Source organism: Acomys russatus, chromosome X (assembly GCF_903995435.1).
Source record: "Acomys russatus chromosome X, mAcoRus1.1, whole genome shotgun sequence".
NCBI lineage: Eukaryota > Metazoa > Chordata > Mammalia > Rodentia > Muridae > Acomys > Acomys russatus.
The window spans coordinates 7825695-7969873 of record NC_067169.1 but is presented as its reverse complement, the minus strand read 5'-3'; the positions used below and the strand labels follow the sequence as shown (position 1 = coordinate 7969873).

The window sequence follows — 144179 nt, the reverse complement described above, 5'->3', positions numbered from 1 at the left end:
CCTTCAGTTGGACAATGCCTTCTGATGCAAGCCCTGGGTCACTCTGCCCACTGGTAGAGTGCTTGTTTTGAGGTCCTTAACTCCTGGCTTAAAAGTCCAGTGCCTTGGACAGTGCTGCATATCACACTACTTCCTAATATTCAAAATCGGAGCACACAGATTTACCCCTCAGCTACTTAAGGAAATGGCTCTGACAATGTTTCTGATAATTTCTTGAAAGAGGAAACAGCATATTCTTAATCATCAGATTCATGATGCTGAAGAAGCGGCTGTTGTGCACAAGCATTCTAAACTCTGGGAGTGAGTGTCAGTTTCTCTGGATATGTCATCCCTAGCCCAAAGCACTGAAATGCTGTCATGTCTTAATTGGTATCTGAAGTTGCGGTAATGCCCCGCTCAGGTGTTTTCCCACACAGCCTGATGACTCTCCCAGCCTGACACCCACTCTCCAAGCAGGAAGCACTAGCTGACATCTGCACTGTGACTGGGCCACTGGAGCCCTCCCTCTGTGATCCCTTTCACAGATATTGTCTGCACCGGGAAACTGACTGATCCACACTCTTGACCCAGAGGAAGCTTTAGACTCACCAGATTTCGTAGGAAATGGGAGCTTCCACAGCTGCAGATTCCACTGTGGTGTGGAGAGCTAAGGGATTTGTGAGTCGGTGGTGAGGGAGGAGATAGTTGTGGTTCAAAGTGCAAAGAAGGGATCATTCACAGAAAGTGTTCAATTATTTTATTATCCCACTATTTACACAGTGCCACTGTCTGGGTATGTTGGGGCATGCCTATACACTTGGGTCTCTTGGAGTAGTGATGCTGAGACCTTTCTAAGGTACACGGGGATATGGAATCTCACGAGTAAAACACAGACGAGCAACAAAAGATGAAAAGAGAATTTAGGGGCTTAGAATCGGCTTTCTTCCAGCTAGTTGTACATGGATTCTCTATTCCATGAATGAGGAAGTTGGACGAAAGGTAGCTCAGGTTAGTGACCAGTAACACTCTATGATGAAAGCAGAGTTGATACATGTGCCACCTTGCCAACTTCCACATCTTCTTAACTGCCATTCTATTAGAGTTAAAAGTCACCATGACCATGTCAGCTCACAACAGAAAGCATTTAATTGGGGGCTTGTTTACCATGTCAGAAGATTACTGGATGATCATCATGGCAGGGACCATGTAGCTGAAAGCACACATCTCATAGCAGGGAGAGAGCGAGAGAGCGCGAAAGAGTGAGAGAGAGCAAGAGAGAGTGAGAGAGAGCGAGAGAGTGAGAGAGAGAGAGAGAGAGAGAGAGAGAGAGAGACAGACAGACAGACAGACAGACAGACAGACAGACAGACAGACAGACAGAGAGAGACAGAGGGGGAGAGAGAGAATGTCGGACTGGGCCTGGTATCCACTTTGATACCTCCAAGCCCACCCCTAGGGACACACCATGCCCAATGAGGCTACAGCTCCTACCTCTTCCTAAATGGTTCACAAAATGGGAGCCCACCATCTAGGAACCTCTGGACACCATCCCCATTCAAACCATCACACACACGCGGTGTGCTGGATAGAACAAGACCATCTGTCACCCCTTTCTTCTAGAAGCAGATCACCGTTGCTGGCTTACTCTTTCTTTTTTCCTTCCGTTTACTTCCTCACCACATCCTGGTGCAGCAGTCTTTCCTCCTCTCCATTCACTGTTACATTGGGTCTCCAATTAGCTTTCCAGGGCTATGAACTTATCTGCTAAGCTTGAGAGTCCACAGAATGTCTGTCTTTCACAGATCCCGTGGATCTCTCAACTGCTCTCTTTCTCCCATGTTCTCTATCCCGCACAGTCCCCCCACTTGCATGCATGTACATTTTCTGCTTACAGGAAGGTCATTCTGGCCAGAGGAGAAACACAAGCATCACAGTCTATAAACCTGATTCATTTAGGAGATTCCTTTTCCCTTTAAGCTTCTAGATTCCTCATGATTTAAGTAAGGATGGTGTAATGATGTCCTGCAGATACGGCGAGTGCGTGAACCTAATTCACTGCGTGGGGAAATAGTTTGTACCCACTAAAGCACTAGAGAACACCAATGCTGATCACATGCACTCTCCACAATTTAAAGGTACAGAAATGGCTGGCAGGGGACGATAAGCCCAAAGGACTGCCAGGTACAGCATGTGGCTCAGGCCAACCTTGGAAGAATCTGCTCCCCCTTGGCAAGCCATCCCACTGTGAGAAGCACAGCAAGAAGTCATCAGGTGAGAAGAAAGTATGAGGAAACAGCACAGCACTCATTTCTTGCTTCCCTGCCTCTGTTCTGTACTGTGTGTCATGGGGCCTGTACTAGCCCTGGGTGTGCTGAGTTGAACAGTTCACCTACCAATACCTGCTATGTTAGAACAGGAATTCACACTCTTCATAAGATTTGTCCTCTGTTTAAGACCGTGTGACATTGGGCAAGCCTTCCCAACAGTGAGCCCCAGACACTAAATCTATGCACTGGGGTTGGACAATTATGGTTCAAAAGTCCCTCTGTATTATGAAATAAGCCTCCCAGGCACCTGAAACTTGTTCAAGCTATTCCACCCCACCAGACAACCTAGAAACATTTCTTAATCTACTCAGGGCTGGTCGTGTATGCCTGCTGAACAGAGGAGGGCAGATGGGGAAATGTTCTAGTACAGGAAGAGGTGTGGGCTACATGGGGGAGTTGCAGAGGCCACAAGAAGAAACACAAACCGAGGCTTGTTCTCCTCCGGTGGGTGTCCAGTCTCTCAGTCTCTCTGAGGGAGAAGACGTGCAAACCAGAACAACATGCACAAGGCCCAAGGGCACATTGGAGGGACAAGCTCTCTCCTGTCCTGACCAAACATGGTGGGAATGTCCTCACCTGACCCAGTATTCATGGGACAAATCTTCTCCACATCAGGATCCAAGAAGAACTATGAGGGTATGAGGAGCCACGGGGTGCCAGAGAGTAAGCATCTCCTAACCCAGGAGGAGATCAGTGAACCCGAAGAAGATGATTGAACATGTAAGTCACCCATTGACATGCCCCCAAGCCCCTCAAAGTATGCCTTTCCCTTATGATGCTGGGACCTCATCTGGTCCTTTGTTGCCCCATGTCACTCACCTCTTCTGGTCCTCTGAGGTGTAACACTGAAGATGAGAGGAATCTCTCATGCATTCTCCACCCTATTCTGAGTATTGGGAACCAGCCATAGCCAAGGTGCTGTGGGTTCTCAAACCCTAGGTCAGCTCTCGGTGTGCAGGATGCACTTTCTCTCTTTATGTGCTATGAGCGGTAGTCACTGTGCTCTGAAACAGGATTCTCTTGTGGAAGGAGGGGCTTTGGATTAAGATTGAAGAGGAGTGTGCCAGTTTTGCCGGGAGGGAGGAAGATGTGATGGCAGAGTGAACAGCACTATGGGCTCAATGGCACTTCTCTTTCTTCTCTTGTTTTTTTTTTTTTTCCCTCAGCCTCGGAGAGGTGAATCGTTCCCATGATGAGGAGAACACGGTGGGCATTCAGCATCATGGGCACATCTCTGGAACCCTAAGCAACAAGTGTACCTCAAACAAAGAGACAACTTCCCGCAGTGAACTGTCCAGCATTAGTGGTCTTAATGTGCGCTTCTCGCATCATCAAATGCGGTCCTTACAGTGGGCAAAATGTGTCAGCACTGTTTTCACCCCATTGCAAACACTCTGGCAACATTTTCCCCATCCTGTACCCACTTGGAAGGTGTTCTCGCCATTTGTGAAACACTCCGCAAGCATTGCTCTCACTGAGTCACCACCATTCTGCTAGTGTTTTTCCATGCTCTCTGTCAAATTCTCTCTAGATGGGATAATATGTAGTTCATTGGCAGAGTTGTGGCATGTGCCTGACTCTCTGTGGGGATTATCCTTGCCCTTACTACAAATCTGTCAATAGTGCACTTAGCCTTTGCTAAGGACCCACACAGCACTTTACTCATTGTGTGAAAACTACCTTGGATATAAGTATTTCACTGAGCATCCATTCACCTAAAGCATGTTGCTCTAGTGCTCCCATATGTGTCGTAGGAATCATTCTCTGTCAGTCCTTCTCAGCACTGAACTGCACTGCCCTTATCTTTGAATTTTGAATGTTAAACCAGACAACCTCTGCACTTGCACATTCACAGACACACACAAATGTAGTCACTGTGTACAAATATTGTGAGAACAGAAGGGGAACAGTGTGCCTTGCAAGTTCATGGGAGACCAAAATGGGAAAATATAAGCCTTGTAGGTTTGTGGTTCTGTCTGTGGAGAAGACAGTTCAGAATAAGTTCCTGTTTGTCCTGTTTTAAGTTCTCACAGGTTTAAGCATTCTATTTATAACTAAGTATAACTTCATGTTCCTTAGATCTGATGTAAACTGCAAAACACGTTCTTTTCAACTTAGACTAAACGTATGACCTCATTCACATGATGTATAATCTTTACCCTGGTTCCTTCCCTGTCATTGTATCTAACAGTGGATAACAGCCAACTCTGTGGCTCCTGTAAATGGTTTATCTCTGCTATAAAAGGGACTTCGTGAGGCCAGCAGGCTGCAGGGGCTACTCTCTCAAATCCTAACTCAGGCTGCCCAGTCCCAGGTGCACCACAAAACACAGCATGCTTTAATTGGGCAATCATGGATTTAGTCTTTTCTCCTTGAAATGATGAGGTTTAACCCTATCACCTGTCCTTCTCTACAGGAAAGGTACCTAGGGGAATTGCTGGTAGAGATTATGCTGGGTTAATAAAGTGGTGTTTATAGGTACGCCGAAGCCTGTGCCTTCCCTTGTCGGGGTAGTTAGCCAGGTTGTCAGCACCAAGCATGTTTTCCCTTTAGGTTAGCATGTCTCAAGCCCAATTAGGGAACTGTGGGTTACCGCTAAGGCGTGCATGCCACTACTGCCCCCTTGTGGTTTCCATGCCGCCTTGCGGGTCTTTGTTGTGATTCATAGGCATCCTATCTGGGTAGAGTTGTAGGTTGCTTCCCTCCTTTGGGAGTTTGGGTGCCTTCTGATATCCTGAAGTGCAGTCCTCAGGGAGGAGGTTTTCATTAGATTTCTAGCTCAGGGACCTCCAGGCCCTCTGGTGTCTTCAGTAAAAGAGACTTACCTTCCACCTACAGAGGACAACCAAGGGCAATAGCAATAACTTGTATGTTTAGCATGTCTTTAGACAACCCTGATGGTTAACTCAAAAGAGGCTTTGTTGTGCCTCATGCTGGGATTTTCATTAGATGGCTTTTGGCTCTTGAAAGGAGTATTGCCAGGCCAGATGAGAAAATTTCATTTAATCTGTATATCTCTATTTATACCCAGACATGGCTGTGTATCTGTTATAGCTTTATTTTTCCAGTAAATAGTTAACTCTATGATTCCTTATGACTCCCCCCCGCCCCCAGAAATTCTCACTGTTATTTTGCCTCCTTTCTTTCTTCTGTGTTTTTCTCCCTCACTGTTGATAAGTATCGAGCTCCCCCTGTCCCATTCTCCTGTCAGGTTACTTGTTCTCTGGTATTTGCCTCTCTATTGCTTCTCCCAACCATCACAGCAATAGTCTGTTTACTTTAGTGGGTTTTTTGAAGTTACTCCAGGATATGTACTCATATCTGAAGAGTTTTAGTTAGGAGACACCTATGAGAGAGACCATGTGATGTTTGTCCTTACGTAACTGCACTACGTGATTTTATATGATCTTTCCTGGTTCCATCCATTTACCTGCCAAGTTTATGATCTCACTTCTCTTTGCTGCTGAACAGTGTTCCACAGTGTATATTTTCGATATTTTAGCACTTCTCTTTGTGCACAGTTCCTATTCACTTAATGTTCCTATCACAACTCCTTTGGTACAGCAACTTCGTTTCTAAGCATCAGTAATTAAAAAGAGATCCCTCACCTTTGAGAACAAAAAATATTTGTACTTGAATGACAGGAGGAAATAACTGGGAAACATCAACACTAATGCAGATATTTACTATGTGTAAGTGACTTGTGCAAGATAAATGTACGGTAGGAGATTCTCTTGTGTAGCCTGTGCTGACGAACAAACTAACCGAAAAGAACTAGCTCAGACACCTTTTATTATGTAGCAAGGCACGTGGCAGGTACTGATGGTGGTACCTTATTTGCGTGTGTGCCTGTGTGTGTGTGTGTGTGTGTGTGTGTGCACGCGCGCATGCATACATGCACAAACACATGGACAAGCCTTACAGCCTTAAATACTTATGACTGTTCTCAGTTCATTAGTCATCTGGGCAAGGGAAAGATGGGTGGTTCAATGCAGAGAATTATTCTTGATTCATAAGACAGGTGCAGGTGAGGCAAGAGAGTAAGGCATAGGAAGAAAACTATGGAAGAGGAAGGAGCCCCTCAATGAAGGAATCTGGTTTGCCTCTCCTGCTGACACAGTCACAGAGCTAGGACACTTCCTATGCCACTGATAAAGGAAAGTAGCCCACAGGGACAACATGGACACCCCTAAAGCTGCCTGTGCTTATTTATGGCCAGAATGGCATTGGCCTCGAGTTTTAACAGTTGCCTTGGATTCCAAAGGCCATCTGAGCCTTCTGAATCACAGGATCCTGGTAACTTGTGCCCTTGAGTTTTGACACTCCTCTCTCATCCACAGGCTTATCCAGCACTCTAAACTTTGTTTACAGGAGAGAGGTGAAATTGTAAATTATACCCTGTGGGCCTGTTCAAACTGAGAGATTGGAGGCACTCTAGAGATGGCTTACGAGTTGAGCATATTACTGGTTTTTCTTACAGATGACCCAGGGTTGATTTGCTGCACCCACACTGGCAAGTCACAACCATCTGCAATTCAGGTTCCTAGGGACACATTGCCCTCTTCTGGCCTCCTTGGGAACTGTATACATTTGATGCACAGCCATAACCGCAAGAGAAGCAGCCATGCAAAACAAGACCTGCACAGCTTGGTTCTGTTAGGATAGGGCAGGCCACTTGCTGGGGGGCCCAATTTCTGTCCCCCCCAGAGTTCTCAGCATCAGGTGTGGACGTGATGGAGCACAGTTAAATAACTCGCAAAATGGCCACTCCATTTTTAGGGAGAAGGTTTTTTTTTTTTTTAATCTACTTATATTTGTTATTTTTTTATTAATTTAATCATATTACATCTCGAGTGTTATCCCTTCCCTTGTTTCCTTCTATTCCTCCCTCCCTCCCACTTCCCCCCTTCTCCCCTCCTCTATGTCTGTGACTGAGGGAGACTTCCTCCCACTATATATGCTCTTAGAGTATCGAGTCTCTTCTTGGTAACTTGCTATTCTTCCTCTGAGTGCCGCCAGGCCTCCCCATCCACGGGACATGGTCAGAAAAGGGGCACCAGAGTTCCTGTGAGAGTCAGATCTCACTCTCCACTCACCGGTGGAGAATATCCTGTTCGTCAGCTAGGTCTTGGTAGGGGTTCGAAGTTTACTGCCTATATTCTCCGTGGCTGGTGCCTTAGTTTGAGGAGGACCCCAGGCCCCAGATCCGCCTGTCATAAAGTTCTTCTTGTAGGTTTCCAGGACCCTGTGGATCCTACTATTTCCCCATTCTTCCATGCTACTCTCACCTAGAGTCTCAATAGGATGCCCTCTCCTCTGACCCACTTTCCTGGTAAGTAAAGTTTTTCATGGGACGTATCCCTTGGACTAGTGTCTTGATATAAGTGAGTATATACTGTTTGTCTCTTTTTGCTTCTGGGTGAACTCACTCATTATGATAATTTCTAGATCACTCCATTTGTCCAAAAATTTCGGGAATTCCTTGTTTTTAATAGCTGAGTAGTATTCCATAGTGTAAATGTACCACAGTTTCTTAGTCCATTCTTCTACTGAGGGACACTTAGGCTGTTTCCATGTTCTGGCTATTATGTATAAAGCAGCTATAAACATGGTTGAGCATATGTCCCTGTTGTGTGGTAGGGCATTTTCTGGGTATATTCCAAGGAGTGGGAGAGCTGGGTCTTGAGGAAGCCCTGTTCCCATTTTTCTGAGAAAGCACCAGACAGCTTTCCAAAGTGGTTGTACTAGTTTGCATTCCCACCAGCAATGAAGGAGTGTTCCTCTCCCTCCACATCCTTGCCAGCATGTGGTGTCATTTGAGTTTTTGATCTTAGCCATTCTGATGGGTGTAAGGTGGAATCTCAGTGTCATTTTGATTTGCATGTCTCTGATGACTAACGAGGATTAGCATTTCTTTAAGTGTTTCTCAGCCATTTGATATTCCTCTGTTGAGAATTCTCTGTTTAGTTCCAAGCCCCATTTCGCAATTGGATTGTTTGGTTTTGTGGTGTTTAATTTCTTGAGTTCTTTATATATTTCTGGATATTAGACCTTTGTCAGATGAAGGGTTGGTGAAGATCTTTTCCCAGTCTGTAGGCTGTCGCTTTGTTCTCTTGACGGTGTCTCCTGCCTTGCAGAAGCTTCTCAACCTCATGAGGTCCCATTTATTAATTGTTGACCTTAAGGCCTGGGCTGTTGGTGTACTGTTCAGGAAGTTGTCTCCTATGCCCATGTGTCCGAGACTCCTCCCCACTTTTTCCTCGAACTGAATTAATGTCTCTGGATTTAAGTTGAGGTTTTTAATCCACTTGGACTTGAGTTTTGTGCATGGTGACAAATAGGGGTCTAATTGCATTTTTCTACATGTAGACATCCAGTTAGACCAGCACCATTTGTTGAAGATGCTATCATTTTTCGATTGAATAGATTTGGCTTCTTTGTCAAAACCCAAGTGAGCAGATGTGTGTGGATTCATCTCTGGGTCTTCAATTTGATTCCATTGATCCACCAGCCTATTGCTTTGCTAGTACCATGCTGTTTTATTTTTTTATTATTAATTTATTCTTGTTACATCTCAATGGTTATCCCATCCCTTGCATCCTCCCATTCTTCCCTCCCTCCCATTTTCCCCTTATTCCCCTCCCCTATGACTGTTCCTGAGGGGGATTACCTCCCCCTGTATATGCTCATAGGGTATCAAGTCTCTTCTTGGTAACCTGCTGTCCTTCCTCTGAGTGCCACCAGGTCTCCCCCTCCAGGGGACATGGTCAAATGTGAGGCACCAGAGTACGTGAGAAAGTCATATCCCACTCTCCACTCAACTGTGGAGAATGTTCTGACCATTGGCTAGATCTGGGTAGGGGTTTAAAGTTTACTCCATGTATTGTCCTTGGCTGGTGCCTTAGTTTGAGTGGGACCCCTGGGCCCAAATCTGCCTATCATAATGTTCTACTTGTAGGTTTCTAGGACCCTCTGGATCCTTCTATTTCCTCATTCTCTCATTCTTCTCTCACCTAACGTCCCAATAGGATGTCCTCCCCTCTGTCCCAGTTTCCTGGTAAGTGAAGGCTTTCGTGGGACATGCCCATTGGGCTAGTATGCAGATATTAGTGAGTATATACCATTTGAGTCTTTCTGCTTCTAGGTTAACTCACTCATTATGATCATTTCTAGCTCAATCCATTTATCCACAAATTTCGGGAATTCCTTGTTTTTAATAGCTGAGTAGTATTCCACAGTGTATATGTACCACAGTTTCTTTATCCATTCTTCTACTGAGGGACACTTAGGCTGTTTCCATGTTCTGGCTATTATGAATAAGGCTGCTATGAACATGGTTGAGCAAATTTTCTTGTTGTGTGCTGGAGCATCTTCTGGGTATATTCCAAGGAGTGGAATAGCTGGGTCTTGAGGAAGCCCTATTCCCATTTTTCTGAGATAGCACCAAATAGATTCCCAAAGTGGCTGTACTAGTTTGCATTCCCACCAGCAATGAAGGAGTGTTCCTCTCTCCCCACATCCTCGCCAGCATGTGGTGTCACTTGAATTTTTGATCTTAGCCATTCTGATGGGTGTAAGATGGAATCTCAGAGTTGTTTTGATTTGCATTTCCCTGATGACTAAGGAGGTTGAGCATTTCTTTAAGTGTTTCTCAGCCATTTGATATTCCTCTGTTGAGAATTCTCTGTTTAGTTCCAAGCTCCATTTCTCAATTGGGTTATTTGGTTTGGTGGTGTTTACTTTCTTGAGTTCTTTATATATTTTGGACATTAGACCTTTGTCAGATGTAGGGTTGGTGAAGATCTTTTCCCAGTCTGTAGGCTGTCGCTTTGTTCTCTTGACAGTGTCTCCTGCCTTACAGAAGCTTCTCAGCCTCATGAGGTCCCATTTATTAATGGTTGACATTAAGGCCTGGGCCGTTGGTGTTCTGTTCAGGAAGTTGTCTCCTGTGCCAATATGTTCCAGGCTCTTTCCCACTTTTTCTTCTAAGTAGCTTAGTGTCTCTGGTTTTATGTTGAGGTCTTTAATCCACTTGGATTTGAGTTTTGTGCATGGTGAAAAATATGGGTCCAGTTTCATTTTTTTACACATAGACCTCCAGTTAGACCAGCACCATTTGTTGAAGATGCTATCCTTTTTCCATTGAATGGATTTGGCTTCTTTGTCAAAAATCAAGTGACCATATGTGTGTGGATTCATATCTGGGTCTTCGATTCGATTCCACTGATCAACCAGCCTGTTGCTGTGCCAGTACCATGCTGTTTTAATTACTATTGCTTTATAGTACAGTTTGAGATCAGGTATGGAGATTCCTCCGGAGCACCTTTTATTGTACAAGATTGTTTTAGCTATTCTGGGTTTTTTGTTTTTCCATATGAAGTTCAGAATTGAACTTTCAATGTCTTTAAAAAATTGTGTAGGTATTTTGATAGGGATTGCATTGAATCTGTAGATTGCTTTTGGTAGGATGGCCATTTTTACTATGTTAATTCTCCCGTCCCATGAGCAAGGAAGATCATGCCATCTTCTCAGGTCATCTTCAATCTCTTTCTTCAGAGTTTTGAAATTTTTTTCATACAAGTCCTTCACTTGCTTAGTTAGGGTAACTCCTAGATATTTTATATTGCTTGTGGCTAATGTGAAGGGTGTGGTTTTCCTAATTTCTTCCTCTGCAAGCTTGTCATTTGTGTATAGGAAGGCTACAGACTTTTTTGAGTTAATTTTGTATCCAGCCAATTTGCTGAAGGTGTTTATCAGCTTTAGGAGTTCTCTGGTGGAGTTTTGAGGGTCACTTATGTACACTATCATATCATCTGCAAAGAGGGATAATTTGACTTCCTCCTTTCCCATTTGGATACCCTTGATCTCCCTTTGTTGTCTTATTGCTCTGGCTAGAACTTCGAGTACTATATTGAAGAGATATGGAGAGAGTGGGCAGCCTTGCCTTGTTCCCGATTTTAGCGGAATTTCCTTGAGTATCTCACCATTTACTTTGATTTTGGCTATTGGCTTGCTGTATATAGCCTTTATTATGTTGAGGAGAGTGCCTTGTATCCCCGATCTCTCTAAAACTTTAAATATGAATGGGTGTTGAATTTTATCAAATGCTTTCTCTGCATCCAAGGAGATGATCATGTGGTTTTTTATTTTCAGTTTGTTTATATGGTGGATTACATTGATGGATTTCCGTATATTAAACCATCCCTGCATGCCTGGAATGAAGCCTACTTGGTCATGATGAATGATATCTTTGATGTGCTCCTGTATTTGTTTTGCAATTATTTTATTTAGTATTTTTGCATCTATGTTCATAAGAGAAATTGGTCTGAAATTCTCTTTCTTTGTTGAGTCTTTGTGAGGTTTAGGTATCAATGAGACTATGGCCTCATAGAATGAATTTGGTAATTTTCCATCCATTTCTATCTTTTGGAGTAGCTTGAAGAGTATCGGTATTAGCTCGCCCTTAAAGGTCTGGTAGAATTCTGCACTGAAACCATCTGGCCCTGGGCTTTTTTTGGTTGGGAGACCATCGATGATTGCTTCTATTTCTGTAGGGGAAATGGGACTATTTAGCTTGTTTATCTGTTCTTCATTCAACTTTGGCAAGTGAAATTGTTCAAGAAAATCGTCCATTTCCCTTAGATTTTCAAATTTTGTGGCGTATATGCCTTCAAAGTAGGATCTTATGATTCTTTGAATTTCTTCAGTGTCTGTTGTTATGTCTCCCTTTTCATTTCTGATTTTGTTGATTTCAATACTGTCTCTCTGCCTTTTAGTTAGTTTGGCTAATGGTCTGTCTATCTTGTCGATTTTCTCAAAGAACCAGCTTTTGGTTTTGTTGATTCTTTGGACTGTTTTCTTAGTTTCTAATTTGTTAATTTCAGCCCTGAGTTTGATTATTTCCAGGCGTCTACTCCTCTTGGGTGTTTCTGCTTCTTTTTTTTTCTAGGGCTTCCAGTTGTGTTGTTAAGATGCTTATGTGCGATGTTTCCAATTTCTTTTTAAAGGCACTTAGTGCTATGAATTTTCCTCTTAGCACTGCTTTCAATGTATCCCACAAATTTGGGTATGTTGTTTCTTCATTTTCATTGAATTTCAGAAACTCCTTGATTTCTTTCTTTATTTCTTCCCTGACCCAGGTGTCATTTAGCAGAGAGTTGTTTAGTTTCCACGTACGTGTAGGCTTTTTGTTATTTCTGTTGTTGTTGAATTGCAGCCTAAGAGCATGGTGATCTGATAGGATACAAGGTATTATTTCAATGCTCTTGTATCTATTGAGGCTTGCTTTGTGACCTACGATGTGATCAATTTTGGAGAAGGTTCCATGGGGTGCAGAGAAGAAGGTGTATTCTTTCTTGTTTGGGTGAAAGGTTCTATAGATATCTGTTAGATCCATTTGACCCATGGCATTGGTTAATGATGTTATTTCCCGGCTTAGTCTCTGTTTCAATGACTTATCCTTCAGTGAGAGTGGGGTGTTGAAGTCTCCCACTATTATTGTGTGGGGATCGATGTGTGGTTTAAGCTTCTTTAGGAGATCTTTTACAAATGTGGGTGCCCTTGTATTGGGAGCATAGATATTCAGAATTGTGATGTCATCTTGGTTGACTTTACCTTTGATGAGTATGAAGTGTCCTTCCTCATCTCTTTTGATTAATTTTGGTTGAAAGTCTATTTTGTTCGATCCTAAAATGGCTACGCCTGCTTGCTTCTTGTGACCATTTGCTTGGAATATTTTTTTCCAACCTTTTACCCTGAGGTAATGCCTTTCATTATGGGTGAGATGTGTTTCTTGGATGCAGAAGAATGTTGGATCTTGTTTATGTACCCATTCATTTAGTCTGTGTCTTTTTATTGGAGAATTGAGGCCATTGATGTTGAGAGATATTAATGACCAGTGACTGTTAAGAGTCTTAATTTTGATGTTGTTTCCAGTCGAGCGTTTGTGTAGTTGTGTTTTTGCCATGGGATAGTTATCTATTTCCTGGGTAGTTTTGGTTGTAGCTTGACCCTTTGGGATGGAGTTTTCCTTCTAGTACCTTCTGTAAAGCTGGATTTGTGGATAGGTACTGTTTGAATTTGTTTTTGTCATGGAATATTTTGTTTTCTCCATCAATGGTTATTGATAATTTTGCTGGGTAAAGTAGTCTGGCCTGGCATCTGTGTTCTCTTAGGGTTTGCAGGATCTCTGTCCAGGCCCTTCTGGCTTTTATGGTCTCTGCTGAGCAGTCGGGTGTAATTCTGATATGTTTGCCATTAAATGTTATTTGGCCCTTTTCCCTTGCAGCTTTTAATATTTTTTTCTTTGTTCTGCATGTTTTGTGTCTTGATTATTATGTGGCGGACAGTTTTTCTTTTCTGGTCAATTCTATTTGGTGTTCTGTAGGCCTCTTGTATGTTTATAGGCATCTCTTTCTTTAGATTGGGGAAAGTTTCTTCTATGATTTTGTTGAGAATAGTTTCTGGGCCTTGGAGTCTGATATCTTCTCTTTCTTCAATGCCTATTATCCTCAAATTTCTTCTTTTCATGGTGTCCATAATCTCTTCGATGTTCTATGTCAGGAGTTTTCCAGATTTGGCATTCTTTTTAATGGTTGCTTCAAGATCTGTGATTGTATCTTCTAGACCTGAGATTCGTTCTTCCATCTCTTGGATTCTGTTAGAAAAGCTCACCTCTGTGTTGCTCGCCTTCTTCTCTGAGGTCTCACGGTCTCGTTTTTCTTCTGTCCGTGTGTTTGTCATTGAGTCCATTTTCATTTTCAGATCTTGAACTGATTTTTTTTATTTCTTTCATCTGATTGTTTGTATATTCCTGAGTTTCTTCCATCGCCTCTTTATAGGTCTTCAGAGCTTGAACCGTTTTATATATTTCTTTCATCTGGTTGTTTGCATTTTCCTGAAATTTTTCCAGTTCCACTCTATGTGCTTCTTTTATGTCTCTCACCTGTTTGTCTGCGTCTTCCTGCATTTGATTACGAATTTTATTTGTTTCCTCCATTATCATCCTCATTACTAAGGATTTGAGGTCATTTTCTTGTATTTCCATAGTGTTTGAATTCTCAGGGTCATTTTCTTTGGGATAGCTGGAAACTGGAGATGCCATGTTGTTTTGGAGTTTTATTGCGTATGCTTTTATGTTGTCCTTTAGACATCTTGCCGTCTCTGTTTTTGTTGGGTAGCTTCCAGAGTTGGGGGAGGGAGTCTGATGATAGATTCACTTGTTTTCTCACGATTTCCCTAGGCTGGAAGTTCTAATGCTTCACTGGTGTGGATGGTAGGGGGTTAGCCCTGTCGTTTTGGACTCTCACAGCCAGTGATCCTCAGCTCCCCTGTGCTGTGGGTCCTGCAATCGTTCTGGGTCTCTGAATGAGCGTTGGGTCAGGCCAAGGTATCCACAGCCTTCTGTGTCCCCTGCCAAGTCCAGCCAGGAACACTGGGCCCGAACCACGTGCCGAACTCAGCTAGATTCTCAGGGCCTGAACCGTCTGCCGAGCTCAGCTAGGGATTCTGGGCCCAAAATGCACACAGGGTCCAGCCAGAATTTTGGGGCTGGGACTCTGCACCAAGCTCAGCTAGGGGCATTTGGCCCAAAGTGCGTGCTGTGGTCAGTTATTGACTCAGGGCCTGAACTGTCCGCCAAGCTCAGCCCGGAATTCTGGATTCAAACTGCACACTGTGTCCAGCCAGAGTCTTAGAGCTGGGACTGTGCCTAAAGCTGAGCTAGAGTCACTGGGCCCAATCTGTCTGCCAAGCACAGTTAGGGACTCTGGCCCCAAACTGCATGCTGAGCTCCACCCGAGTCTCCGGGGCGGAATTGTGCTCCGAGCTCAGCCAGGGACTCTGGACTCACAATGCGCACTGAGTTCAGCCCGGGACTCCGGGCCTAAACTGCGTGGATAGTCCAGCCAGAGTCTTAGGGCCGCCGAGCCTGTGCGCACAGCTCAGCTAGAGTCTTTTGGCCCAATCTGCCCGGCAAGTCCAGCTAGGGCCTCTGGGCTGAATCTGCGTGCTGACCTCAGCCCGCGTCAGCGCCCCAGAACTGCCCGCTGAGCTGAGCTAGTGTCTTGGGCAGAACTGCTTGCTGAGCTGAGCCAGCGCCTCCGGTGGAACTGAGTGCTCCGCCCAGCCTGCATCACAGCAGGGGAGCTGTGGCTGTGCTGAGCTAGTGCCTCGGGCAGAATTGCTTGCTGAGCTGAGCCAGTGTCTCCAAGGCCCTGCGCAGTGAGCTGAACCCGGGACTCTGGGGCCCGAACTGTCCGCTGAGTCCAGTCTGGGTCCCAAGGCACCACGTGACCCAAATCCTGCCCAGAGTCCCCTCTCCTGCAGCAACTCCCACCGGCCACCACACCAATCGCCTCCACCGGAAGGTTCTGAGCTGTAAACCTCAGCCACCGCCGCTGGTGCCGCTGGTGCCGCTGGTGCCGCCACTGCTGCTGTTGCCTCTGCCACTGCTGCTCCGATTCGAGAAAATCTGCACTCCTCCCGTGTGCAGGGGCATGCAGGTCCTCCGCACCCTGGTCCCTCTGAACCGTGGAGCACTCCCGCTGCCGTGGTGTGGGGACCTCGGTGTTCCTGGCTCAGAAATCTGTGCAATTCCCTGAATTGTTCACTGGAGCCTCCAAACACGGTCCACATTGCTCGCCGCCATCTTGGATCTCCTCCATCTTCTGATGTCATCTTCAATCTCTTTCTTCAGAGGTTTAAAGTTTTTTTTTTTTTTTCTTCAAATAAGTCCTTCACTTGCTTGGCTAGAGTTACTCCTAGATATTTTATACTGTTTGTGGCTATCGTGAAGGGAGTAGTTTTCCTAATTTCTTCCTCTGCCTGTTTGTCATTTGTATATAAGAAAGCTACTGACTTTTTTGAGTTAATTTTGTATCCAGCCAATTTGCTGAAGGTGTTTATCAGCTGTAGGAGTTCTCTGGTGGAATTTTGGGGGTCACTTATATACACTATCATATCATCTGCAAATAGGGATAATTTGACTTCTTCCTTTCCCACTTGGATCCCCTTGATCTCCTTTTGATGTCTTATTGCTCTGGCTAGAACTTCAAGAACTATATTGAAGAGATATGGGGACAGAGGGCAGCCTTGTCTGGCCCCCGATTTTAGAGGGATTTCCTTGAGTATCTCTCCATTTAATTTAATGTTGGCTATTGGTTTGCTGTATATAGCCTTTATTGGGTTTAGATAAGTGCCTTGTATTCTTGATCTCAGGGAGAAGGTTTTTATTCTGGGTAAAAGAGAGAAAATATCCAGAGGTACCTGGAAGAGTCCAGAACAGAGAGAGAAAAAAAGAATAAAACTTGACATGGACAAGGGTACGGAATCAGGAGATTGGGAGAAAATAGGGGAGATAGAAGAGGCAGAGAATAGCAGGATTAGCCAGTGTGGGGAGGGGTATAAAGAGAGAAGGGTTCTGATGTGAGAAGGGCTAGGAGGCTATCATGGGAGCTTTGAAATGTACAACAGGTGCTTGTGAATAGGGACTGAGGGAGCCTGGAGGCTAACATGGACTTGGATATGAAGCAAGGATGCATGTCAATAGAGATAGCCATGTGTTTCTTCTGCCAGAGGCAAGGGAAATGACTCCTTTTGGAAGACAGGGAACACATTTCAAAAGTTTCTGGGTGTGATGCCTGTTCTAGGTTGTCCAGTTGGCTACATCTGGAATTAACTAAAAATGAAAACTGGAGGGCACATTTGTAAGGGATTTTTGTGTGAGTCAAAGTAGGAATATCTACTTCTAATCTGGATCATTGAGGCAGGAAGACACACACCTTTAATCCAGATCATTTGATCTGGAAAAACACATCTTCTGGAAGCCTATATAAGCCCATGAAGGAAGGAAGCTTTTGCTCTTTGCCGCTTGCTCTCAAGCAAGTCCATCCTTCATTTTCATTAGAGCCCACTTCTTTGGGATTTTAACATATACTGAAGACCATCTGAAACACTGAGCATTGTGGACTGATCAACTACAGGATTTTTAGACTTTCCATTCATAGCCTATAAGTCATAAGTCATGCTAACACACACACAGACACACACATACACACACACACATGCACTCACTCTTGGGCACATGCAGACACAGACACATGGACATGGACACCTAGAGACACATAAAGACACACATAGACACAGACACAGACACACAGACACACACATACACACTCACTTTTGGGTACATGCAGACACAGACACATGGACATGGATACCTAGAGACACACATAGACACAGACATACACAGATACACAGACACACACACACAAACACATACACATACACACACACACATACATACACACACACACACACACATGGAGGGCAGGGGGAAACATTTTATAAGTTATGCTACTCTAGAGAGCCCTGACTAATACACTAAGGAGTTCTGGCATTCCGTAGTCCAGGCTGGTCTTGAATTCACTGAGATCAACCTCCTTCTGCCTCCCAATTGCTGTGATTAAAGGCATGTGCCAGTACCACCTGGCCAGAATATTTTTATAGTGTAGCTTACCTAAGAGGTAAGTGTTAAACACCAGAGCTTCAGGGATCATTGCAGAAGAGGTAGTAGAAAGAGCCGAAAGCACTAGGAGTTAGTTTGCTGTAATGGTTGTGTCTTCCTGGTTGTGTGTCTGTCTGTGAAGGTGCCAGGTCCCCTAGAATTGAAGCTACAAGCAGTTGTGAGCTGCCATTTGGGTGCTGGGGATTGAAACCTGGTCCTTCAGAAGTGCAACTAGTCCTTTTAACACTGGCTGTATGGTTGTGTCTTCTCGGAATGTCAGAAGGTACAACCATAAATTTGCACCAATGTGACTGCCTAAACATGAATTGAACAACAACAACAACAACAATGGACATGTCAAAGCAGTTGGGGAAATGCCCATGAGGCTTCGACCCTATGCATAGAACTACAAGCAACTAAGGAATGTTGAGGTTATGAGTTCCCCAGTGTAGAGCACACCACTTGGTTTCCAAGTACCAAATGCTCATCCTTGGAAACATGGACACAGGCAACACTATTCAGATTGAGAAGGTTGTATTTATGTATTTAGGAATATAAATATGTGCATATAGCATATATAACCTCCTTGCCATACTTGTCCCACATACCTTGTGTTCTTGTATTAGTCTTCCTGGCCATAACTTGCATGCACCCTCCCCAGCCATTAGGACTAACCCTAGTCCCTCATCCTGTTCCCTAGCCATGTCTGGTGATCCCAGCCTGTGATATTTCAAAACTCTAGGTTTCACCCTCATCACACATCCCATGTGTCAGCCTCAACTGTTGATTCCATCCACCCAGCCCACCTGCCTATTCTTCACCCCAGTTTCCAGACTTCACCTGGCTTTCACATCCTATGTACTAGTCTACTTGATGGGTCCACATGTCCTGCTATGTCAACAACCCCAGGATTAGCTTGGGTCATACACCCTGTACTCTGGTCCTCTCCTGTCAGTCTTCATGACCCTAGCTCTGCTCCCTGAACCCCACTTTCTAAGCCAGTTAGTATATCTTTTGTACCTGCCCAGTGTAATGAGCCCTGTGGTCTTGCCCTACACAAAGTAGTGTCGAAGGGAACATATCTCAACACAATAAAGTTAATATGTGTCAAAGATGCCCAAAACATACACTGGTGATAATAAACTTTTAATCATATGTTTCTGGGGAAACTGGATATTCACATTAGAAGACTAAAATTTTAGTCATCTATATGTACATATGGAAAAACTATGAATGGACCAACGTCATAACCCTGAAACCATTTATATGGAAGGGCTACTGATTTTTTTTGTTAAATCCATATCCAGTTTATTTGGTGGATATTTTTAATCAATTGTAGTAGTTTCCTAAGGTTGCGCATGTATACTATTATGTCATTCACAAGTAATGATACTTTGACATTCCTTTCCAATATACTTTTCCTAGATCTCACTCAGTTGTCTTATAGCCCTAGGTAAGGCTTCAAGTAGTATATTGAATAAGTGTAACAAGATTGGACAACCTTGTCTTATTTCTGATTTTAGTGAAAATTCTTTAATTTTCTCTTCATGTAAAATGATATTGGCCATGGGCTTGCTGGAAATTGCCTTTATTATGTTTAGGTAAGTCCCTTTCATCCATAACTTTTCCGGTACTTTTTTTTAATAAAGGGGTGTTGGATTTTGTCAAAGGCCTTTTCTGTGCTAATGAAATGATCATGTTTTTATATTTCAACTTTTCCATATACTGGTTACATATATTGATATTTAGTATATTGAAATATCCCAGCATTTCTTGATGAAGTCTACTTGATCATGTGGATGATATTTTTATGTATTCTTGGATTTTGTTTGCAAGTATGTTATTTTTGCATCTGTATTCATATTGGAAGTTGATCTGAAATTCTTTGTTGTGTCTTTTTTTATTAAATATTTTTACATGTACATTTTTTTTTTTTACAGTGAGAATATTTATTGAGAATGGCTCATTTCAAACAAAATATATTTATGTATAAAATCCTCTGCTATGCAAAAGATCCCTTTCACCCTCCTGTGGCTGGTGACCGAGACCTGGAGTCCCCCACGTGGCCTTAGAGCCTACACTGGGCTGCACGAGAAGCTGAAACTTGTCGGTGTCACATGCTGTGGGCAAGTAAGATGATAAGGCTTTGTGTCGGCCATTTTCATGACAGCATGCCATGCGCCCTGCCCCTGTGACCCTCCTCAGGCAGGTGGATCTTGAAGACAGCAACTTTCTTGTTATTCTTAGACAAGTGAACTCGGTGACTTTTAGCTTGCCCTGAGAAGCCTTTATCTGGGTCCAGAGACTGAGTATTTTTTAAATGTCCTAGAGGGTAAAGATGACTTCCGCCTATGGAAGCCATCTCCCATGAGCACCCACTAGCATGTGTGCCATGCCACATCCATCTACGTGTGAAGGCTTGACCTCCTAGCAGTTAGTCTCCCCTGAAGCTCCTCTGAGGACATCCACACCCACAGCTTCTGTGTGGTACTCCTGAGCTTGGAGCCAGAGTTCCTTGGGGCCCTGGACCACCCAACATTAAGGCAATGGAGATGAGACCAGGCTGAGAACAGTACTAGTCTCTGAAACTCAGAGCGGCTGCCTAGCCGACAGCACCTCCCTTCAACTCAAGTCTTCATCTCCTATTGAAAAATATGGTGACTGCTCTGACTGCCCTTGTAAACACTGACCACCTCTGTCCCTCAAACTACCATGAGGAGGCAGCTAGTGGTAGGGGAAGCAGCTGCTGCCACGGCATGCCTTGAGTGCTGAAAGCCCAAGGCCCCTGCAGTACAGTGATGGTGAGAGGCTGTTGGGGTACCCTTTATTCTTCACCAGAGAGCGCCCAGGAGGAGTAGGTTCTCTAGTCTCTGTAAGAATGACCCATTTAAATTGTCTTTGGTGCAGCTTTACCATGCAGACTGCTGCCCAGGCCGGCCCAGCCCAGCCATCTTATTAAGAAAGGACTTGGACTGCCCTATCTAATGAAGGGTTAGTGGTTTCAAAGTACCTGTATCTATTATTTCTTACTCCCCACACAGTGGAAACTGGTCTCAATAAAACAATACCCTTGCTACCAAGAGCAAAATAAGACAAATTCACTAGCTGTAGCTGATGCCACCTGCTGTGCTGTGTGATGCGGACACTGCCTTTCTTCAAGACTAGAGAGACCCAGTACTTGGTGCAGATGCTGCTGGTGTGAGCATCAGGGTGGAAGGGAAGCTCCCTGCTGTTTTAGGAGCACAGGCCCTCTAGCACACATCCTCAAAAGGCTCCCAGATTTAGAGGGCAGTCCCAGCTGTGGGAAGTCAAGGTGGTGTCAGGAGACCTCATGGACGCAGGGGCTCTCTGAGAAGTCTCCTGTCAACTCCATCTTCCTAAAACATTTTCTTCTGCTGTCACCCACTTGGGCCTGCCCACTCCTAAAGGCTCTCCCATTCTACAGGAGAGTACCTAGAAGCTGAGAAGGCATCAGCATCCTAGGGTCAGAGGGCCTCAGAATGGCTGTGAGGTATGCTTATGCTGCGTGGTAACAAGGCCTTGTAACCAGACCGAGACCTGAGTCCATTGGAGGCAGGAGAAGCAGTGACGCTGTGCGCTATGGGGCTTGGAGTGGCCCAGAACCACAGGCCTGGATTGGGGCGTGCTCTTCCCAAATGTGCTTCTCTCCCAGGGTTCCTGCCTTTCCTCTTTCCTCTGGGCACAGCTGGAGTCAGACGTGAGGTCTTCCTCTGGGCACAGCTAGGGTCAGACTTAGGGTCTTGAGAGATGCTCCTCTTAGATGCTCTTGGGTTGTCTCTGGCAACCACAAGGTGTTTAGGGAAGTGGCATGATGACACTGGAGGACAAAGGAGTCAGAGTTCCCAAGGGCTTTGACAAATAGGCTGAGACCACAATTTGGAGCCCCAGTGCCAACAGCCCTGGGTGTGAGCATCCTGAGTGGGCCTGGCTGGGGTAGGACACAGGGTCTGAGGACCTGGCTTGTCAGGCTCCTGCTGTCAGCTGTCCAGGTAGACAAAGAGGATGTCTTCATCCGTGCCGTAGCTGGTTCTGGCCTCCTCGAAGTTACTGATGCTGGTGCTGCACATTCGGTCAGCATAGGCTGGGTTGTTGTAGAAGATGCAGCCGGTAGCCCTGTTGTAGCCACGCAGAACGATGAAGTGGCCCTGGTAGTCGGGGGTGCGGCAGAAGCAGCGGTGGCCGCTGGGAGTGAAACAGCAGTACTTGACAGGGCTGGAGCACAGGTCACAGTGCAGCACCCCCGAGTTCACCAACACGATGGCCACGTGGCCCTGCGCCAGGTGTGCTTGGATGTCCTGCACGCTCACTGTGCATTTCTCCACTCGCACCTTGCAGGCCTTGGCTTGTGCAAACAGCTTGTTCACCCGGGTCTCCTCTGTGTCGAAGTGCTTCCTGTAGAAGGACTGGTTCTTGTAACCCTTGTCAACACCCAGAGTCTGGGTACAGAAGCGGTGTCTCACACCAAAGTGGCGCATCAGGTAGGCCAGGTCGATGGTCCAGATGCTCCTGGTCAGTTGCAGCTCCTGGAGGGCATTTTCAAATTCCCCATCGTCTAGCTGGCCCAGGTACCGGAGCACCATCCTGGAGCAGACCAGGCCACAGTCCCAGTGGTAGAGCTGCTGGATGATGGGCACAGGCAGCTGCACAAAGTCCCCCGGCTCGAGCGGCTGCCCCGCTGCCTCTGCCTCCGTCCTCATGACCCGGGTGGCGCAGGGCGCCCATGGCCCCGGCCTGGAGCTGATAGCCGCTGTGACTTCTGCTGGGCAGCGAGCGCGGCCAGTGAGTGCCGAGCTCCTCCGCCTCCGCCGCCGCCTCCCTACATGTACATTTATATTCTTACACATATAAAAAAAAACTACCTATAGCAAGAAGAACCATGACACAATGGGGAATTATATGAACGTTACATTGTTAGTGTTTTGGCTATTTGTATTTGGCAGCCTTGAAAAAAACTTCTTTCTTATCTTGGTGTGTCTAAATTTCTGAATGTAAATCAATAGCTATCAACTTAAAATATCTATCTAGACCTAAAAACATCTTAACTCCTAAACAACTAAGCTTAATAGTAAAACTAAACTATCCAGTCTTTAATCCCATCAGACTTGAGAAGGGATAAAATTGATTACCTGAGTATACAGGGAGTGCAAGTTAGCAGCTTCCCAAATGAGAAAATGACAGAGACAGTTTGCTGCCTGATCAGTCACCCAAAACTCTCTATAACATTGGAGCATCAACTGGCCCGATAAATGTGACAGACATATTTGTGAGGCAGGAACTATTGAGGACTTGCTTACCCTGAGAGTTTGGTCATCGACTCTGCCTGCATCCAAGTTTACTCTTTTTTAGGCAGAATTCTTTTTTTGGTGAGGAAATTTTTTCCCATATCTTGTTCGCCATATTTGAAGCCATCTCCATGAGGAGGTTCTTTGATGCTCATCATCCTCTTTGAGGTAGGCTGGGTGTTGCCAGGAGTTAACCTGTCTCATTGTCAATGAATATTTAAAATAATAAAACATTTTTAAAATGTCATATTCTGTATGTCTCTGAGGTTTTTGAAGATCTTACCTATTTTACATTATCTTTCTGTAGAATCTATCTGTTATACCTCAGATGAATATTCTTGTGATAAAAATAGACAAGTAATTAATATGACAATGATTTGATCAACTAACAATTAACTTGTATAACTTACTTATCCTAAATAGCCTGCAATAGCACTTTCAAAGTATTAGAAGTAAACCTTGTATTATAATTGAGTTATATGGGTACAATACCTCATATTAGAGTAGAAATACATACAATGTCTGTAAAGAATAACCTTACATTCAAACTCAATTAAACTTATTTTGCATCTATGTACAAAATTCTATACCAGTGTAATAAAAATAACCCTGTGAGTAACAATTAAGGTGTTAAGTTGAGGAGTAGATTCACTAATCTACTTTTTTTTCTATCTTCCTTATATATTTCTATATTCCCCCTTCTTTCTTTTCAACCATTATCTCCAAACCTAAGAATGGAAGATAAAGGAAAAGAGAGACAACCCTGAATCCAACCTTGCTTTCTCTCTAAATAAGACCAACAATAACTTATAACTAACTCCCATTGAAAATAACCCTCTATAGCCCAAGAGAGCAACCAAAAACCTACTCGACCCCCTTTAAAGGAAATGGGGCATTGTTCTTGTAAGGTTTCTTCTGGATTATATGGGATTAATAATACCTTTCTAGGGGCCCAAAATGTTTAGTAAATGGTTAACAATCTAAGAATAACACTTGTGATCCAGTTTCTAAATGTTGAGAAATTCCAGGCTTAATTAGAGTCCTGTGTGGGACTGGACCCATGGGGATTGGAAGTTTTCTTTGAAGGTGTCCTGGGAGCTGTCTTGTTCTGAAGAGGGATAGCAACTGAAGCACTTGGTGCTGGAGCATGTCAGTGTCCAGCATGCTAAAAGGAATGAATCCTGTCAGGTCTGATCCAATGTCAGTATCTGATTCTTATGTTCTGAAAACATATAATTTCTCACAAGCATTATATAGTCCTAAAATTGTAAATGTATAAGGTTTGCATGATACATAGAACAATTAAGGCTGGTTTTCTGCTCTTTGTATGAGCAGAAAAAAAACATCTGTAAATCTTCATTCATGCCATAAGAAGAATGGCATCTAATAATAATTCACAGGTATTTTGTAGCTAACAAGAAACATTGCCTATGCCTAGACATTCGTGTCTCAGCTGGTCTCAGAGCTATCTGCATATAGTGGGATTAGCAATGTAAGTTACTTGCTTGTTCTACAGTTTAATTCTTCATATCCCAATTGTATCCCCCTCTTTCATCCCCTTCCAATCCCTCCTCTCTCATCCCCTCTCCTTTCCTCTCCTAGTCCTCAGAAAGGGGAGCGCTCCTTCCTTAATATCTGCCCTCAGCCTATCAAGTCTCATCTGAACTACCTGTAACCTCTTCCTCTGTAGCCTGGTAAGGCCATCCTGCCAGGTGGAAGTGATCTAAGTTTAGTGACCAGAGACCAAGTCCGAAGTAGTCCATACTCTCCATATTGTGGGACCCACAAGGAGATTGTACTACTACATCTAAGCAGAGAGTCTGGATCCACATCATACAAAGTCCTTGGTTGATGTAAGAGTCTGTGTATTATAGTGTAGCTATTCTGTATTATGCACTTATGAGTTAGTATATACCATGCATGAGTTTCTTGTATCTACTGAGGTTTGCTTTGTGACCAAGTATATGATCAATTTTGGAGAAAGTTCCGTGAAGTGCTGAGAAGGTTAATTCTTTCATGTTTGAGTAAAAACTTCCATATATATCAATTAGGTCATTTGATTCATGATGTCTATTAGTTTCATTGTTTTTCCATTATGCTTCTGTCTTGATGATCGGTCTATTGGAGAGAAAGGGCTGTTGGAGTCTCCCACTATTAATGTGTGGGGTTCAATGTGTGATTTAAGCATTAGCAACCTTTTGTGAATGTGGGTGAATCCTGCATTTAGGGCATAGATGTTCAGAATTGAGACATCATCTTGGTATATTGTTCCTTTGAAGAGGATAAAGTGACCTTCCCCATCTCTTTTGATTAGTTTTGGTTGAAAGTCTATTTCTTAGATCCTAGAATTGCTACTCCAGCTTGCTTCTCAGGTCCATTTGCTTGGGATACAGTTTTCCAACCCTTTACTCTGAGGTAATATCTATCTTTATTGCTGAAGTGTATTTCTTGTATGCAGCAAAATGACGGATCCTGTTTTCGTATCCATTCTGTCAGTCTGTGTCTTTTTACTGGGGAGTTGAAGCCATTGATGTTAAGAGATATTAATGACCAGTGGTTGTTAGTACCTTTCATTTTGATATTTGTTGTGGTAGAGTGTGTGTGTGCTTCCTTTCTTTTGGATTTGTGGATGTGGAGTTATTTATTTCCTGTGTTTTCCTGGGTGTAGTTAGCCTCCTTGAATTGGAGTTTTCCTTCTAGTACCTTCTGTAGGGCTGTATTTGTGGTCAGGTACTGATTAAACTTGCATTTGTCATGGAATATCTTGCTTTCTCCATCTATGGTGATTGAAAGTTTTGCTGGGTATAGCAGTCTTGGTTGGCATCTGTGGCCTCTTAATGTATGCATGACATCTGCCCAGGCCATTCTAGCTTTTGTAGTATCTGTTGAGAAGGCAGGTGTAATTCTGATGGGTTTGCTGTTATATGTGACTTGACCTTTTCCCCTTGCAGCTTTTAGTATGCTTTCTTTGTTCTGTACATTTAATGTTTTGATTATTATGTGGCTGGAGGATTTTCTTTTCTTGTCCAATATATTTGGGTTTCTGTAGGCTTCTTGTATGTTTATGGGCACTTCTTTCTTTAGGTGGGGGAAGTTTTCTTCTATGATATTGTTGAAATGTTTTTCTGGGCCTTGGAGCTTGGAGTCTTCTTCTATTCCTATTATTCTTAGATTTGGTCTTGTTATAGTGTCCCATATTTCTTGGGTGTTTTGTGTCGTGAACTTTTTAGTTTTAACATTTTCTTGATTGATGTATTGATAACTTCAATAGTATCTTCCACACTTGAGATTTTCTCTTCCATCTCTTGTATTCAGTTGGTGTTGCTTACGTCCGTGGCTCCTGTTTTGTTCCCTATATTTTCCAACCTTAAGATTGCCTCAGCTTGTGTTTTCTTTGTTGCTTCTAATTCCCTCTTTAGGTCTTGAATTGTCTTATTCATTTCTTTCTCCAGTAAGACTGAATTTTCCTGTAATTCCTTATAGGATTTCTTCAATTATTTTATCTCTTTGGATGTATTTTCTTGTAGTTCTTTGTAGGATTTATTCAATTTCTTCACCTGTTTAAATGTATATTTCTGTATTTCTTTGAGTTATTTATTTTCCTCTTTCAAGACATTTGTCATTTTCATCACCTCAGATTTAAAGTCTCTTCCTTGTGTTTTGTGGGTGTTCGTATCTCCAGGGCTTTCTGTCTTAGGATCACTGGTTTCCCCTGGTGTTATATTGCTCTGAATTTTGTTGCTAGTCTTCTTGTGTTGTCCTCTAGGCATCTGGTTGTCTCTGGTGTTATCAGGCCTAGAGGTTCCTCCAATGAGGTCACTTTCTGTGTCCCTCATGGGCCAGGCAGGTTGGGAGCATGTAAATGGAGCTCCAAGCCAAAGGTTGTTTCCTAGGGCTTCCCAGAGGCCTCCTCAGGATGCTGGACAGTGGGTGTTAGAGCCAGCTCAGTTCAGCTGGGTTCTGTCTGTATCCCAGTTGGGTCAGGCAGGAGAAAAGTAGGCTTATAGATTTCCAAGCCCAAAGTTGATCAAGTGCCTGACAGTCCTTTTCAAGATGTCAGGGCTCTGCCTATTTGCTCTGTGTTCCAGATGGGCTAGGCCAGTAAGCAGCTGGGAAGATGCAAGAGATTCAAGCTTGATGCTGCTCCAGTGCCCAACAGACATTTTTGAGATGGCAAAAATGTAATTCTTGGCCTGCACCAGACTAAGCTCTGTCTATCTCCTGTATCTCAAATGGGCCAGGCTGGTAAGCAGCTAGGAGGGGAGCTAAAGGGGACAAGAGCCCAAAGATGCTGGGGTGTTCTACAAGCCTTCTTGATATGACAGGGCTCTGTTTATCTGCTCTGTGCCCCAGCTCATCTATGTTGGTAATCCACTGGCCAGCAGAGAGAGATTAGAGCCCCAATCTGCTCGCAGAATGGCAGCTAATGTAGAGTGTGGCCCACACAGCTCTCTGTTCTGTTTCTCTGTTCTGTGACCTAGATGGGTCAGGCTAATAAGCTGCAAGTGGGCAGAGAGCGATCAGAGCCCAAAACTGCTCACAGGGTAGCAGCTAATGCAGATTGTGGCCCATGCCTGGATTTAGCTCTGCCAGCTTATAAGCAGCTGGAGGACTGAGAGAGATTGGAACCCAAAGCTACTTGCATGCTCCACAGTCCTTTTGAGATGGCAGGACTCTGCTTATCTGCTTTGTGACCCAGATGGGCTAGGCTAGTAAGCAGCTGGAGGGCTGAGAGAGCACAGAGCCCAAATCTGCTTGGGTGCCCCCCCCCATCTTTCTTGGGAGGCAGCTATTGTGGATTGTGTCTGGAGCTGGGACTCAGCTCTGCCTGTCTGCTCTTTGTCTCAGCTCCTGCAAGCATCCACCCAAAGCTGCACGAATGTCTCACAGTCATTCTTAAGATGGCGGCTAATGTGGGTTGTCCCCTGAACTTTTTCTGTGGGTTAGGTGGGTGTCCAGAGGTAAGACCCACCTGTGCTCTCCACAGTGTCAATCCCTCTCACCTGTGAATCAGCAGCACTGGTGTTTTGTAGTTCTCAATTGAGTCTTTAGGTTGCTGTGTGATCCTAGTTGTTCTGCTGATCCAAAGCAGTGTGTGATCAGCGCCGCAATCTTGGATCCACTTGTACTATTTATATTCTTACCGTACATTTTGTTTCAGTGAATAAAGGATCATTTCTTTTCTTCCTATAGTTTCTTTGCTATGCTTATCCCTCTCTTCAATCCAAAATATTGTTTCCAGTAATCTATGTAAGGCTGATTTTGCGGATATGTATTTTTGTAACTGTTTATATCATAGAACATTTTTCTTTCTCCTCCAACTATGGTGGGTATTTTTGTTAGGTACAGTAGTCTAAGTTGGCATGAAGAATCATTCAGAACATGGAGAACATTCTTATAGGCTTCTCTGGATTTTTAAGTCTCCACTGAGAAATGAGCTTTTATTCTAATGTGTTTTCCTTTGTGGGTGGATTGTATCTGTTCTCTTGGCTTTCAGTACTATGTTCTTTATGCTTAGTGTTTTAATTATGGTATGTGCCATGGAAAATTTCTTTTCTGGTCATGTCTGGTTGGTGTTCTGTGTGCTTCCTGTATCTATATGGGTTTTTTTTTTCTTTAGTTTGGGAAGTTGTCTATAGAAGACAACTTGTTAAATATGTTGTCTATGCTACTGACCTGGTATTCCTCTGAGTAATTTGAAATTTTGGTCTTTACATAGTGTCCTATATTTTATGCATGCTCCTTTCCTCTGTTTAAAAAAGGCCTTGCCATAAACTCACAGATAAGTGTTGTTTTTGTCTCTCAGTAAACAAACATCTGTTGCAAATGGCAGAGACCCCTACAGAAAGCAATTAGTGAAAAAATAAGCCATGAATTTGAAGTAGAGTAAGGAGGGATATATGGAGGAGTGGCTGACAGGAGGAAATAGAGGGGAGAGATGTTGTAATTCTAAATTCAAAGCATATTTATATTCTTTGTTGTGTGGTCTAATTCTTCCTCTTTATCCTCACTCATGATATCTTCTATTTGATCCTATATACTTATAATGATTTCCCTCAGTTTCACAAATGGTTTATTGAGTTTTTCAATTTCATCTTTCTTTCAGCTTGAATTCCCTTTGCTATTAATAACTCTTTTGGAAATTCAGTTTCCAAATGCTGGATTGTCTTAGTCACCTTTTCCAGTGTTCTGTTCATGTTCTCTTTGTATTATTAGTGTGTTTATTTCTATTGTTCAGGTACACAGGATATACTAACTAAGCTAGGCATGGGTATTGAAAATGGTGGGGAGAGTTAGGGTTAATGATTGATTTTATAGGTATCATGTTTTGGGCTTATTTATACACAATATTGGAGGGTATTTCTAAATGTCTGGTGAATTTAGGAGGAACTGTACTGTTCCTTTCTATGTACTGTTGGCCTTTCATTTGTTTGTTTTTGAGATGAGGCCTGAACATGTAAACTTCTTTTGTTGTGTGTCTCATACAAGATTTCAGGCTGTTTGTTGATTTGATGTTAGGTTTTACTTTTGCTGTTGCCCAAGCTTATTTGATTTCTGATCAGGTATGAGGAAAGTCGATCCTTCAGATGCTCACTGTTGATTTTGGATTGGAGAAAAGAGGTGATCCATTTTAGTGTTAAGCAGGAAAACATGTGAATGGGATGAATGTCTGGATGTTTGTAAGTGGTGTACAAGATGTGCTACCCCAGCTTGGGGAGTACGAGGAAGGATTGGGTGGCCATTCACCAGGATAGATGACATACAGGCTATGGGGAATAGGCTAGCCTTGATGTGTGGGGCCTTGTGTGCACTGATGAGGTTCCTGGGCCTTGATAAGCTAGTGCAGCACAAAAATGTGTTTACCAGATTTGTTACAGAGGTTGGATATGATATAGGTTTGCTAGGATTAGGGTTTCTCACCACACTGGACACAGGATTTATGACCTGAATAAACATATATATTGGCTATGACCTGGGTGGGCTGAGCTCTCAGTGCCTCACCATTTGGGCTTGGTGCTGAAGCTATATGACAAGGAGAGGCCTGAAACTGGTAAACTGTACAGATGGGGCTCACAAGACTGGGGAGGTATACAGGATACACTAACTGGTCTAGGGATGAGTATTAAAAATGGTGGTGGGGCAGAGCTACAGTCATGAAGACTGACAGGAGAGGACCAGAGTACAGGGTGTATGACCCAAGCTAATCCTGGGGTTGTTGACATAGCAGGACATGTGGACCCATCAAGTAGACTAGTACATAGGATGTGAAAGCCAGGTGAAGTCTGGAAACTGGGGTGAAGAATAGGCAGGTGGGCTGGGTGGATGGAATCAACAGTTGAGGCTGACACATGGGATGTGTGATGAGGGTGAAACCTAGAGTTTTGAAATATCACAGGCTGGGATCACCAGACATGGCTAGGGAACAGGATGAGGGACTAGGGTTAGTCCTAATGGCTGGGGAGGGTGCATGCAAGTTATGGCCAGGAAGACTAATACAAGAACACAAGGTATGTGGGACAAGTATGGCAAGGAGGTTATATATGCTATATGCACATATTTATATTCCTAAATACATAAATACAACCTTCTCAATCTGAATAGTGTTGCCTGTGTCCATGTTTCCAAGGATGAGCATTTGGTACTTGGAAACCAAGTGGTGTGCTCTACACTGGGGAACTCATAACCTCAACATTCCTTAGTTGCTTGTAGTTCTATGCATAGGGTCGAAGCCTCATGGGCATTTCCCCAACTGCTTTGACATGTCCATTGTTGTTGTTGTTGTTGTTCAATTCATGTTTAGGCAGTCACATTGGTGCAAATTTATGGTTGTACCTTCTGACATTCCGAGAAGACACAACCATACAGCCAGTGTTAAAAGGACTAGTTGCACTTCTGAAGGACCAGGTTTCAATCCCCAGCACCCAAATGGCAGCTCACAACTGCTTGTAGCTTCAATTCTAGGGGACCTGGCACCTTCACAGACAGACACACAACCAGGAAGACACAACCATTACAGCAAACTAACTCCTAGTGCTTTCGGCTCTTTCTACTACCTCTTCTGCAATGATCCCTGAAGCTCTGGTGTTTAACACTTACCTCTTAGGTAAGCTACACTATAAAAATATTCTGGCCAGGTGGTACTGGCACATGCCTTTAATCACAGCAATTGGGAGGCAGAAGGAGGTTGATCTCAGTGAATTCAAGACCAGCCTGGACTACGGAATGCCAGAACTCCTTAGTGTATTAGTCAGGGCTCTCTAGAGTAGCATAACTTATAAAATGTTTCCCCCTGCCCTCCATGTGTGTGTGTGTGTGTGTATGTGTGTGTGTGTGTGTGTGTATGTGTATGTGTTTGTGTGTGTGTGTCTGTGTATCTGTGTATGTCTGTGTCTATGTGTGTCTCTAGGTATCCATGTCCATGTGTCTGTGTCTGCATGTACCCAAAAGTGAGTGTGTATGTGTGTGTCTGTGTGTCTGTGTCTGTGTCTATGTGTGTCTTTATGTGTCTCTAGGTGTCCATGTCCATGTGTCTGTGTCTGCATGTGCCCAAGAGTGAGTGCATGTGTGTGTGTGTATGTGTGTGTCTGTGTGTGTGTTAGCATGACTTATGACTTATAGGCTATGAATGGAAAGTCTAAAAATCCTGTAGTTGATCAGTCCACAATGCTCAGTGTTTCAGATGGTCTTCAGTATATGTTAAAATCCCAAAGAAGTGGGCTCTAATGAAAATGAAGGATGGACTTGCTTGAGAGCAAGCGGCAAAGAGCAAAAGCTTCCTTCCTTCATGGGCTTATATAGGCTTCCAGAAGATGTGTTTTTCCAGATCAAATGATCTGGATTAAAGGTGTGTGTCTTCCTGCCTCAATGATCCAGATTAGAAGTAGATATTCCTACTTTGACTCACACAAAAATCCCTTACAAATGTGCCCTCCAGTTTTCATTTTTAGTTAATTCCAGATGTAGCCAACTGGACAACCTAGAACAGGCATCACACCCAGAAACTTTTGAAATGTGTTCCCTGTCTTCCAAAAGGAGTCATTTCCCTTGCCTCTGGCAGAAGAAACACATGGCTATCTCTATTGACATGCATCCTTGCTTCATATCCAAGTCCATGTTAGCCTCCAGGCTCCCTCAGTCCCTATTCACAAGCACCTGTTGTACATTTCAAAGCTCCCATGATAGCCTCCTAGCCCTTCTCACATCAGAACCCTTCTCTCTTTATACCCCTCCCCACACTGGCTAATCCTGCTATTCTCTGCCTCTTCTATCTCCCCTATTTTCTCCCAATCTCCTGATTCCGTACCCTTGTCCATGTCAAGTTTTATTCTTTTTTTCTCTCTCTGTTCTGGACTCTTCCAGGTACCTCTGGATATTTTCTCTCTTTTACCCAGAATAAAAACCTTCTCCCTGAGATCAGGAATACAAGGCACTTATCTAAACCCAATAAAGGCTATATACAGCAAACCAATAGCCAACATTAAATTAAATGGAGAGATACTCAAGGAAATCCCTCTAAAATCGGGGGCCAGACAAGGCTGCCCTCTGTCCCCATATCTCTTCAATATAGTTCTTGAAGTTCTAGCCAGAGCAATAAGACATCAAAAGGAGATCAAGGGGATCCAAGTGGGAAAGGAAGAAGTCAAATTATCCCTATTTGCAGATGATATGATAGTGTATATAAGTGACCCCCAAAATTCCACCAGAGAACTCCTACAGCTGATAAACACCTTCAGCAAATTGGCTGGATACAAAATTAACTCAAAAAAGTCAGTAGCTTTCTTATATACAAATGACAAACAGGCAGAGGAAGAAATTAGGAAAACTACTCCCTTCACGATAGCCACAAACAGTATAAAATATCTAGGAGTAACTCTAGCCAAGCAAGTGAAGGACTTATTTGAAGAAAAAAAAAAAAAACTTTAAACCTCTGAAGAAAGAGATTGAAGATGACATCAGAAGATGGAGGAGATCCAAGATGGCGGCGAGCAATGTGGACCGTGTTTGGAGGCTCCAGTGAACAATTCAGGGAATTGCACAGATTTCTGAGCCAGGAACACCGAGGTCCCCACACCACGGCAGCGGGAGTGCTCCACGGTTCAGAGGGACCAGGGTGCGGAGGACCTGCATGCCCCTGCACACGGGAGGAGTGCAGATTTTCTCGAATCGGAGCAGCAGTGGCAGAGGCAACAGCAGCAGTGGCGGCACCAGCGGCACCAGCGGCACCAGCGGCGGTGGCTGAGGTTTACAGCTCAGAACCTTCCGGTGGAGGCGATTGGTGTGGTGGCCGGTGGGAGTTGCTGCAGGAGAGGGGACTCTGGGCAGGATTTGGGTCACGTGGTGCCTTGGGACCCAGACTGGACTCAGCGGACAGTTCGGGCCCCAGAGTCCCGGGTTCAGCTCACTGCGCAGGGCCTTGGAGACACTGGCTCAGCTCAGCAAGCAATTCTGCCCGAGGCACTAGCTCAGCACAGCCACAGCTCCCCTGCTGTGATGCAGGCTGGGCAGAGCACTCAGTTCCACCGGAGGCGCTGGCTCAGCTCAGCAAGCAGTTCTGCCCAAGACACTAGCTCAGCTCAGCGGGCAGTTCTGGGGCGCTGACGCGGGCTGAGGTCAGCACGCAGATTCAGCCCAGAGGCCCTAGCTGGACTTGCCGGGCAGATTGGGCCAAAAGACTCTAGCTGAGCTGTGCGCACAGGCTCGGCGGCCCTAAGACTCTGGCTGGACTATCCACGCAGTTTAGGCCCGGAGTCCCGGGCTGAACTCAGTGCGCATTGTGAGTCCAGAGTCCCTGGCTGAGCTCGGAGCACAATTCCGCCCCGGAGACTCGGGTGGAGCTCAGCATGCAGTTTGGGGCCAGAGTCCCTAACTGTGCTTGGCAGACAGATTGGGCCCAGTGACTCTAGCTCAGCTTTAGGCACAGTCCCAGCTCTAAGACTCTGGCTGGACACAGTGTGCAGTTTGAATCCAGAATTCCGGGCTGAGCTTGGCGGACAGTTCAGGCCCTGAGTCAATAACTGACCACAGCACGCACTTTGGGCCAAATGCCCCTAGCTGAGCTTGGTGCAGAGTCCCAGCCCCAAAATTCTGGCTGGACCCTGTGTGCATTTTGGGCCCAGAATCCCTAGCTAAGCTCGGCAGACGGTTCAGGCCCTGAGAATCTAGCTGAGTTCGGCACGTGGTTCGGGCCCAGTGTTCCTGGCTGGACTTGGCAGGGGACACAGAAGGCTGTGGATACCTTGGCCTGACCCAACGCTCATTCAGAGACCCAGAACGATTGCAGGACCCACAGCACAGGGGAGCTGAGGATCACTGGCTGTGAGAGTCCAAAACGACAGGGCTAACCCCCTACCATCCACACCAGTGAAGCATTAGAACTTCCAGCCTAGGGAAATCGTGAGAAAACAAGTGAATCTATCATCAGACTCCCTCCCCCAACTCTGGAAGCTACCCAACAAAAACAGAGACGGCAAGATGTCTAAAGGACAACATAAAAGCATACGCAATAAAACTCCAAAACAACATGGCATCTCCAGTTTCCAGCTATCCCAAAGAAAATGACCCTGAGAATTCAAACACTATGGAAATACAAGAAAATGACCTCAAATCCTTAGTAATGAGGATGATAATGGAGGAAAAAAATAAAATTCGTAATCAAATGCAGGAAGACGCAGACAAACAGGTGAGAGACATAAAAGAAGCACATAGAGTGGAACTGGAAAAATTTCAGGAAAATGCAAACAACCAGATGAAAGAAATATATAAAACGGTTCAAGCTCTGAAGACCTATAAAGAGGCGATGGAAGAAACTCAGGAATATACAAACAATCAGATGAAAGAAATAAAAAAAATCAGTTCAAGATCTGAAAATGAAAATGGACTCAATGACAAACACACGGACAGAAGAAAAACGAGACCGTGAGACCTCAGAGAAGAAGGCGAGCAACACAGAGGTGAGCTTTTCTAACAGAATCCAAGAGATGGAAGAACGAATCTCAGGTCTAGAAGATACAATCACAGATCTTGAAGCAACCATTAAAAAGAATGCCAAATCTGGAAAACTCCTGACATAGAACATCGAAGAGATTATGGACACCATGAAAAGAAGAAATTTGAGGATAATAGGCATTGAAGAAAGAGAAGATATCAGACTCCAAGGCCCAGAAACTATTCTCAACAAAATCATAGAAGAAACTTTCCCCAATCTAAAGAAAGAGATGCCTATAAACATACAAGAGGCCTACAGAACACCAAATAGAATTGACCAGAAAAGAAAAACTGTCCGCCACATAATAATCAAGACACAAAACATACAGAACAAAGAAAAAAATATTAAAAGCTGCAAGGGAAAAGGGCCAAATAACATTTAATGGCAAACATATCAGAATTACACCCGACTGCTCAGCAGAGACCATAAAAGCCAGAAGGGCCTGGACAGAGATCCTGCAAACCCTAAGAGAACACAGATGCCAGGCCAGACTACTTTACCCAGCAAAATTATCAATAACCATTGATGGAGAAAACAAAATATTCCATGACAAAAACAAATTCAAACAGTACCTATCCACAAATCCAGCTTTACAGAAGGTACTAGAAGGAAAACTCCATCCCAAAGGGTCAAGCTACAACCAAAACTACCCAGGAAATAGATAACTATCCCATGGCAAAAACACAACTACACAAACGCTCGACTGGAAACAACATCAAAATTAAGACTCTTAACAGTCACTGGTCATTAATATCTCTCAACATCAATGGCCTCAATTCTCCAATAAAAAGACACAGACTAAATGAATGGGTACATAAACAAGATCCAACATTCTTCTGCATCCAAGAAACACATCTCACCCATAATGAAAGGCATTACCTCAGGGTAAAAGGTTGGAAAAAAATATTCCAAGCAAATGGTCACAAGAAGCAAGCAGGCGTAGCCATTTTAGGATCGAACAAAATAGACTTTCAACCAAAATTAATCAAAAGAGATGAGGAAGGACACTTCATACTCATCAAAGGTAAAGTCAACCAAGATGACATCACAATTCTGAATATCTATGCTCCCAATACAAGGGCACCCACATTTGTAAAAGATCTCCTAAAGAAGCTTAAACCACACATCGATCCCCACACAATAATAGTGGGAGACTTCAACACCCCACTCTCACTGAAGGATAAGTCATTGAAACAGAGACTAAGCCGGGAAATAACATCATTAACCAATGCCATGGGTCAAATGGATCTAACAGATATCTATAGAACCTTTCACCCAAACAAGAAAGAATACACCTTCTTCTCTGCACCCCATGGAACCTTCTCCAAAATTGATCACATCGTAGGTCACAAAGCAAGCCTCAATAGATACAAGAGCATTGAAATAATACCTTGTATCCTATCAGATCACCATGCTCTTAGGCTGCAATTCAACAACAACAGAAATAACAAAAAGCCTACACGTACGTGGAAACTAAACAACTCTCTGCTAAATGACACCTGGGTCAGGGAAGAAATAAAGAAAGAAATCAAGGAGTTTCTGAAATTCAATGAAAATGAAGAAACAACATACCCAAATTTGTGGGATACATTGAAAGCAGTGCTAAGAGGAAAATTCATAGCACTAAGTGCCTTTAAAAAAAAATTGGAAACATCGCACATAAGCATCTTAACAACACAACTGGAAGCCCTAGAAAAAAAAAGAAGCAGAAACACCCAAGAGGAGTAGACGCCTGGAAATAATCAAACTCAGGGCTGAAATTAACAAATTAGAAACTAAGAAAACAGTCCAAAGAATCAACAAAACCAAAAGCTGGTTCTTTGAGAAAATCGACAAGATAGACAGACCATTAGCCAAACTAACTAAAAGGCAGAGAGACAGTATTGAAATCAACAAAATCAGAAATGAAAAGGGAGACATAACAACAGACACTGAAGAAATTCAAAGAATCATAAGATCCTACTTTGAAGGCATATACGCCACAAAAATTGAAAATCTAAGGGAAATGGACGATTTTCTTGAACAATTTCACTTGCCAAAGTTGAATGAAGAACAGATAAACAAGCTAAATAGTCCCATTTCCCCTACAGAAATAGAAGCAATCATCGATGGTCTCCCAACCAAAAAAAGCCCAGGGCCAGATGGTTTCAGTGCAGAATTCTACCAGACCTTTAAGGGCGAGCTAATACCGATACTCTTCAAGCTACTCCAAAAGATAGAAATGGATGGAAAATTACCAAATTCATTCTATGAGGCCATAGTCTCATTGATACCTAAACCTCACAAAGACTCAACAAAGAAAGAGAATTTCAGACCAATTTCTCTTATGAACATAGATGCAAAAATACTAAATAAAATAATTGCAAAACAAATACAGGAGCACATCAAAGATATCATTCATCATGACCAAGTAGGCTTCATTCCAGGCATGCAGGGATGGTTTAATATACGGAAATCCATCAATGTAATCCACCATATAAACAAACTGAAAATAAAAAACCACATGATCATCTCCTTGGATGCAGAGAAAGCATTTGATAAAATTCAACACCCATTCATATTTAAAGTTTTAGAGAGATCGGGGATACAAGGCACTCTCCTCAACATAATAAAGGCTATATACAGCAAGCCAATAGCCAAAATCAAAGTAAATGGTGAGATACTCAAGGAAATTCCGCTAAAATCGGGAACAAGGCAAGGCTGCCCACTCTCTCCATATCTCTTCAATATAGTACTCGAAGTTCTAGCCAGAGCAATAAGACAACAAAGGGAGATCAAGGGTATCCAAATGGGAAAGGAGGAAGTCAAATTATCCCTCTTTGCAGATGATATGATAGTGTACATAAGTGACCCTCAAAACTCCACCAGAGAACTCCTAAAGCTGATAAACACCTTCAGCAAATTGGCTGGATACAAAATTAACTCAAAAAAGTCTGTAGCCTTCCTATACACAAATGACAAGCTTGCAGAGGAAGAAATTAGGAAAACCACACCCTTCACATTAGCCACAAGCAATATAAAATATCTAGGAGTTACCCTAACTAAGCAAGTGAAGGACTTGTATGAAAAAAATTTCAAAACTCTGAAGAAAGAGATTGAAGATGACCTGAGAAGATGGCATGATCTTCCTTGCTCATGGGACGGGAGAATTAACATAGTAAAAATGGCCATCCTACCAAAAGCAATCTACAGATTCAATGCAATCCCTATCAAAATACCTACACAATTTTTTAAAGACATTGAAAGTTCAATTCTGAACTTCATATGGAAAAACAAAAAACCCAGAATAGCTAAAACAATCTTGTACAATAAAAGGTGCTCCGGAGGAATCTCCATACCTGATCTCAAACTGTACTATAAAGCAATAGTAATTAAAACAGCATGGTACTGGCACAGCAACAGGCTGGTTGATCAGTGGAATCGAATCGAAGACCCAGATATGAATCCACACACATATGGTCACTTGATTTTTGACAAAGAAGCCAAATCCATTCAATGGAAAAAGGATAGCATCTTCAACAAATGGTGCTGGTCTAACTGGAGGTCTATGTGTAAAAAAATGAAACTGGACCCATATTTTTCACCATGCACAAAACTCAAATCCAAGTGGATTAAAGACCTCAACATAAAACCAGAGACACTAAGCTACTTAGAAGAAAAAGTGGGAAAGAGCCTGGAACATATTGGCACAGGAGACAACTTCCTGAACAGAACACCAACGGCCCAGGCCTTAATGTCAACCATTAATAAATGGGACCTCATGAGGCTGAGAAGCTTCTGTAAGGCAGGAGACACTGTCAAGAGAACAAAGCGACAGCCTACAGACTGGGAAAAGATCTTCACCAACCCTACATCTGACAAAGGTCTAATGTCCAAAATATATAAAGAACTCAAGAAAGTAAACACCACCAAACCAAATAACCCAATTGAGAAATGGAGCTTGGAACTAAACAGAGAATTCTCAACAGAGGAATATCAAATGGCTGAGAAACACTTAAAGAAATGCTCAACCTCCTTAGTCATCAGGGAAATGCAAATCAAAACAACTCTGAGATTCCATCTTACACCCATCAGAATGGCTAAGATCAAAAATTCAAGTGACACCACATGCTGGCGAGGATGTGGGGAGAGAGGAACACTCCTTCATTGCTGGTGGGAATGCAAACTAGTACAGCCACTTTGGGAATCTATTTGGTGCTATCTCAGAAAAATGGGAATAGGGCTTCCTCAAGACCCAGCTATTCCACTCCTTGGAATATACCCAGAAGATGCTCCAGCACACAACAAGAAAATTTGCTCAACCATGTTCATAGCAGCCTTATTCATAATAGCCAGAACATGGAAACAGCCTAAGTGTCCCTCAGTAGAAGAATGGATAAAGAAACTGTGGTACATATACACTGTGGAATACTACTCAGCTATTAAAAACAAGGAATTCCCGAAATTTGTGGATAAATGGATTGAGCTAGAAATGATCATAATGAGTGAGTTAACCTAGAAGCAGAAAGACTCAAATGGTATATACTCACTAATATCTGCATACTAGCCCAATGGGCATGTCCCACGAAAGCCTTCACTTACCAGGAAACTGGGACAGAGGGGAGGACATCCTATTGGGACGTTAGGTGAGAGAAGAATGAGAGAATGAGGAAATAGAAGGATCCAGAGGGTCCTAGAAACCTACAAGTAGAACATTATGATAGGCAGATTTGGGCCCAGGGGTCCCACTCAAACTAAGGCACCAGCCAAGGACAATACATGGAGTAAACTTTAAACCCCTACCCAGATCTAGCCAATGGTCAGAACATTCTCCACAGTTGAGTGGAGAGTGGGATATGACTTTCTCACGTACTCTGGTGCCTCACATTTGACCATGTCCCCTGGAGGGGGAGACCTGGTGGCACTCAGAGGAAGGACAGCAGGTTACCAAGAAGAGACTTGATACCCTATGAGCATATACAGGGGGAGGTAATCCCCCTCAGGAACAGTCATAGGGGAGGGGAATAAGGGGAAAATGGGAGGGAGGGAAGAATGGGAGGATGCAAGGGATGGGATAACCATTGAGATGTAACAAGAATAAATTAATAATAAAAAAATAAAACAGCATGGTACTAGCAAAGCAATAGGCTGGTGGATCAATGGAATCAAATTGAAGACCCAGAGATGAATCCACACACATCTGCTCACTTGGGTTTTGACAAAGAAGCCAAATCTATTCAATCGAAAAATGATAGCATCTTCAACAAATGGTGCTGGTCTAACTGGATGTCTACATGTAGAAAAATGCAATTAGACCCCTATTTGTCACCATGCACAAAACTCAAGTCCAAGTGGATTAAAAACCTCAACTTAAATCCAGAGACATTAATTCAGTTCGAGGAAAAAGTGGGGAGGAGTCTCGGACACATGGGCATAGGAGACAACTTCCTGAACAGTACACCAACAGCCCAGGCCTTAAGGTCAACAATTAATAAATGGGACCTCATGAGGTTGAGAAGCTTCTGCAAGGCAGGAGACACCGTCAAGAGAACAAAGCGACAGCCTACAGACTGGGAAAAGATCTTCACCAACCCTTCATCTGACAAAGGTCTAATATCCAGAAATATATAAAGAACTCAAGAAATTAAACACCACAAAACCAAACAATCCAATTGCGAAATGGGGCTTGGAACTAAACAGAGAATTCTCAACAGAGGAATATCAAATGGCTGAGAAACACTTAAAGAAATGCTAATCCTCGTTAGTCATCAGAGACATGCAAATCAAAATGACACTGAGATTCCACCTTACACCCATCAGAATGGCTAAGATCAAAAACTCAAATGACACCACATGCTGGCAAGGATGTGGAGGGAGAGGAACACTCCTTCATTGCTGGTGGGAATGCAAACTAGTACAACCACTTTGGAAAGCTGTCTGGTGCTTTCTCAGAAAAATGGGAACAGGGCTTCCTCAAGACCCAGCTCTCCCACTCCTTGGAATATACCCAGAAAATGCCCTACCACACAACAGGGACATATGCTCAACCATGTTTATAGCTGCTTTATACATAATAGCCAGAACATGGAAACAGCCTAAGTGTCCCTCAGTAGAAGAATGGACTAAGAAACTGTGGTACATTTACACTATGGAATACTACTCAGCTATTAAAAACAAGGAATTCCCGAAATTTTTGGACAAATGGAGTGATCTAGAAATTATCATAATGAGTGAGTTCACCCAGAAGCAAAAAGAGACAAACAGTATATACTCACTTATATCAAGACACTAGTCCAAGGGATACGTCCCATGAAAAACTTTACTTACCAGGAAAGTGGGTCAGAGGAGAGGGCATCCTATTGAGACTCTAGGTGAGAGTAGCATGGAAGAATGGGGAAATAGTAGGATCCACAGGGTCCTGGAAACCTACAAGAAGAACTTTATGACAGGCGGATCTGGGGCCTGGGGTCCTCCTCAAACTAAGGCACCAGCCACGGAGAATATAGGCAGTAAACTTCGAACCCCTACCAAGACCTAGCTGACGAACAGGATATTCTCCACCGGTGAGTGGAGAGTGAGATCTGACTCTCACAGGAACTCTGGTGCCCCTTTTCTGACCATGTCCCGTGGATGGGGAGGCCTGGCGGCACTCAGAGGAAGAATAGCAAGTTACCAAGAAGAGACTCGATACTCTAAGAGCATATATAGTGGGAGGAAGTCTCCCTCAGTCACAGACATAGAGGAGGGGAGAAGGGGGGAAGTGGGAGGGAGGGAGGAATAGAAGGAAACAAGGGAAGGGATAACACTCGAGATGTAATATGATTAAATTAATAAAAAAATAACAAATATAAGTAGATTAAAAAAAAAAAAAACCTTCTCCCTAAAAATGGAGTGGCCATTTTGCGAGTTATTTAACTGTGCTCCATCACGTCCACACCTGATGCTGAGAACTCTGGGGGGGACAGAAATTGGGCCCCCCAGCAAGTGGCCTGCCCTATCCTAACAGAACCAAGCTGTGCAGGTCTTGTTTTGCATGGCTGCTTCTCTTGCGGTTATGGCTGTGCATCAAATGTATACAGTTCCCAAGGAGGCCAGAAGAGGGCAATGTGTCCCTAGGAACCTGAATTGCAGATGGTTGTGACTTGCCAGTGTGGGTGCAGCAAATCAACCCTGGGTCATCTGTAAGAAAAACCAGTAATATGCTCAACTCGTAAGCCATCTCTAGAGTGCCTCCAATCTCTCAGTTTGAACAGGCCCACAGGGTATAATTTACAATTTCACCTCTCTCCTGTAAACAAAGTTTAGAGTGCTGGATAAGCCTGTGGATGAGAGAGGAGTGTCAAAACTCAAGGGCACAAGTTACCAGGATCCTGTGATTCAGAAGGCTCAGATGGCCTTTGGAATCCAAGGCAACTGTTAAAACTCGAGGCCAATGCCATTCTGGCCATAAATAAGCACAGGCAGCTTTAGGGGTGTCCATGTTGTCCCTGTGGGCTACTTTCCTTTATCAGTGGCATAGGAAGTGTCCTAGCTCTGTGACTGTGTCAGCAGGAGAGGCAAACCAGATTCCTTCATTGAGGGGCTCCTTCCTCTTCCATAGTTTTCTTCCTATGCCTTACTCTCTTGCCTCACCTGCACCTGTCTTATGAATCAAGAATAATTCTCTGCATTGAACCACCCATCTTTCCCTTGCCCAGATGACTAATGAACTGAGAACAGTCATAAGTATTTAAGGCTGTAAGGCTTGTCCATGTGTTTGTGCATGTATGCATGCGCGCGTGCACACACACACACACACACACACAGGCACACACGCAAATAAGGTACCACCATCAGTACCTGCCACGTGCCTTGCTACATAATAAAAGGTGTCTGAGCTAGTTCTTTTCGGTTAGTTTGTTCGTCAGCACAGGCTACACAAGAGAATCTCCTACCGTACATTTATCTTGCACAAGTCACTTACACATAGTAAATATCTGCATTAGTGTTGATGTTTCCCAGTTATTTCCTCCTGTCATTCAAGTACAAATATTTTTTGTTCTCAAAGGTGAGGGATCTCTTTTTAATTACTGATGCTTAGAAACGAAGTTGCTGTACCAAAGGAGTTGTGATAGGAACATTAAGTGAATAGGAACTGTGCACAAAGAGAAGTGCTAAAATATCGAAAATATACACTGTGGAACACTGTTCAGCAGCAAAGAGAAGTGAGATCATAAACTTGGCAGGTAAATGGATGGAACCAGGAAAGATCATATAAAATCACGTAGTGCAGTTACGTAAGGACAAACATCACATGGTCTCTCTCATAGGTGTCTCCTAACTAAAACTCTTCAGATATGAGTACATATCCTGGAGTAACTTCAAAAAACCCACTAAAGTAAACAGACTATTGCTGTGATGGTTGGGAGAAGCAATAGAGAGGCAAATACCAGAGAACAAGTAACCTGACAGGAGAATGGGACAGGGGGAGCTCGATACTTATCAACAGTGAGGGAGAAAAACACAGAAGAAAGAAAGGAGGCAAAATAACAGTGAGAATTTCTGGGGGCGGGGGGGAGTCATAAGGAATCATAGAGTTAACTATTTACTGGAAAAATAAAGCTATAACAGATACACAGCCATGTCTGGGTATAAATAGAGATATACAGATTAAATGAAATTTTCTCATCTGGCCTGGCAATACTCCTTTCAAGAGCCAAAAGCCATCTAATGAAAATCCCAGCATGAGGCACAACAAAGCCTCTTTTGAGTTAACCATCAGGGTTGTCTAAAGACATGCTAAACATACAAGTTATTGCTATTGCCCTTGGTTGTCCTCTGTAGGTGGAAGGTAAGTCTCTTTTACTGAAGACACCAGAGGGCCTGGAGGTCCCTGAGCTAGAAATCTAATGAAAACCTCCTCCCTGAGGACTGCACTTCAGGATATCAGAAGGCACCCAAACTCCCAAAGGAGGGAAGCAACCTACAACTCTACCCAGATAGGATGCCTATGAATCACAACAAAGACCCGCAAGGCGGCATGGAAACCACAAGGGGGCAGTAGTGGCATGCACGCCTTAGCGGTAACCCACAGTTCCCTAATTGGGCTTGAGACATGCTAACCTAAAGGGAAAACATGCTTGGTGCTGACAACCTGGCTAACTACCCCGACAAGGGAAGGCACAGGCTTCGGCGTACCTATAAACACCACTTTATTAACCCAGCATAATCTCTACCAGCAATTCCCCTAGGTACCTTTCCTGTAGAGAAGGACAGGTGATAGGGTTAAACCTCATCATTTCAAGGAGAAAAGACTAAATCCATGATTGCCCAATTAAAGCATGCTGTGTTTTGTGGTGCACCTGGGACTGGGCAGCCTGAGTTAGGATTTGAGAGAGTAGCCCCTGCAGCCTGCTGGCCTCACGAAGTCCCTTTTATAGCAGAGATAAACCATTTACAGGAGCCACAGAGTTGGCTGTTATCCACTGTTAGATACAATGACAGGGAAGGAACCAGGGTAAAGATTATACATCATGTGAATGAGGTCATACGTTTAGTCTAAGTTGAAAAGAACGTGTTTTGCAGTTTACATCAGATCTAAGGAACATGAAGTTATACTTAGTTACAAATAGAATGCTTAAACCTGTGAGAACTTAAAACAGGACAAACAGGAACTTATTCTGAACTGTCTTCTCCACAGACAGAACCACAAACCTACAAGGCTTATATTTTCCCGTTTTGGTCTCCCATGAACTTGCAAGGCACACTGTTCCCCTTCTGTTCTCACAATATTTGTACACAGTGACTACATTTGTGTGTGTCTGTGAATGTGCAAGTGCAGAGGTTGTCTGGTTTAACATTCAAAATTCAAAGATAAGGGCAGTGCAGTTCAGTGCTGAGAAGGACTGACAGAGAATGATTCCTACGACACATATGGGAGCACTAGAGCAACATGCTTTAGGTGAATGGATGCTCAGTGAAATACTTATATCCAAGGTAGTTTTCACACAATGAGTAAAGTGCTGTGTGGGTCCTTAGCAAAGGCTAAGTGCACTATTGACAGATTTGTAGTAAGGGCAAGGATAATCCCCACAGAGAGTCAGGCACATGCCACAACTCTGCCAATGAACTACATATTATCCCATCTAGAGAGAATTTGACAGAGAGCATGGAAAAACACTAGCAGAATGGTGGTGACTCAGTGAGAGCAATGCTTGCGGAGTGTTTCACAAATGGCGAGAACACCTTCCAAGTGGGTACAGGATGGGGAAAATGTTGCCAGAGTGTTTGCAATGGGGTGAAAACAGTGCTGACACATTTTGCCCACTGTAAGGACCGCATTTGATGATGCGAGAAGCGCACATTAAGACCACTAATGCTGGACAGTTCACTGCGGGAAGTTGTCTCTTTGTTTGAGGTACACTTGTTGCTTAGGGTTCCAGAGATGTGCCCATGATGCTGAATGCCCACCGTGTTCTCCTCATCATGGGAACGATTCACCTCTCCGAGGCTGAGGGAAAAAAAAAAAAAAAACAAGAGAAGAAAGAGAAGTGCCATTGAGCCCATAGTGCTGTTCACTCTGCCATCACATCTTCCTCCCTCCCGGCAAAACTGGCACACTCCTCTTCAATCTTAATCCAAAGCCCCTCCTTCCACAAGAGAATCCTGTTTCAGAGCACAGTGACTACCGCTCATAGCACATAAAGAGAGAAAGTGCATCCTGCACACCGAGAGCTGACCTAGGGTTTGAGAACCCACAGCACCTTGGCTATGGCTGGTTCCCAATACTCAGAATAGGGTGGAGAATGCATGAGAGATTCCTCTCATCTTCAGTGTTACACCTCAGAGGACCAGAAGAGGTGAGTGACATGGGGCAACAAAGGACCAGATGAGGTCCCAGCATCATAAGGGAAAGGCATACTTTGAGGGGCTTGGGGGCATGTCAATGGGTGACTTACATGTTCAATCATCTTCTTCGGGTTCACTGATCTCCTCCTGGGTTAGGAGATGCTTACTCTCTGGCACCCCGTGGCTCCTCATACCCTCATAGTTCTTCTTGGATCCTGATGTGGAGAAGATTTGTCCCATGAATACTGGGTCAGGTGAGGACATTCCCACCATGTTTGGTCAGGACAGGAGAGAGCTTGTCCCTCCAATGTGCCCTTGGGCCTTGTGCATGTTGTTCTGGTTTGCACGTCTTCTCCCTCAGAGAGACTGAGAGACTGGACACCCACCGGAGGAGAACAAGCCTCGGTTTGTGTTTCTTCTTGTGGCCTCTGCAACTCCCCCATGTAGCCCACACCTCTTCCTGTACTAGAACATTTCCCCATCTGCCCTCCTCTGTTCAGCAGGCATACACGACCAGCCCTGAGTAGATTAAGAAATGTTTCTAGGTTGTCTGGTGGGGTGGAATAGCTTGAACAAGTTTCAGGTGCCTGGGAGGCTTATTTCATAATACAGAGGGACTTTTGAACCATAATTGTCCAACCCCAGTGCATAGATTTAGTGTCTGGGGCTCACTGTTGGGAAGGCTTGCCCAATGTCACACGGTCTTAAACAGAGGACAAATCTTATGAAGAGTGTGAATTCCTGTTCTAACATAGCAGGTATTGGTAGGTGAACTGTTCAACTCAGCACACCCAGGGCTAGTACAGGCCCCATGACACACAGTACAGAACAGAGGCAGGGAAGCAAGAAATGAGTGCTGTGCTGTTTCCTCATACTTTCTTCTCACCTGATGACTTCTTGCTGTGCTTCTCACAGTGGGATGGCTTGCCAAGGGGGAGCAGATTCTTCCAAGGTTGGCCTGAGCCACATGCTGTACCTGGCAGTCCTTTGGGCTTATCGTCCCCTGCCAGCCATTTCTGTACCTTTAAATTGTGGAGAGTGCATGTGATCAGCATTGGTGTTCTCTAGTGCTTTAGTGGGTACAAACTATTTCCCCACGCAGTGAATTAGGTTCACGCACTCGCCGTATCTGCAGGACATCATTACACCATCCTTACTTAAATCATGAGGAACCTAGAAGCTTAAAGGGAAAAGGAATCTCCTAAATGAATCAGGTTTATAGACTGTGATGCTTGTGTTTCTCCTCTGGCCAGAATGACCTTCCTGTAAGCAGAAAATGTACATGCATGCAAGTGGGGGGACTGTGCAGGATAGAGAACATGGGAGAAAGAGAGCAGTTGAGAGATCCACGGGATCTGTGAAAGACAGACATTCTGTGGACTCTCAAGCTTAGCAGATAAGTTCATAGCCCTGGAAAGCTAATTGGAGACCCAATGTAACAGTGAATGGAGAGGAGGAAAGACTGCTGCACCAGGATGTGGTGAGGAAGTAAACGGAAGGAAAAAAGAAAGAGTAAGCCAGCAACGGTGATCTGCTTCTAGAAGAAAGGGGTGACAGATGGTCTTGTTCTATCCAGCACACCGCGTGTGTGTGATGGTTTGAATGGGGATGGTGTCCAGAGGTTCCTAGATGGTGGGCTCCCATTTTGTGAACCATTTAGGAAGAGGTAGGAGCTGTAGCCTCATTGGGCATGGTGTGTCCCTAGGGGTGGGCTTGGAGGTATCAAAGTGGATACCAGGCCCAGTCCGACATTCTCTCTCTCCCCCTCTGTCTCTCTCTGTCTGTCTGTCTGTCTGTCTGTCTGTCTGTCTGTCTGTCTGTCTGTCTGTCTCTCTCTCTCTCTCTCTCTCTCTCTCTCTCACTCACTCTCTCGCTCTCTCTCACTCTCTCTTGCTCTCTCTCACTCTTTCTCGCTCTCTCGCTCTCTCCCTGCTATGAGATGTGTGCTTTCAGCTACATGGTCCCTGCCATGATGATCATCCAGTAATCTTCTGACATGGTAAACAAGCCCCCAATTAAATGCTTTCTGTTGTGAGCTGACATGGTCATGGTGACTTTTAACTCTAATAGAATGGCAGTTAAGAAGATGTGGAAGTTGGCAAGGTGGCACATGTATCAACTCTGCTTTCATCATAGAGTGTTACTGGTCACTAACCTGAGCTACCTTTCATCCAACTTCCTCATTCATGGAATAGAGAATCCATGTACAACTAGCTGGAAGAAAGCCGATTCTAAGCCCCTAAATTCTCTTTTCATCTTTTGTTGCTCGTCTGTGTTTTACTCGTGAGATTCCATATCCCCGTGTACCTTAGAAAGGTCTCAGCATCACTACTCCAAGAGACCCAAGTGTATAGGCATGCCCCAACATACCCAGACAGTGGCACTGTGTAAATAGTGGGATAATAAAATAATTGAACACTTTCTGTGAATGATCCCTTCTTTGCACTTTGAACCACAACTATCTCCTCCCTCACCACCGACTCACAAATCCCTTAGCTCTCCACACCACAGTGGAATCTGCAGCTGTGGAAGCTCCCATTTCCTACGAAATCCGGTGAGTCTAAAGCTTCCTCTGGGTCAAGAGTGTGGATCAGTCAGTTTCCCGGTGCAGACAATATCTGTGAAAGGGATCACAGAGGGAGGGCTCCAGTGGCCCAGTCACAGTGCAGATGTCAGCTAGTGCTTCCTGCTTGGAGAGTGGGTGTCAGGCTGGGAGAGTCATCAGGCTGTGTGGGAAAACACCTGAGCGGGGCATTACCGCAACTTCAGATACCAATTAAGACATGACAGCATTTCAGTGCTTTGGGCTAGGGATGACATATCCAGAGAAACTGACACTCACTCCCAGAGTTTAGAATGCTTGTGCACAACAGCCGCTTCTTCAGCATCATGAATCTGATGATTAAGAATATGCTGTTTCCTCTTTCAAGAAATTATCAGAAACATTGTCAGAGCCATTTCCTTAAGTAGCTGAGGGGTAAATCTGTGTGCTCCGATTTTGAATATTAGGAAGTAGTGTGATATGCAGCACTGTCCAAGGCACTGGACTTTTAAGCCAGGAGTTAAGGACCTCAAAACAAGCACTCTACCAGTGGGCAGAGTGACCCAGGGCTTGCATCAGAAGGCATTGTCCAACTGAAGGCATATTAGCTATCAGATCATGGATAGATGCTATTGTGCAGTAGATGGTAGGCCAGACATCTTATAGAAGAGAGCAGGATGGTAAAAGAAATCGCCTCAATGATAGAACACTGCACTACCCAAGAGTGAGGCCCTTTGTTCCATTCTCTGTACTGTATAAAGGGAATTAAAGGAAGAAAGAAGGAAGTGATAAGGGTAGAGACTAGAGAATGAGGACTAACAGAGAAAGGGGAGGAATTCAAAGCTACACAGAGAGCTAGGGGACAGGGACTAGGGCATTTGAGTTCTTCCATCCTCACCACCATGGCCTGAACAGAAGGGAACATTAGATGCTGTCCTGTAGAAGTGGGGGTTACTCACCTTCAGGCATTTTCCTTCTGCCTTGCCTTCAGAACGGTCATCTACAGAAGGGTGACAAGTTAGAAGGGTTTACTTGTTAGTCTGTATCCCCAAATTCCAGCTCCTGCAGCTTTAGTGAATGCGGCAGTGGAAGGTTCCAGTCTACTCATGGAGGAGAAGCGAGTGGAGCACGGCCTTCTCCTTTCTTTCTTTACTGATAACTTAGACACTATGTGCAGTGTCAATTCAGAAGTCTCCTTCTGAATTGTGTATAAGATATTGGCTAAGCCTCCTCACTGACAGATCCCATCTCAGTACATTTATTTTTATTTTCCCCATAGCCTTAAATAGATTTCATGGAAATGTAAAACATCTTCACTTACAGATATAGGGTGATGAAAACCTCAGTTGCACACATGGACCTGTGTTCCATGTGTGACGAAAGGTAGTGATTTAGCTCAGTGTTTCCGGGGCCTACCAGTGTAATAATTCTCCTGTAGTGTCAAAAGATGTGCATATGGTCCAGGACAGGAGACTGTGCTTGGGTTTAGAGCTTGTACTATCTGTCAAGCTTTCCTGGGGGGAATCACAGGCCCGTGGGACAGAGTTTGTACATTCTGACTCTATTGGACGTTTCCTGTGATAGCAGCAGAAAAAGTGACTACATCTGGTTGCATGTCTCCTCAAATGCCCAGGGATCTGGAGCCTTGTACCTCTCACCTTTGCATCCTATGTCTTGTTCTTTCACTGACTAATACAGGAGCCAACACACACCGTGTGTGTGTGTGTGTGTGTGTGTGTGTGTGTGTGTGTGTGTGTGTGTGAAAGGAGGTGTCCTCCCATGTTTAGGATAGGATATATGAAAATATCCATTTACATTGAGTATGTACATGTTTTCCATTTATTCATCATCCACAATCATGCATGTTCTTTTTTAGTGTTATAGAATTCTGGGTGACAAGCTCCTCCCTGTTGCACATAATCTTACAAGAGAAATCGTTCCCTTCAGATTTCACCTGAGGAAAGCACGTGTGGTCTGTGACTCTCCCAGGCATTTGAATGAAATGATTATCCTTAAGTGCCACCCCCTGCCCACTCACCTTTACTCTCATGGAGAAGGCCTTCATCAGATTTCTTGATCAGGGATTCCATAGCTTGATCCTTGCTCTCCATGGAAATAGAGATTGTTCGTGGCTCCTAGGAGGAAGCAAAATGTTTATGCTTTGAACACAGCTGTTTGGGAGGAGGAAGCAGCAGGGTGCTGCGATACCTCTCAGCCAAAAAGGTGCACTGGAACAAAGATCTGCAGGAAGAAGGGTGCAGGGTGGGAGTCTGAGCTCCACACTGGCTCATCTCTGCTCTCTGTCTTGGGATGGAAAAGAGCACAGCGTGCTTGGTGGTTCCTGACATTTCTTCCTGAAGAAAGGAAACTTGCAGTTGAAGGGGGCTACACTAGGCTGAGATGATAAATTATATAAATGCACACCAACGTACAGGGCTCTGCCTTCCTCAGCTTCCAAAGTGGCTTAGACTACAGTCTTGTGCCACTGTGTCTGGCTTCACGTGTGGTTATACTTTTTTATGTGTAGGGGAATGTTCTGAGATGAAAGGATTAAGGTGAGTGCCACATCTATATAAAGGTCTTCATGACTGATGGTGTTCACTCCTTATAGAAGGGCATATGCAGATCTTCTGTGGTGAAAAGAGGTGGATATACTCATTGTAGTGAATTGTGGTTCACCACTGTCCTAATTTCTAGTGTAGTTGAGTGAAGAGAGTTGGCATCTCCAGGTCTACAGGACTCACTCATGTTGAAGGAACATAGGGGTATGTTAAGATGCCCCAATAAGAGGCTCTGCAAACTGAATTCATTGGGAATACTTTAGGGAGGGTTACTTGGAGGGGTCTCTGGCTGGGGCTGTGAGGTGTGCCACTTTTCCCCAGAGCAGTTAGTAAAGTAATCCCTTAGACAGAAGCTACATGGAATTACTGCTGATAGAGGAAAACTCAACTCTTGGTGGTTTTCAAGTTTGTGTAGGTAAGAAGACTACTGTTTTCCTCAGAAATAGTGGCTCAGAAGTCTGGCAGACATAACATGGCCATACTTTCTGGTGTCCTTGAGGAAAGCACTCTGTACGGGTTCCAGTCATAGCACATTCCTAACAGTTACAGAATGCTGAAGCCACAGGAGGGCTACAAGAACTATGCTTGTCCACATGGACTCCTGACTTTTCCACCTGCCCAGGTTTAACTTGTTCAGGTTGTTTCTCACATAGAACCTACCTTAGGTGTGGAATGATGAGGCAGTGTTCCTCCAGGAAGAGACCATGTGCCTAGATCCAGCTGCCACTCCAGATACAACTAAGCAGAGCAGTAAGCGCCCATCAACTGCTCAAGAAAGTGGGTGGGGCAAATGAGGTCATAGTGGGGTATGCTAGTCCGGGAAGTACTTCATAAAGTGGGTGTAGCCCCTGAATATTCCCATTTAAAGGGGTATCTTTGCTCTTTCTGACCTTGTCTATTCTAGGATCTGTTGACCTCTTGGAATACTAGCTCTTCCTCATGCCCAGACACCACCAATCAATGCTCTGCGGTGCAGTCATTTATCTAACTAAATGATCTGTATGCACTATCTCTCCTCCTCAGGTCCTCCTCAGTCTCTGTATCACTCTAAGAAGCTACAAAATTCAAGGTTATTAGAAAGAAACTCTTAAACTTAAAAAAAAAACCTTTCATATATCTCTTCATCTCAAAGACCCAAGAACTGGAAACAGGTGTCTCTTTGATAACTATATCTACAACAATAATACTAAAGCATATCCACATGATCTAGAGTTCCCCCACTGCCCCCTCACATGTCTTTTTCTATTTAGTATATCTTCCTTACTTGCATAATAATTGTCACCAATTTGACTCAGTGATGCTTGGGTTTCCCACGGCAAGCTCTTACTGGATGAGAGAGAGAGACAGACAGACAGATAGACAGACAGACACACACAGAGAGACACAGAGAGAGACGAAGACAGAGGAGAGAGAGAGAGAGAGAGAGAGAGAGAGAGAGAGAGAGAGAGAGAGAGAGAGAGAGAGAGAGAGAGAGAACGCTCTTGGCACAACACAGGAGATTCTGGAGAACCAGCATAAAGCTACAGACCCATGTTAGCTCAGTGGTTTTTTTCAGTCTCTGTGAGCTTTTACTCTCCTTTCATACTTAGTTGAATCAGGGGGCCTTGTTCTTCTGACATCCCCCATCACCTCTGACACTTAAACTCTCTCTGCTTCCTCTTCTGCAGGATTCCCTGAGCTCCCAAGGTAAAGGACTTGATGGAAACCTCCAATTTCAATTCCCTCCCTCCCTCTCTCTGCATAATGTCTGGCTGTGGGTCTCTGCATATGTTCCTATCTACTGCCATGCAAATCCTCTCTGAAGATAAGTAGATAAGTCACTGATCTATGAGTATAGTAGAATGTCATTAGGAATCATATTATTGATTTTTTTATACCAGCCATATTTGGTTTTATCCTAGGTCTCTGGTCTATCTAGTCTCTGGTTTCTGGTTACTCAAGATGTGTCAGGAATGGGGTCCTGTCCCGGCCCATGGGACAAATTGAACCAGGATTCACATGAAAGAAGGAGTGCAGATTGAAAGTGGGGACAAAGTTGTGAGAAAATTGCATGAACGTTGATTTTCTTAGACATTAGGATGGCTATTCCAGCTTTCTATGTGGGTCTGTTTGCTTGGAAAACCTTTTTCTGGTCCCTTCCTCTGAGGTAAAGTTTATCTTTGTTACTGAGGTGTTTCTTGTATGCAGTAGGGTTTTAAATCATACATTAAGAGCCTATACTCCATTTTCTTCAAGGCTGCCAAACACAAATAGCCAAAACTCTATGAATGTAACACACACACATATGTGTATATATATATATACATACATACATACATACATATATATATATATATACATATATATATACATTTTCGTGGGTGTCTCATGCTTCTTCTAGCTATAGGTAGTTTATTGTATATATGTATATATATATACACATATGTTGTAAAATATATGTGCATGCAAAAATATTTAGTAAAAAATTTTGAAAGGAGCCTATACTCCAAAAAGTTGGAAAAATCTAAATGTCTTGATACTTTCCATTTACCAAAAGTAAAACCAAAATCAGGCAATCAAATTAACAAATAAAATAAATTACCCCAAAGGAAATAAATGCAGGAATTAAAGGAATTAACATTCTCCAAACCAAAAATAGCTCTGCGTCAGAGGGTTTCATGGCAGAATTCTACCAGTCTTTCAAGAAAGAACTTAAACCAATACTCTTCAACTTATTCCACAAAATAGAAACAGAAGGAATATTGCCAAATTCATTCCATGAAGCCACAGTCACTGGTCATCCTGATACCTAAAACTACACAAATACCCATCAAAGAAAGAGACTCTCAGATCCATTTTACTTACGAACATTGATGCCAAAATATTCAATGAAATACTCACAAACCGATACAAGAACACATCAAAAATATCATCCACCATGATCATGTAGGATTGATCCTAAGGATTCACGGTGGTTTAATATATGAACTCCCATCAATTTAATCCACCATATAAACAAACTGAACAAAAAACACATGAGCATCTCATTAGATGCTGAAAAAGCATTTGATAAAATCCAACACACTTTATGTTTAAAGACTTGGAGAGCAGGGATACAAGGCACAAACCAAATACAATAAATGCAACATACAGCAAGCCTGTAGCCAACATCAAATTAAATGGAGAGAAACTTCTAGCAATCCCTCTAAAACCAGGGACAAGACAAGGCTGCCTACTCTTTCCATGCTTCCTTAATATCGTACTTGAAGTCCTAGATAGAGCAATAACAGAATTGTAGGAAACCAAGAGGATACAAATTGGAAAAGAAGTACCCCCATTCACAGATGATATGATAGTATACATAAGTGGTCCCAAAAATTCTACCAAGGAACTCTTAAAGCAGATAAAACACCTTCATCAAAGTGTCTGGATACAAAATAACTAAAAAATATCAGTAGCCCTCCTGGACACAAACACCAAATGGGATGAGAAAGAAACTAATGAAACAGCACGCTTCACAATAGCCACATACAATATATCTTGGTGTAAATCTAACCAAGCAAGTGAAATACCTGCATGACAAGTGAAGGAGAGATAAACATGTCTTTTGTTTAGATCACAAGCGGGGGATGAGAAAAAGACATGTGAGAGAACAGGTGATGTTTATCCACTAGAAGAGGAACCACCATGTGGGGGAGACTGGTTATGAACCAGCTGAAAAACATCCTTGAACACAATCTGAGAGGAGGTATAAATGTGAGCCAAAAACAAAAGGTGGAGCCTTTGGAGACTTGAGATAGCTCTGGCTGTTCATCAATCCACTTCAAGACTGTCCTAGAGAGAACCACTTGAGGGAAGGTTTCAGGGCTCCGGGCTCTGCCTGAGGTTCTGGGTACTGGTTGCTCCAGATTCCAGTGGAAGAAATCCTGCTGATTATGACAGGAGAATCATTCCTTGGAATTGATATCCTTATGGTTTCATTATTGTATTCTTTGATCTTCTTTTCCTATTGTTTAGTTTAGTCAGGTTATAAGTGAGGTACTCTCAGTTAATAAGTTCGTAATAAAATACATTTGTGAAGAAAATTGACCCTAAAGACAAGAACTTCATGTCATTGGAGAAGGCACTGGAAGATGTCAGATGATGGACAGATACCCCATGTTTATGGATCAGTAAGATTGACAAAGTAAAAATGATCCAAGCATGGTGGTGCATGCCTGTAATCCCAGCACTCTGAGAGGCAGAGGAAGGCAGAACACTGTAGTTTCAAGGCCATCCAGGTCTACAAATGATGACCAGACCACAAGTGATCTGACCTTGAATAGATGAGTCCCTTGAAGGATTCATAATGTGGTGGCATTATTGGAAGACACTTAAGTATAGGTAACAATGCCTAGATGGAAGAAGCTGGACATGACAAGAGTATCCTTGCTAGCTACCTGTATTTCTTTCTCTGCAACAGCTACCAGAGGTAGGGGACATATTTTATACAAGAGCACAGGGAGAGTTACAACCTTGATGAACACCCCAGTTTCAGTCCAGTGAAATGGATTGCACAGGTCTGCCTTTCACCTCACCCTGTTATAAAATTCTAGTTTTTATTAAATTATTTCTTTTGTTTTGTGAGATTATAACACAATTACCCAATTTCCCCTTCCTTTCCTCCCAACACTTCTTGATCTTCTTCAAATTCATTCACTAAATGTTCTCTCTCTCTCTCTCTCTCTCTCTCTCTCTCTCTCTCTCTCTCTCTCTCTCTCTCTCTCTCTCTCTCTCGGGCACACACACATGCACTCACACACACAGAAACCACACACACACACAAAATACATAATTGCAACCTGTTCAGTCTACATGTTACTTTTATGTGTGTTTTGAGGACTGACCATTTGGTATTGCACAACCAGAGTGTGTCTTCTCTCAGGAAGATTATTCCCCACCCCTCAACATTTCTTAATTGCCTGTACTTTTTTGTGCTCTGCCATTCACTTTATCATGTCTATTGCTGTTGTTTCATCCTTGTTCAATGCCTGTGTAGGCAGTCATGTTGGTGATACTTTAAGAGTGTAGTTTCTGACATTACACAACTTCACCGAAAACTCTGTGATCCTCTGGCTCCTACACCTTTTCTGATCCCCCTTTGCAATGATCCATGAGCCTTAGGCATGGCAGTTGTACCTGAGCTGTATCCATTGGAACTATGCTCCACAACTCTGGATGTCGTTTCCTATCATGGTCTCTGTTTGTTGCACAGAGAAGTTTCCTTAATGAGGGGTGAAGACTACATTGATTTGTAGGTATAAGGACAATATTTGAAGTGTGTTTAGGGATTATGCTCATTTAGTAAAGTAGTGGTTGTAGGTCCTCCTTCACAATCCATTACTTAAGTATCTCTGGTAGTTAGCTAGGCTTCCAGAAGCAGGCATTTTTCCTTTTTGTTGAGTGGATACAAGATCCACTCAACAGACCCGTGTGGCTTGAGCAGTGGCCTAGAACAAAGAAAAAAAATCACAGGCACTTGAATAGCTGCTACAAGAGCAGTTAGGGACTCAACATACGGAAGAGTCTATCATGGGTATGTAATCCACATACAGTCTCAACTACCCTGTTTGATCTTCTGGTCCTACATAGTTAATCCATGGGACACTTTGTCTTATTTGAGTTAATTTAACAATTACTGTAAACTGTGCTTAATCCTCTTGATGTGGCCATTTTGAATAAGTATCATGACATCAGCTCCTCATTCTACCACACCTTCTATTTTGACATCATTCACTAGTAAAATTAATTTGGGTCTCTGGTCATTAATCCCTGTTTGCCAGAACACACATTTTCCAGTACTCCTCGATGCCCCTGTGCTTCCTACCGGAGCGGCTTTGCCTTTACTGTAAAGAAACGGCAACAGCCGAGCAATTCTTTCCCCTGCATTAATCTGCATCTCCTTTTAATAAATGTATGCCATGATTTTAATTTTTTCCTTGGAATACCCATCTATAATGCCTGGACGCACAATAAACCCTTGAAAAGTTAATCCACTTCTTGCCAAGATCATCCCTACTGTCCCCGAAGGCAAAGGACCATAGACACCACTGGTAATTTTGTAACATTCATGTTTTGGGGATAGAGAAAGAATTTTACCTGTGTCGAGATCCAAAGCAGCACTGTCTTCATTACCATGCATGAGATTAGTAATACTTAGTTTCCGTTTTCCTGCCTGCTTGTAACCTCCTTCCCAAAGGAAAATGGTTCACATTTTTTTTTTACTGTGGGGCCTCAAACTAACAGGCCCCTCAGTTCATGTCCAGATGGTAAGAGGCTACATTCTATGTCCATCTTGGATCTTTACTTATTACTCCAATGCTTTCTCTCCTTACAAAGCACCTACAAAGTGGTGAAACCTGGGCGATGGTATCATTGCTGCATATACTGCTTGTTCCTGTTTATGAGTGAAAGTAAAGTATTTCCCAGAGTTCATGCACCTGACATTTTGAGCTCTGAAGCTTTTAACTTCACAGTTTCTTTGTAAATGGCCACAAGTAAAGAACCAGGTATTTTGATATCTGAGACCTCTAGGTATGGCTTGTCCCCTTGTATTGGCATGATGCTCAAAAAAGCCAATATCAGTTCTATCTCTTATCCATTTGTCTACTGGTGCAGCTGGTGGTCTAATTGTTCTCTTACATTCAGTATTTGCCTTCTAAAACACCAGGGTGTGTTACAGGATATTTGATCCTATTATGAACCCGGACATTGTGAACTGTAAAATCCTGTTTCTTGTTGGTGTGGTTCAGCCCTAACACACATCTTTAATATAAGAACTTACTGTTTATAGTAAACAGTGATTTGGTTTGTGTGATTATGGTTTGGCTGAACCCTAGCACATACCTTTAAACCAAGAGCTTTCTACACACAGGTCAAGAGGCAGAGCCAGAAGCCAGCTGACAGGGATTAAGTAGATAGGAGGGACTTTGAAGTATTTAAGACATTGTGAAGAAGAAGAAAGAACTCTAGCTCTTTGGCCTTGCTCATTAACTTTATGGCTTTTACCTCTTGGGTTGTTCCTCATGGGCTGATTTCCTCCTGGGTCTTCTTCTGAGCTAGCAGGTTCTTTTGTTTTGGCTTTTCCTTCTGGGATGTAAACTGAGTTGGAGTGCCAACTCTGTGTTTCCTCTGCCATCTGAGCTACCAAGTTTTCACCCCAGCATGTGGCTGCTGAGACTTTATTGGTAAAGTCAAGCCTTTTGGATTTACTTTCTTTTTAACAACCAAAGTTTGTATTAATACCTTTCTGGCATGAGGGAGTGATATGGTTTTATTTACAGCTGAAGTCAATCTCCTTAAGAAATCTGTTAAGGTATCTCTGGAGCCTTGTATTATTTTAGCACTTGAGGTCGATCTTCTATCATGTGTGTGTGTATGTGTTTGTGTGTGTTTGTCTGTGTGTGTACTGTAGATTTATTTTCAAGGTAAACTTGAGCAAGTATCAGTGAGATGCCACTGCCTACTCAGTGTGCAAATCCCGGTCCTTTACAATAGAGCATGCATGCTCCCCTTCTGCACAACCTTGGTGTCTCTGCTGCCCAAGCAAAGCGTCTACTCAGGACACAGGGACTACCTCACTTGGCTCCAGAATTCCTGGGACAGAGGAAGGCGTGGCCTGCACATTAAGGGCTGACCTGGCATTTGGAAGCCCACAGCATCCTGAGTATGAAAGATTCCGAACATAATTGACAGGGATTTGAGGCAGGATATTTGTCAGCAGCACCACAATCCATATCTGTTCCAGACCTTGGATATCACTCTACACATTAGGTGTTTGTTGAAAAAATGACAACCATAGTACAGAAACTATGTCTCTAAAGTCTGTACTTACATCTGCAACATGTCCACACAAGAGTCAGCAGAATCGATTCTGCAAACATCTCCTGGTAGTGACTGAGTCAGGGTAGATTAATATGGGACTTTGAAATACGTGGATTGCATAAAACAGGAAACTTGAGAAGAACTTACCTCAGACTTCCTTGTAGTAAGACAAAGGTGGTAACAGATGCTCAGAATGTTAACCTCTGTGTACAAATGCAGAGAAAAAAAAGAGACTGCCCTTAAGCACTTGTGACTTACTTTAGCAGTCCGATCATAGGCGAGAGAAGAATACTATTGTTCTGTGCAGAGGACTGCCAATACTTGTTTCATAAATTAAGTGTGGGGACACACAGAAACACACATAACAAAGTTTTATTTCTCAACAGAACATTAACATCTTACAGGGTGCTCCTCATAGTAAAAACAATGCTAATGTAATTCTTAATGTAAGTTAACAGTAGTGTTATGAGAATGGTTCACACAAAATAGGATCAATGCTTGCAGATCACAATTTACTAAGCATAATGCTTGTAGAGGACATGTAGTAAGAGCTTTGCTTGTAGAGTTCTTGGAACAAGTGAAGAAGAATGCCAATGAACTTGTACAAAGGAAGAACAATAGTGACACAGTGCTTGCAACAGTAAGAGCAACGTTAAGAGAGGTCCTAGGACACACTACGAACAGTGCTTATAGAGTAAAATATGTCAGTACAATCAATGCTATGAGAGAGAGATGTTAACATTTGACTGACATTAGGACTAGTGTTTGACACAGTACTCGGCATATAGAAAGTACAATGACGCATTACTTTCCCTGCTGAGAAGTTTTCTTTCTGATGCTTAGGATTTTACAGTGGTGCCCATCATGTTCTTCTTCATATCCCAGGTTTATCTTTCCTGTATGGGACAAGAGAAGAAAAAAGAAGAGCAAGTATCAGTGAGATGCCACTGCCTACTCAGTGTGCAACTCCCACTCCCTTACAGCAGAGCATGCATGCTCCCCTTCTGCACAACCTTGGGGTCTCTGCTGCCCAAGCAAAGCCTCTGCTCAGAACACAGTGACTACCTCACTTGGCTTCAGAATTTCTGGGTCAGAGGAAGGCGTAGCCTGCACATTAAGAGCTGACCTGCCATTTGGAAGGCCACAGCATCCTGAGTATGAAAGATTCTGAACATAATTGACAGGGATTTGAGGAAGCATGGGGATATTACATTCAGTCGTTACCCCTGAGGAGTGTAAGAGGATGATTGGCAGGTTCAAGTGACCATGTGGGATCCAATGTTACATGATGAGAAGGGTGTACATCCCAGTGTGTGCAAAAAGTGTCCAAGAGTCACTTACTGTCCCACTCTTTTCTTCTTCTTCTTCTTCTTCTTCTTCTTCTTCTTCTTCTTCTTCTTCTTCTTCTTCTTCTTCTTCTTCTTCCTCTTCTTCTTCTTCTTCATCATCGTCACTGATCTCTTCATATATCACTGGTGTTTTCCTTTCCCTTAATCTGTGGCTCCAGATGCTCACTTGCCTTCCACTGACTCCTGAGGTAGGGAAGGGTTAGTACATAAGAGCTGGATGGCAAGAACATCTGTGGGGTCTTTCTTTGTAAGAAAAGTATAGGGCTTGCACCGCACATGTGCCCATGGGCTTTTTTCAATTTCTTGTTTTTTAACATCTTCTGGCACAAACAAACTGAGACAGAAGGTCCTCAGTCAATGTGGACCAAAGACCAGTTATAGTGAGGCACTCTATTAGGTTACTATGTGAGACAGAACATATGAGGAACGAATAGTTCAGCTTAGTGTCGTTGGGATTTTCCCAGCATAAAGGAACTCTTTAATGTAAAAACAGAAATAACAAAGCAGAAACAACAAAACCACCTTGCAGATATCAAGCTCCACATTTGTGAATCTATTATATTTAGTGTGGGAGTCTGTGGAATCTGGCTTGATTAACTTCAGAGGCACAGGTTTGCTGGAGACACTTTTCTTTTACTGTTTTGAGAGCTGAAAATCCAGAACAGCAGAGCTAGGGAACACATTTGGCCACATTGTTGATGGTTATGTGTGATAATCAAATACACAAGGTCTGTGCAATTGAGGCTCAAATGGTGGCTCAAGCCTGAGATCCCAGCATTTGGGAAGCTAAGTTAAGGGGACTGCCCTAAGTTTGAGGGCAGCTGGGATCTATAGCGTGAGGCCCCATTTAAAAAATTCTGTGATACTGTCTCTGTTTCCCCTTTCACCTATATTCTGTCTTTTACCTTGCCAGTGAGAAATGTATTTATTCATTTATGTGTCTGTGTGTGTTCATGCAGAGTAGGAAAGCAATACAATACTATTCTCAGCTAAGCATGATCTGTTTTCCTGAAGTCCTTGCACCTAGTGAGGCAAGATGCTTCCAAATGATATGATCTGTGTTTCTGAACACATACACAGACAAGTCCTTTACAGGATGAATGTACCACATAAAATCCAGTTGGGAGTAAAAATGCATTTCCTTAATATATTTTGACATAACAATGGGAAATATTTGTCTTTATTAGCTTTGAGTATACACTGTCATGAGACTGACTCTGAAAGTTTAGATAGGTTTATTATTTAAAACTGGACTTATACTGTGATTCATGAACAGTATTCATCAGGAAATACATAGCTTTAAAAAAGAAGTATTTCCCCTGTACAGATACCGATGGAGAATCACACTGGGTCCAATTGGAGCTCCATCTTATCTCTCGAAGCTCTTCATGGCTCTCTGATGCCTTTAAACAAACCACGCACAAATGAAGCTCTCCACTCAGCTCTCGCCAATCTCACATTCCTTCCAGTTCCACTCAAGCATTGAAACATTTACCATTTACTTTCTACCAAAGAAAATATACATTCCACTTTTGCATGTTTTAAAACTTCATGTGGTCCCCACATATGTACCTTTTATCCATCACTCTTCCCTCAGCACTGACCTGAAGGATGGAAGACTTGTCTGCGACCCTCCCTGGCAAATCGACCTAAAAGTTTTCATGCACACAACCCCTCCTTGCCTACTCACCTTTTGGCTCATGGTGACAACTTTCATCAGAATCACTGAGCCCAGCATTTGTGGCCTTCTCTTCTGAATCCATGAAATCTGGGAGATGTGCTCTGTGGCCTAGGCAGAAGCAAAATGTTTCTTCTTTATCAGACAGCTGAGATGAGGAATGCAAGGGGCTGGCACTGGGAGGAAAGGCCAACAATACTGTCCACTAGAACAAAGGCCTGAATTAGAGAAAAGTGCAGGCTACAGAACTGAGTGCTGTGGTGGCTGACCTCTGTTCTCAGCCCTGCACAGGAGAAAAAGGGGCAAGATGTTCAGCAGTTGACTTGATGTTTCTCTTGAAGGAAAGAAAGAAAGGAAGGTAGAAAGAATGAAAAAAAGAAAGAAAGAAAAGAAAGTAAAGAACATAGCAGAGGCTGAGAAGGAGCCACAGCATAGAGAGGAAATGGAGGACACTCAGGCTTGTCTGAACCCACAACTTACTCTTACCTAAATTAGTTGTGGTGGTGTAGTTTCTTTTCATACCCACATGGGTGAGTTTCTCTGAATGGCTCAGCTTTGCCCACTCTTCTTTTGAAAAGTGTTTGGAGATATACATGAAGGCCTAGAAAAGAAGGAAAAGTTATGTCTGGCAGACAATCTCCTGTGCATGTGTGCTGCTCTGTCAATAGCGTCTCCTCTGCTCCTAGACCTGTGTGGTATACCTGGGAATTGGAGAAAATACTTCTGGCTGATTTGAGATCATAGAGAGACTTTGTGGGAATTCTGTCCAGCCTCTTGCTTAGCATGTGCTGGAGATTTATTGCTGCTTTGCTAGCTCTACTCCCACCTTCCAGAAGGGTATAAGAACCACCAGATTAGTGTGGCAGGTCTCAGACCTGCCATCTCCAGAGGTCTTGGAGAAACACCCTCTGACTTTATGTGTCCTACTGTATCCCTCGTGCTTCTAAACTCACCTATTGATAAATCTTAGTTTCCATGGTGTTCCCTGCCCACTCTTCCATCTCATGAAGGTCATTTCACCTTGCATGTCTTCTCTGGCTTGTGCTTAGATGTGCTGAGGTTCATTGAGCAAGACCTTGCTCCATTCCTGGCACTGGGGGGTGCAACCTAGAAGATCTCCTTGAACACTTTCAGCCTGTGGAGGAGGACAGCACCAGCCAATCACCTGCAATAAAATTCTGTAATTTATTTTCTATGTGGCTTATATGACTTCTGAGTAGTTACATGGTGGGAAATCTAGTGATAGACATATCTGGGTGAGGAGTGACAGGATTTCAGTAGCATGACTGAAGTGACTGTGAGTCTCTGATAGCAGCCCGGCTAGTTATAGTCCTCTATGGCATGTCTTAAACTGAAGGGCATACAAAAGGTCCTGTTGCATATGCCAGGAAGAGAAGGACAGTCATCTTACATTCTCACCAGAAGATAAAATATGGATTTCATAGCGAGTCAAATAGGACTCACTGTTGGTTGGGGAAGAGGGGGAACTATAGATGGAGACACAATAATTGGCACCAAAAAGCATTGGAGATGGCTAATGAGTAAGATGACCACAGTTTACAATAGATCATTTAAAGTATCCACATCAACAAAATCAAAAATGAAAAGGGGGACATAAGAGAAGACATTGACAAAATCCAAAGACTCATTAGGTCTTATTTTAAAAGGCTGTACTCCATGAAATTGGATAATCTAAATGAAATGGGTAATTTTCTTGATAGGTTTCACTTACCAAAGTTAAATCAAGATCAGGCAAACAAGTTACATAATCTTATATCCCCTAAAGAAATAGAAACAGTTATTAAAATTTCCCATCCAAAAGAGCCCATAGCCCAATGGATTCAGCACAGAATTCTACCATAATTCCAAAGAATAGCTAACACCAATACTCCTCAAACTATTCCACAAAAGAGAAATTGAAAAACATTGTCAAACTCATTCTGTAAGGCCACAGTTGTCCTGATACCTACACCACACAAAGAACCTACAAAGAAAGGGAATTTCAGACTAATTTCTCTAATGAACCTTGATGCAAACATACTCAGTAAAATATTCAGAAACAGAATACAAGAACACATCTAAGATATCATTCACTATGATGGTAGGCTTCATCTCAGTCATGAAGGAATAGTTTAGTACATGGAAATCCATCAATGTAATCCACCGTATACAAACGGAAAGAAAAAAACACATCATCACCTCCTTAGGTGCTGAAAAAGCATTTGACAAAATCCAACACACATTCATGTTTAAAGACTTGGAGAGAGCAGGGGTTCAAGGCACGTACCTAAACATAATCAAGGCAATATACAGCAAGCCAATAGCCAACACCAAATTGAATGGAGAGAAACTCAGGAAATTCCATTAAAATCAGGAACTAGACAAAGCTGCCCACTCTCTCCATGTCTGTTCATTATGGTATTTAAAGTTCTAGCTAGGGCAATAGGACAACCAAAGGAGATCAAGGGGATCCACATTGGAAAGGAGGAAGTCAAATTATCCTCTTTGAAGATGATATGATAGTGTATATGAGTGACCCCCAAAATTCCACCCGTGAACTCTTACATCTGATAAACATCTTCATCAAAGTGGCTGAATATAATATTAACACAAAATGTCAGTAGCCGTCCTGTATACAAATGACAATGATACTGAAAAAGAAATTAGCCAAACTATACACTTCATAGTAGCCACAAATAATATAAAGTATATAGGTGTAATTCTACCAAGCAAATGAAACATTTGTAAGAAAACAACTTCAAGTCTCTGAAGAAGGAAATTGAAGATGACATCAGAAGATGGAAATATCTACAATGTTCATAGATTGGGAGAATTAACATAGTAAAAATGACCATCTTACCAAAAGCAATCTACAGGTTCAATGAAATCCCTATCAAAATATATACACAATTTTTTAAAGACCTTGGAAGATCAATTATCAACTTCATATGAAAAAACAAAACCCAGAATCACTAAAACAATCCTGTACAATAAATGATCCTCTGGTGTAATCTCCATACCCGATTTCAAGCTGTACTATAGAGCAATATTAATTAAAACAGTAAAACAGTAAAATTTGGACAAAAAAATCCAAATCTATACAATGGAAAAAGGATAGCATCTTCAACAAATGGTGCTGGTCTAACTGGATGTCTACATGTAGAAAAATGCAAGTAGATCCATATTTATCACCATGCACAAAACTCAAGTCCAAGTGGATTGAAGACCTCAACATGAAACAAAAGGCACTAAATCTGTTAGAAGAAAAAAGTGGAGAAGAGCCTGGAACTCATTGGCACAGGAGACAACTTTCTGAACAGAAAACCAACAGCCCAGGCTCTAAGGTCAACAATTAATAAATGGGAATTTATGAGGCTGAGAAGCTTCTGTAAGGCATAAGACACTGTCAACAGATCAAAGTGACAGCCCACAGATTGGGAAAAGATCTTTACTAATCCTACATGTGACAAAGGGCTAATATCTAAAATAAATAAAGAACTCAAGATGTTAAATGCCATCAAACCAAATAATGCAATTAAAAATGGGGTATAGACCTAAACAGAGAATTCTCAACAGAGGAATATTGAATGACTGAGAAACACTTAAGGAAATGCTCAACATCCTTACTCATCAGGAAAATGCAAATCAAAACAACTCTTTTTCTTTTTTTAATATATTTTATTAATTTATTCATATTACATCTCAATTGTTATCCCGTCCCTTGTATCCTCCCATTCCTCCCTCCTTCCCATTTTCCCCTTACTCTCCTCCCCTAAGACTGTGACTGAGGGGGACCTCCTCTCGCTGTATATGCTCATAGGGTATCAAGTCTCTTCTTGGTAGCCTGCTAGCCTTCCTCTGAGTGCTACCAGGCTTCCCCATCCAGGGGACATGGCCAAATATGGGGCACCAGAGTTCGTGTGTAAGTCAAACCCCACTCTCCACTCACCTGTGAAGAGCATGCTATCCATTGGCTAGATCTGGGTAGGGGTTCGAAGTTTACTTCACGTATTGTCTTTGATTCCTTCTCAGACCCATCAGAATGGCTATGATCAAAAACTCAAGTGAGGGCACATTCTGGCCAGGATATATCAAAGGGGAACACTCCTCCATTGGTGGTGGGAGTGCAAATTTGTACAATCACTTTGGAAATCAATCTGGCATTTTCTCAGAAACATGGGAAGAGGGTTACCTGAACACCCAGCTATTCCACTTCTTGGAATATACCTGAAAGATGCTCCACCATACAACAAGGACATTTGCTCAACTATGTTCATAGCAGCCTTATTCACAATAGCCAGAATCTGGAAACAACCTAGATGTCCCTCAGTCAAAGAATGGGTAAAGGAACTGTGGTTTATTTTTTTTCATTTTTTTATTAATTTATTCTTGTTACATCTCAATGGTTATCCCATCCCTTGTATCCTCCCATTCCTCCCCCCTCCCCCATTTTCCCATTATTCCCCTCCCCTATGACTGTTCCTGAGGGGGATTACGTCCCCCTATATATTCTCATAGGGTATCAAGTATCTTCTTGGCTACTTGCTGTCCTTCCTCTGAGTGCCACCAGGTCTCCCCCTCCAGGGGACATGGTCAAATGTGAGGCACCAGAGTATGTGAGAAAGTCGTATCACACTCTCCACTCAACTGTGGAGAATATTCTGACCATTGGCTAGATCTGGGAAGGGGTTTAAAGTTTACCTCCTGTATTGTCCTTGGCTGGTGCCTTAGTTTGAGTGGGACCCCTGCGCCCAAATCTGCCTATCATATTGTTCTACTTCTAGATTTCTAGGACCCTCTGTATCCTTTTATTTTGCTATTCTCCCATGCGTCTCTCATTTAGAGTCCCAATAGGATGCCTTCCCCTCTGTCCCAGTTTCCTGGTAAGTGAAGGCTTTCGTGGGACATGCCCATTGGGCTAGTATGCAGATATAAGTGAGTATATACCATTTGATTCTTTCTGCTTCTGGGTTAACTCACTCATTATGATCATTTCTAGCTCAATCCATTTATCCACAAATTTCGGGAATTCCTTGTTTTTAGTAGCTGAGTAGTATTCCATAGTGTATATGTACCACAGTTTCTTTATCCACTCTTCTACTGAGGGACACTTAGGCTGTTTCCATGTTCTGGCTATTATGAATAAGGCTGCTATGAACATGGTTGAGCAAATTTTCTTGTTGTGTGCTGGAGCATCTTCTGGGTATATTCCAAGGAGTGGAATAGCTGGGTCTTGAGGAAGCCCTATTCCCATTTTTCTGAGATAGCACCAGATAGATTTCCAAAGTGGCTGTACTAGTTTGCATTCCCACCAGCAATGAAGGAGTGTTCCTCTCTCCCCACATCCTCGCCAGCATGTGGTGTCACTTGAATTTTTGATCTTAGCCATTCTGATGGGTGTAAGATGGAATCTCAGAGTTGTTTTGATTTGCATTTCCCTGATGACTAAGGAGGTTGAGCATTTCTTTAAGTGTTTCTCAGCCATTTGATACTCCTCTGTTGAGAATTCTCTGTTTAGTTCCAAGCCCCATTTCTCAATTGGGTCATTCGGTTTGGTGGTGTTTAATTTCTTGAGTTCTTTATATATTTTGGATATTAGACCTTTGTCAGATGTAGGGTTGGTGAAGACTTTTTCCCAGCCGGTAGGCTGTCGCTTTGTTCTCTTGACAGTGTCTCCTGCCTTACAGAAGTTTCTCAGCCTCATGAGGTCCCATTTATTAATTGTTGACCTTAAGGCCTGGGCTGTTGGTGTTCTGTTCAGGAAGTTGTCTCCTGTGCCAATATGTTCCAGGCTCTTTCCCATTTTTTCCTCTAAGTGGCTTAGTGTCTCTGGTTTTATGTTGAGGTCTTTAATCCACTTGGATTTGAGTTTTGTGCAAGGTGACAAATATTGGTCCAGTTTCATTTTTTTACACATAGACCTCCAGTTAGACCAGCACCATTTGTTGAAGATGCTATCCTTTTTCCATTGAATGGATTTGGCTTCTTTGTCAAAAATCAAGTGACCATATGTGTGTGGATTCATATCTGGGTCTTCGATTCGAGTCCACTGATCAACCAGCCTGTTGCTGTGCCAGTACCATGCTGTTTTAATTACTGTTGCTTTATAGTACAGTTTGAAATCAGGTATGGAGATTCCTCTGGAGCACCTTTTATTGTACAAGATTGTTTTAGCTATTCTGGGTTTTTTGTTTTTCCATATGAAGTTCAGAATTGAACTTTCAATGTCTTTAAAAAATTGTGTAGGTATTTTGATAGGGATTGCATTGAATCTGTAGATTGCTTTTGGTAGGATGGCCATTTTTACTATGTTAATTCTCCCGATCCATGAGCAAGGAATCATTCCATCTTCTCAGGTCAACTTCAATCTCTTTCTTCAGAGTTTTGAAATTTTTTTCATACAAGTCCTTCACTTGCTTAGTTAGGGTAACTCCTAGATATTTTATATTGCTTGTGGCTAATGTGAAGGGTGTGATTTTCCTAATTTCTTCCTCTGCAAGCTTGTCATTTGTGTATAGGAAGGCTACAGACTTTTTTTGAGTTAATTTTGTTTCCAGCCAATTTGCTGAAGGTTTTTTTTTTATCAACTTTAGGAGTTCTCTGGTGGAATTTTGAGGGTCACTTATGTACACTATCATATCATCTGCAAATAGGGATAATTTGACTTTCTACTTTCCCATTTGGATACCCTTGATCTCCTTTTGTTGTCTTATTGCTCTGGCTAGAACTTCGAGTACTATATTGAAGAGATATGGAGAGAGTGGGCAGCCTTGCCTTGTTCCCGATTTTAGAGGAATTTCCTTGAGTATCTCACCATTTACTTTGATTTTGGCTATTGGTTTGCTGTATATAGCCTTTATTATGTTGAGGAAAGTGCCTTGTATCCCCAATCTCTCTAAAACTTTAAACATGAATGGGTGTTGAATTTTATCAAATGCTTTCTCTGCATCCAAGGAGATGATCATGTGGTTTTTTTCTCTTCAGTTTGTTTATATGGTGGATTACATTGATGGATTTCCGTATATTAAACCATCCCTGCATGCCTGGAATGAAGCCTACTTGGTCATGATGAATGATATCTTTGATGTGTTCCTGTATTCATTTTGTAAGTATTTTCTTTAGTATTTTTGCATCTATGTTCATAAGAGAAATTGGTCTGAAATTCTCTTTCTTTGTTGAGTCTTTGTGAGGTTTAGGTATCAATGAGACTATGGCCTCATAGAATGAATTTGGTAATTTTCCATCCATTTCTATCTTTTGGAGTAGCTTGAAGAGTATCGGTATTAGCTCGCCCTTGAAGGTCTGGTAGAATTCTGCACTGAAACCATCTGGCCCTGGGCTTTTTTTGGTTGGGAGACCATCGATGATTGCTTCTATTTCTGTAGGGGAAATGGGACTATTTAGCTTGTTCATCTGTTCTTCATTCAACTTTGGCAAGTGAAATTGATCGAGAAAATCATCCATTTCCCTTAGATTTTCAAATTTTGTGGCGTATATGCCTTCAAAGTAGGATCTTACGATTCTTTGAATTTCTTCAGTGTCTGTTGTTATGTCTCCCTTTCATTTCTGATTTTGTTGATTTCAATACTGTCTCTCTGCCTTTTAGTTAGTTTGGCTAACGGTCTGTCTATCTTGTTGATTTTCTCAAAGAACCAGCTTTTGGTTTTGTGATTCTTTGGACTGTTTTCTTAGTTTCTAATTTGTTAATTTCAGCCCTGAGTTTGATTAATTCCAGGCATCTACTCCTCTTGGGTGTTTCTGCTTCTTTTTTTTTCTAGGGCTTCCAGTTGTGTTGTTAAGATGCTTATGTGCGATGTTTCCAATGTCTTTTTAAAGGCACTTAGTACTATGAATTGTCCTCTTAGCAGTGCTTTCAATGTATCCCACAAATTTGCGTATGTTGTTTCTTCATTTTCATTGAATTTCAGAAACTCCTTGATTTCTTTCTTTATTTCTTCCCTGACCCAGGTGTCATTTAGCAGAGAGTTGTTTAGTTTCCACGTACGTGTAGGCTTTTTGTTATTTCTGTTGTTGTTGAATTGCAGACTAAGAGCATGGTGATCTGATAGGATACAAGGTATTATTTCAATCCTCTTGTATCTATTGAGGCTTGCTTTGTGACCTACGATGTGATCAATTTTGGAGAAGGTTCCATGGGGTGCAGAGAAGAAGGTGTATTCTTTCTTGTTTGGGTGAAAGGTTCTATAGATATCGGTTAGATCCATTTGACTCATGGCATTGGTTAATGATGTTATTTCTCGGCTTAGTTTCTGTTTCAATGACTTATCCTTCAGTGAGAGTGGGGTGTTGAAGTCTCCCACTATTATTGTGTGGGGATCGATGTGTGGTTTAAGCTTTTTTAGCAGATCTTATATAAATGTGGGTGCCCTTGTATTGGGAGCATAGATGTTCAGAATTGTGATTTCATCTTGTTTGACTTTACCTTTGATGAGTATGAAGTGTCCTTCCTCATCTCTTTTGATTAATTTTGGTTGAAAGTCCATTTTGTTCGATCCTAAAATGGCTACACCTGCTTGCTTCTTGTGACCATTTGCTTGGAATATTTTTTTCCAACCTTTTACCCTGAGGTAATGCCTTTCATTATGGTTGAGATGTGTTTCTTGAATGCAGAAGAATGTTGGATCTTGTTTATGTACCCATTCAGTTAGTCTGTGTCTTTTTATTGGAGAATTGAGGCCATTGATGTTGAGAGATATTAATGACCAGTGACTGTTAAGAGTCTTAATTTTGATGTTGTTTCCAGTCGAGCGTTTGTGTAGTTGTGTTTTTGCCATGGGATAGTTATCTATTTCCTGAGTAGTTTTGGTTGTAGCTTGACCCTTTGGGATGGAGTTTTCCTTCTAGTACCTTCTGTAAAGCTGGATTTGTGGATAGGTACTGTTTGAATTTGTTTTTTGTCCTGGAATATTTTGTTTTCTCCATCAATGGTTATTGATAATTTTGCTGGGTAAAGTAGTCTGGCCTGGCATCTGTGTTCTCTTAGGGTTTGCAGGATCTCTGTCCAGGCCCTTCTGGCTTTTATGGTCTCTGCTGAGAAGTCGGGTGTAATTCTGATAGGTTTACCATTAAATGTTATTTGGCCATTTTCCCTTGCAACTTTTAATATTTTTTCTTTGTTCTGCATGTTTTGTGTTTTGATTATTATGTGGCGGGCAGTTTTTCTTTTCTGGTCAATTCTATTTGGTGTTCTGTAGGCCTCTTGTATGTTTATAGGCATTTCTTTCTTTAGATTGGGGAAAGTTTCTTGTATGGTTTTGTTGAGAATAGTTTCTGGGCCCTGGAGTCTGATGTATTCTCTTTCTTCAATGCCTATTATCCTCAGATTTCTTCTTCTCATGGTGTCCTTAATTTCTTGGGTGTTTTGTGTCAGGAGTTTTCCAGATTTGGCATTTTCTTTAATGGTTGATTCAATATCTGTGATTGTATCTTCTAGCCCTGAGATTTGTTCTTCCATCTCTTGGATTCTGTTAGAAAAGCCCACCTCTGTGTTGCTCGCCTTCTTCTCTGAGGTCTCACGTTCTCGTTTTTCTTCTGTCTGTGTGTTTATCATTGAATCCATTTTCATTTTCAGATCTTGAACTGATTTTTTGCTTTCTTTCATCTGATTGTTTGTATATTCCTGAGTTTCTTCCATTGCCTCTTTATAGGTCTTCAGAGCTTGAACCGTTTTATATATTTCTTTCATCTGGTTGTTTGCATTTTCCTGCAATTTTTCCAGTTCCACTCTATGTGCTTCTTTTATGTCTCTCACCTGTTTGTCTGCGTCTTCCTGCATTTGATTACGAATTTTGTTTGTTTCCTCCATTATCATCCTCATTACTAAGATTTGAGGTCATTCTTGTATTTCCGTTGTATTTGAGTTCTCTGGGTTGTTTTCTTTGGGATAGCTGGAAACTGGAGATGCCATGTTGTTTTGGGGTTTTTTGCGTATGCTTTTACGTTGTCCTTTAGACATCTTGCTGTCTTTGTTTTTGTTGGGTAGCTTCCAGAGTTGGATGGAGGCTGTCTGACGACAGATTCACTTGTTTTCTCACGATTTCCCTAGGCTGCGAGCTCAAAGCTTCACTGGTGTGGATGTTAGGAGGTTAGCCCTGTTGTTCTGGTCTCTCACAGCCAGTGATCCTCAGCCCCCCTGTGCTGTGGATCCTGCAATTGTTCTGGGTCTCTGAATGAGCGTTGGGTCAGGCCAAGGTATCCACAGCCTTTTGTGTCCCCTGCCAATTCCATCCAGGAACACTGGGCCTGAACCACGGGCTGAACTCAGCTAGATTCTCAGGGCCTGAACCGTCTGCCCAACTCAGCTAGGGATTCTGGGCCCAAAATGCACACAGAGTCCAGCCAGAATTTTTGGGCTGGGACTACTCACCAAGCTCTGCTAGGGCCTTTTGGCCCAAAGTGCGTGCTGTGGTCAGTTATTGACTCAGGGCCCGAACTGACCACCAATCTCAGCCAGGAATTCTGGATTCAAACTGCACACTGTGTCCAACCAGAGTCTTAGAGCTGGTGGAACCGAGCACTCTGTCCAGCCTGCCCCACAGCAGGAGAACTGCGGCTGCTCTGAGTTAGCGCCAGTGGTGGAACCAAGTGCTCCGCCCAGACTGTGTCACCGCAGGGGAGCTGCCGCTGAGCTGAGGTGGTGCCTAGGATGGAACTGAGCACGCCACCAAGCCTGTGCCACAGCAGGAGAACTACGGCTGCTGAGTTAGCGCCAATGGTGGAACCAAGTGCTCTGCCCAGACTGTGTCACTGAAGGGAGCTGCCGCTGAGCTGAGGTGGCACCTAGGGTGGAACTGAGTGCTCGGCCAAGCCTGCGCCATAGCAGGAGAACTGCGGCTGCTCTGAGTTAGTGCCTGTGGTGGAACCAAGTGCTCTGCCCGGACTGTGTCACCGCAGGGGGCTGCTGCTGAGCTGAGGTACTGCCTAGTGTGGAGCTGCGTGCTCAACTAAGCCTGCGCCACAGCAGGGGAGCTGTGGCCAAAGCTGAGTTAGTGCCTCAGGCAGAATTGCTTGCTGGGCTGGGCCAGTACCCGGGACTCTGGGGCAGAACTGTCCGCCGAGTCCAGTCTGGGTCCGAAGGCTCCATGCGACCCAAATCCTGCCCCGAGTCCCCTCTGCCGCATCAACTCCCACCAGCCACCACACCAATCACCTCCACCGGAAGGCTATGAGCTGCAAACCTCAGCCACCGCTGCTGGTGCCGCTGGAGCTGTTGCCTCTGCCGCTGCCGCTCCGATCAGAGAAAATCCACGCTCCTCCCATGTGCAGGGGCACGCAGGTCCTCTGCACCCTGGTCCCTCCGAACCGTGGAGCACTCCCACTGCCATGATGTTCAGACCTTGGTGTTCCTGGCTCAGAAATCTGTGCAATTTCCTGAATTGTTCACTGGAGCCTCCAAGCGCGGTCCACACTGCTTGCCTCCATCTTGGATCCTCCGTTAGTTCCTTTTATTATGATGTTCTTAATGACAGTGTTTTCATGTGCTTGTCTTCTTTTGGTTTTGCTGTTGTTAATTTATTTATGTACTGTATATTCTTGGATGTAGTTGACTTCATTGGGTTGGAGATTTCCTTCTAGTATCTTCTGTAGGGCTGGGTTTGTGTATAGATATTGCTTAAATTTGGTTTTGTCATGTAATATCTTGTTTTCTCCTTCTATGGTGATTGAAAGTTTTGCTGGGTATAGTAGTCTGGGCTGATAAGTGTGGTCTCTTAGTATCTGTATGGTATCTTCCCATGCCCTTCTTGGTTTTATGGTCTCTATTGAGAAGTCAGGTGTGATTCTGGTGTTACTTGGCCTTTTCCCTTGCTGCTTTTAATATTTTTCTTTGTTCTGTAGCTTTAGTGTTTTGATTACCATGTTAGGAGAAATTTATTTGCTGTCTACTCTATTTTGTGTTCTGTAAGCCACTTATATGTTTAAAGACATCTCTTTCTTTAGGTTGAGGAAATTTTTCCTGTGATTTTCTTGAAAATATTTTTCTGATAACAAAACCAAGTTTAAAGAGTACATAGCCACAAATCTAGTAGTACAGAATATACTAGAAGGAAAACCACAACCGGAGGTTAACTACACCCAAGGAAAACACAGGAAGTAAATTACCCCATGTCCACAAAACCAAAAGAGCCCCTGACACACACACACACACACACACACACACACACTTACTCTACCATCACCAACATTAAAAATCTAGGAACTAACAACCACTCATCATTAATATCTCTCAATTTCAATGGCCTCAACTCTCCAGTAAAAAGACACAGGCTAACAGAATGAATGTGAAAACAGGGTCCATCATTCTGCTGCATTCAAGAAACCCACCTCAGCAATAAAGATAGACAGTACCTCAGAGTAAAGGGTTGAAAATGGCATTCCAAGCAAATGAACCCAAGAAGGAAGCTGAAGTAGTGAGTATCTAACAAAATAGACTTTTAAACAAAACTAATCAAAATAGATGGGGAATGACACTGCATACTCATCAAAGAAAAAATATGCAAAGAAGATATGTCAATCCTGAACATCTATGCCCCAAATGTGGGAGCACTCACATTGGTAAAAGTAACATTACCAAAGCTTAAGTAACACATCAATCCACACATGATAATAGTTGGAAACTTCTATACCCCACTCTCACCAATAGATAGATCATCAAGACAGAAACCAAAGAAAGAAATAATGAAACTAATAGACATAATGGATCAAATGGACCTAACAGATATCAACAGAACATTTCACCCAAACACAAAAGAATATACTTTCTTCTCAGTACCTCATGGAAAATTCTCCAAAATTGACCATATACTTGGTTACAAAGGAAATTTCAACAAATACAAGAAGATTGAAACAACCCTTTGCATTTTATCAGACCACCATAGATTAAGACTGGAACTCAACAACATCAGAAACAACAGAAAGTTGACATCTCATGGATACTGAACAACTCTCTACTCAATGACCTCTGGGTTAGGGACAAATTTAAAAAAGAAATTAAAAACTTATAGAATTCAATGAAAATGAAGGTACAATATACCCAAACTTATTGAACACAATGAAAATAGTACTAAGAGGAAAGTTCATAGCATTAAGTGCCTTCATAAATTGTACACATCACATACTATGAACTTAATAGCACACCGGAAATCCCTAGAACAAAAAGAAGCAGATACATCCAAGAGGAGTAGAAGGTTGTAAATAATCAAACATGGGGACAAAAATCAATAAAATAGAAACAAATAAAATAGAACTATTCAAAGAATCAATAAAACCAAGAGCTGGTTCCTTGAGAAAATCAACAAGATAGACAAACTCTTAGCCAAAATAACTAAAAAGCAGAGGGAGAGTAGTCAAATCAACAAATCAGAAATGGAATGGGAGTAATAATGACAGACATCAAGGAAATCCAAAGAATCATTAGGCCTTATAAAGCTTATATGCCATAAAATTTGAAAAATAGACAATTTAATAGCTACCAATTACAAAATTGAGTCAAGACTAGGTAAACAAGCTAAATAATGCAATATAGCATAAAGAAATAGACGCTGTCATCAAAAGTCTCCCAACTAAAACAAAAAACAAACAAACAAACAAACCAAAGGCCAGATAGATTCAGTGTAGAATTCTACCAGCACTTCAAGATGAGCTAATGCTAATTGTCTTCAAACTACTCAACCAAATAGAATCAAAAGGTACATTATAAAACTCATTCTATGAGTCCACAGTCAACTTGATACATAAACCACAGAAACAGACAAGAAAGAAAGAATTTCAGACCAATTTCCCTTGTGAACACTGATACAAAATATACTTGAAAATACTCCCAAACCAAACCCAAGAACACATTAAAATTATCATTCACCATGAACAAGTAGGCTTCATCCCAGGCATGCAGGTATGATTCAATATTCAGAAATCCATTGGTCTAATCCATCATATAAAAAACTGAAAAAATAACCACATAATCATCTTAGATGCTGAAAAAGAATTTGACAAAATTTAACACCCATTCATACTAAAAGTCTTGGAGAGATTGGAGATACAAGGCATGTACATAAACATAGTAAAAACAATACACAGCAAGCCTATAGCCAACATCAAACTAAATGGAGAGGAACTTAAATTCATTCCACTGAAATCAGGTACAAGACAAGGCTGCCCATTCTATCCATATCTCTTCAATATAGTACTTTAAGTCCTAGTTAGAGCAATAACACAACTAAAGGAGATCAATGGAATACAAATTAGAAAGAAAAAAGTCAAATTATCATTAATTGCAGATGATATGATAGTATACATAAGTGACCCCAAAAATTCTACCAAGGAACTCCTTCAGCTGACAAACACCTTCAGCTAAGTAGCTGGATACAAAATCAACTCAAAAAATCTGTATCCCTTCTTTATACAAAAGACAAGCAGGCTGAGATTGAAATTAGGGAATGAATACCCTACACAATAGCCACAAAAACGTAAAGTATCTTGATGTTACTCTATCCAAGCAAGTGAAAGGCTTGTATGAAAAAACTTCAAGAAACTGAAGAAAGAAACTGAAGAAAATATAACAAGAAGGAAAGATCTTCCATGCTCATGGATCAGTATGATTCACATAGTAAAAATGGCCCTCTTAGCAAAAGCAATATACAATTTCAATGCAATTCCCATCAAAATGCCAACAAAACTCTTTATAGACCCTGAAAGAACAATTCTCAACTTCATGTGGAAAAACAGAATCCCTGAATAGCTAAGACAATCTTATTTAATAAAATATCTTCTGGAGGAATCTCCACCTTTAATATCTAGCTGTACTATAGAGCAACAGTAATAAAACTGGCTTGGTACTGGCATAGAAACAGACAGGGTGATCAATGGACTTGAATCAAAGATCTATAAACAGACCCACACACCTATGGACACTTGAATTCTTCACAAAGAGGACAAAATCATACAATGGAAAAAAGATAGCATCTTCAACAAATGGTGCTGGTCTAACTGGAAGTCTACATGTAGAAAAATACTAATACAACGTTATTTATCACTGTGCACAAAACTAAAGTGCAAGTGGATTAAATTTCTCAACATAAAAACAGACACACTAAACCTGTTAGAATAAAAAGTGGGTTGAGCTCATTGCCACAGGAGACAACCTTCTGAACAAAATGCCAACGGCTCAGGCAGAAAGAGCAGCAACTAATAAATGGGCCCTCATGCAACTGAAAAGCTTTTGTAATGGAAAAGACGCTGTCAGCAGAATAACAACAGTCTACAGACTGGGAAAAAACCTTCACCAACACTACATCTGACTGAAAGCTAATATCTAAAATATATAAAACACTCAAGAAATTACACACCACCAAACCAAATAATCCAATTAAAAGTGGGGTCAGAACTAAATAGAGAATTCTCATCCGAAGAATACCAAATCAGGTAAGTGCAAATCAAAACAACTCTGAGATATAATTTTACACCCATCAGAATGGCTAAGATAAAAAACTCAGTGACAGTACATGCTGGCAAGGATGTGGAGAAAAGGGAACACTCCACCATTGCTGGTGGGAGTGAAAATTTGTACAACCACTTTGGCAATCCATCTAATGCTAATATTGAATTATAAATGAGTATATGCCATGTGTGTCTTTCTGAGTCTGAGTTAGTTCACTCAGGATGACTATTTCCAGTTCCATCCATTTGCCTGCCCTTTATCAGACAATTAGGACTAGTGTTACCTCAAGACACAACTATACCACCTCTGGGCTACATATGAACATGGAGTCTAGGTTTCCTGCATGAATTGTACTTGGTTGTACAAGAGTTTGCATAGCCAGCCTCTTGTCCAGATTTGCAACCCTTGATTGTCTCCTTGTGGGGCTCCTGAACTGCCTGGGACCTTCCATTCCTCAATTCTTCCATACCACTCTTAGTGTTCCACCACATGTGTTATTGACCTTAGCAATTCTGACAGGTGTAATATGGAGTCCCAAAGTGGTTTTGATTTGCGTTTACCTGATGGCTAAGGATTTTGAACATTTCTTTAAGTATTTCTTATCCATTTGAGATTTTTATTGAGAACTCTCTGTTTAAATCTGAACTACAATTTTAAATTGAGCTATTTGGTTTGTTATCTAGTTTCATGAATATATATATATATATATATATATATATATATATATATATATATATATATATATGTATGTATGTTTTGGATATTATCCCTCTATTGGAATTGTAGTTGGTAAAAACTCTTCCTATTCGGTAGGCTGCCACATTGTCAGATTGACATTGTCCTTCATCTTATAGAAGATTTTCACTTTTATGAGGTCCAATTTATTAATTGTTGATATTAGTGCCTGTGCTATGGGAGTTCAGTTCAGAAAGTTGTCTCCTGTGCAGTGAGTTCAAGGCTATTCCCCATTTTTCTTGTCTATTGTGTTTAGTGTATCTGGTTTTATGTTGAGGTTTTTGATCCACTTAGACTTGCATTTTGTGCAAGGTGATAAATATGGAACAATTCGTATTCTTCTATGTACAAATATTCAGTTAGACCAGCACCATTTGTTGAAGAAGTTTTCTTTTCCCCAATGTGTCTTTCTAGCTTCTCTATCAAAAAATCAGGTGCCTATAAGTCTGTGGATTTATGTCTGAGTCTTCAATTCCATTCCATTGATAAACCTATCTTTTTAAATGCAAAAGTCATACAATTATATTGTTGTATCTCTGTAGTACAACTTGAGATTGGGAATGATAGGACATCCAGCAGTTGTTTTATTGTTCAGGATTGCTTTATCTATCCTGGGTTTTTTGTTTTTTCATATGAAGTTGAGAATTTTCCTTTCATGTTCTGTAAAACTGGTGTTGGAATTTTGATGGGTATTTCACTGAATCTGTAGATTGCTTTTGGTAGGATGATGATTTTTTCCTGTTTTCACTCTATCTATCTATCTATCTATCTATCTATCTATCTATCTATCTATCTATCCATGAGCATGGAGGAGACTTCCATCTTCTAATATCTTCTTTAATTTCTTCCTATAAATTCTTGATGTTTTGTGATGCAAGTCATACAGTTGCTTTCTTAGAGTTACATCAACATTTTATAGTGTTTGAGGATATTGTGAAAGGTGTTGTTTCCCTGAATTTTTTTCTCAGTCTGTTTTTTGTATATAGGAGAGGTACTGATTTTTTGAGTTAATTTTGTTGAAAAATAAGTTTTATTTTCCTGTCTCATTTGTGGTCTGGGAGGCTTATTGTCTCCTTCTGCTGGCCTAGGCCTAGTCCTGAATGCTTCTAGCATTTGTACAATCTAACCTAGGCTTATAATGTTTTTAGCCTTTGAGACTTATTGCTAAATAAGCTCACCCTTATTTCTTCTTTCTGAGCTCTGGGCTGGCTGGTTCAACTCAGCTGTGCTGGCTCAAACTCTTCTCCCAGCTGACTTACTTAATCTGGCTTGCATCTCAGCCCAGATTACTCTGCTTGACCTCAAACTAACTCAGCAATATGCTCTAATTTTCTGGGTTCTTCTCATTTTTCTGGCCTATTCTCTCTCTGCAACCCATCTCTCTATTTCTGTCCTGGTTTAAAAAAACCTGCGTCCTCTCTCTGTAAAACTGTGTCTTAAATAGTTTCCATTTCTACTCTCTTCTCGTGAGAGCTGAGCATATCATATTCTGTGAAATCTCTGATTTGTCACCTTTTCTGCCACTCAATTAGACATTACTTTCCACCACGGGTGCTTCCTTCTACAAACTAACTTTACCATTGTTTGATATAAAGGCATATATCACCACAGCTGGATCTATACTCTGATCTGATTGCCTCTGTCTCCTGGATTAAAGGCATGCTTTTATTCCATCCAGATTACACAGACCTAGAAGATCATTGGATATGAACTCTTGCCATTTGGATCACATAGAGGTAGAAGGTCTTTGGATGTGATCTCTTGCTGGAAGAGCCATGCTCTGAATTAACATTCTTCAACAATCTTGTACCCAGCCACTCTGATGAAATAGTTTACTAGCTGTAGTAATTTCCTGTTGGAATTTTCAGGGTCACTTATGTACACTATAATATCATTTGCAAATAACTATAGTTTGACTTCTTACTTTCCAATTTGTATCCCTTTGATCTCCTTCAGTTATCATATTGCCCTAGCTAAAACTTAAAGTACTATATTGAATAGATGTGGAGAGAGTAGACAACTTTGGATTGTTCCTGATTTTCATGAAATTGCTTTGAGTTTCTTGCCATTTGTTTTGATATTCACTATAGGCTCTTTGTAAATTGTTCTTATTGTGTTTAGATATGCCCCTTGTACTCCTACTCTTTCCAGGACTTTTAATCATGAATAAGTGTTGGGTTTTGTCAAAGGCCTTTCCTGAACCTAATGAGATGATTATATGCTTTTTAAAACTCAGTTTGTTTATATGGTGAATTACATTTAGTGCCTTTTGTATTTCGAACCATCCCTGAAACACTGGTATGAAGGCTACTTAATCATGGTGGAGGATCTTTTTTAAAATTTATTTTTATTATGTTTCTTTTTTATGTATATATTTATATTATTACACATGAATAACATTAACTTCATACAGCAAGAAGAACCATGAGATAATCAGGAATTATATAAATGTTACATTCATAGTGATTTGACTATTTGTATTTGGCAAACTTGAAGTAAACATCTTTCCTATCTTGGGTCTAAATTTCTGAATGAATATCAATATCATATCTCATCTCTATTAACTTAAAACATCTATCTTGATATAAAAACATCTTAAGCCCTAACTGACTAAGCTTAATTGAAAGACTAAACTATCTGGTCTTCAACCCCATCAGAGATTTGAGAAGGTATAAAACTTAATACCTGAGTGAACAAGAAGTACAGGTTAGCAGCTTCCAAAATGAAAAAAATGACTGAGACAGTTTACTGCCTGAACAGCCACCCAACACTCTCTATAATGTTGAAGGATCATCTTCAGCCTTCTGGCCCAATATATCTGACAGACATATTTGTGAGGCAGGAACTATTGAGGACTTGCTTGCCCTGTCTTGGCAGAGTTCAGCTGTCAACTCTGCCTGCATCTAAACTTGCCTATTTTTAGGAAGAATTATGTCTGTGTCAGAAATGAAGACATTTTCCCCTGTGGCTTGTTTGCCACATTTGAAGCCAACTCCATAAGGAGGTTCCTTGATGCTTATCATCTTCTTTCAGACAGGCTGGGTGTTGCCAGGAGACAACTTGTCTTGTTGTCAAAGAATCTTTAGAATAATAAAAAACATCTTAAAATGCCATATTCTGTTGCAGATTGGGCCAGGCATTGGTTGGGAATTCCCTCAATCTCTTTTCTAACTTTATCCCTACACATCTTGCAGGCAGGGTAAATTTTGGGTTGAAGTTTTGGTGGGTGGGTTGGCATTCCCCTCCCTCCACCAGAAGACCTGTCTGGCTAGGGTGAGCCTCGTCAGTCTCCATAACCCATGCTACTAAGAGTCTTAGCTAGTGTCACCCCCATATAATCTCCAGAGCCTACCTGGTCTCCAGCTTGTCTCAGTGATGCCCCCGTCCTCAGTTTATCTTCTCTCTCCATGTCCTCTGATCTCCTGCCCACACTCTCCCCACTCCTGATCCTCACATTCATTTCCTTCCACACTCCCTCTTACCCTGTTTCTCTATTCACCCACTTCTGCTGTCTATTCCATTTCCCCTTCTGAGTCAGATTTAAGCATCCTTCCATGGGTTGTTATATAACGTCTGAAGGACTGTGAATTGTAGCATGGTTATCCTGTATTATATGGAAAACATCCTTTTGTAAGTGAGTATATATCATGAGTGTCTTTCTGGGTCTGGCTTACATCACTCAGGATGATATTTTCCAGTTATATCCATTTACCTGCAAATTTCATGATTTTCTTGTTTTTAAAAGCTGAGTAGTATCCCAATATCTAAATGTACCACAGCTACTTTATTATTTGGTTGAGGGACATCTGGGTTATTTCCAGTTTCTGGATATTATGAATAATGCAACCATGAACACAGTTGACCAAACGTCTTTGTTGAATGGGGAACTTCTTTGGGGCATATTCCCAGGAGTGGTATAGCTGGGCCTTGAGGTAAAGCTATCCCCAGTTTTCTGAGAAAGAACCAGATTGGTTTCCAAAGTGGTTGTACAAGTTTGGCCTCTCCATATTATCACTAGCATGTTCAGTCACTTGAGTTTTTGATCTTAGCCATTCTGCCTCTCAGAGTCATTTTGATTTCAATTTTCCTGATGACTAAGGATTTGCAGCATTTATTTCAGTGTTTCTTGCCTGTTTGTGATTCTTCGGTTTATCTCTGTACCCCATTTTTTAATAATTTATTTATTCACTTTACCTCCCATTATAAATCCCTTCTTTCTCCTCCCAGTCCCACCCTCCTTTCCCTCTCCCCTACTCCCTCCTATCTAAGGAGGAAATGCACACAGGGAGAAGGAAATTTTCCCAGGTGAGCATTCCCTCTGCTCTCTATGCCTGCCTCAAACAGCCTCAGGGAAGGGAAAAAATTCCCTTGGGCTAAGCCTGAAAGAAAAGACAAAGTTCCACTCTTTTCTCTTTCATAATTTAAGTCTTCCTTTCTACTGCTGACCCATAAAACCCACCATCCATTGAAAAAAGGTAAACTATTATTGTCTCTGGGTTAGGCAGGGTATCACTGCCAAGCAATGAAGCCTGGACAAAGGAGATTTTCCCTTCTGCCCAACACTGACCAAGGAACTTTTAATCAATTTTCACTAGATTTCTTTATATAAGCACTAAAAACAGCTGCTAAGAAGATTTTCTTTGTCATCCATTTGGTTAGATGTTAAAAATTATAAAAGTTAGAAAAGTTCAAAGGTATAAGTAGATCCCAGTTGCTGGAGGTAGCAAAAAAATTATTTAACAGCAGAGAACTGGTGAGACAAACCATAAACTGAAAGCTACTGTCACCTTCTCTGATGATGAGACAGTCTTACAGATGCCTCATCCCCCATCAGAAGAATATTTCCTGGCTGAAAGTTCTGACCCAGTCAAAAGATACAGTTGGGCTATCAGGTTGACAACAAAGATTTCCAGGGAATCAGAAACTGACTTCCAGGACTAGCCAAATACTAAGTTCCTATAATAATTCAACTAACCATTTTTGCTACCACTATTTAAATTAAGCAATATCAAATGTCCTTGGAAACTAAAAGGGAAATTGTAGTCCATATTGTCTGACTTGGATAGACAGGCAGCCTGGTGATCTGCTAGTCACCTTGAAGTATATCGCTACTTCCTGTGAAGAAAACTGGGGCCTCTGAGTCTCATGAGTCTTATTCTTCCAGAGAAACAAGTGTACACTGTCTTGGACCTCCCATTGACATAGGTGAGTCAACCCATCTTTGTGCTTAAGTTGACAGTGTGCAACTTGTCTCAACCAGGTTGCAAAAAGATTTAAAACTTCTTCAACCCTGTTTGATGAGACACTAAGTGTCCACTTCCTATCCTTCTATGAGATGTTTCCAAGGGAAACAGATTATAAAGGAGCCACTGAGGGACTGTTGCCAGAGTTATGGACCTTGGGCTATAGAATGTCAGTTAGGAAATTCCAACTTTGTACATCAGAAGTAACCTATCTTGGCTACCAACTGACAGGAGGCAAAAGGAGCCTGTTTTAGATTAGGATTGCTGCTATCATCCTTCAGATCCTAACTCCAAAGCCTAAGAGACATGTTTGAGAGTTCCTAGATACAGCTGGATATTGGTGCCTCTAGATACCAGAGCTTGTGAAAATAGCAAGGCTTCTATACACTAGCATAAGGGGTGGGGAACATTGACACCTTTATCTAGACTAAGACTAAACAGAAGGCATTTGAGGCTTTAAAAACAGCTCAGATGTTAGCTCCAGCCCTGGCATTTCAGAGGTCTCAACCCATTTTCATTTGTTTATCTAAAAAACAAAAGACATGACAAAAGGGGTTTTAACCCAAACTTTGGGACCATGAAAATGCCTTGTGATATACCTGTCCAAACAGCTGAACCCTGTAGATGGTCCATCTATCTATGAATTGTGGTGGCTACTCGAGGTGTGTACTGCTCAAGGGAAAAACCCCAAACAAGTAAGTTAACTTTGGGTTATAACTTATAACTCACCACACCCCACAAAGGAAGGATAGACTTCCTTCCTTTCCCTGGGGCAGCTGTACCCCATATAGGATAGGATTTGCTGTCTGTGAGATTATGTTTGCAAGCCTCTCCAACTGCCTCCCAGGCTCAGAGACCAGTAGTTGGACTACAGAATATTTATTGAATTATCTGAGAGACCAAAATGGAATGTTCACTCCCTTTTCTAGTCCAAAGTCCAAAAGTCTTCCACATTCCTCCAAAAAAATAAAAGCAATCATCCGGCTGTCACAGTAATAGCTAACTTCATGGCACCAACGTCTGCCTTAGCTACTATGATAAAACACCATGATCCATTCAATTTGTAAAAGGAAGTATTTAGTTTGGGGTTCATAGTTCCAGGTGGTAAAAATCCATGCCCATCATGGCACGAGGCATGACAATAGGCAGGCATGACATCAGAGTAGTAGCTGAGACCTTATGCACTTATCTGAAGACACAGATAACTGGGATTTCTGTTGGCTTTTGAAATATCAAAGCCACACTAAATGACATACATCCTCTAATAAGACAACACAAAGCTAATCCTTGCCAAACTGTTCCATCAACTGAGGACAAAGTATTCAAACATTCATATGTTTGAGAGTGGCCTAGAGAGGTCATTCAACACCCCAGAAGTTTGTTGGATATATTTTTTAGACTCTTTATGGCATGGAAAGATTTTTTCTCATTCAATATGGCAGATGCTCAGAAATTCAGCACAGATGCTCTTTACCTCTCATTTTCAGTTTCAAGACCAGCCCTTTCCTCATAAATACCCTTTAGAGTTGAGAATTTTATTTCATGTCATCAGTTTATTTAGCTTGAGGAGCTTTAAAGCACTAGGGAGAAATGTATAGTACAACAATATCAAATATACTATATCATCTAGTTAGAGACTAAATGGAAGTACCATGTTACATTTCAATCTACAACAAGATTAGTGATATTATAGGATTCAATGAAAGATTAAATTTATGACCTGATTGATATTTTTGACAAATTGAGACAAGAGGAGCAGAGTTGAGAAAATGCCTCTATAAGATTAGCTGCTTGTCCCTGGGATTGGAATGAAGATGGGGCCCCAGGAGCTGGAAAGTGCCTAGGGGATGGAGACTAGAGCTTGCTGCAGGGATGGAGCTCTGAGTGCCCAGGTCAGATGATGAATCTGCAGCCAGCTTCTAGTTGGCCAGGAGCTGGGAGCTTTCTCACCTATTTTTACTCTCTGGGACTGCAGATGGAGATGGGGGCCAAGAAATGGAAGCTGATTGGAAGATGAAGAGTGTAGCACACTGGAGGCCAAGGATATCTGGCACAAATGAACTGAGGCAGACTGCTCTTCTACTGGCAGGCTGTTTTTCTTTGATGACTGCTGGTCTCTGGGATTGGATATGGGGGGGATGGGGCCCCAGAAGATGGAACAGGGAACTCATTGCAGGAATGAATCTCAGAGGGCCTGGGGCAGAACATGCCTCTGCAGCTGGGTTGTAGTAGAAGAGATTTTCTTTTGTCTCAGAGTAACTTTAGACTTTTAAACTATGTTGAAAATGGAAAACCATGGTGATTTTCAAAGTTGGACTAGATACATTTTGTATTATGATATGGTCAGCAGCCTGAGAACCAGGCAATAAAATGTGGTGGTTTGAATGAGAATGACTCACATAGCCTTCTACACTTGAATGCTTGGTCTCAAGTTAGTGTAACTGTTTTGGAATTATTAAAGTGCGTGGTCTTGTTGAAGGAGGTTTGTTATTGAGGGTGGACTTTGAGGTTTCAAACTATTCAAGCCATCTACCTCTCTCTCTTTTTCTCTCTGACTCCAACTTGAGGATCATGATATAAGTTCTCAGCTGTTCCTGCTGCTGTACCATTGAACTGCCATTGTGGACACTAACCCTCTCAAGCTATAATTTGCAAATTAAATGCTTTATTTTTAAGTTACATTGGTCATGGTGTTTTACTACAGCAATAGAAAAGTAATTAAGGCAAGTGTGCTTGTTCCCAAAAGGAATTTGAGCAATATAGGAAGCTAAGTCAGAGGAATTTATTGATCTGAACATTGAATGCCTAGAGCAGCACATTATCACAATTAAAAAATGATAAACTTGACATTGCACACAATAGGTAGTCCAGAAATAATCTGTCACATAGGTAAATAGTTAAACCTTTAATGTTTTTTGAGATTATAGTATTATAACACAATTTACCCATTGCCTTCATCCTTTCATACTCTCCCATGTACCATTGTATAATTGGCTTTTATTCAAGTTCATGGCCTCATTTTTAAATTCTTGTCGTGTGTGTGTGTGTTGTCAAATAATATTTTTTCATATACCTAACACATATATACAACCTGCACAGTATGTGACTTGTATATATATGTTTTTTGATTTTTAAAATTATGCTTCTTTGTTAACGTATACATTTATATTATTACACATGAATAAAATAAACTACATAGAGCAGGAAGAACCATGAAACAATTAGGTATTATATAAATGTTACATTCATAGTTATTTGGCTATTTGTATTTGGCAAACTTGAAGAAAACATCTTTCCTATCTTGTTGAGTCTAAAATTCTGAATGAAAATCAGTATCTATCATATCTCATCTCTGTTAACTTAAAACATCTGTCTATACCTAAAAAACATCTTAACTCCCAACCAACTAAGCTTAATTGTAAGCCTAAATTATCTGGTCTTCAACCTCATTGGAGAGTTGAGAAGGAATAAAACTTAACTACCTGAGTGAACCGGAAGTACAGGTTAGCAGCTTCCAAAGTGGAAAAAAAAAAAAAAAAAAGAGACAGTTTACTGCAGTAAACCTCACCCAAAACTGTCTATAATGTTGGAGCATCATCCACAGCCTTCTAGCCCAATATCTGACAGACATACTTGCAAAAGAGGAACAATTGAGGACTTGCTTTCCCTGTCTTGGCGGAGTTCAGGTGTAAACTCTGCCTGCATCTAAACTTGCCTATTTTTAGGCAGAATTCTGTCTGTGCCAGAAATGAGGACATTTTGCCCAGTGGCTTGTTTGCCACATTTGAAGCCAACTCCATAAGGAGGTTCCTTGATGCCCATCATCTTCTTTGAGACAGGCTGGGTGTTGCCAGGAGTTAACTTGTCTTGTCAAAGAATCTTTAAAATAATAAAATCTTTAGAATAATAAAAACGTCTTAAAATGCCATATTCTGTAGCATCTCTGAAGCTTTTAAAGACCTTATTTAACTATTTCACCTTATGTATCTATAGTGTTATATCTATCTATTACACCTAGTTATATATTTTGTGATAAAGCCATGGCTTGCATCAATATACAAAATTCAATATCATTGAGTTAAAAAATAACCTTATTTTTGAGTAACAATCAAGGCCTTGAGATGAGTTGTAGATTCAATAACCTACCTTTTGTTCTACCATTCCTCTATATTTCTATATCTACCTTTCTGTATTTTCAGCTCCTATCTACTTACCTACAAGAAAGGATAAATGAAAAGAGAGACACCCCTGAGTCAAACCTAGTTTCTTTTACAAATGTGGGTGCCATTGTATTTGGAGCATAGATGTTCAGAATTGTGATGTCATCTTGGTTAAGTTTTCCTTTGATGAGTATGAAGTGTCCTTCCTCATCTCTTTTGATTAATTTTGATTGAAATTTTATTTTATTAGATATTATGATGGCTACTCCAGCTTGCTTCTTGTGCCCATTTGTTTGGAAGACCTTCTTCCAGCCCTTTACTCTCAGGAAATGTCTATCTTTGTGGCTGACATGTGTTTCTTTTAAACCTCAGACTTTTGGGTGTTGTTTATGTATCCATTCTGTTAGTCTGTGTCTTTTTATATAGAGTTGAGATAATTGGTGTGGAGAGATATTAATGAGACTTGATAGCCTATGACCATATAGTGGGGGAGGAGGTCCTCTTCGGTCATAGACCTAGGGGAGGGCAATAGGGTGAAAGCGGGAGGGAGGGAGGAACGGGATGATACAACTGATGGGATAACAATTGAGATGTAAAAGAAAATATTTTCTGGGCCTTAGAGCTGGACATCTTCTCTTTCACTGATTCCTATTATTCACAGGTTTTGTCTTTTTATGGTGTCTTTGATTTCTTGGAGGTTTTGTATCAGGAATTTTTATAGATTTAACATTTCTTTGATGGTTGCTTCAAATTCTACACCTGAGATTTTCTTCTTCCATCTCTTATATACTGTTGGTGATGCTTACCTCTGTAGTTCCTGTTTTCTTCTTTAAGTTATCTCTCTCCAGGCTTTCCTCAGTTCGTACTTTTATATTGTTTCCACTTTCTTCTTCAGATCTTGGACAGTTTTATTGATTTCCTTCACCTGATTGTTTTCATTTTCCTGAATTTCATCCAGTAGTTTATTCATTTCTTCTCTATAGGCCACTTTCATGGCCTCTCTAAGGGCCTCAATCTGTCTGGCTGTATCTTCTTGTATTTCTTTACAGGTTTTATTTATTTTTTCATTATCATCTTCATAAGGAAAAATTTAAGGTAGTTTCCTTGTGTTTCTGTTGTGTTAGACAGCCCAGGCCTGATTACATTGTGATAACTGGGTTCTGGAGCTTCCATATTATTTTGGCTTTTGTTTTTTGTGTTTTATGTTGGCCTTTAGCCATCTGGCTGTCTGTGGTTGAATCATATTTTATTTAAGAGTGTTGCCATTTCTGAGTTGATTATGATCTAGTGGATTAACCTTGCATTCATCAAAATATGAGCAGCACAAATTGGGATCAGCAGGCTAAATATAAAAAAGAGAAGTCCAGTTGCAGAGGAGACCTCAGCATTGTGGAGCTAGCTTTCTTATACAGTTTGGGCTCATGGGAGTAGATAAATATGGTGCACCTGAGAATAATTAAGAGAGGTGTGTGGGCAAATATGATCAAACTTCATTGTACATATATATAGAATTTAAAATATAAAATATGTAATTTAAAAACAACGTTTTAATTTTTTGAGAGTGTAATAAAATGTGTTCCTAAAATTTACCTTATTTTCTTCAACACATGCTATAACCATCATCTGTGCCCTTCCTCTACTTTCTATCCAACTTTGAATTTTATTCAGTTTTTTTTTCTCATTTTGAATCCAGCCTGTGGTGTCTCCTTAGTATTGAGAGTGGAGCTGGCTGGGTATAGGGTTGAACTACCAGAGCTCACATAATTAAAGAAAAATGAGTTTTCATCTCCTGGTAGCTATTAAATGTGACAATCTGCTCATCCAGTGGTGAGATTTATTGCCCACCTCCCATGCTGTTACAACTTCTCAGCATTCATATCTAAAACTATCCTGTTCTATTGGTAAAACTCTGTTTCTTTGATATTATTCAGCATATTTTCCAATGTTTACTCATCCTATTTCTAAAATATCCCTGAAACTTTGGGAGAATGGCATTATGTTAAATTAAAGACTAAGCATTCCACAGTCTTTTATTCTCTCTACAATTAGCAGTGGGGGTCTAAATTTCTGAATGAAATTCAATATCTATCCTATATAATCTCTATTAACTTAACTCCTTTATCGTGATCTAAAAAGACCTTATCCCCTAACCAACTAAACTTGATTGTAGAACTAAAATATCTGTTCTTCAACACCCTTCATACTCTTTCTTTGAGTGCCACCAGGCCTCCCCATCAAGGGGAGGTGGTCAAATATGGGGCACCAGAGTTTATGTCAGAGTCAGTCCCCACTCTCCATATAACTGTGGAGAATGCCCATTGGATAGATCAGAGTAGGGGTTCGATGTTACTGCTTGTATTGTCCTTGGTTAGTGCCCCCTGGGCCCAGATCCACCTGTGATGATGTTCCTCTTGTAGGTTTCTAGGACCCTCTGGATCCTTCTATTTCTCCCATACTTCTCTCATCTAGAGTCCCAATAAGATGTACTCACATCTATCCCAATTTCCTGATAAGTGAGGATTTCCATGGGACATGCCTCTTGGGCTAGTTTCCAATTATAAATGAGTATATACCATGTGAGTCTGCTTCGGGGTTAACTCATTCAATATGATCATTTCTAGTTCCATCCATTTGTAGGTTCTTTTATTTTGATGTTGGTTGTGGGGGTGTGTTTATGTACTTGTCTAATTTCTGTTTTGCTAAACTGAACTTATCTATTTCCTGTGTTTTTCTTGGTTTGAAGTTTTCCTTCCATTATCTTCTGTGGGGCTGCAATTGTGGATAGGTACTGTTTAAATTTGTTTTGTTGTGGAATATATTGTTTTCTCCATTTATGTTTATGGAAAGTTTTGCTGGGTATAGTAGTCTGGATTGTCATCTGTGGTTTCTTAGGGTTTGCAAAACATCTGTCCAGTTCCTTCTGCCTTTTATGGTCTCTGCTGAAAAGTTGGGTGTGATTCTGATAGATTTGGAATTTTATGTTACTTGTCCATAGTGTAAATGTACCACAGTTTCTTTATCCATTCTTCTACTGAGGGACACTTAGGCTGTTTCCATGATTGGCTATTATGAATCAGGCTGCTATGAACATGGTTGAGCAAATCTTCTTGTTGTGTGCATGAACATGATTTAGCATATGTTCTTGTTGTGTGGTAGTGCATCTTCTGGGTATATTCCAAGGAGTGGAATAGCTGGGTCTTGAGGAAGCCCTATTCCCAGTTTTCTGAGAAAACACCAGGTAGATTTCCAAAGTGGTTGTACAAATTTGCATTCCCAGCAGCAATGAAGGAGTGTTCCTCTTTCTCTACATCAGAAAATATTTTTTTAAAAAATCGTAGAAGAAAATTTCCCCAATCTCAAGAAAGAGATGCCAATAAGCATTCAAGAGGCCTACAAAACAATAAATAGAGTAGACAAGAAAAGAAATTCATCCCACAACTGTTGCAGTTTGTAGAGTTCACAGCTTGTGAAATTGGTAATTACCTTTCTCTGGTAGCATAAGTAACAGTTTCCATCATCATGAGAAACTAGCCAGTAAAAGTTAAGCTTTCAGGTAAATACCAGACTGGTTTCCTTGTGTTTTGTATCACAATATTACTTTTAAATGATGACTTAAAATAATTTTCTATTTAGAAACATATCTAGGGCCCACAGGTTTGATAATTGTAGAATTTGTCAACTCTATAATTTACAGGATGATCTGAAGGAAGGTATTTGCCTATAAAGCCAGGAAGAACTGATGCTGCAAATGACGTCACATGGCAAAAATTCTTTTAATTCTTTGGCCTATAGTCAAATAATAGTCACTGATTTGTGTTCCCTAGTGACAAGTGTGAAAGAATCAGATAAATGCCAGTATCTGATTTAGGAAACTTAATCCCTGTACTGAAACACCACAATCTCTTTGTATAAATTCTGGTGATTCCATGAAGCTAACCCACTCGAGGAAATTGTCAGGGATCACGAAAGAGAACGATAATGAGTCAAAACACCAATAATCTATTTTCTTCTCAAAAGCATTCTCTCTGATTTCTCAGCATCTGTGCAACATTTCTTTGAGTCTTATTCCATAAATATTATGTTCTAGAAGGAAACATGACTCAAATGTAAAGTATCTCACCCATAATTGTATGGAGAATAAAGTGATAATCCCCACCTGTCCCAGTCTCTACCTTGCTGTGAATCCAACACCCTTCTACATACACAGTACACCTAGCTCTATCCTACCTTGTCTTCCTTACACTATTCCTCCTGTCTTTTCCTCACCTCAATCTTCATGTTCTAAGAAAATGAAACAACATCCTGTATCCAGAAATTAAGGATGTATCCTGGTATATTCACTTGTCCCTTCCTGACTTGTCTTCTTCAGCATTTGTGACATGCAATGATTTCCACTACTGTATTTCTCTGGGTGATAAGCCCTGGCTATCTGACTAGATGTTTCATATCTACCAGGGTCTCCAGCTCCTATAAAATGAGGATGAGAAAGTCAAATTTTCTTCTTTGAAAGCTGTGTGAGAGCAAGGTCAAAATTGCACCAGTAATGACTGTATCTGTAGATATTCTTTCAAGACTATTGGAAATATTTCTTCTTTTTCAGTGTTGAGGGTTGAACTCAGAGTTTCAAACATGAGAGAATGCATTATAACACCGGTAACACCAGTGTACATATCATCTGACATGAGAGACTTTCATTTCTTGCAACATACAATGTAATATTCTAAAATAAGAGTCCTTTTCACTTAATCAAAGTTGACTACATCATCCCTATACTTTGCAAGTATATACTAGGAGAAGACTGTCACAATCCAAATATTCATCAGAAAACCAATCTTCAAGGACATAGGGTGATGTGGAGCATACAAATCATGTTCATTAGATTCTTGTTGAATATATAACACCTGTTGTGCATCAACTTTTTCTAAGAATTAGTCATGAATAAACACCTCATATGCAAATATGTATAACAAAAATAAAGAGAGAACATCATTGGGAAACTTTTACATACATCTTTTAGGTGACAGTGACTGATTCAGAGCAATGAAGGATAAGTTTTTCCCTGTGCAGCATGTACTAACTAGTAAACACAGTGAGAGGTACTAGCCCAGACACATTTCATGTGGAACAGAGCAGATGATAGTTGTACATGGTGGTTTGTTTTCTTTTCTTTCTCTCCTTCCTTCTCTCTCCCTAATTACAAAAGATCATTATTTGCAATGTGTATATTTTGGCAAGAGAAGGGTAGAGTACTTTAATACAGAAGATGATTGATAGAATATGATTCTAAAATAGTTTCAAAACAGCAGACAACATACTTTATATTTATTCCTTGCTCAATGAAATACAGATATCTAACATATTTGCCACATAGTAAGTAAAATTCTATAAGAGTGCTTATCAGAATAAACACAATGCTGTCAGAGTTCTACGTGGAGTAAGAGCAAGTTTCACATACAGTGTTTGGTACGTGTAATACTTATGAATGCTTGACATAGAGTCAGAGCAATAGAAACAGAATGTTTGACACAGAGCATGAAAAATGTTAACACAGTGCTTGACACTCAGTGAGAGTAGTGCTAATAGAGTACTCCACAAATGGTGAAAACAATGCTTACTGAGTAGCACAAAGTTACAACAATGGTGATACAGTGTTTATTATGAGGTTTCAAAAAACTATTAAGCAATTTTCCACATTGTAATACCAGGCTTTGGTAGCTTCAGAGATGTCTTGACAGTGAAAATCACTTGCTGCTCTTCTCGAGGACCCTAAATTCAGTTGTCTGAACCCACAATGGGTAGCTCACAACCATCCCTAACTTCATTTCCAAGGGATCCAATGCTTTCTTCCTATCTCTGCAAGAACCCAAACCTAAGTGGCATACACATGCATGGCAATGACATGTATACCCCTAAATGAAAATACAAATAAATCTTAACAAAAAACAAACAAAACAACAACAACAAAACCCAGCAGTCCTGCAAGTAAACAAGCAAACACAGAAAAGGTTTCAGAATGTGCTTGGCACAGAGTAAGAATACTGATGTTAAATCTTCACTGTGAGGAATTTTCTTTTCATTTGATAATTTGGATTCCAGAGTTGCTTTCTGTGATTCTGACTGACCATCAATTTCTTATTAGCTCTTCACTCTGCTTTGCACTGAGACAAGGAGAGAGAAGAAAAAGAATTGTGCAATGGTGGTTCCTTCTACCACTGAAAATTCAGTCATCAACCCATCCTCCTGCCTAGCAAAGCCTATATACTTCTCTTTTGCCCCAACTCAGAGATAGTGTCCCAAATAAACCCTTTACTTAGGTCACAATGACTACCTAATATGGCCTCTACTTGGCCTGCACACTGAAAGCTGACCTGAAGTTTAGGAACCCAGTGCACCACAGACAGGAAATGACTCTGATATAAATAATAGGAATAGAAAAAGCATGGGATGTTTCATTAAGTCTGAATGTTGTACCTCAAGAGATTATGTTATATTAATTATTTGGAGGAACAAAGAACTATACCATAGCAATAATGTTCAATGTCAAGTGTAAAGAAAAGGTGCCAAGAGTTCACTTACAGGTCAGTCATTTTTTCATTATCACTACTTTTTTCAAATATTAGGATATGATTTTTTGCAGTCTTTGTTTTCTGGCACTCTCATGACTCCTATTGGGTCCTAATATGAGGAAGGGTTGCTAAATGAGAGGCAGTTCTGGGGAGAAGAGTCCATCTCCATTTTTATCAGGTGAGCAGATGACTGATCCCATTCCCAGTGATATACCTCTTCTCTATGATCCAGCCTATTATCTGCCTCAGAGAATCTGACTTTACAGCAGCACCAATACTGTTCAAGTGCCATTTCAACTTTGAGCATCTGCCCCACACACTATCAGGTTCAGATAGATTTCCCATCTCACCTCTCACTAGAATACTCACCTGTCTATATTTCATAGTCCAGGTTTTCCTATAGAGGTAACTATATGAGCAATTTTCAAGTTGTTGGGTAACTTGGATTCAGTGAAAAGCTTGAAAGAGTTTATAAACAGCAGCTCTTTAATTATATCCTTTGGACTAAGGATGTGAAACTCAGAACATGTAGAAGACTTGTCCTGTGCCATGTGGCTTTTAGATGGAGGGTAAGTTAACAAGTTAGAGTGTAATTACAATGTCCTGTTTTAATTTCTGAGACAGTGATGGTAGCTTTGTACATCCTATCTTTGTGAAGAATGCCACATACTCAGACAACATGATAGAACAGATCCAGGAAAGCTAAGTTGGTATTTCTCCCATTGATTTCTCTCACCTGCTGCCATCAGCTTTCCCTTCGGTGTTCGGGCATCTCTGAGAACTTCCCAAGACCTGTGCACCTGGTACTCTGTTTTGGTAGTTTCTTTCCCATGCTGCCTCCTTCTGCTTCTTTCAAATATTAGAGGAGAAATGTAAAATGTATCAGTAGCATTTCTTCAGTGCTTTAGAGCTTACAAAGCATTTCATTCATTTTATTAAGAATTTTATGAACATAAATGTCACTTCTTTATGAAATTTTCAGGGATGTATAAAATATATTATGAAAACATTAACAACCCATTACCCTCTCTTGTCTGTCTCAATCTCATGTTGATGGCCTTCCACATCTCAACTAGTTGGATCTCTACTTACATGTTGGAAAACCAAATGAATTTAATTAGGGTTACTTAGCAGAAGCACAAACAAACCGTTATTTACACTACAGGTACAATTAACCAGTGACAACAGACAACACTAAATATGTCTCTCACTTCTTAGGTAAATTATTAATGGCATACAACTCTTTTGACTCTCTGCTAAAAACTGTTAATTTGTCTCTAAATTGTTTTGAGCAATACAACCTGGACAAGACCCCCTTCCAAGACAAAGTGTTGATGTGTAGGTCCTTTTCATGTATTATTTGTGTGCTACCTCACATCTGGAATATTATGTCAGTATTGTGCTTGAATTCAGAAGAACTCAGAAGTTTAGGAGGGTAAAGAATTAACTAAATGAATTATATTTCTGGCACTAAGATGTTCTTTATCCCTTTTCCAGACAAATATTTATGAAAACTTAAATGATGTTCATAAAAGTGGGAATGTGACATATGTAAAATTTGGTAAAGAAAGAGAAAGGAGGAATATGTAGTGTCTGAAAAACAGGGATTCTAAGAAATATATGTCTTCTGTACATTTGCTTGAGGAACACCATTTGGAAAGTAAATGAAATAATAAATAGAAGGAAGAGAACAGTGTATACCAGGATTGTGTGTGGAGATGCTGTAAGGAAAGGAATCTAAACAAATGAGGCACAATGATCTAGGCATCAAAAAGTGTAGTAACAGGTATGTCATCACACCTAATCCAGATGAGAACACCTCCTCTGGAATTAGACAAAGTGGCACCTATATCAATTCTACTTAGGTCTAGAGGTGTCATAAGCCAAAAATTTTTAGCTATATATCTTTCATCTTGTTTATTCACGGTATAGAGAATGCATGTAGAACATGATGAAAAAGATAAGATTGTAGCTTAGAAATACTTTATTTTTTGTTTCTTGTATGTTTTGATTTGATAAATCTCCCTACACACACTATAAAAGTCTCAGTGTCATGATCTCACACAAACCTGACAAGATATTAAAAATATGGCTAAGTGGAGTAATAATAATAATAATAATAATAATAATAATAATAATAATAATAATAATAGGGTTCTTTGAATTTAACTCTCAACTGTCTTCTTGCTAGCCACCAACTCCCAGGTCCATTAAAATCATCTAGAAAAGACTGGTTTCCACAACAGTGGAAGCGTCCATGTTGTAAAAAGATTCCTTTGAGGGTTCCTCTTTGTGGGACTGTGGATCAGAAAATCGAATTGATAGAGAATGTTTTGAAGGAGATTGCAGTGAGAGAGGTTCACAGTAAAAGCCCTATCATTTTCAGTCATATGAAAGACCCTTTCACAGAGCAGATACCAGATCCGGCCTCCTTCTTGGAAAATAGGCAGTAGAATGGAAGTATCAGCCTAATTTATGGGAGGCTTCACATGGACCCTAGACACCAGTGAAGGCATGAATTCATTTCAACAGTCTGGGTTATGATATAATAGTAGTAAGGAGAAAAATGGAGTAGAAGAAACAAGTAGAAATTAGTAAGGAGAAAGAATAGAAAACATAATTATAAGGAAAGGGGAAGAAAATAAAGAGATGAGAAGGGTGTGGGAGCTGGGCATTTTACATCTTCCTTCCTCACCAATGTGATCATGAACTGAGAGACAAATGTGGCCAAGTCCTATAGCAAGAAGCAAGCTCTTACTCTTACCCCTTTCTTACTCTACTCTCCCTCTTATTCTTCCTCTTCCTCTCTGTGTGTCTGTCTGTGTGTCTGTCTTTGTCTCTGTCTCTCTCTGTCTCTCTGTCTGTCTCTGTCTCTCAGGTACCCTCCTCCTTTTCCTTCTCTCCTCTTGCTCATTTAATAAACCTCATATAATCTAATATCTGGCATCTAGTACCTTATTATCTTCTTATCTTATTCTCATACATAAAATTGGTGGCCCTGTACAAAAAAAGGCTCTTCCATGATTAACTTAAGTCGGGAATTCTTTATACTGAACCCCATTCTTCCAAATATCATTCTAACTCTCCATTCATTCCTATCTTAAACCATCAACACCCTGCCTTCAGACTGTGATTCTTAGCTGAGACAAATTTCTGCTGCTGCACTTTCTCTCAGAGTAGGTGATTCACTCTGCTGCATGGCTGCACCTCCACCCCCCCCCCCATGGCTCTGTTCGTGGTGAACTCAGAAATGGACTAGCAGACTGCCAGATTATTGGTAAGCAAATGCCAATCACAGAGTGTGACTAATTTTAGGTCCCTCTTATTAGAATGACTTTCAATGGCCGCATCCTACCAACTGGCAGCATGTAAGTACCCTCTCTGCCACTATCCCCACTTTCCCCAACCCTGGACATCTCTCTGTTTGGGTTATTCCTGCTGCACGGACTACACAAAGCCCAGACAGGACGGGACTTTAGACAGAGCTGGGCCAAGCCTGGATGGGATGAGACAGGGTCAACAGAGAGCCCACTGCTTCCCTGGCTGCACTGCGTTCAGCCAGCCTGAGTCACTATAGCCCCATAGCATTTCAAATCTGCCCACCCTTACAATTGCCATGTTGGTTCAGGATAGAGGGGATAGAGCATTAGGGTCAAACATGTGGCTAACTGCCATCTTTAAGGGCAAATCCATGACTGCCGCCTGCTTCCTGCCACTGCCCTGGCCACTCCCCATTTCCCAACGCAGATTTGTGGGCTATTCACTAGAGATGTACATGTGCAGTCTGTGCTCCCTAAGTCCCTCATGTCCCTTAGGCAGGCCAGGGGTGGAGTCAACGCCCTGCACGCAGTGACTGGTTCCAGTCCTACTCTTACAAAATAAAAATTGTCTTTGATTTATTTTTCTGCTAAAAAAAAAGGAAATGTACAATTGCTTTGGATGTGATTTTATCTTGATACAAAATGTTTTTGTTTCTAATTTATGTCTTTACTAATTCCTAGACAAGTAAATAAATGTTGTTCCTCCTGTCACCAGCTAACATGGATTCAACCATTCCTGGCTAATGGGTTTGATATGGTTTTTAAATTATTCTATAATGTTCTGCTGTATTAATATTTATTTGTTTACAATGTTAAGTTTTAAATCACTGTCTTACAACATGCTTAACCTAAAATCCTAAATGTAATGTTATTGATTATACAAAAGAACAATTATACTTTCTTTTTATGGACTGTGGTTTTGGACAGTGCTTACAGTTTTTAACCTCCAACTTAACAGGGATAAAGCCTAAAGTCTTAGTCTTTAAGTTTTAAGGCAAACTATAATCAAAGTTGTCTATTTAAATATTCTTAAGATAGACAAAACTACAGCCTCACTACCATCTTAAATAAAAGGCTGAGGATGTTTCCTGAACCCCAATATAGGAACTGGTAAAATCTTTAAAACTCTAGAGTAGCCTTCCCAACAGGCTCTGTTATATTAAAACTATATTCCAGGCTTTAGCCAATACCCCAGAGGGAAGGAAATAGAGGTCTTTAATGTCCCCTCCACTGGGGTCCAGCCTGAGCCAACTCTGCCAGGGACCTCTTTCAGATGCAGCCAAAAAGGAGACACTGGTCTCACCGCTGCTACAGGCAGAATGGGACACCGGTCCCACAGCCTATCCTGTTGACAAATTGGCCTATGGATGTTAATGCTCACAAGCAGGCTTGTCCTCTGTGCACAGCCACTGGAGGTTCAACTAGCATAAGAGCTGTAGACACTCCCAGCCTTCAAGCAACTTGACCTGGTGAAGTACAGATGGCTCCTAGATTCAGCAGCCTCACCAAACCCAGGGTAACACTACAGGTCTGTTTTAACCTCATACTCATAATCACATATTTACATTGCCAACTTCTATCATTGGAGGCTTTAGATACCTTCCTAGCCCTCTTCATATGCAGGAGACCAAACTTTAACTGCCAGGTCTAGATACAGTCTACCTTGTTACCATTCTTTTAGCTAAAGGACAATCTATACTTACAGCAATTTCACCTTCTTAAAGCTTCCAAGAAGGTGTTTTGCAGTTAAATGTTAGAAGGTCTAAAAATGTGTTTTAAGTTGGTAAATGCGAGTTATGAAGGTCAACATGTCTAAAAGGATTCTTTCTTCCTGTTGCTATGCTATGATATTGTTGTATTAACTGTTCAGAGTGTTCACACTGATAAACAGAGCTCTGATTTATTAGTCTAACTATGGTAAAACATTCCACTATACTATCCTATTGTTGTTCCAAGCTCAAGATTTTAAATTTCCTTTTGTTTGTCTTTTTTTCTTAAAATGTTTCTCATTATACTCAAATTATATACTTCTAGTCTTCTAAATAGAGGGAAGAAGTCCATCTTTCATGATGTGTACTGATTCTAAAGTGAGCTTTCGCCTTCTGCTCTATAGGAGATTTCTGTCCCCCCTGTGTTCCCATTTCACAGGTGTCAGAAAAGTTCCATGAGGCTTCTGCCTTTCGTAAGCTTACCTCAAAGAGTATTTGTGCTTTTAACACAAAGCTCATTTCCCAAGCCTCTACTGCGCTATATATCTACTGCCTTTTCCTACAATGTGTTCAAGTCTAACAATGTGTATTTCACAGTGCTAAAATTTATCTCCCCCTTATTAACTTAAAATGATTCTTGTAAGCTATGGAAAATCCACCTCTCAGTTCAAATGGAATCTAGATAGGTACTGTCAATCAACAGCCTAATTTCTCACATATTGCCTATCTTAAAGGGTGGAATTCCTCCCCCTTTTCACTGGTTTGGGGACTCACCTCTCCCTAACTACCCAACTGCTACTTTTCTGCACCCAACACCAGTTGACAACCCCAGTCTATACGACTGTGGCTGTTTCTTCTCGCTAACCTCCAACTAGGACATTTTTGACTGGGTGAACCCAACGCTGACACAGCTCTTCCTGCTGCCCTGCTGCCGCCACCAGCACTGCCTTCTCCACCAATGCCCACCGCCACAAAATCCTAGCACTAGGTGGGCTGTGTCCTCGGGGCCAGCTCAGGTGTTGAACCACACCCTTTTGGTCACTGTCCAGTACTGATGAGCAGCTGGAACGGTCTGTGCAGCAGTTCTTTTTGAGTCATGATCCATTTTGGGGCATGTCTTAACAGATTACTGGCTCCACTGTCCCATGGAAAACAGTCCATCTGCTGCTTCTTCAGGCTACTCTGTGATGCCTTCTGGAGAATTTCAAATCCCTATGCCCACATTAAGGGCTTCTAAGCTTACATGTCTCTGCAACCAAACTTGGGCAGATTCAAAACTAAACCATTTTAATCATTGCCAGCAATAGGGTAAAATGAAAGGAAGCTGCCTATATGCAAACTTTTTCTTTGCTCTCCCATGTTCAAGCCTTTCCTAGGGTAAGATGGAAGGAAACTTCCCATGTGCAAACCTTTTCTTTGCTCTCCCAAAATTTTCAAGCATTGTCAGCATTGTCTCTTTCCTTATTTTCAAGCCTTTTCTCTCTGCTCTTCCAAGAGTTTCAAATGTACACCTAAAGTGAATTTTCTCCCTAACCTACTAACTTTGTCTTCTGCTCACATACATGTTCCAGTATCCTGCCAGACTTCCTACATCTGGGACATTGTCAAAACAGCTACCCACAATTGCTCCTGTCCAACCTCAGAGATCATAACAGCTGGACCTGCATTGCCCCTCCTAGCTGCAGATGCTCTCAGACCCTGGGCAACAAATCTACAGCCTGTTCTTTTGGAATCTGGCCAGCATTTCAGTCCTTTTGACCCACTATCACCACCTTGCTATCAGCAGAAAGTAGTTAAGATGATTACTTTGCCCATTATCCATTCGCAAAAGGCTGAAATGGTGTGCTCCAGGTCCAGGACAAACAGCTCCAGGTTCCCCCAGCACACCTTGCTCCCTATCTGCTACAGGACATGGCTGACATAGCCTGCCCTCCATCGTGAACTTTCAGGGCATATCTTTTCCTTCCCCTTCACTAAATAATCTGGACATTTTGTTGCTATTGCTTTTCTTTCTCTCTCTTTCCCCTTTACATGGCAGCCAAAAGCTGCTTCCAATGAACCTACATTTATATATTTCAACTTATCTTATATAAAAAACAGTCCAATGTTCCTCATTTTTTAATTATAGGAAAAGGTAGGAATGTTAGAATTCTGCTCAAGTCTGCCTACCTGTGATGTCATTGCCTACCTGCATGGGGGCGTGGCTCTGTCAAGTATAAAGGACAGACCTATCTTGCCATTCTTGCTTACTCTTACCCTTCTCTTACTCTACTCTCTCATTTATTCTCTCTCTCTCTCTCTCTCTCTCTCTCTCTCTCTCTCTCTCTCTCTCTGGGGTACCCCCATTTCCTTCTCTCCCCATGCTCATTTAATAAACCTCATATAATCTTAAAAAAAAAGAAAGAAACAATACCCACCTTCAGGCCTTTTGTCTTTGCCATGCCAAATGTCCACTCCGAATGTTTATCTACAGGAGGGTGACAAGTTAGAAGGTGTTACTTGTTAGCAAATATTTCCAAAATTCAGGCTGGAATGAATGTTTACAGTCCATTGATGGAGGAGAAGTGGAGCATGGCTTCTCCTTCTCTTTACTAAAGCTTTATTTGTACATTGAAATTTCAGCTCAGAAAGTTCCCACTGTCATTACTTTATAAAATGTGAGCTAAGCTTCATCACAGCTTATCCTATTCTATTATGTTATTTTTATTTCCCCCACAGCACTAAATAGGTTGCAGAAACATTTGAATATTTTACACTTATACTTGTAGAATAATGAAAAGAATTGGCTTACTTTTTTACCATTTTTTATATTTTATTAATTTATTCTTGTTACATCTCAATGTTTATCCCATCCCTTGTATCCTCCCATTCTTCCCTCCCTCCCATTTTCCCCTTACTCCCCTCCCCTATGACTGTGACTGAGGGGGATTACCTCCCCCTGTATATGCTCATAGGGTATCAAGTCTCTTCTTGGTAACCTGCTATCCTTCCTCTGAGTGTCACCATCCAGGGGACGTGGTCAAATATGGGGCACCAGAGTTCGTGTTTTAATGAGTGAATCTTCAGGTATTAATTGTGGGAGAAAGTGTGGGTATTTTAGTCCAGTGTTACTGTTTTTCACACAGTGGAATAATTCTCATTTAGTATCAAAAGCTGTACTTAAATACCAGGCTTTGGCTTTAAGGTCACTTACAGTGCTGTACATCTGGCCTGCTTTCCTGAGGAGTGACAGGTCTATGGGACATAGGGCATTCTGCCTCTTTTTGGAAAAGTTATTTTAGAGCAAAAGAGCAAGTGAACACATCTCGAATTCTGTCTCCTGATTATACATATTCTTCAAATGTACAAGGATATAGATTCTTAGACTATTTATCTTTTTATCTTATGGAAGGTCTATTCCCTGACATGCAAATAAGCTAGATCCTCTCCTCTCCTTTCTGCTTGCCTCCATCCACCTTTCCATTTTCTCTCTCCTCATCTTTCTCTTTCTGTGTAGTGTGTCTCTCCTTGTTTAGAATAGGATACAAGACAGTATTATTCCACCTGAACATGTGACACAGTTGCCATTGACTCACTATCCCTAAAAAGCACATTCTTTAAAAATATTTTAGAATTTTATATATCAATCCCCTCTATGCAGTTTTCTGAATAAACACTTTTCCACTCAGCCTTGACTTGAAGAAGGGAAGCAGTTCTGTGACCTCTCCAAGAATTTGACTGAAAATGCAATCTTCCACAGGCCCTCCCTGCCCAGTTACCTTCACTTTCCTGGCCATGATCTTCATCAGATTCTTTCATTAGAGATTCTGTGATTTGTTCCTTTTCACGCATAAAAACTGGTTGGTTAACTGTGACCCCTGGAAGGAAGCAAAGTGCTTTTTTTTTTTAACTTAACAGAGAAAAAAGAGAAGAAATACAGAGAAGGTGCTAAGATGCAGCACTGTTGGATGGTTAGGTCCTGCAGACCAAGAATCTGCAGGTGAAGAAAATTCAAGCTGCAGGTTTGAACCTTATGGTGGCTGGTCTCTGCTGTCACCTCTGCACAGGTTGAAAAAGAGCAGGATACTTGGTTAGTGACTTTACCTTTCTCTCATGTAGAAAAAAAATATGGGAGAAGAACATGCTACAGGATGAGATGAAGCCTTTTCATGAAAAGAGACTGGGGAACACCAGTATTATCTCAACAAACAAACAAACAAACAAACACACTTTTACCTAGGCTTGTCATTCTGATGTAGTTTCTTTTCATAAACACGTAGGCACTTTTCTGCCATTTGGTCAGCCTTTCCCATTCTTCCTCTGAGAAGTACTTGGAAATATCCTTGAAGGGCTAGAAAAGAGAAAATAGAAGCTCTGACAGCTACTTTGCTGAACATGTGTACCATTTAGCCCAGACTTCCTTCTTTGAAACAAGAACTCTGTGGTGCACCTAGAATCTCAAAACATTCTGTTCTGAACACTGTAAAAACCACATGAGAGACAGAGCAACAGCTTCTCCCCAAGAACACCAAAGGTGTTCAGTCTTGGCTACTTTTTCTCCCCCCACAATTATAAATGTCTGACAGTCATCAAATAAACTTTGTCCAGATCACCATTCTGATATCTTCAGGGCTGCTGTAGAAGAACACACTGAAAGTGTGTGTGTGTGTGTGTGTGTGTGTGTGTGTGTGTGTGGAGAGAGAGAGAGAGAGAGAGAGAGAGAGAGAGAGAGAGAGAGAGAGAGAGAGAGAGAGAGAGAGAGAGAGAGAGAGAGATCTTGAAACTTCTGTCTCTGCTGTGGAGACACTATTCCTTGTATCCTGCGACTCTCTTCCCACTTCCAAACTTTATATATTGGCCTACGGTTGTTAGGCTGCCCATGAGCAATCCTCACCTCACCTTGGACATCTTTTCTGGTTTACAAATATCCTGAGGGCTCTTTTTACAGGAACTGTCTGTCCTCATTACTCTGGCGACAGTGTGATATTTAAGATACTGATTGCCTCCAAGTACAAGGCCAAATGTCCTGAAAAGGAAGATAGTGTATAGAGAGAATCACATTCAGAACTTGGAATAATGTACTGGAGATGTCTGGGAGATGTAGTTTTTAGTAACAGTGAGGAATCTATCAGCATGTATGAAGTGACTCTGAGTTCTTGAGTATGGGTCAGTTACTGTTCTGACTAGGTTCCCTGTTAAACTGTAGAGAAAACAAAAAGTTGTTGGATTTGGCAGAAACAGCATGTTCCCACCCATTTGTGGAAACTGAAAATGGTTTCATAGAAGATAAGAATGAAAGAGTTGTCACTGGAAGTGGTTGGTGGGAAGTTCAGAAGAGGAAGGTAGAATGATAAATACAAATTACAGTTAATCATTGATTGATTGCTTACTTATTATGCGTGCATGGTGGGTGGTTTGGGGGTATGGAAATTGTGTGTCGTAGTGCATGCAAATTTGAGAGGACATCTTTGAGATGTCCTTTTTTCATTCGACCTAGAAAAATCTTACGTTTTATTTCCCAGAATTTCTTGAGTCATTTCAGTTTGAATAAAAAACAATAAAACCTGGTAATACCATACTCACTTATATCTGCATACTAGCCCAAGGGGCATGTCCCATGAAAGCCTTCACTTACCAGGAAACTGGGACAGAGGGGAGGACATCTTATTGGGACTCTAAATGAGAGAAGCATGGGCGAATAGCAAAGTAGAAGGATCCAGAGGGTCCTAGAAACCTACAAGTAGAACATTATGATAGGCAGATTTGGGCCCAGGGGTCCCACTCAAACTAAGGCACCAGCCAAGGACAATATAGGCGGTAAACTTTAAACCCCAACCCAGATCTAACCAATGGTCAGAACATTCTCCACAGTTGAGTGGAGAGTGGGATATGACTTTCTCACGTACTCTGGTGCCTCACATTTGACCATGTCCCCTGGAGGGGGAGACCTGGTGGCACTCAGAGGAAGGACAGCAGGTTACCAAGAAGAGACTTGATACCCTATGAGCATATACAGGGGGAGGTAATCCCCCTCAGGAACAGTCATAGGAGAGGGGAATAAGGGGAAAATGGGAGGGACGGAAGAATGGGAGGATACAAGGGATGGGATAAACATTGAGATGTAACAAGAATAAATTAATAAAAAAATAAAAAATTTAAAAAATCAAGTATAAACTTTTTGTGTATCCTATTTTTTCCCATTGATTGACACGTCTTTTTTATGCCAGTACTTTCCTGTTTTATTACTGTAGCTCTTTAACATGTCTTGGAATTTGATGTTCATTATTATTTTTGATAAAGTTTGCTTTGATTATCAGGAGTCTTTTGTGTTTCCATATGAATTTTAAGATATTTTTGTTAATTCTGTAAAGAAAGTCATGACAGTTTTGATGGGCCTTGCATTATATCTGTAAATTTGTTTTAGTTAGATGGTCATTTCCATCTAGTGTCTTCCCTAGTCTATTTCTTTACATATTTAAAATTTTCATTGTAAAGTTCTTTCATTTCAATCCTTGGGTTTATTCCTAGATATTTTCATCTCTCTCTCTCTCTCTCTCTCTCTCTCTCTCTCTCTCTCTCTATATATATATATATATATATATATATATATATATATATATATATATATATATATATATACCTGTCACTTTGCTAAAAGTGTTTGACTGTCTGTCTCTAGAAGTCACCTAAGTGGATATTCTAGGTGCTAGGTCCTGTCAATTTGACAATCTAGATTAACTGTCACTCAGACCATACAGGGTATCAACAGGTATACGCAAGAGCCAGGCACTCAGTCTTGTCTACATATAATTAAATTGTATAACCATAAGATATTGTAGTCCAATGTGTCTCTAGCTCCTTGTGCTTAGAAGGCTTATGCTAAGGTAATATGAGAGATGGAGAGGCTCTGTTGCTACAATGTCTTCTGTGAAAGAACGAGGAACTGAGTTTGAATTTGTAGGAGCCACATGAAAGAGCTTGCAACTCTTCTTAGCATAGGGAGGAGGAAAAGGCAGAGTGATCTTTGGAGCTCATTAGCTAGCCAATCAACCCAGTGTATGAGTACTGGTTTCACAGAGGGATCATGTCTGAAATTGGAAGGTAGAAAGCATCCCAATAGTCACCTAATGACAACTTTTGGTCTCCACATGCCGGTGAATATACCTTAGTACACACATGTATGCAATACTAACATATATGCTCAATGCATATACACTTACAAGAGGCAATATGCTTTCAAAACTGATATATATATATATATATATATATATATATATATATATATATATATATAGAGAGAGAGAGAGAGAGAGAGAGAGAGAGAGAGAGAGAGAGAGAGAGAGATGAAAATATCTAGGAATAAACGCAAGGATTGAAATGAAAGAACTTTACAATGAAAATTTTAAATATGTAAAGAAATAGACTAGGGAAGACACTAGATGGAAATGACCATCTAACTAAAACAAATTTACAGATATAATGCAAGGCCCATCAAAATTGTCATGACTTTCTTTACAGAATTAACAAAAATATCTTAAAATTCATATGGAAACACAAAAGACTCCTGATAATCAAAGCAATCTTTATCACAAATAACAATGAACATCAAATTCCAAGACATGTTAAAGAGCTACAGTAATAGAACAGGAAAGTACTGGCATAAAAAAGACGTGTCAATCAATGGGAAAAAAAATAGGATACACAAAAAGTTTATACTTGATTTTTTTTAATTTTTTATTTTTTTATTAATTTATTCTTGTTACATCTCAATGTTTATCCCATCCCTTGTATCCTCCCATTCTTCCGTCCCTCACATTTCCCCCTTATTCCCCTCCCCTATGACTGTTCCTGAGGGGGATTACCTCCCCCTGTATATGCTCATAGGGTATCAAGTCTCTTCTTGGCAACCTGCTGTCCTTCCTCTGAGTGCCACCAGGTCTCCCCCTCCAGGGGACATGGTCAAATGTGAGGCACCAGAGTACGTGAGAAAGTCATATCCCACTCTCCACTCAGCTGTGGAGAATGTTCTGACCATTGGCTAGATCTGGGTAGGGGCTTAAAGTTTACCGCCTGTATTGTCCTTGGCTGGTGCCTTAGTTTGAGTGGGACCCCTGGGCCCAAATCTGCCTATCATAATGTTCTACTTGTAGGTTTCTAGGACCCTCTGGATCCTTCTACTTTGCTATTCGCCCATGCTTTTCTCATTTAGAGTCCCAATAAGATGTCCTCCCCTCTGTCCCAGTTTCCTGGTAAGTGAAGGCTTTTATGGGACATGCCCCTTGGGCTAGTATGCAGATATAAGTGAGTATATACCATTTGAGTCTTTCTGCTTCTGGGCTAACTCACTCATTATGGTAATTTCTAGCTCAATCCATTTATCCACAAATTTCGGGAATTCCTTGTTTTTAATAGCTGAGTAGTATTCCATAGTGTATATGTACCACAGTTTCTTTTTCCATTCTTCTACTGAGGGACACTTAGGCTGTTTCCATGTTCTGGCTATTATGAATAAGGCTGCTATGAACATCGTTGAGCAAATTTTCTTGTTGCGTGCTGGAGCATCTTCTGGGTATATTCCAAGGACTGGAATAGCTGGGTCTTGAGGAAGCCCTATTCCCATTTTTCTGAGCTAGCACCAGATAGATTTCCAAAGTGGCTGTACTAGTTTGCATTCCCACCAGCAATGAAGGAGTGTTCCTCTCTCCCCACATCCTCGCCAGCATGTGGTGTCACTTGAATGCTTGATCTTAGCCATTCTGATGGGTGTAAGATGGAATCTCAGAGTTGTTTTGATTTGCATTTCCCTGATGACTAAGGAGGTTGAGCATTTCTTTAAGTGTTTCTCAGCCATTTGATACTCCTCTGTTGAGAATTCTCTGTTTAGTTCCAAGCTCCATTTCTCAATTGGGTTATTTGGTTTGGTGGTGTTTATTTTCTTGAGTTCTTTATATATTTTGGATATTAGACCTTTGTCAGATGTAGGGTTGGTGAAGATTTTTTCCCAGTCTGTAGGCTGTCGCTTTGTTCTCTTGACAGTGTCTCCTGCCTTACAGAAGCTTCTCAACCTCATGAGGTCCCATTTATTAATGGTTGACAATAAGGCCTGGGCCATTGGTGTTCTGTTCAGGAAGTCGTCTCCTGTGCCAATATGTTCCAGGCTCTTCTCCACTTTTTCCTCTAAGTGACTTAGTGTCTCTGGTTTTATGTTGAGGTCTTTGATCCACTTGGATTTGAGTTTTGTGCAAGGTGACAAATATGGGTTCAGTTGCATTTTTTTTTACACATAGACCTCCAGTTAGACCAGCACCATTTGTTGAAGATGCTATCCTTTTTCCATTGAATGGATTTGGCTTCTTTGTCAAAAATCAAGTGACCATATGTGTGTGGATTCATATCTGGGTCTTCAATTCGAGTCCACTGATCAACCAGCCTGTTGCTGTGCCAGTACCATGCTGTTTTAATTACTATTGCTTTATAGTACAGTTTGAGATCAGGTATGGAGATTCCTCTGGAGCACCTTTTATTGTACAAGATTGTTTTAGCTATTCTGGGTTTTTGGTTTTTCCATATGAAGTTCAGAATTGAACTTTCAATGTCTTTAAAAAATTGTGTAGGTATTTTGATAGGGATTGCATTAAATCTGCAGATTGCTTTTGGTAGGATGACCATTTTTACTATGTTAATTCTCCCGATCCATGAGCAAGGAAAATCATTCCATCTTCTCAGTTCATCATCAATCTCCTTCTTCAGAGTTTTGAATTTTTTTTTCAAACAAGTCCTTCACTTGCTTATTTAGAGCAACTCCTAGATATTTTATATTGCTTGTGGCTAATGTGAAGGGTGTGGTTTTCCTAATTTCTTCCTCTGCAAGCTTGTCATTTGTGTATAGGAAGGCTATAGACTTTTTTGAGTTAATTTTGTATCCAGCCAATTTGCTGAAGGTGTTTATCAGCTGTAGGAGTTCTTTGGTGGAATTTTGAGGGTCACTTATGTACACTATCATATCATCTGCAAATAGGGATAATTTGACTTCCTCCTTTCCCATTTGGATACCCTTGATCTCCTTTTGTTGTCTTATTGCTCTGGCTAGAACTTCGAGTACTATATTGAAGAGATATGGAGAGAGTGGGCAGCCTTGCCTTGTTCCCGATTTTAGAGGAATTTCCTTGAGTATCTCACCATTTACTTTGATTTTGCCTATTGGCTTGCTGTATATAGCTTTTATTATGTTGAGGAAAGTGCCTTGTATCCTCAATCTCTCTAAAACTTTAAACATGAATGGCTGTTGAATTTTATCAAATGCTTTCTCTGCATCCAAAGAGATGATCATGTCGTTTTTTATTTTCAGTTTGTTTATATGGTGGATTACATTGATGGATTTCCGTATATTAAACCATCCCTGCATGCCTGGAATGAAGCCTGGTTTGATTTTTTTTTAAACTATGAGTCCTGCATAGCCTTAGCCGACTCTAATTTGTTTATGTAGGCAAGGATAACCTCAAAATTCCACCAGTCCTCTTTAATGCTGAACTTTACAGGTGTTTGTAATCTCCTATATCCTTTATTTTTATTAGAAACACATTGTGTCAATACCTGAAGCTTTAGAATAATGTGGAACAGGTTATATGTTTTTTCCTCCAGCACTGTGTTTCTGATTCAAGTGTTGCCTTGGCTACAATATATATTTTTTATTTCAATATCCAGTTTACAACAAGCTTCTCGGTTTCTTCTAAGCATCTTGCTAGTATTCTCATGATTACGTTGAATCTATGGACAAATTTTTGGGGAAGTTGAAATTTTTAGCAGTCTTGTTTGTCATAAGCCCAGAACAAGAATCTCTCCATTCCATTGATTCTCAGTTTCTGTTAGCCCCATTTTGAGTTCACTGTACATGCTATTCATATTTGTAGCTAAGTTTCATGTATGTATAATTTTGGTAATATTATATATTATTTTACAAATATTTTGTAAGAATTCCATGTTCTACAGGAATACCAAGGCACTTATACAGAGATTTATGCCCTTTTCTTTAACTGAAAAATTTCCCATGTAATATATTTTGAACATATTCTTTCTACTCTCCCAACTCACTCCTTATCTTTTCCCACCTCACTGCCTATAAAGTTTATATTCTCTCTCTCTCTCTCTCTCTCTCTCTCTCTCTCTCTCTCTCTCTCTCTCTCTCTCTCTCTCTCTGGTAGGCTATAACAGGCCTCAGAGTAACTATTTAGAGATAGAAATTGAGGGCACTGAGGGCAAGAACTATAATAAATGTCCCCTACAGAGTCCTAGCCTAGTGCTGTCGTTGTGGGTACTTGGTACAGAGTAGTTCAATTCTGCATGTCTGTGAAGTCACAAAAGAATGGAAATGAGTATAATGAAAGGCTAAAAGGGGCAGCACAGAAGAAACAAAATATATTTTTATTTTTGTAAATAAAAATGTCTGATGAAGAATTATTATTTTGTAAGTATTTATTAATAAATGTGCCAGAAATCCTGACAATATGAGTTTGATCTCTATGACCCACATATTGGAATGAATGAGCTAAATCCTACAGTTTATTCTACGACAACCAGTGACCTCTCTTTCCCTCTCTCACACACATGATAGATAGATAGATAGATAGATAGATAGATAGATAGATAGATAGAAAGAAATTAAAGGGGCTAGAAAAATTGTAAGTGGTTAAGAAAACCAGCACCTCTTTTTCTCGGTTTTTTTTTTTTTTTTTTTTTTTTTACAGCGTGTTCAGCAGAGTTTATTGTCATTAACTACAAGGAGGATTCAAAGCAAAGGATGAGCCGGGCGGTGGTGGCGCACGCCTTTAATCCCAGCACTTGGGAGGCAGAGGCAGGTGGATTGCTGTGAGTTCAAGGCCAGCCTGGTCTACAAAGTGAGTCCAGGACAGGCAAGGCTACGCAGAGAAACCCTGTCTCAAAAAACTTAAAAAAAAAAAAAAAACAATCAAAGCAAAGTATGATTGATTACACTGATCTTCTTAAAAGTCTTCCAAATATAGATCTTTAAGAACAGACCTTATTGTTCAAATTTTCTTGTGAATATTTACACTTTGACAGGCCCCCAGACAATATTATTGACACCATATTATAGGAAACATTCAAACCTTTAAACCCAATACATAGGCCCAAATACCTGCTAATGTAGAAGGGTATTTTCTGTAACTTGTATTTTTCACCCATGCACTTGTTCCAGTAAATAACCTCTGAGAGTTAAATATATTTACAAAAGCCTAAGCCAATGTAGCTTGGTATGTTCCCTTACTTGCTTATAACTAATATCCATTTTATTCTATTCTAAGTTCTGCCACATGGCTGGTTACCTCTTCTCAGGGCCACTGTTCTCCTCAGTGTCCTGGGGCAAAATCTCTGCATGCTTCACCCTAGTGCAGTATTCACTCTCTCTATTGGAACTCCTCCCTCCTATTTTCTGCCTCTGAATAGGTGAAGACTCCATACAGTATGCAAGAGACTATACCTACAGCTCCCATTTTTAGTCCAATACAAGGTTCTTTCTCTTATAATAATAAACTACATACAATAATAACAATTATGAAAAAATCAGGTAAGATTTACAATCCCAATATCTAGTCTATATATGCTGTCCATATGCATTTTACAGTGGATAAAGTACTCTATTTTCATTTTGGTGAGTTTAGAGTTTTGTACCTAAATCATGTTTTTCATAATTGCATTACCAATATAAAAACATCTTTTAGACCTAAAAATATCTTCTTAAATCCTAAATAACTTAAGCTTACTTTGAGACTATACCTATCCAGTATTTAACACCATGATAGACTTGAGAAGTAATAAATATTACCTGAGTTTGTAGGAGTTGCAGAGCAAGCAGCTGCCACAAATGACATAAGCAGCTGGCTACATTGACAGTCACCCAAATTTTTCAGCAACTGTTGAAACAACATCTGAACCTTCTGGCCCAGAATATCTGACAGACTTGAAAAGTAACAACTATTATAGAGCTCCTGGATTTGACTATCAGCACTAACATGGCATTGCAAAAACCATTGGTAGCTCCTCTCCCAGGGATCTGATCCAATCTTCTAGATTCAACTCATACCAGGCATGCAGAAGGAGCACAGACATACATGTAGGCCAAACAATCATACATATAAAATAAGACTAAATTAAAGTAATTAAAATACAAGATGTATGTCATAGTTATATTACTCTGTCTATGAGACAGATGTGTTTGTTTGTTACCATTCATTCTTTTCTGAAAACTATATGAATCCCAGGGTGGCCTTGAAATACTTATCCGCTTATCTTGTTAAAAGAAACAGTAAGAAACAGTTCAAATGTAAATATGCATGTCCAGGTATCTCTGTTCTATGTGGACTTGACATCCTTTCAATATACATCCTGGTACAGCATGTTGGCTATTAATGTGTTTCTATTTTCAGTTTCTTAAGAAGTGTTCATACTAATTTCCATTGTAGCTGCTGAGATTTTGCTAGATCTTTTTAAAATCTATTTTTATCGGTTCTTCCTCTCTAAGGTCTCTAAACATTCACATCCCTCCCTTTAGCAACAGCCTGAGTTGTTTGTGGGTTTTCCATGGGACCCCCTTAGTGACCAACTCAATAGAATGAACTCAAGTGCCACCACTAGAAACCATGCCTGGACACAAGTGAAGGCCAGTTGAGACTCTGTATCCCCAAACAATAGGAGGATCACCTTAATAGATCTCAGGAACTTTCTACTACACTAGGTTTACATACCAACCCTCAAATAGGCTGCTAACTCCAGCCATCTCTCCCTGCACTCTCCCTATCTACTCCATCTCCCGCCATACCTGATCAACCCCCCCTTCCACTTCCAGTTCCACATGCCACGAGTCAGCCCATTAAATTTATTCTATTTCCCCCTCAAATGGAGATCCCTGCATCTCCCCTAATTCCCTCACCCTTACCTAACCTATCTGGGTCTATAGTTATCATTTACATAATGGCTAGTATCCCTCTATAAGTAAATACATTTCATGTTTCACTTTCTGGATCTGGGTTATCTCACCCAGGATAATTTTTTCTAGTTCCATCCATTTGCCTCTCCATTTTATGATGTCATGTTTTAGCAGATGAGTAATACTCCACTGTGTAAAATGTACAAGATTTTTCCATGCTTCAGTTGAGGGAAATCTAGGTTTTTTCCCAGTTTCTGGCTATTATAAATAAAACTGCTATGAACACAGTTGAGCACATGTCCTTGTTGTATGGTGGAGCATCTTTTGGGTATATGCCCAGGAGTGGTATAGCTGGGTTTTGAGGTAGATTGATTCACATCTTCCTGAGGACCTGCCACACGGATTTCCACATTGAGTGTATTAGTTTGGACTCCCATCAGCAATGGAGGAGTGTTCCCCTTGTTCTACTGCCCCACCAGCATCAGCGGTCATTTGTAGTATTGATATTAGCCATTGTGTCAGGCTTAAGATGGAATATCAGAGTAATTTTGATTTGTATTTCCCTGAAGGCTAAGGATGTTGAACATGTCTTTATGTTTTTAGTTTATATTATATTATATTTATTAATTTATGTACTTTAAATTCATGCCATAATCCCCTCCCTCCTCTCTTCCCAGTCCCACCCTTCTTCCCCCCTATTTCTCAGAAAAGGGGAGCACCTTTACCCACCCATCCCAGATCATCAAGTCGCATCAATATTAAGTTCATCTTCTTTCCTTGTGGCCTAGAAAGGCAGTCCTATTAAGGGAAAGTGATTGAAAAGCAGGCAACAGAATCCATGCCACAAAGAGTGCCTTCTACCCTTACTAGTGGACCTACATGAAGCTTGAGTTCCCCATTGGCTATATCTATGTAGAGGACCTAGCTCCAGTCCTTGGTTGGTGCTTCAGATACTGCAGGCCACTCTGGGCCCTGGATAGTTGGCTTCTTTAGTCTTCTTGTGGATCTCTTGCTGCCTTTAGGTCCTTTTATCCTCCCCCCCCAACCTTTCCACCAGAATCTCTAAGTTTTTACCAATGTTTGGCTGTGCATCTCAGTATCTATTTTGAACCAATGTTGGGTGGAGACTCTCAGAGGACAACTCTGCCAAGGACCTGTCTGCAAGCATAGGAGAATATCAATAACAGTGTCAGGAGTTGGATCTTTTCAGTGGAGTGGGTCTTGGGTTGGGCCACATGTTTGTTGGATGTTGCCTCAATCTTGCCTCTATCTGTTCTATCTTTATCCCTAGAAATCTTATAGGCAGGGTAACTTTTAGATCAAAATTTTTGTGAGTGGGTTGTTCTCTTCCCTCTACTAGGAGTCTTGTTTATTTAGAGGATATATTCTTCAGTCTTAATGGCCACTGATACTAGGAGTCTTAGCTAGAATCCCCCTCATATGCTCCCAGAGGCCTTTTCTGACATAGGTCTCCAGCTTGTTACAGAGATTTCCTCACCCCAAATTTCTCTTTTCTATGCAGGTCTTCTGTCCTCCTGTCATAGCTCTCCTGAGGTCTGATCTTCACCCATATTTTTCTCAACATTCCCTCTCCTACTTGTTCCCCCTCTTCAACCACAGCATCTGTCTATTCTTTTTATCCTTCTGAGGGAGATTTAAGCATACTCCCTTGGGTCCTCCTTGTTATTTATCTTTCTAGGTCTGTGGATTATAATATGTTTATTCTGTACTAAATAGATAAAAATTGGCTTATAAGTGGGTACATTCCATGTGTGTCTTTCTGGGTCTGGGTTACCTCTCTCAGGATGATCTTTTCACTCTGAACAAAACTCAAGTCCAAGTGGATCAAAGACCACAATGTAATGCCAAAATATACTAAATCTATTAGAAGAGAAAGTGGGAAAGGGCCTTGAACTCATTGGACAGGAGACAAGTTCCTGAAGAGAACACAACAGCTCAGGGTCTAAGATGAATAATTAATAAATGGGACCTCTTGAATCTGAAAAGCCTCTGCAAAACAAAGGACACTGTCAACATAACAAAATACAGCCTATACAATGGGAAAAGATCTTCACCAACTTTACATCTGACAGAGGGATAATATCCAAAATATATAAATAAGTCAAAAAATTAAACACCAACAAAATAAACAATGCAATTAAAAATGGGGTACTGAAAATGGGGGAGAGGGAGGAATGGGAGGATACAAGGGATGGGATAAACATTGAGATGTAACAAGAATAAATTAATAAAAAAAATGGGGTACTGAACTAAGCAGAATTCTCAACAGAGGAATATCGAATGGCTGAGAAACAACTAAAGAAATGCTCAACATCTTTAGTCATCAGGGAAATGCAAATCAAAATAAATCTGGGATTTCATATTACACCTATCAGAATGGCTAAGATTAAAAAAAAACTCAAGCGACAGCATATGCTGGTGAGGATGTAGAAAAAGGAGAACACACTTCTCTATTCTTGATGGGAGTACAGACTTATATAACCACTTTGAAAATCAATCTAGTGCTTTCTCAGAAAATTAGGAATAGTGCTATATCAAGACACAGCTATACCACTCCTGGGCATATACATGAAAGATGAGCCACCATACATCAAGGACATTTGCTTAACTATGTTCTTAGCAGCATTATTTGTAACAGGCAGAATCTGAAAACAACCTAGATGTCATGTCCCTCAACTGAAAAATTGATAAAGAAACCATGGTACATTTACACAATGGAATACTACTCATCTATTAAAAACAAGAAAATCTTGAAATTTGTAGGCCAATGGATGGAACTAGAAACAATCATCCTGAGTGAGGTAACCCAGATGTAGACAGATACATGCATGGTATATGCTTGGTTATAAGTAGGTATTACCCCAAAATAGATCCCCTCTGAGAGATTACATCCAGAGGGGAATAGTGACAGTGGGACTCAAATCTGGACTCTGAGCAAAGCACTGAGAGTTGGGGGAAGGAAGGCCCAGGAGGTAGCAGGTGCTCCATTGGAAGACCATCAAGTCCTGAGATCTGGACACAGGATGACCTGCACAAACTGATGTACTAACCAAGGACAATGCATGCAGAGAACTAGGAACCCCTGCTCAGATGTAGCCAATGGACATCTGATTCTCTTCATGGGGGTGGTGGGGTGGGGTACTTCTGCTGAACCTCTGACATGCATTCTGGTGCCCATAAGTTGGTCACTGCCCCTTAGCAAGATGGACTTTCAAGCACACAGAGGAAGGGGATGCACGCTATCCTGATGAGACCTAATAGACCATGGCCAGACAGTGGGATAGGATGCTCCCCCATCAGAGGTCTAGGGGAAGGGAATAGAGCAGAAGAGGAAGGGAGGGTGGGAAGGGGAAGATAAGAACAAGGGGATAACAATCTGGTTGTAATGTGAATACATTATGATAAATAAATAAATAAATAAATAAATAAATAAACAAACACAGGTGGCCATAGGTATATGGATTTATATCTGGTCTTCAAATTAATGCCATTAATCAATGTATCTGCTTTTATGCCAATAACATGTGTTTTTTTATTATAGCTCTTTAGTACATCTTGAAGTTGGGAATGTTGAAGAATCCAGCAGTTCTTTTATGGTTCAGGATTGATTTAGCTTTTCTGGGCTTTTTTGTATTTTCATATGAAGCTGAGAATTGTCCTTTCAAGGACCATGAGGAATTGTGTTGGAATTTTGATGGGGATTGCATTGAATGTGTAGATTATTCTTCATAGAATGACCTTTTTTTTTACTATGTTAATCCTACCAAACAATAATCATGGGATATCTTTATATTTTCTGATATATTCTTGAATTTCTTTTTTCAAATACTTTAAGTTTTTAATCATACAAATCTTTCACTTCCTTGGATAGTTAACCCAAGATATTTTATATTATTTGAGGCTATTATAAATGTAACTTTAAGCTTAGCCTTAATGTGTTGTTGTGTTGTTTTCCTGATTTCCTCTGCAGGTTGTCTGCAATAGGAAGGTTATTGATTACTATGAGTTAATCTTGTATTTAACCACTTTGATGAAAGTGTTTGTCACCTGCTGGTGTTTCTTGGTGGAATTTTTAAAATCACTATACATATACATATAGCAATACTTTGAATTCTGCCTTTCCAATTTTTATCCAGTTAATTTCCTTCAGTTGTCTTATTGTTCTAGCTAAATATCCAAGTACTATATTGAATAGATATGGAGAGAATGCATAAATTTCTTTGTTTCTGATTTTAGTAAAATGTAATTTCTCCCTACTTAATTTGGTGTTTGCTATTGGTATTTGTAATTTGCCTTTATTATGTTTATATTTTTTCTTATGTCCCTAATCTCCCTAAGACTTTTCTTTTGGTGGGACAAGCATTGAGAATACTCTATTAAATTTTCCCTCTTGAATATTTTTTATTATATTTCTTTTTAATATAAATACATTTACATTAATACACATAAGTAAAATAAACTACAATACAGCAGGAAGAACCTCAAAACAATCAGGAATTATATAAATGTTACATTCATAGTGATTTGGCTATTTGTATTTGGCACACTTGAAGTAAACATCTTTCCTATCTTGTTGAGTCTAAAATTCTGAATGAAAATCAATAACTATCATATCTCATCTCTATTAATTTAAAACATCTATTTAGATCTAAAAACATCTTAACCTCTAACCAACTAAGCTTAATTGTAATACTAAACTATCTGGTCTTCAATTCTATCAGAGACATGAGTAGTAATAAAAATTAATTACCTGAGTGAACTGGAAGTACAGGTTAGCAGCTTCCAAAATGAAAAAAAATGACAGAGACAGTTTGCTACATGAACAGTCACCCAAAACTCTCTATAATGTTGGAGCATCATCTTCAGTCTTCTGGCCCAATATATCTGACAGACATATTTGGGGGTTGGGTAGGTTTCTGTTTGCTCTCTTATGCTACAGATGCTTGTTTTCATCAGGAGTTGGTTATATATTATTGGTCATATACAGAAAGAAAACTAAGTTTGACTCAGGGATGTCTCTCTTTTCCTTTATCTTTCTTTCATAGGTAAGGAGATAGGAGCTGAAAAGAAAGAAAGGGGGATATAGAAATATATTGGGATGATAGAACAAAAAGTAGATTATTGAATCTACTCCTCAACTTAAAGCTTAATTATTACTCACAAATAAGGTTATTTTTAATTCTTTGGTATAGAATTTTGTATATTGATACAAGACTTTTCTTATAAAGGAGTGTTAGAGTTTGTCAAAGGCTTTTTTGACACCTAATGAGATGATCATATGAGTTTTTTTATTTCAGTTTGTGTATATGGTGGGTTACATTGATTGATTTTCATACACTGAACCATTCCTGCATTTTGGGATGAAGCATATTTGGTCGTGGTGGTTGATATTCTTGATGTGTTCTTGGATTAAGTTTTGAATAGTTTATTGTGCATTTTTAATCTATGTTCATGATGGAAATTCATGTGTAATTCTCTTTATTTGTTTAATGTTTATGTGGTTTGGGTATCAGGGTGACTGTGGACTAATAAAATGAACTGGGTAATATTCCTTCTGTTTCTATTGTGAAATGATTTGAGGAGTGTTGACAATAACTCTTCTTTGAAAGTCTGTTATAGTTCTGCTTTAAAACCATCTAGTCCTGGAGTTTTGGATTTTTGTTTGTTTTTGTTTTGTTGTTTTTGTTGAGATATTTTAATGACTACTTCTCTTTCATTAGGGGTTATAGGTCTGTTTAAATTGTTTATTTGATCTTGATTTAACCTTTTCAGGATATTGCAATTTGTGGAATATGGTGTTTTAAGTATGTCTTTTGATTCTCTGGATTTCCTAGGTGTCTGTTTTTATGTCTCTCTTTTTAGTTCTTATTTTATTAATTTATATTTTCTCTTTGCCTTTTTGTTAATTGGATAAAGGTTTTCTATCTTGTTGATTTTCTCAAAAAACCAACTCTTTGTTTCATCAGTTCTTTGTGTTGTTCTCCTTGTTTCCATTTTATTGATTTCAGCCCCAGTTTGATTATTTCCTGCTGTCTACTTCTCTTTGGTGTGATTACTTCTTTTTATTATAGAGTTTTCTTGTGTACTGTTAAGTTGTTATCCTGAGCTCTTTCCAATTTTTGTTGTTGTTGTTGTTTTGAGACAGGGTTTTTTTGTATAGCCTTGGCTGTCAATAAGACTTGATATGACGACCAGGCTTGCTTTGAACTCACAGAGTCTGCCTCTGCCTCCCAAGTGCTGGGATTAAAGGTGTGTGGCACTATGCCTGCCTAAAGTGATATAGGGAAGGCCAAAAACCCTACAGCACCTGGTATTCCCAGGCGATCTCCCATCCTAGTAGTAACCAGATCTGACCCAGCTTAGCTTCTGAGATCAGACAAAATTGAGGGTGTTCAGGGTGGTATGACTACAGACCCACTTTTTTAGTGCTATGAAGTTTCCTCCTAGCATTGCTCTCATTATGTGTCATATATTTGAGTATATTTTGTATTAATTTTTTATTGAATTATAGAAAATCCTTAATTTCTTTATTTCTGTCTTGAACCATTTTTCATTCACTATAGATTTATTCAATTTCCATGAGTTTGTAAGATTTATTTGTGCCTGTTGTTGATTTCCAGCTTTAATCCATGGTAGTTTGATAGGAAAGCAGTGAGTTATTTCAATGTTATTGTGTCTTTTGAGCCTTGTTTTGTGTCTGAGTATCTGGGAAATTTAGGAGAAAGTTCCATGAGGTTCTTTTGGTGGTCATTGTGTATTTGTCTGTTTCTCTTCTTTTGATTTTGCTGGTGTGAGATAATTTATTCTACATGTTTTTATGTGTGTAGGAAAGTCTTTCAATGTTCTTTCTAGTACTGTGTGTGTAGGGCTGGTTTGTATGTAGATTGATATTGTTTAAATTTAACTCTATCATTGAATATATTGTTTTCTCCACCTATGGCAATTGAAAGCTTTTCTGAGTAGAGCAATCTGCAGTATCATCTGTATTCTCCCACAGTCTGCCAGGGATATGTCCAGACCCTTCTGACTTTTAATGTCTTCATTGAGAAGTTACGTTTAACTCTAATAGGTTTACCTTCATAGGTTACTTGGTCTTTTTCCTTTCCACCTTTTAATATTCTTTCTCTGTTCTGCATATTTAATGTTTTGGTTATTAGATGGTATGAAGACTTTATTTTCTATTCCAATTTATTTGGTGTTCCATATACTTCCTATATGTTTTTAGGCATCTCCTAGAAATTTTTTCTATGATATTGTTGAAAATATTTTCTGGGCCTTTGAGCTGGAATTCTTCTCCTTTCTTTATTTCCATTGGTCTTAGGTTTGGTCTTCTCATAGTCTTCCAGATTTCTTTGACGTTTTGTGTCAGGAACTTTTTGATTTAACATTTTTAATAAATATGTCTATGTCTTTTATTATTTCCTCAATGCCTGAACTCTCTCTTCCATCTCTTGTATTCTGTTGGTGAACCTTACCTCTGTAGTTCTTGCTTGAATTTCAAATTTTTATTTTTAGAGTTCCCTTAGTTTGCATTTTCTTCATAATTTCTATTTTAATTTTTAGATCCTGAAAAGTTTTATTCATTTCCTTCAACTTTTGTATGTATTTTTGGTTTTTAAAAAAGGATTTATTCCTTTTTACAGTTGTGTTATCTTGGGTTTCTTTAAGGGATTTATTAGTTTACTCTTTAAGAACCTCTATCACTCATATTTTTATTCAATGTCTCTTTCTTGTGCTTCAGCTATATTGAAATATTCATGTCCTACTGTGGTAGACTAGATAGCTGAGCTCTAATTAGGTCATATTGCCCTGGATGATGTTGATTTTTTTTCAAGCTGGTGTTCTGACATCTGGGTTTGAGATAATTAATGGTCTAAATGTTAGTTTCTGGATTTGTCTTTGTTGGTTGAGAGTTTTGTTCCTTGGATTCTTTTTCCCCTCTGAATTTTTGGAGAGGTTATAGCTGTGTGTTGCCTGTTCTCTTTGCCTGTTCATCTGGTATATTCACAAGCTAGTTTTGGAGGCTGAGTAACTTAGATGAGTTGGGGGAAGGAAAGTTGGAGGAGAAGGTTTTTGGGATCCCTTGGGGATGAGGTCAGAAAAGAATGGGATACCACAGCAGGTTTTCCAGGTACAGAGCTGGGGATAAGACTGGGTATTTGATCTCAGGATCAGTAGAAGAGGTTAGAGCCTGCCTTTAGCCTACTTCCTGGCCTTGGAGGAGTAGCCTTTGGGTTAACAGTTGGTGCCTGTTGTAATTAGGGTTTGGGGAAACTGTGTTCATGGAGGTTAGGAGGGAATGATTTTTGTTTTGTTTTGTTTGTTTGTTTGTTTGTTTTTGAGGGGATGATTTGTTGGTTCTACAGGGGGAGAGTTGAGGGAAAGTTGTAGCTAGTATTCTGTTGCAGTGTTCAGGATGAGACTGAGACTGGGAATTAAGGCCTGGTAAGAAATTGAGGGGGGGGAGGGAGGGAGGGAGGGAGGCCTATGAGCAGCCTAACTGGTTTTATGGCATTTCTGGTCTGTGGTTCAGCATGGTGTGTTTGCTAGAGTTGGCCTTTTGGATACAATGTTGAAAGGAAAAAGGGAAGTTAGGAGGGAATGGTCTGTGGGATCCACAGGACATATTGGGAAGAATGAAGCAAGGCTGCAGCTAGTGTATAGAATGGCTTCTAGTATACTATTTTTATGAAATTCCTAAGTGTGCAAGTAAGTGGGACTATGTTTCTTGTGCCCTTTTTGTGCTTTTTTTCTTTCTGTTTGCTTGTTTTGTTCTATTTTGATGCGTTTGATTTTGATATATATATGTATGTATGTATGTATGTATGTATGTATGTATTTAAAAGAAAAGAGGTGTATCCAAGATGGTAGGACCGAGTGTGCATGGTATTTGAATAACAGAACAGCAATGAGCGCAAAGTGACTGACAGGCAGTACTGTGGAAACCAAAACACCAACATCTGTGTTTTTCAGGTGAGAGGAGAGCCCATGGTGAGAGAAATTCATGGGTCCAAACTCAGGTCACCCAGATAAAGTGGGAAAAATTCCTAGGCTTCCTCAGTATAGCCTCAGCCTCAAGCAACACAACTGCTTCCACCATCTGTGGATACCTACTGAGTACCAGGAGCTTGTGTCTATAAGCTCAGACTGTCCCATGGAGTGGATACCTTCTAGTACCAAGGGCATATGGCTCCAATCTCCGGCACACACTCTCACTGTAGAGGGCACACAGATCCAACCTTGAGCCTTCTGAATCTCAGGACCACAAAAACAACCTCAGCCACTACTCCAAAGCTCAACCCATTTTCTGAGCTCACAGGTTCTCCAAAATGGCAAGAGTTTCATTTTGCACTTGAATGGCTCTTTTACATTTTAGAGGGTATACACAATGTTACATATATTTGTCTTTTAATTTTTTTCATATTTTTTATTTTATGTATATAGGTGTTTTAGTTTCATGCATATCTATGCACCATGTGCATGCAGTACCCAGAAGGACAGAAGAGGGTGTTGAGTCCCCTGGAACTTGAGTTATAAATGTTTATTAACCACCATGTAGGTGCCAGGAATTGACCCAGATCTTCTGGGTGAGAAGCTAGTGCTAGTAACTGCTAAGTTATCTCTCCAGCTATCTTGTGCATGTCTTCTGGAAAATATTTATAGGCCTAACATACATTGCCATATTTCATTCAATAAAAATTTAATTTCCCATTCATTAAAACTACTACCCCATTTATTAACTCTGCTACCTACTAAGCATTAATTGGTAAGGTATCAAACTCACCAGGTATCCAACAATAGATTTTCAAAATGCTAACATTTTCTGACACTCAGCATTGGCAACAAACATTATCAGCTATTGTGTTTGAAGTGACAAGGTCATTTCTGTAATATTGACCAGTTTTCAAACATGAATTACTGTTGGGAACAAGCAAAAGAAATTGCTTCTGAATACTGTCATTTTGTTTTCAGACTCCATTTAATCACTGGGGGAAATTAACTTCAATGCTCCAGGCCCTAGGGGAGCTGGGAACTTCCCAGTACTTGAACAGCTTCTGTTGTAAGGAGACAGCTGTCTGAGTTTAGCCATTTCAAGGACAACATCTCCATCTTGCTGGTGGGGTCAAACTAGGCCCTAGGAAACAACTCTTAACCTGATTGATGGAAAAAATTCAGCAGTAAGTTGGCAGAGATGTTTGTGTATTTCAAGCTTAAATATTCTGTGATATTCTGGCCCCTGGTTGGAGTTCAGCTTCTAAGACTATTCTGTGGGTTTGTTCTATCAGTACCAGACTGATTACAATAAATTTTTGTAATCTGCATTGTCATGGTGGTGTTTTAGTTACGTTGTATCTAGGCAGACCCCATAACATTATGATAGGTTTTCAGTTTGGCGTTTTTAAGATTGAATAGTGTTCAGAGAGAAAAAGAGTATTCTTGACAGATTTCATGATGTTATCATTAAATATGAATTGGTAAGCTAGCTGTTCACTGTACTATATTGCCATTTCTGGTAGATTATCATTAAGTATTTTTCGTTTTGTTTTGTTTTGTTTTGTTTTGTTTTTCAAGACAGGGTTTCTCTGTGTAGCCTTGGCCATCCTGGACTCACTTTGTAGACCAGGCTGGCCTCGAACTCACAGCGATCCGCCTGCCTCTGCCTCCCGAGTGCTGGGATTAAAGGCATGTGCCACCACACCCGGCTAAGTATTTTTCTATAAGGATTTGACATATATCCTAGAATTTCAATCTCAAGCTAGACAGAATAAGTCTATCCCCATCTTATCAATTATATACTGAGAGGCACAAAAGATTGCTGCTAAGCACAATGATGTAAGCCTTTAATCCCAAACCATGGGAGACAAATGGAGGCAAATTTCTGGGAGTTCTAGGACAGCCAGTGCTAAATGTGAGACTCTTCCAAATCATCATCATCATCATCATCATCATCATCATCATCAGTAGTAGTCATAGTAGTAGTAGTAATCATTAATAAAAAGTAATAATATTTGTTATTTTGGATAGTGCTGTTTAATTTGGTTTGAGGCTGGTTCATTAAGAAACTGTTGTTGCATCACTAAGACACTAAAAAACGTATGCATAGTGGTGTTGTGATGCCACTTGTAAGTCCAGATTTGACCTTGCCACTATTGGTACACAAAAGAGCTTCTTTTTATCATTCACATTCTTTGGCATGAATGACACCATGCTAGCAGAGACGTGGAGAAATACCTACAAGACAGAGTAGGAATTTGAGTTTTTGCTGTCACAGTGAGGAGGCAGAACTCACAACAGATCTCTACATACACAGAGAAAAGACTTTTTTGATGATGAGCATAAGCATGCAGAAAAATGTGCTCAGTATTATTAGCTGCTAGAGGAAGGCAATTAAAACCACTATGGCAATATCACTGGAGTTTTAGGGCAAGATCTCTGGGAATCCCAACCAACAAGGCTCCCTATGGCACAACACCAATTACAGAGACATGTAATGGTGACTGGCAGGGAAGGGCAAAGCAATGTGGCTATGTTAGGAGGTATAGATAAAGGGTCTCAGTGACAAGTCCATCATCAGGGCACAGATATGAGTTCTATGATTATAGAGAGGAAGTGTTAAGGAGGCATAACTAAGCAGGTTTGATCAGAGTGTGACCTGGTTGCTCCTTTTCTCTGTGGTCTGCTTTACCATTGTCTGAGATCTGCTTCTCCATTGTGTGTAGAAGTCCCCAGTGTCTTTGAGGCCCTACTGTTCCTGGAATCCAAGATAACTACAGATTTAAAACCACATCTGGAGACATTCAGGCATCCTTTTGGGTCCATAACATGGCATTGTGAAAGCTATGATAAGATTCCTTGCTTTTTCTTCCCTCTGAATTGTTGGAGATAGGTTAGCTAGCCTTTGTTTTTTAACAGACACTTCTTTATTAACTAATTTAGGTAAAAGTATGTGATGATGACATATGCATAGTAAAGGTGACAGATACAAATGAAGGTAGAGATGCCAGGCTTTTATTATCTTGGGAGTCCAAGTGAAGAGTCAATACTTTACAGGAAAAGCAATTTCTAGGTACCTGTGATACAAATGACGGCTTACTTAAATAGTAATTACATTCGTTGAGATTCATCAGATGCATTACTTACCTAATTTTTACAAATTAATTCATTGTTTGTTTGTTTGTTTGAGAAGTCCTTATGTAGACCAGGCTGACTTGGAACTTGCAGGAATCCAACTGCCTCTGCCTCTTGAGTGATGGAACCAAAGACATGAGCTACCATGCCTGGACTTCCAAACACATGTTTAAAGGAAAATAAATGGAGTGTGCTGGCACAGGTCTGTAATCCTACCACCGAGTCAGGAAGATACCAAGATCAAGATCAGCTTGAGCTACAGAAATATGCTTCCCTGGAAAAGTTAATTTTATGATGTTTGAATTACACCTCAATATATTAATTTTGAGGGTTTCTGGATGCCACTAACACATACAGATGTTAACCGTAATGATTTTGACTGCAGTTTGTTGAGATTTCGCTATTTATTAGAGGTTTTGCAGAGTTGTTTCTAATTCTTACTGGAGCATTGCAAGACAAGTATGAGTACTAAAAACAACTACAACGAGAAATGGTTGTAAAACTTTCAAAGTTTCAAATATTGATGTTAAACTGTCTTCATTCTAAATTAGTAGAATGAGCTTTTCAAATTCCATCAGAAACTCCCAGTAGGGGGCGCTCTGTTCCCTGGCTATGATCTGTGCCTGGCTCAGATGGTGCAATCAGATCTATTGGGCTAATTTTTCACTTCCAAATTTACCAGGCCAGGCATGGTGGTGCACACCTTTAATCCCAGCACTCGGGAGGCAGAGGCAGGTGGATCTCTGTGAGTTCGAGGCCAGCCTGCTCTACAAAGCAAGTCCAGGACAGCCAAGGCTAACACAGAGAGACCCCATCTCAAACAAATAAACAAACAAATAAAAAAAGAAAATTACCAGCTAGGAGAAGCTGTATTCTTTTTAATTAAGTGCTTTATATTCCACTAGAATAAATGTTTTGTGATTAACTTTTCATTTTTATGATTGAAAGGATTTTTTGTCCTTACTGGTGGGTTGTTGTTTTGTGGGTTGGTAGAGTACATGGTCCACATATGTGATGTGCAAGATTCAGTCTCAGCACTGAAGAAAAACAGATGTATTTACAAACTTGTTTTAGAACTTTGATATTGTTTATCTAAGTATATTTAAATGTATTCCATATAAAATAATTTATATGGGAGAATTATTTCAAAGAAACATTTAATCTATTCTATTTTTTAACTGGCAAAGAAACTTAATAGCCTATTTCCTTTTTTTTCCCTCACTCTAACTTCTTCTTAAACATATTTCTATTCATTTCCTTTCTGTTGCTGTGAGAAAACACTCTGACCAAAATCAGCTTAGGAAAGAAAGGGCTTATTTGACGTATGTCTATGTAACAGTCCTTCAATGAGGGAAGTTGGGGCAGGATCACAAGCCAGAGACCTGGAGGTAGGAATCCTGGAGGAATGATGTCCCAGCTCATGTTCAGCTAGCTTCTTCATAACTGTGATGTTATTCATCATACAAAAAAAAAACTGTTCTGCTCTTTTACGGACTGTGCTATACATAGTAGCTTCAAACTATAAACAAAGTTTGGCTATCTAAACACTCTTAAGGTAGACTGTGGTCTCACTGCCATTTTAACTAAATGGCAGAGGATAGTTCCTAAACCCCCATAAACGAACTGGTAAATGTAGTCTTAAAATCTTTAAAACCAGAGAGGAGACTTACCGATGGGCTCAGCTACAGCAAAAACTATGCTCCAGGCCTTAGCCACTACCCTGAGGCAAGAAAATAGAGGTTATAAATACAAGAAGGTCTAAAAGATGTTTTAAGTTGGTAAATGCAAGTTATGAAGGTCAAAATGTTTAAAAGGATCTTTTACTTCTTGTTGTTATGTTGTCTAGAGCTTTGACACTAACCAACAGAGCTTTAATTTATTAGTCTAGCTATAGTAAAACATTCCACTATATGAGCCTATCATAGTTCCAAGCTCAAGATTTTTTCTGCATTATAATTTTTTATTAATTCATTCATATTACATCTCAATTGTTATCCCATCCCATGTATCCTCCAGTTCCTCCCTCCCTTCCACTTTCCCCTTACTCCCCTCCCCTATGACTATGACTGAGGGGGACCTCCTCCCCCTGAATATGATCATAGGGTATCAAGTCTCTCCTTGGTAGCCTGTTATCCTTCCTCTGAGTGCCACCAGGTCTCCCCCTCCAGGGGACGTGGTCAAATATGGAGCACCAGAGTTCATGTGGATGTCAGTCCCTACTCTCCACTTAACTGTGGAGAATGTCCTGTCCCTTGGCTAGATCTGGGTAGGGGTTTGATGCTCACTGCACTGCACGTATTGTTGTTGTTTGGTGTCACAGTTTGCCAAGCTCAAGATTTTAAATTTCCTTCGGTTTGTCTTTTCTCAAACTGTCTCTCATTGTGCTAGAATTATATATCTCCAGTCTTTTGGACAGATGTCATTCAGAATGTAAAATGATTATGAAAATCAATACAAAGTAAGCCTTTTCCCTTCTGTTCTATCGGAGATTGCTGTCCTCCCCATGTTACTGTTGCACTGATGTCAGAAAACTTCCGTAAGGCTTCTCCCTTTCCTAAGCTCACCTCAAGAATATCTGTGCCTTTAACACAAAGTTCTTTTCCCAAGCCTTTGCTATGCTATATGTCTATTGACTCTTTCTACAATTTGTGTTTTACTGCAGAGTGCAATGGTGGTGCTAACATATCTAAAATTCATTTCCCTTTATGAACCTAAAAGGATTCTTGTAAGCTACAGGAAATCCAACTCACAGGTCAAATGGAATCCAGATAAGTACTGTCAATCAACAGCTTAGTTTCCCACTTATCTCCTATCTGAGGATGGGAGTCCTCTTTCTTTTCAGTGGTTTTGGGACTCCCCTCCCTAACTACCCAATTACTACCTTTCTGCATCCAACACCACCTGAATTCCCCCTTCCTAGTCACATAAATGCTTCCCTTTGCCCGAGCAACTGTCGATACCTCTCTGGTTCACTGGGAGTGGAAGTACCCAACCCCAGTCTGAATGACTGTAGCTTGCCCTTCTCACTGACCTACAACTAGGACTATTTCCACTGGGTGACACAATGCCCCTGCCGTTGATCCTAGTGCACTGAGTGGCTGTCTCCCTGGGTCAGCTCATCCGAGGAGCTATGCTCTTTTGGTCACTGACCAGTGGGTGAGTCTATGTACCTATCTTTTGAGTTACAGTCCATTTCTGGGGACTCCCTAATGGATTACTGACTTCACCTCCCCATGAGAAACAGTCCATTTGTCACATTTCCAGGCTCCTCTGGGATGCCTTCTGGAGAATTTCAAATCTCTATGCCCACATTAAGGGCTGCTGAGCTTACACTCCTCTACAACCAAACTTGGACAGACCCCAAACTAAATCTTTTTAGTTATCACCACCAATCACCACCAAATGGAAGGAAGCTGCTTATATGCAAACCTTTTCTTTTCTTTCCCAAAATTGTCAAGCATTATCTCTTTCCTTATTTTCAGGCCTTCTTTCTTTGCTCTTCCAAGAGTTTCAAATGTATACCTAAAGGGAATTTCCTCTCTAACCTACCGTATTTTCCAGTGCATAAGATGACTGCGTGTTTGAGATGACCTCCAGCTTTTCCAGTTAAAATGTAAAGTTTGGAATATATTTGCCATATAAGACTACCCCTCTTCCAATGCACACCTTGTGCATCAGGCTCCAGCATATGTCTATTTGCAGGCAGGGCACAGACAGCCAGGCATTTTATTAAATGCCAGCAGACAGTCAGTGCCAGCCTACACTGTCCCTTTAAGGTGCACTCCACACTGAAGAGGCACAGCCCACCAAGTTGAGTAGAATGGGCGGGTTCTGTTGGAGAGCCAATCAACGCTCACATTCTCCTCCTCAGGGTACAGGAAGATGTGTGCAACTTGCCCCTCCCTGCTTCATACTCCATGCACAGAGCAGAGAGTCAGCCATGGCAATCCACACTCTGTGCACTGGCCCTATGAAGCAAGGGACACAGAATTTTTAGGGGAGGTGTTAAAAAAAAAAGTCTCCTTATACACTAGAAAATACGGTACTATCCTTGTCTTCTGCCCACATATATGTTCCAGTATCCTTCCAGACCTCCTACACTCAGGACATAGTCAAAGCAGCTACCCGCAGTTGCTTCAGTCCATCTTCTCAGATCATGTCAGCTGGCCTGGATTGCCCCTCCCAACCGCAGATGTTCTCAGAGCCTGGACAGCAAATGCAACAGCCTGTTCTTCTGGAACCTGGCCAACATTTCATCCTTTGAACTTCCTGTTGCCGCCTTACCGTCAGCAGGAAGAAGTCAAAAACATTACTTCACCCCTTATCCATTTAAAGAGGCTGAAATGGTGTGCTCCAGACCTGGCACAAATAGCTCCAGGTTCTCCTAGCACTCCATGGTCCCTATCTGCTGCAGGACATGGCTGACAGCCTGCCCTCTGCCCTGAATTTCCTTCCTCCTCACCATATAATTTGGACATTTTGTTCCTATTGCTTTTTCTCTCTCTTTTCCCCTTACATGGCAGCCAAAAGCTGCTTCCAATGAACCTACATTTATATACTTTCACTTATCTTACATAAAAAAAAACCAATCCAACATTCTTCATTTTTATTATAGGAAAAAGGAAAAAATGTAGGATTCAGCTTCAGTCTGTCTGCTTGTGATGTCATTGCCTACCTGTCATGTGGCATGGCACTACCCAGGGCTATATAAAAAAACAAACCCATCTGACACTTGCTTCCTGTTATTCACTTACCTAGCTCCCCACTTCTCTCTCTCTCTCTCTCTCTCTCTCTCTCTCTCTCTCTCTCTCTCTCTCTCTCTCTCTCTCTCTCTCTCTCTGGGTTACCCCTTCCCCTTTTCCTTATCTCTCCAGGCTCATTCAATAAACTTCTCCATCAAATATCTGTTGCCTAGCATCTTATTTTTTACTTATATATAAACCTGTTGCATAATGGTTTGGACACGATCCTCTGATTTCTTAGTGGGTGGGCTGCAGTAAACATAGCATTTAAGGCAAGTTTGTGTGAGCAGAATCAGCTGCTGACCTCGATTTATTCCTGAGGAATCTGCACAGTACTACTGACTTCATATTTATGGGGTCTTAGCAATATTGTTGCTGATGAGGAAAACTCAGAGAAAATATACACCTATATCTCAGGTTGGCCTCAAATTTCTGTGCAGATGAGGCTTGTCTTGAACTCATGATCTCCCTGCCCCTGCCCCCACAGTGTTAGAATTTTAAGAATGTACACCCATGTTGCTGAGGACCACTCCCAGGACTTCATGCATGCTAGGCAAGCTTGTTACTGCTGGGCTAGATCCTCAGCCCTTAGCTCAACATTCTCAAGTGAAGTATTTAAAAATTGTTTACCTGAGGAGATTAGAGAATTGGCTCAGCAGTTATGATCAATTGTGACTCTTGCATAGGACCCGTGTTTGTTTCCCAGAATCTGGGCACCAGATGGCTGATACCCATAATTCTAGCTCCAAGGAATCCAACACCTTTTTCTGAATTATGAGGGTAGTACTCACATATATGGCACACATACATACATGCAGCCAAAACACTTATAAATAGAAAGTAAATCTACAGTTTTTAAAATTGAAAACTTTTATCTGATATAGGTTGAAAAGTATTGCTTTGTTTTGTTTGTGTTTCTACTTTTCCCACGCTCATTGAGTATTTGCATATTATTTGTGAATTGTGCATTTTTGTTAATTTTCTTGAAGAGGGGTATGTTAGCATTTCATTAACTTAAATGGTCTCACTCTCTTCACTATGTGATTATAGAGATATTTCCGTCATAATGGTTATGAATTGTGATATTGTTTTCTCTTTAGTGATCATTTTTTATTCTTTGCTTGTTTTTAATTTTAATTTTTTTTGTTTTTAGAGACAGGGTTTCTCTGTGTAGAACTGGCTGTCCTGGCACTTGCTCTGTAGACCAGTTGGCCTCAAACTCAGATTTGCCTGCCTCTGCTGGGACTAAAGGTGTGTGCTACCATTGCCAGGCTTAGTGGTTATCTTTTGATACACATTAATTTTAGATTCCTAAACAGCACCAAATGTAGCACTCTCTTTTTTGTAATTTCTGATTTTTTTTTCTGCTTCAGAAATTCTTTATTTAATCTGATAATCATTAAATGTGCCTAATTTCCTCATTAATTTTAATTTTAAATATCCATATATCTTGTAATATGTATGCTGTGTTATGTGTAGGTAGTCATCTATTCTGATGTTTTCTTTTTTCTCTTTCTTTTCTTCTTTGATTTTTTGAGACAGAGTTTCTTTGTGTAGCCTTGCTTTCCTGAAACTCACTCTGTAGACCTTGCTGCCTCTGCCTTAGGAATGCTAGGATTAAAGATGTGCACCACAACTGCACAGATTTATTTATATTTTATGTATATGAATGCTTGATCTCCATGTGTGCCTGAATGCCAAAAGAGGGCATCAGAACCCAGTATAGACGGTAGTGAGCCACAATGTGATGGGTGGGAATTGAACTCAGAACCTCTGGAAGAGCAGCCAGTGCTCTTAACCACTGAGTCATCTCTCCAGCACCTAGTGTTTCCTTAGTAACTGACTAGTTTCTAGATAATTTATGATGATTGGCCCTCTTTTTATTTGTAGCCTTCCTTTTTGAAATCAAGTGCTAATGTATTAGATGGTCTGTTTATTGATGGATGTTGCTTTTTTCTTGTATTAGACTTAATTATTTTAGTTTTTATTAATTACTTGTAGTGAATTGAAAAAACTTCTTTCAAATATGTATATGTTACCTTTCAAATTCTTATATTTTTTTGAAGTGTTGAAGATCAAAAACATGGCTGTACACATTTTAAGTGAGTAAGCCATCCCATTTACTAATGAGCTTTAGTTTTTCAGTCATCCTTCCAGGTCATGTAATGCTCTTTTGAAAAACATATGCATTAAGCACGTGAAAATAGACACTGCTGGAGGATCTAAGATGGCAGCACTGAACACACACACCTTGTATGGTCAGAAGGACAGCAGTGATTTTACAACGACCTAAGGTCCAATTTGAGAACCACAAAATGCCAGCACTGCTGGCTCTGGCCTCCGGCCACTGGAATAATTCACAGAAAAGTCCCAGGTCTCTGCAGGTACACTTCAATGTCTAGTTCCACAAACCTAGCTGGAGGTTAGCTTCTGACCACAGCAGCTCAGAGAGAACAAGCACTGGGCAACTGCTCCTAGAATAGCCACACACTTAGTGGCTCAGAGAGAGAGAGAGCCCTATGCTGCAAAACAACAGCAGCCATTATTGTCCCCTGCCCCTAGGAGGCAATCAGGCTTCCAGGAGCTGCTCTCTGCTTCATATATTTCTGCCTACTCCCCAGATGCCTAGTATAGCTAGTAGACAAACAGGGAGCCAACAGAGACAGTGACCTCAGCAGAGGTGAATTGGGCTCGACACAGAACCTAAATCCTATTGTCCTCTACCCAGAAAAACCAGGCAAGTTCACTGGAGAAGCTCTCTGTTTTCTACCTTTCTAAATGATCCCCAGCAACCTGACCTACCTGGGAGCCAACCGAGTCAGTGAAGCCAGCAAAATGGAGTAAGATGAAGCCTCATTATCTATAACTATCCCCGAACCCTCTGACCTTCAGACACCACCAAACCTGCCAACACCAGAGACATCACAGTGGAAAGAAGTCAGCATAAGAACACAAGCAAGAGGAAATCCAAGATGGCAGCACCTAAAACATACCTCATTTGAGCAGCAGGTCAGCAGTGAGCATTTAGCAAACCAAGGATTGATCTAAGACCCATGCAACAACAGCACCAGTAACCCACAGGTGAGAGGGCTCCCGATAGTGTGGAATATGGTAAATTCCCAGGTCCCCATGGGCTCAAAGGCTAGAGCCACACATCTGGTTGGCAAGCAGCCACCAAGATCACGGGCATTCATGCATTCCCAATGGCTGGCGGATAGTGTCTGATTTCCCAGGATGCAGAAACAGTCTTTGCTCCTAAAATCGCTAGAGTCTGTGGGTCCTAGCACCGAGCAGATGCTACAGACTAGAACAGCACAGAACACCCAGAAAACTCCAGGTGCCCAAGCATCCAACAACCACAGGCTCCACCCAGAGACATCATCACAATGAAGCGGTCAGCATAAGAAGACAAGTAACAACCCCCAGGTCCATTGGATACTGCCAGAAACCAGCAGTCCCACCACCACAACAAGCCCTGGAGATACTATCACAGCCGAGGCACAAGAGAAGGATTTCAAATCTGAGGTTATGAAGGTGATTGAGGCCTTAAAGGAGGAAAATAAATCCCTCAAAAAAGAACAGGAATATGCAAAGAAAGAGAGGGAAGAATTGAACAAAACCCTTAAAGAAATTAACGAAAGACAGGACTCACCAAAGAAAGAAATTCAGACCAATTTCTCTTATGAACATTGATGCAAAAATACTCACAAACCAAATCCAAGAACACATCAAAAATATCATATACCATGACCAAGTAGGCTTCATTCCAGGCACCCAGGGGTGGTTCAATATATGGAAATCTATCAATGTAATCCATCATATACACAAACTGAAAGGAAAAAAACCACATGATCCACTCCTTACATACCCAAAAAGCATTTGACAAAATCCAACACCCATTCATGTTTAAAGTCTTGGAGAGAGTAGGATATAAGGCACATACCTAAACATAATAAAGGCAATATACAGCAAGCCTGTAGTCAACATCAAACTAAATTGAGAGAAACTTAAATCAATTCCACTGTTCCACTGAAATGAAGGACAAGACAAGGCTGTTCTCTCTCTCTCTCTCTCTCTCTCTCTCTCTCTCTCTCTCTCTCTCTCTCTCTCTTCCCATCACCCCCTCTCAAAATCTCTTCAATATAGTACTTGAAGTCCTAGCTAGAGGAATAAGACAACTAAAGGAGATCAAGGGGATAGATGGGAAGACCTCCCATGGTTCTGGATAAGGTGAATCAAGATAGTTAAAATGTCCATATTACCAAAGGCAATTTATAAATTTAATGCAATTCCCAACAAAATTACAAGACAATTCCTTATAGACCTTGAAAGATCAATTCTCAACTTCTTATGGAAAAACAAAAAATCCAGAATATCTAAAACAATCCTGTACAATATAAGATCTTTTGGAGGAATTTCCATCCCAGTTCTCAAGCCATGGTACTGGCATGGAAATGGGCTGGTTGACCAAGGAAATTGAATAGAAGATCCAAAAATGAGCCCACACATCTATGGACATTTGATTTTTGGCAAAGAAGCCAAATATATACAATAAAAGAAAAGATAGCATCTTCAACAAATGGTGCTGGTCTAACTGGATGTTTACATGTAGAAAAATGCAATTAGACCCTTATTTGTCACCATGCACAAAACTCAAGTCCAAGTGGATTAAAGACCACAACTTGAAACCAGACACTCTAAATCTTCTACAAGAAAAAGTGGGGAAGAGCCTTGAACTCATTGACACAGGAGACAACTTCCTGAACAGAACACCAACAGTTCAGGCTCCAAGATCAACAATTAATAAATGGGACCTCATGAAACTGAAAAAGTTCTGCAAGGCAAAGGAAACAGTCAACAGAACAAAAGGACAGCCTATAGACTAGGAAAAGATCTTCACCAACCCTACATCTGACAAAGGGCTAATATCCAAAATATATAAAGAACTCAAGAAATTAAACACCACCAAGCCAAATATCCCAATTAAAAATAGGGTATAGAGCTAAATAGAGAAATCTCAACAGAGAAATATCAAATGGCCGAGAAACACTTAAAGAAGTGCTCAACATCCCTAGTCATCTAGGAAATGCAAACCAAAACACCTCTGAGATTCCATCTTATACCTATTCAAACGGCTAAGATAAAAAACTCAAGGGATGGCACATATCGGCATGGATACAGAGAAAGGGGAACACTCCTCCATTATTGGTGGGAGTGCAAACTTGTCCAACCACTTTGGGAATCAATCTGGCACTATGTCAGGAAATTGGGAATATGTCTACTTCAAGACCCAACCATACCAATCCTGGGCATATACCCTAAAGAGGGTACACCATACAACAAGGACATATGCTCAATTATGTTCGTAGCAGACTTTTTTGTAATAGCCAGAATCTGGAAACAACCTAGATATTCCTCCACTGAAGAATGGACAAAGAAAGCATGGTTCATTTACACAATGGAATACTATTCATCTATGAAAAACAAATCTTGAAATTTGCAGGCAAATGGCTGGAACTAGAGACAATCATCCTGTGTGAGGTAATTCCGACCCAGAAATGCACACATGGCATATTCTCACTTGTAAGCAGATGTTAGCTACTTAGTTCCAGTTAACCACATTACAATACAGAAACTGATCTGCCAACTGAGGTCCATGTAGGATGTGGACTTAGAACTTCTGCTCAGATGTAGTAGATAGGCAGCACAGTCTCCTTGTGGGTCCCACAATATGGGGAGTAGGCACTAGTTCTGACATGGGCTCTGGGCTCCTAATGTTGTTCACTTCCCTCCTGGCAGGGTGGCCTTGCAAGGTGATAGAAGAAGAGGTTACAGTAGTATCGAGGACACTGGATAAGCTGAGGTCAGATGTTAGGGGAGGAGGGCTTCCCTTTCTAAGCACTAGGGGAGGGAGAGAAAGGGGATGAGGGAGGGCATGGGATCAGGAGGTGATGAGGGAGGGGTAGGATTGGGTGGTAATGAGGGAGGGGGCTGCAATCTGGATGTAAAGAATTAAAACAGCAGAACAGGCAAGTAACTTGCGTTGCTAATCCCACTACATGGGAATAGCTCTGAGACTGGCTGAGATATGAATGTCTGTGCATAGACAAGGCTTTATGTTGGTCACAGATTCTCTGAGACTTGTTAGAGTCCAATTTTAGTATGGCATGAAGGAAGATTTGCAGATGTCTTACTTCTTCTCATACAATGAGCAGAAAACTAGCTTTAATTGTTCTGTGCATCCAGCACACCTCATGCAATTATAATGTTAGAACTGTATAATGCTTGTGAGAAATTATGTTTTCAGAACAAAAGAATGGGACACTGACACTGTATCAGACCTGACAGGATTCATTCCTCTCTCAGCAAGCTGGATGCTAACATCCTGCATCCTTCATGTTCCAGTTCCAGGCACTTCAGTTGCTGTTGCCCATCAGAACAGGATAGCTTTCAGGACAGCACTGTAGAAGCTTCTGATTCCAATTGGTCTAGCATTTCAAACTGTCCCACACAAGACTCCTGTTAAGCCTGGAATTTCTCAACATTTAGAAAATGGACCACAAATACAATCCCTGGCTTGCTTAGCCGTTTCCCCCAATGTGTGTGTGTGTGTGTGTGTGTGTGTGTGTGTGTGTGTGTGTGTGTGTGTTTGGGCCCTTCAAAGGTATTATTTGCCCTAAATCAGCTTGAAGAAACCTTGAGAGAATGACATCCCTTTTCTTTTAAGAGTGTTGGGTAGGTTTTTGCTTGCACTCTTGGGCTACAAATGCTTATTTTCATCGAGAGTTGGTTATAAGTTATTATTGGTCTTATACAGACAGAAAACTAGGTTGGACTCAGATACATCTCTCTTTTCCTTTATCTTTCTTTCCTAGGTAAAGACATAGGACCTGCAAAGAAAGAAAGATGGATATAGAAATATAGAGGTAGGATAAACCAAAAGTTAGATTATTGAATCTACTCTTAAACTCAAGGCCTTAATTGTTACTCACACATAAGTTTATTTTTAATTCATTGGTATAGAATTTTGTATATTGATGCAAAATAAGTGTAATTCTGATACATGGGTATGGAATTCAAATCTATGACTATTCACACACACACAAATGCACACACACACACACAGTATATATATATATATGGTATTATACCCATCCAACTAAATTATAATACAAGGTTTACTTCTAATACTTTGAAAGTGGTGTTGTAGCCTATTTAGGATAATTAAGTAATACAAGCTATTTGTTAGTTGAACAAATCATGGCCATGTCAAATACTGGTCTAAATTCATCACAAGAATATATATCCTAGGTCTAACAAATAGATATGATTTGATAGATATATAAGGTAAAATAGTTACATAAGGTCTTCAAAAGCCTCAGAGACCTATAGAATATGGCACTTAAAGATGTTATTATTCTAAAGATTCTTTGACAACAATTCCTGGCAATACACAGCCTATCTCAAAGAAGATGATGAGCATCATAGAACCTCCTTATCGAGTTCACTTCAAATGTGGCAAACAAGCCACTGGGAAAAATGTCCTCACTGACCCTCAGACATTTGTCTTTCTATTTAACAGTACCCTGTGCTATTTATTCTATATGTGCAAGGTGGCACTTAATACACTCTTCACAAAGAATTTCTCAGAAAACCATGCTTTATGAAGACAGGGGCATAGAGTTTAACTCCTTAGAAGAAAAACTTTCTCTACATTTTCTTTCTTCTAAATGGCCTGCTAAGGAGATTTAAATTGCTGAGTTTATATGAGACTAAAACAAATATTTTATAGTACTTTAACTTTAAAAAATACTTAATTCTAAGACTGCCAAATATTTTTATAGATCTTTGTATATTGATGCAAATTTAAGGTTCTATTTTAGTTACAACATACTATGTATTGACTCTTTTCAAGGTATTGTACCGATGTAATTCTAATAAATGCAATGTAGAATTCTAGTGCTTTTGAAAGCTACTATTAAAATAGTTTAGTGTAATGAAGAAATGCAAATTATAGACAATTAAACTGTGGTTTTCTTTGGCACTAATTTAGTTAATTACAGGTGTTTTCTTAGCTAGTCAGACAGTAAATGGCTGGAGGCAAGCAACATTTGCCTATTCAAATATATTGAGATAGATAGATGGTCTTCCAAACCCCAAAAATATATGGAATATGATATTTAAAGAGGTTTTAATAATTTAAGACGTTTTGACAATGAGACATACATATCAGCTTCTCGAAGCATGTCCATACTATGTCAAAGAAGATTATGAGCATTGAAGAACCTCCTTATGAAATTTGCTTCAAATGTGTCAAACTGTTGCTGTTTAAGAAACTTCCCTTGCCTCAATTGATGACAGTATGCTCCCCAAGCTGTAGACAAGCAGGACACAAAGAAAGTTGATTGCCACACTCTTCCAGGACAAGATAGAGAAGTCCTTCAGAATTAAAATATGTCAAATATTCTGATCCAGAAAGCCAAAGAGGTGGATGCTCCATCATTGCAAAGGAATCTTGGGTGACTGTTCAGATGGCCAGTAGCCTCTCATTTATATAGTTTTGGAAGCTGCTTTCTCTGCATTTCCTATTTATTCAGATAATATTTATCTTTCTCAGAACTCTGATGTGGTTGAGGACTCAATAGTTATAGTCTTACAATTATGATTAAGTTGTTTAGGATTTAAGAAAATGTTTCAAGGCCTAAAAGATGTTTTTAGGCTGTTAAATGCAAGTTATAATAGAAAGTGATTTAGTCACAGAAATTTGGACTCACCAAGATAGGTTAGAGAGTAGATTACTTTCTTCAAAAATGCTAAATACAAATGGAGTGGACATTGTGAGTGTAATTCTTACCAGATAGTATATAGTTTATTGGTGTTAGAGAAATAGTCTTTTATTTAGACAAAGGGGGGAAATGTTGCAGGATATTTGATCACATTGTGAAACCCAAGATTGTGAACTGGAAAATTTTGTTTCTTATTGTGGTATGGCTCAGCCTTGGATCATAGAGCTTTCTGTTTACTGTAAACAAGTACTTGTGGTGTGGTTCAGGCCTAGCACACACCTTTACTTCAAGAGCTAAGAACATCAACCAAAGGTCAAAAGGTGGAGCAACTAACCAGCCAACATGGAATGAACATAAGTAAACAGATATGAGAGATATTGAGGTGAAAGGTATTTAAGACAGTGTGGAGTAAGAAAAAGGGCTTTTTCCTTTTGGGACATTGGTGGAGTAGTAAAGACAGCTGAATGATTCCTCTGCCTCTCTGAACTAACAAGTTTTCATCCAAACATCTGGTTCCTGAATCTTAATTGGGAAAGTTGAGTCATTGGAATTTTTGTTTTTAAAAACAACAATCACCTGTGTCTATTCAGTATTCAACCATTTCCCTCTAAAACACATGAACTGAGACCTTTGTTCAATTGCCATCAGCTTCTTAGAAGTACTCTTGAGACAACTGCCACACTTACCATGAACATTTGACAGATGTGTGTATTCTGCCTTATGGCAGAAAATAAATACTGTGGAACCTACGGTTCTTACCTAGATCTGAGCAACTGAAGATAAACTTGAGGAAGCAATCCATCTTGGGACTATGATAGAGAATTTTGGGTAAATATGCATACTGCTGATTAGCCCACTATATATTCAGTGAAATGTATGGAATTTCTAGCCTCAGATAAAGAATTGAAGTTGTGGGATAAGACACATAACATATTCAATTGCCCAGGATGGCCTGGGACCTTATCTTATGTCTAACATGAGGAGGTCAAAAAGTTCATACTCTGATGTATCAGAAAATGCAGTTTCCACTATAAAAAAGAAAACTCAGATCATCACTTCCCAAGTGGCCCTAAACATTTCCCTTCTGACAATAGAGGCTGCAGGCTTTTCCTATGGTTCATGGAGGCATAAAACATTCCTGAACTCTCTAGGAATAACTAAGATCTTTCTCATCTGACCTCTGGAACCTAAGACCTACCTCTCTGGGCATGGGTGATGTTGAACCTCTGCATGATGGGGTTTCCAATATTTGTCCTCATACCAAAGGTGTGTCAAACAATGAGTCTGTCTAATGGGTATTCATATTGTACCTTCTTCCCAAGAGTCCTTAGGCTTATCTCTATAGAGGGGTCTCCATCCTACAATCTCTATTCAAGATGAACTGTGTTTTCTCCTTCTCAGTAAAGAGACATCAAGACCTTCTACTCTTCCCACTATGATCAAAGTTGACCAACACTTTCTACTTCTCAACAAGATTACATTGCTCTGCTTTTATTTGTTGCATCAGAATAGTATCAAGCAGTGTCGAGAACTTGAATCATCAGATATGGCTTTTGCACCCAGACTTGAGTGAGCTAAACAGAATATCAAAGAGCTAACTATTCCATGGACAATACAGCAATTAGGAATGGTGTTCAGATTTCTGCCTGACCTCCTTAAGATGCCATAGAAAATATGAATACTTCTTTGTTGTTGTTTTATGTTGTTGTTCTCCTCTTGTTGGTTCTATATTTGTTTAAGTTTAGAGAAGTTGGGAATTTTTGTGTTATTCATTCCTTATCTTCAATATCAGTAAACAGATAGGTCTTAAAGGTTTCTAATTTTTTTTCTCTATTTGACAACAAATCATATAGTTACATATATATGTTATTACTGTTTCAGAGATTTGTTGTTGTTTACTTCAATTTTTAATGTAACTAGTTTAACTTGTGTTCAATGAATACACTTTTTCTGTGGAGCATTGTATTTGATGAAATTTGATACAATTTCTACAGCATGTAAGCTTCTTTTGACATCAACCAGAAGATCCTTCCTTACTTGATTAGTCATAGACTATGTGTCATAAAGTTGTAGTTATGTGGATAAATGCTTTCAGCAGAAATTATTTCAAAATATTACTGTATGTTAGATTATTAGTCTCAATTAGCAGTACACATTAATTATTATGGTAATAAAAGCTGTGGCAAGACTTTTAAATTTTAATACCTGATATTATCTAGAATGAACAAAAATAATAGTTACTAAACAAAAGTAAAATCTAAGTTCTTAGAAGGAAGACTTATTAAAAACCATTTTTGTTTAGTTTGGTTTATTAAAAACCTTTTTTGTTTTGTTTTGTTTGGTGTGTGTGTGTGTGTGTGTATGTGTGTGTGTGTGTGTGTGTGTACAAGAAACTGTCTTTGTAGCTTGGTTCTATGGTTCTATGGCTTCAAATGTGTAGTATAATATTTTATTGCTTTTCTGGAAGCATGTTGAAGAAGTGAAAGATACTACAGATTTTCCTTGTTTCTACAGTTATTTCTTTCTTTATTTACTTATTTCTTTGTGAGAGGGTTTGCTGTGACATGGCACACAGGAATTTTAGAGAACAACATTTTTTACTTGTTTCTTTTCTACTTTATGTGCAGGAGATTGACCTCAGGTTATTTCACTTGGCAACATGTGCCTTTCTAAGCTGAGCAACCTCAAAAAGACTGACACTGTGTTTTAATCTTAAAGGAATACAACAACTCTTATTTCAGTGCAATTTCTATCAAAATGCCCACACAATTCTTTACCAACCTTGAAAGATCAATTCTCAACTTCATATGGGAAAGCAAAAAACCCAGAATAGCTAAAAAATGTTCTTATACAATAAAAGATCTTCTGGAGGAATCTCCAGCCCAATGGAAAACAGATAGCATCTTCAACAAATGGTGCTGGTCTATCTGGATGGCTACATGTAAAAAAATAAAAGTAAATCCATATCTATCACCCTGCACAAAACTGAAGTCCAAATGGATTAAAGACCTCAACACCAGACACACTGAATATGTTAGAAGAAAAAGTGGTGAAGAGCCTTGAGCTCATTGACACAGGAGATAACTTCCTGAACAGAACACCAACAGCTCAGACCCAAAGATCAACCATTAATAAATGGACCTTATGAAACTGAAAAAAAAAACTGCTCAGACATAGTAGCACAGTCTCCTTATGGATCCCACTTGTGGAGAGTAGGGACTACTTTGAACATGCACTCTGGCCACCAAACTTAGTTCACTTCCCCCTGGCAGGATGGCCTTGCCAGGCTACAGAGGAAGAGGTTATAGGTAGTACAGATGAGGTCAGATGTTAGGAGAGGAGGGCTCCCCTCTCTGATGACTAAGGGAGGGAGGGAGAGGAGATGTGGGAGGGAGGGAGAGGGGGAAGAATGAGGGAAGGGGATACAATTGGGATGTGAAAAGTTTAAACTGCAGAACAAGCAGGTAACATATTGCTAATCCTACTATATGGGAATAGCTCTGAGACTGGCTGAGACATGAATGTCTAGGCATAGACAATGCTTCTTGTTGGCTACAGAACTCCTATGAATTACTATTAGATGCCATTCTTCATAGGGCATGAATGAACATTTACAAATGACTTTTTTCTGCTCATACAAATAGTAGAAAACCAGCCTTAATTGTTCTGTGCATCACATGCCACCTTATACACTTATAATTTTAGGACTGTGTACTGCTTGTGAGAAATTACATGCTTTAAGAACAAAAGAACCAGACATTGTCATTGGATAAGACCTAACAGGATGCATTCCTCTCAGCATGCTGGACACTGACATCCTGGATACTTCATGTTCCAGCACCAATGCACTTTCAAAGAAAGCTTCCAATCCCAATGGATCCAGAATTTCAGACTCTCCCACACAGGACTCTAATTAAGCCTGGAATTTCTCAACATTTAGAAACTGGACTACAATTGCTATTCCTAGCTTGTTTAACCAATTCCCCAATTTTATTTGGGCCCCTAAAATGTATTATTTGCCTCAAATTAGCTGGAAGAAACCTTAAAAGAACAACACCCTATTTCCTTTCAGGGGGGTCGGGTAGGTTTTTGTTTGCTTTCTTGCGCTATAGAGGGTTATTATCAATGGGAGTTGATTGTCTTATTTAGAGAGAAAACAAGGTAAGACAGCGATGTCTCTCTTTTCCTTTATCTTACATTCTTAGATTTGGAGATAGGAGTTGAAAGAAGGTGGAATATAGAAATATATAGGGAAGATAGAACAAAAAAGTAGATTAGTGAATCTACTCTTCAACTTAATGTCTCAATTGTCACTCACCAGGCTATTTTTAATTCACTGGTATAGAATTTTGTATATAGATGCAAAATAAGTTTAATTATAGATACAGTGGTATAGAATTCATATATAAGATTATTCTTCACACACACACACACACACCATATATATATATATGAGGTATTGTACCCATATAACTCAATTATATTACATGGTTTACTTCCAATATTTTGAAAGTGCTATTGCAGGCTGTTAGGATAAATATGTTATACAAGTTAATTGTTAGTTGATCAAATCATGAGGGGCTTGTCAAGTCCTAGTCTACTTTTATCACAAGAATATACATCTTAGGTATGGCAGATAGATATGATTGTATAGAAAGATAAGGTAAGATAGATAAGTTCTTCAGAAACCTCAGAGACACACAGAATATGGCATTTTAAAATGTTTTAATTATTTTAAAGATTCACTGACAATGAGACAGGTTAACTCCTGGCAGCACCCAGCCTACCTCAAAGAGGATGATGAGCATCAAAGAACCTCCCTATGGAGATGACTTCAAATGTGGCAAACAAGCCACTGGGAAACATGTCCTCATTTCTACCTCAGAAAGAATTCTGCCTAAAAAGAGGGCAAGCTTGGATGCAGGCAGAGTCGATGACCAAACTCTGCCAAGACAGGGTAAGCAAGTCCTCAATAGTGCCTGTCTCACAAATATGTCTGTCAGATATATTTGGCCAGAGTCTGAAGAAGATGCTCCAACATAATTGAGAGTTTGGGGTGACTGCTGAGGCAGGAAACTGTCTCTGTCATCTCATTTGGAAAGCTACTAATCTGCACTCCCAGCATATTCAGGTAATCAAGTTTATTCCTTCTCAGGTCTCTGATTAGGTTGAAGACCAGGTAGCTTAGTTTTACAATAAAGCTTAATTATTTAGTGATTAAGATGATTTTAGGGAAAAAAAGATGATTTTAGGTCTAGATAGATGTTTTAAGTTGATGATGACAAGATGTGATGGAGATTGATTTACATTCAGAATTTTAGATACACCAGCATAGGAAAGATGTTTTCTTCAGGGCTGCCAAATACAAATAAGCAAAACACTAAGAATGTAACATTTATACCATTCCTGATTGTGTCCTGATTGTTCTTGCTATAGGTAGTTTGTTATATACATGTGTAATAATATAAATGTATATGTAAAGATTTTAAAAGTTTAATTAATAAAACAAGACCTT

General features: G+C 40.7%; 2 protein-coding genes across 2 annotated transcripts; both read right to left on the bottom strand.

The window, feature by feature from the left end:
- Positions 1-21511: 21511 nt before the first annotated feature.
- On the bottom strand, positions 21512-22639 carry LOC127185895 (protein GUCD1-like). Its single transcript, XM_051142511.1, has one exon. It carries the CDS (start codon positions 22527-22529, stop codon positions 21810-21812), a length of 720 nt encoding a protein of 239 aa, XP_050998468.1. The 5' UTR covers positions 22530-22639; the 3' UTR covers positions 21512-21809.
- A 23381-nt stretch (positions 22640-46020) lies between these two features.
- Positions 46021-104009, bottom strand: LOC127184696 (protein SSX1-like). The gene is made up of 8 exons (XM_051141043.1): positions 103944-104009; positions 103281-103395; positions 102830-102922; positions 60280-60383; positions 50487-50583; positions 49408-49448; positions 46793-46928; positions 46021-46121 (listed from the first exon to the last, which is right to left on the bottom strand). Exons 1-8 carry the CDS (start codon positions 104007-104009, stop codon positions 46021-46023), a joined length of 753 nt encoding a protein of 250 aa, XP_050997000.1.
- Positions 104010-144179: the final 40170 nt, after the last annotated feature.

What these genes read in the sequence shown, in the direction of transcription:
- LOC127185895 (XM_051142511.1), bottom strand. Translation starts at nt 22,529, where the DNA reads ATGAGGACGGAGGCAGAGGCAGCGGGGCAGCCGCTCGAGCCGGGGGAC.
- LOC127184696 (XM_051141043.1), bottom strand. Translation starts at nt 104,009, where the DNA reads ATGAGGACAGACAGTTCCTGTAAAAAGAGCCCTCAGGATATTTGTAAA. An exon ending in CAGAAGGAAAATGCCTGAAG is followed by an intron (nt 46,929 to 49,407) that starts GTGAGTAACCCC and finishes CACAATTTAAAG; the next exon opens with GTACAGAAATGGCTGGCAGG. An exon ending in GCACAGCAAGAAGTCATCAG is followed by an intron (nt 46,122 to 46,792) that starts GTGAGAAGAAAG and finishes TCTCCACATCAG; the next exon opens with GATCCAAGAAGAACTATGAG.